Consider the following 136,833-nt stretch of genomic DNA (forward strand, 5'->3'; position numbering starts at 1 on the left):
TTGAAATGTAATTTATTTCTGTGATCAAAGCTGAATTTTTATCATCATTATTGCAGTCTTCAGTGTCACATGATCTATCAGAAATCATTCTAATATGCTGATTTGATGCTTAAGAAAATTATTTTACCAATGCTGAAAACAGCTGAAACTTAGATTTTTTTTCTTCATACAAGGGATGTTTTTAAAAAATATCTACTGTAAATGCTAAATAAATGATAAATGCTGCTTATCTGAACTTTCTGTTCATCAAAGAAACCTGAAAAAATATTATTATTATTATTATTATTATTATTATTATTATTATTATTATTATGTTGAAAATAAAAGTAAAAATAATAATAATAATAATAAATGTTTTTAAGCAGCAAATCAGAATATCAGAATTATTTCTGAAGGATCATGTGACTGGAGTAATGATGCTAAAAATTCAGCTTTAAAATCACAGGAATAAATTACATTTTAAAATATATTCAGATACAAAGCAGTTATTTTAAATAGTAAAAATATTTAAAAAATTTTACTGTTTTTGCTGTACTTTGGATCAATAAGTCCAGGCTTGGTGAGCAGAAGAGACTTCTTAAAAAAATCTTACTGTTCTAAAACTTTTGACTGGTAGTGTAAATGAGGACATACTGTAAACACAGCATAGCCCTAACCATACAAGCAAACATTTTGCATTTTTAAACATAATTTACCTCATTTATAAATAATTTCTACATTTCAAGAGGTTCCTGGATTAAGATGTTCCTAAAGTTTGGGACAAAGAACAGCTAAATAAACACACACACACATCAAAGAACACAGTGACGGCACACATGGACACTGACTGTAGCACACAAACACATTTGATTACAAACACATGCAGACCTCAAATCAAAACACATGCATAAAACCTCTGAACCCACTGTATATACATATTCCTAATCCGATCTCATACACTGTTAACGTGACATTTGAGTTTATGACACAAGAAATCCTGCGCCAGCTGAAACACACTCACTAAACACACTTCAGCATGTCATGTTACATAAGCATCGGACAAATCCTTATAATCCCAACACAGCAGATTTCAAGAGCTGTTGCAATTTCAGAATCACTCTATGAGTGTGAGATTACAGGACCTCATGCAAAGTGAACACACGACCTCAAATAGAAATTGTCTCTTCAATCGCAGACAGCACTGAAATGAAATGAAGACACTGTGAGCTGCTTCTCAGATTTTTATCCTGTGAAACGATCCAAATCTCACATCTCTCTTCTAGAGTCTCACACTGTGCTCAGCTTTGCCAAGATAGTGAAGTCTGCAGTCAAAAAGTCTCTCAATATGAAGTTATAAATCAATGGAATTAATAAAATATATATGAAACATTTGCCATCAAATCGTTCCAAGGCTAAAAGATCTGAGCTGCTATCCACGTTCATGTTACGGTGCCAGGCGCTTACAATGTCTTCATTTATTTCTGTTCTCATAACTAAGACTACTAAAGAATTCAATTTAGGTTGAAGGTTAGGTCATAATTGCTGAAAATGTTTTCTGCTTCATCCTTCAGATTGGTTCTGACTCACTCAAGAACCAACGCCAGATTGATTGATTCTTCATTCATCTATTTTTTTATTCATTATCATTGACTGAACTATAAAAAACATACAATGACAAATAGTTTGTTAAAATGTTGGGACTATTTATTCTGCACATTTCACACATTTTTTACACATGCTATAAAGACAATAAAAGTGACTACAGTTACACGAAATGCAACAAATGGGACAGTCTCAATTGAGTGAGGTTCACAAATGAGTGTGGAAATCATATTATCTGTGACTAATGAAAGTTTCCATGTCTCCATTTGAGCTTTTTACAGAAAGTCCTGTGAAATCCATTCAAGATAAGATTTTTGAGTATGCACTGCAAATCAAAACCATAACTCCCAACAACAGAACATGAGATTATCTGTGAGGAAACGTGTGTGTGTGTGTGTGTGTGTTTGTGTGTGTGAGGTTTAGCTATACCCTACGTTATAGGGACACAATGTCCCCATAAAGATTTTTTGCTCCTTTTTGGAGGAAACAAGCTTAAAAATTATACAGAATAAGTTTTTTTTTTTTTTTGTTTTTTTTTTTTTTGCAAATTTAAAAATACCTGTAGCTTTGTGTGAGAGTAAGGTTTAGGTGTAAGGTTAGGGTAAGGGATAGAAAATACAGTTTTTACAGTAGATAACCCATTATGCCTGTGGAATAAACCCACAAAACCACAAACCAGTGTGCAAGTCAGGTTTGTCCAGACTATGTGAATCAGGGCCTATATGTTTTAATTTTTCCCAAATTCTGTTTTATTTTTTTCCAAATTTCGTTTTTCCCAAGTGGTTAAATGGAAAGAAGATCTCAAAGGAAGTCCACTTCCAGAACAACAATTCACAAATAATTTACTCACCCCCTTGTCATTAAAGATGTTCATGTCTTTCTGTCTTCAGTCGTAAGGAAATTATGGTTTTTGAGGAAAACGTTTCAGGATTTTTCTCCAATTTCCAAAATGTAGATTAAATGCAGCTTCAAAGGGCTCAAGGAAGAAGGGTCTTATCTAGCAAAACAATCTGTCATTTTCTTTTTTTTTTTTTTCCGAAAATATTTTTTTTTATACTTTTTAAGCACAAAAGCTTGTGTAGCACAGGGTCTGGGATGCGCGTTCACGACGCTATGTACTATTGAATCACATCGAAAGGTCACACGGAACTACAGACCCAGTGTTTACAAAGTGAACGTGCAAAGACTAAGAAAGTGCAAGTAAGTCAAACACTGTTTACAAACAAAAAGGTACAACGATGTCCTCCTCTCAAGTTGTAGGAAAAAATAAGATGGAGTTACTCTACCTTTTTGAGCCGGAGTACACAGACGATGAACGCGATTTGTAGTAGTGATGCGAAGTTCGGATCATTTTACTGACTTGGACCTTTGAGTCTCGTTCAGCAAAATGAACAAATCTTTTTTCGAGTCATTTCGTTCATTTTAGCAAAATATAATTAAAATGTTACGTGTTAGTAACACATCTACTGCTTACACAAACGTTGATCACACTACAAACAAGACAAAACTATAATGCTATAAGAAACAGAAAAGATTAATTAATTGTTTACCTGGGTCTTTAGTCTATGATTAGCTCACCTCACCTCTTATCTGACAAGTTTTCAGGTTTGAGTCGTTCGTTCATCACGTGACAGCCCCATAAGATGAACGAATGACTCGAAACAGGTGAACTAATTCCAGTACAGAACCTAATAGGATGTTGTGCATGTGCGACTGAACGAATCACTCCCCGAGACGACTCGTTCTTCCTGAGTCACATTAAAAATTTTTTCAAAATGAAAGAATCATTCAAGAATGACCCATTACTAGTTTGTAGCCTCGTGAACGCGCATCCCAGAGCCTGTGCTACACAAGCTTTTGTGCTTAAAAAGTATACAAATTTTTATTTTTCAAAAAAAATGACTGATCATTTCACTAGATAAGACCCTTCTTCCTCGGCTGGGATCATTTAGAGCCCTTTGAAGCTGATTTTAAAAAGCATTTTGGAAGTTCAAAATCGGGGCACCAATGAAATCCATTATATGGAGAAAAATCCTGAAATGTTTTCCTCAAAAACCATAATTTCTTCACAACTGAAGACAGAAAGACATGAACATCTTGGATGACAAGGGGGTGAGTAAATTATTTATAAATTGTTGTTCTGGAAGTGGACTTCTCCTTTTATCAAAAAACATGTCTGATTAATTTAAAATTATGAGACTTTTCAGCAGCAATTTATTAAAAGTTTAACAAAAATTACATTTTTAAGGCCCTATGAAATATGTTTTATTTTTTCAAAGATTCAAATTCATTTTTAACAAATTCTGTGTTTTTCATCAATTTTCATTTATTTAAACAAATTAATGTATTAATAATAATAATAATAATAATAATAATAATAAGTAACAATGTGTTTATTTATTTATTTTTCAGAAATACTTTGTTGTGTATTTACATTTTTCTGGTGAATATATATATATTTTTTTTTTTTCTGGTAAATATTCCTTAAAAACAATGTTTTATTAATACTTTTTCTTATTAGTAGTAGTACTATCATTACATAAAGTATTACATTCCTGTTATAGTTTCTTTAAGTTAAACCGAACTTTTATTTTGACGAGTTGCTGTGAAGGCCTTTAAAGTTTCTGTTAAGACATCAGAGATTGTCTTACTATAGGGAGATGAGAGGGTCTGTATTGCTTACTCTAGGAGAAAGAGGCTAACTTGGATCACATGTCCCTTAATAACCACATTACAGACTTGACGTCACTGAATTTCAGTCAGAGTTGTGCGACACTCAATCGCCATTTAGGGATACCATAGGAATGAATGAGAAGTGCCATAAGCTGAATCACACCTGTTTAAAAAGTCAGTGACTTCTCTTATAAAAGAGCATTTTTTTCATGGTAAACTCTAAAGATAGTTCAATCCAAAAGTATTGTTTAGTGTAAAACATGTTGAACATTAGCAGATAGGCTGTTGATTCATTAAATGATAAGCCATTGTGTCTAAAAAGCTGTTTATTCAGAATAGCAAAGCCTCTCCTCTTTTGACATCCATTCAAAAGAAAATGGCCTCTGGTCTCCTTTCCCCAACTGCCAGACTGGAAGCGTTAGCTTTAGCCTTTATGCTTTTTTGGCTAATGGTTGCAGGCTTGCCATCCAGTAGCTTTGGCTACGTCTCATTTGGGAGACTGCTTCTTCTGGAGGTCACATGTAAAGGCTGCACACGTCATTAAGGATGTTTTATTTAAGAAAAGTAACCATAATAAAAATGACTGTTATTCCTTGTGAGGTGTAAAATACTATATTTTTTTTTTTTACTTTGCAATATAGCAATTACTTTTCCTAAACAAGTCTTCCCCTATGACGTATGCAGGGTTCAAACGCGACCTCCAGAAGAAGCAGCAAATGAGTGTTTTCACAACACATCATCAGTCGGCCATATTGGCGGCACTGAATGCAAACAATGCCACAGAACCGAACGAAACTTGCATATTTTGCTGATTATTGCTGCTGAAAATGGTCAATTACTGTCATGTTTTGGGCTTTACTAATCGGTCAGACCGGGAAAAACATGTGGAGTACAACAGACTGCCAAAAGTTATAACAAATCAAGGAGAAAAGTGCAAAAAACTGGCATTTGGCATTTGTGGTTGAACCAGGATTTCCAGGTTTGTCCTTATCATTTCCGGTCAGATGGGTGAAATTTTAGGCTATATTATCTTAATTAATACTGCTCGTACATGTCTTTACCACCTATTAACTTTAGCTCGTCAAAATATTGCGCCCTTTTCCTGCTTACTAAGTCCTTCTCTATATGTTTTAGCAACTTCCACATGTTTTTTCTGTGATTTAGACAGCACACACACACACACTCTGAAAGCATCGGATCATGATTGTGAGCAAAATCATATTGTAATTTTAGTTAATTTGACAGATACTTTGCCAAAGCAGTGGCACAAAACAGTGTTGTTACACTATGAAAAATAGTAAATAGTAAATCACTGCAAATAGCAAACAAAAGTATTATAACACAATTATAACATTACACAAATACAATCATAAATTTGGAAATGTATTTACAACTATAACAAATATGTGTAAAAATAGGGTCCCATTTTATTTTTTCCAAATTCAGTTTTTTTTTTTTTTTCTGTTTTAATTTTTCTGGACTCATTTTTAATGGTTAAATTTAATTTTATTAATAAAAAAACAGTAACAACAGCAACAACAACAACAACAACAAAAAACACGCATAATTAATTAAAACTTATACGATTTAATGTCAATTTATCAACAGTTATGTTTAGGGCCCTTTGAAATTGTTACCAAATTTGTTTTGCCATGTTTTTTTTTTTTTTTTAATGCATAAAACAACTTTTATTTATTTCTACAGCAGTCTTATGAAATTCTGTGTTGTGCATTTAAATTTTCTGGTTATCAAAATAAAGGCATAAAATATTAATTTATCTTTTAATTAATGAAAATTAAATTTTATTTTTGGAAAACAAAGGGGATGTATTATTACAATTTAAAAGATGGAAGAAATATTGTGTGAAAAAGTATTATTGTTTTTTCAACAGTAGTAGTAGTACTATGGCACAAACATTCTGAATGATAGTAATATATTTCTGGCACAATGTCTACACAACTTTTATTTTGACAGGTTGTCATGAATACCTTTAAATTTCTGACCCTGCTTTTACTCAAATGAAACAGTGAAGTGCTCACAAAGTACTCTCAGAGCAGTTCTGGAGATGTTGTTCATGCACTTTTTATGGCAGGCGCTGAAATCATCACGACCGCTACGGCTGAGGAAACCACGCATACGTCTGCACCATTCATTCATTAAGAGACACGCAGAACATGCAAGATTCATATTTAAATGGTATTTTGCGGCTGAATATTTACAGATACTAGTCCATATCATGATTTGTTTGAAGTGTAATGACCGGCTTTTGATTAATTCATTCAAACTTTGACAAATTCTGTGAATTCCTTGGAAATCATAAGATAATACCAAACCGTAAAAACATTTGGGAGAGAAAAATCTTTCTGGGCTCGAGCCCCGAATGATTAGCCCTAGCGACGCCCCTGCATTCCACATTAAACAGTATTACAATTACATTTTTATGACTGGATTTCACAATTCCATCCATGTTTCCCACATTTTAGGAAATCATACATTATTCAAATGTCTCCACAAGGACAGTAAAACCTGAAATCATCTATAGCATGTGAACCAGTCAAAACCAATTTTTTAAATAAATAAACAAACATGAAGGAAAGATTTAACTGATAGCATAACTCAAACTCATTGATGGACAGTCATCAGCATGTGTTTGTGCACAACAGCTTGCTGTAAATCCAGTGAGAGGTGGGTTCACACGGGTCACATGAGATTACAGGCATACTAATCAGGTTTGGCAGATTCTAATATCTGTAATCAGATCCTCAGCTCAGATGCACGAAGTCTCCGTCTTTCTTTACCTCTGCTGTCTTGAACGGCTCGAGTGTGATTCTGTGCTCTCATTCTGAGCCATGAAGCTCAAAACATTTAAACAGATGTGCGTTGCCAAAAAGCCATCTCTGTGTGATCGATAGAGCTTATAAAATAACAATGGCAATACACTGAAAGTGAAAATCTGAGCTGTCTGCTGAGAGAAGATGGAGGAGTAAAATATATTCTGGCTCAAACAGGTCTGAAGTTGCATAATGATTTTTTGGTCTGGATATAAACAATAAGCTATTAAAAAATAATTACAAATGCAATTCAGAGAATAAATATACTTGTGAGTTTTTGTGGATTCAATTAAATGCAATTGACCATATGCACAGAGCATTCTTTAAAACTTCCACATAATGATAAACCAGCTCATTTTATATGTGCTATGTAAAGGTGGAAACTCTTGAGACCTCTCTCCTGCCTCATTCTTATCAGAAACTGAAAAAAATAAGAATTGCAACATTGTAAATAATGATAGCAGCATGAACATCCAGTTTCATGTTATATAACAACAAAATTTAAATGCCAAGCCTGGTAATCCCAGGAGAGTACTTAGACACATAGTTGTACATTTAAATGCTGACAGCTAAACACTGTTTAAGATAACGTTAGCTGGCTAGCGACGCTTCTCTTCAACAACATCTTAATAGTATTCTTGATAATCAATAACTTTTCTTCATAGTCATGAACACATTTTTAAAATCTTGTAATATTTAAAGCCTTTATTATTTTTCAACTCGAGCTGTGCAGTAAAATTCTCTTCAAAGATTCACATTTAATTCATAAATTATTTTCATGGAAAACAACAATTTTTTTCAGGTGAAAATGATATGCAATTACCTTTATAACCAGAAGATGGCAGTAGAGGATCACTCATTGGCTGCAGCTGCCATTTCAACTCCCTAGTTTTTTCAAGTCTTGCTTTTCGATTTATTCCTTTATTTTGAATTACTAGTATAGCCAATTTTAGTACTTTTACCACACTTAAGTATACTGTATAGCAAGTGCAGAAAGTCATTAAAATAAATAAATAAATAAATAAACAAGCTCAGACACAAACTGCCTATTGTCAGGCATTCACCACAGCCACCCTCACAATCGACGTCACAGCACACCCGCTCTCTCTCTCACCCGAGTACTGATTGCCAACACCTGTTCCCACTCAGCCACGCCCTATTTAAGTCCCTGGCAATCAGTACCTCACTGTCTGGTCTACTGTTCACATCCTGATGCTAGCTCCAGACTTCTCCATGCTCTTCTCCCTGGAATTCCCTTGCTACAGCCAAGACTCTTTGCTGTGTTTACCTTTTGAACTCATATACCATCTCAATTCACCAATGGGCTTGCAGATAAACATTGCTTTTGCTCAAACTTTCACTTCATTCCTTCAACATTGTCAATAAAACTCCTGTTTGGTTTGCACCTAATATCTGCCTCTGGTCTCATCCCTCTGATGTCCTGACACCTATAAGGGTGAATTATTTAAATACTTATATAATAGTTAACTACAAATTAAATAAGTTAAATATTAATGGAATAAGAATTAAATAATGCATTCAATATGAATTAATATGAATTTGAAATATTTTAGATTTAATTTAATAACTACATCCTTTAAGTTTTATCTTGAACTGTAAAAGCTATTAAATAGCCTATATTCAACCAACACAAACTTGTTCCTGCTGTAGTTTTCTTACTCTGAATTTAGTTTGAATCATTTAATGACAGCTCTGTTTTTGACATGGGCTTGTCAGATGTTTTGTTCGGTTATTAAACTCAAATTATAGCAATGATTAATGCATATTTAGTGGATTTACTTGCGTAATTTTTTACACTCGCATTTGCCATTCTTGAAACAGGCGTTTGGTTGTCTTTGACAAACAGAATTTTTCTTCGAATTATGAATGGATTATGTAGAGAAAATGAGCAAAGGACACTCCTATTACAGCACAGTACAGTTGACCGGAAATGACTGAGCTGGCTAAAACAAGAAAGTAATCTGTGCATATGGTGAATTAAATTAAAATAAAGAAAGAAAAAAACATGTTTGGAATTTTAATTTTATTATTATTGCTTTTTTTTTTCATTCCATCATTCATAATTGTTACAGACCCATATTTAAGCCACATTAATCTTACAATCTGTAATCATTAATGTACTACAGTTCACCTACATTATTATTGTGTCTTGTGTGATTGCATTGCTTTTTTTTTATGGGAATATAAATCCTGTATGTGGCCTGAACAACCGTTTGCTTGTGAGGACCAAACTGCTATCTGTCTTTAATAAATCTTGGAGGACATGTAGACCTAATCAGTCAGTTAAAGTGAAGCGTAGATTCCTTCAAAAGCTTGTCAAATTATCTATGCAGATCCATCAGTTCAGCTTTAATCGATATATTGAAACTAATAGTGGTCCATTTATATGCAGTCTTAGTAAGACATAATTGCGTGTTATTCTTGAAAGTAGTTGAGTTCAAACGTAATTTGTTCTGAAAAGTGTAATTATGTAGAAAGATCTGAATTAATTCTGAAATTAAAATAAAGCCACACTTCACTAGTTATGTCAACGTTTCCCTCTGGATAAAGAAAAAAAGGATGTTTAAAGGTCTTTTTATGTTTATTTAATAGCATCCTGATGCTTGAGGCCCAACATGATGCACAACAGTAGATTATGCAGATAAAAAGGTCTAACCTTCAGTACAGCCTCCTGATTTACACAGATTCATACTCATAGCTACCCAGCCCTTGTGAAAAAGATACACAACATTTAAATGTATTTTTCAAATAAGGAATTAAAATTTCACCTTATGTTCATATCGCCTTATGAAAAAGATATACAGTATTTAAATGCAGTTATATTTTTTTTATTCTTCTACATTTTCGACAATGCATCAAGTACAAATTCAATACACTTTAGTGTCTTTTGCATAAGATTAAAAAAAAAAAAACTCACTCTAGAAACCTTATTCCTGGACAGAAAGTTCATGACATTTGCAGCTTCACCTCAGTTGTAGTTTGTGTGTTCATAACCTTTAAGCTCAGTAAATAATACAACTGTGCAGCTACTAATGAACTAAAAAAGTCGCCATTAGAGATAATGAAGGTGGGAGAATATCATGAAAACCTGTCAGAGTAATATTTTTTATTATATTTTAATAATGCAATATTATTATTATTGCATTACTTTGATAATTAAGCACACTTGTCCCTCAAATGTAGAGACGGTTCTCAATAGACCCAAACTGCTGCAATGCAGAATGTTTTATAGTAGTGTGAAGATGAGAATTTTTGTGAAAAATGTTCTTTATTGTCATGCAAATCATGTCACAATGAATGCATTTGAGGTTTTGCATAAGATGTTACACTCTCACAGATTCAAATGAGAACTGTTTCCCTCATTTCCCCGATAATATTCAGGTAAACATTCAGTGTTGTTAGAATATTGTTATTCATCCTTCTCGCTCAAAGTCCAAATACGCTCATTGTATGAACAGTGATTCATTGAGCAGCGTCACCAGACCGTGGGACTCTCTGTAAGAGACACAAAAGCCTCATTCACCTGAAGTTCCATCAGATACGTTCTCCTAGATTTATTTCGCTCTCACCCCTGTTTGAGTCATATTTGCATAGATTTGCAGATGATGTGTTCAGAACTCCTTTCTAGAAGGATCCTCACGGGTATAGAGTGCCACACTAGTCTCCTGGAAGTAAAATCTCATTCATTTTCTCTATAGAGACATAAACCTTTCAAAACAGACACAGCAGAAACTTCTGAGTTCTGAGATTTAAAGAGATGATACAAGCTTCTGCAAAAGTCACAAGTCATTGGGATTTGACCTTTACTAAAAAAGAAAGTTATGTTTGATAGCACAAGAGAACTGCACTCTTAAAAGTAGCTTCTGTTGCTTTTATATGAAAATAAATATGATGAAAAAGCCACTCAAAGTACTTATTTCATCTAAAATATTGTCGTGCAGAATAAAGCATTCATATGTGCTTTATAAGTAGGGTTGCAAACGGGTGGAACATTTCCGGTAAATTTTCGTAAACTTTCCAAAAATCCCTGGAAGATTCCAAAAAATCCTGGACAGTTTCTAAAATTTCTGGAATGTTTCCAAAATTGACTGGAAATTTTCCACTTTTTTGCAATCCTATTTATAAGTACTAATATTGCTAGTAATATGCATGCTAGGAAACTAGTTAATAGCAAGACAAAATAAAGTGTTACCAACCATTTTTGGATCGCAAAAACTTTTGATGAAACTTAAATGAACCACTTTTGTGAAGAACATTTTAATAATCTGAAGAATCTTATTCCATTAAGTATTATAAGAATCTTATTCCACTTTGTGCAGTGGAAATGTTCCATGAATCTTAAAGAAGTCATCAGATGCCCATTTTCCACAAGATCATATGATTCTTTAGGGTCTTAATGAAAAGTCTATAATATACTTTGGTTAAAAATTCTCAATGGTTGTGTAAAACAACACCATTTTTACCTTGTCAAAATCAGCTCTGCAAAAATCATCTTATTCTGATGGATTGTTCCTTTAAATGCAAATGAGCTCTGCTTGCCCCGCCCCTCTCTTCTCTCTGTGGAGTGACGAGCTTGTTTACTTTAGCTGCTTTTAGCTGCTAAACTTGCTAACTAGCACATTATTAAGAAAGGCGATCGCAAAGATTCATACAAAAACCCTTATACTCACTTCTGTTGTAAGTGAAGCTGGATCACGAATAATTTGCGCAAACATAGACAGATATATGTAGATCAGGAGGCGCATTTCATTCACAAACAAACATAATCCACTGCATCTTCAGCGGCTCAGATGTCAGGAGTAAATGACGACCACTATGTTCATTATTACATCCAGAAACACAACACCTCAATCGCTCAATCTGAGATATTCTTGTCTAACTTACATCCCTGCTCCGCATGGAAACAATGGAGGTCGGACTGTTACAGCTGATTTGATGTGATGCCACACGGACAGGCATCTGAGAATGGCTCGATTTGAAAAAGGGGATTTTTTATTACAGATTAATTAAAAAGCACAGCATGGATTTTTATCATTATAGGGTAGATCTGTACATGCACTGACAACACACATTAATGTTCAAACAACATGAAAAAGTGAACTTCGCATCCGATGACCCCTTTAAAGGTTCTTCACAGAACCATAAATGCCAACAAAGAACTTAAATTACATCTTGTTTATTAACAACAAAGCACAAGTTTGAAATCACACAATAACTGGCTTTTTAGGCATCTGATCCACTTTTGTCTGCACTCGTTTCACTCCTCCTCTCTCTGCAGCCGTCTACTCTCATCTACTTTCAAGGCAAGGTGAGGCGCATCTCAAACATGGATATTGTACTGTCATTTTTGATTCATGGTTATTTGCAATGCTGCATGCATTCATGCAAAATAGTTCCCAAAACTAGTTTTCACAGCAATGCCATACAAAAATCATTTTTTGGTTCTCTAGAAAACATTTAAGTGAACAGTTTCTAAGTGTTTCTCTGGTCCTGGGCCCTCTCAACACTGCACATTTTGTATGTCTCTCTTCTTTGACACATCCATTTCACGTCCTGGAGTTTCTTTTAATGAGCTGATGAGTTGAATCAGGTGTGTTTGATTGGGGAGACGCACAAAATGTGCAGTGTTGAGGGGTGCCTTGAACCAGGGTTGAGAAACACTAGCCATGTTTACATATAGGGCCTACACTTTTTTTGTCATTCCGATTAAAATAATTCCTATTGAAAGATTCGGTTGACTGTTTACATGAGACGTTATCTAATCCGATATGGTGTTTATATGCGCTGGCCCCTTCAATTTTGGGACACGCTAATAGCATACAATGACAACAAATACAAATCAAGGGAAAAACCATCAGTTTTTGCATTAATATTTTTAATAGCTGCTTCCACTTGCTTAGAATAAATGGACTAATATTTGAATCCCGTGCTCAGTCATGTGGCCAGAACACGACACATACACACTCACAGAAATCATACAGCCGTCTTCCATCGTACCACACACAGAACCAAACAAATTTCTTGTTTGCAGTTTCTAGTAATTAAGTTGCACAGATATATCTACCAGATAAAACGATTAACACAATATAGCTTGATCTCAGCCAGCTGATTAACACGTATCATATCACCCTAATTTCTTAATGTTAAAGCAGTAAGAGGTAAAATAACAGTAGAACCCTCTGCTTGATGTAGACGCAAAGTAATTGTTTTAACACGTTTACATGGCAGAATTTGAATTTTGCTTGGTTCATAGAAAGGTTTATCCTACCCCTCTAAAAACGATTACAGTTTAATTCGGTTTGAGCATTTTTATTCAGATTGAGGTGTTTATATGGAGCATTTTCATTTGGATTGGACCTTTAAACTGATTTCAATGCTCTATGTAAACACTGTTCCAAAAGAACCATTTTTACCTGTGTGTGAGGAATTCTGACATTTTAGAATCTTAAAAATCTAAAGAACCTGTTGTGGAATGGCAATGTTCTGTGGATGTTGATGGATGTTTTATTTTTTAAAAGTGTGTGATTAGTTTGTTCCCTCGTGAATAAACTACAGTCCTGTACACTTTTTTTTTCTTCTTTTTTTCTTCAGTGCTATGATGTGGTTCATTCCAGAGATGGTTTGTTTGGTTCATAGATATTTACTAAAGAATGTGCTGACATGCCAACAGACAAAATGAATTGGAAAAATACTTTTGGAACCAAGGATGCTGCAAACGTGCTCTAAAAATGAGGAATGCAATGTCTCAACTTCTCCTTCTTTTCTTCTTTCAATACTCTGTTCACACCCAACCCATGAGAAAACACAACTTTATCAAAAGGTGTCGATTTGTATTAATTTGTACAGTTTGATGCATACAAAAATGTATGAATACTGTATTTTGATAGTCCACTTCATACATTCTACAAAGTAACTTTATAACTCCTTGTCAGCTAGCAGTCTAGTAGACTGTTAGGTTAGGGTTATTGTTTGGTTAGTAGAATAATTGGCATGTACTTGCAAAGTTAATTCTAGGCATTAGAATGTGTTAGGAGCATCAAAACAAAGTGTTAGCATCTATTCAGCACACCGTCTACTAATACTTTAATGACTGCTAACTGACATGTAGTTGAGGTCAAAAGTTTACATACACCTAGCAGAATCTGCAAAATGTTAATTATTTTATCAAAAAAGAGGGATCATACAAAATGTGTGTTATTTTTTATTTAGTACTGACCTGAATAAGATTTCAAAGTTCACAAGTTTTAATACACTTGATTCTTAATACTGTGATGTTACCTGAATGATCCACAGCTGTGTTTTTCTTTTTTTTTTTTTTTAGTGATATTTGTTCATAAGTCCCTGGTTTGTCCTGAATAGTTAAACTGCCTGTTGTTCTTCAAAGAAATCCTTCAGGTCCCACAAATTCTTTGGTTTTTTAGCATTTTTATGTATTTGAACCTTTTCCAACAATGACTGTATGATTTTGAGATCCATCAACTGAGGGACTCATATGCAACTATTACAGAAGGTTCAAACACTCACTGATGCTTCAGAAGGAAAAACAATGCATTAAGAGGCAGGGGGTGAAAACTTTTGACCAGAATGAAGATTTTTCATTTAGTACTGCCCTTCAGAAGCTACAGAAGATACTTACATGTTTCCCAGAAGACAAAATAAGTTAAATTTGCCCATATCTTCAAATTCAAAAAGTTCTCACCCCCGGCTCTTAATGCATTGTTTCCTTCTGGAGCATCAGTGAGCGTTTGAACCTTCTGTAATAGTTTCATACAAGTCCCTCAGTTGTCTTCAGTGTGAAAAGATGGATCTCAAAATCATACAGTCATTAGTGGAAAGGGTTCAAACACACAAAAATGCTGAAAAACCAAAGAATTTGTGGGAGCTGAAGGATTTTTCTAAAGAACAACGGGCAGTTTAACTGTTCAGGACAAACAAGGGACTCATGAACAACTATCAGTAAACAAAAAAAAACACAGCTGTGGATCATTCAGGTAACAACACAGTATCAAGAATCAAGTGTATGTAAACTTTTGAACAGGGTAATTTTTATAAATGTAACTATTATTTTCTCTAGTGGACTATATGTACACATCTTATATGTGAAATATCTTTTTCAGGTCAGTACTAAATAAACAAATTAACATGCATTTTGTATGATCTCTCTTATTTTGTTAAAATAATTAACATTTTGCAGATTCTACAAGGTGTATGTAAACTTTTGACCTCAACTGTACTTCGTTAGTGTAATGTCTAAACAGAACTACCAGAATAGTGTTACGAAACATACGTTTTTTTTTAGAAAAAATCATGAAGGTCAACCTGCAAAACATAACACAGTTGAACAAGTGAGATTGTATGAATTCATATGAATTAGCTACTAGCTCGCCGATACGTAAAATTGCTCTGAATCTCTTGTCACACCTGGATCCCATTGACTGGCCGCACACAAGCCAACGAGACTGTGCCTCCGGGACCCGCAGCAGTAAAAAACAATTACACCCAGGCCGTTTATACAACCCTCCTGCTAACATCCTGAACACACACATATAAACAAACTCAAACAGCATGCTCTGACCCAAAGTGCTGAGTTACATGACGTATTGTTCAAAACTATAATCCACTTTAAAAATATTGTGACCTGCAGTATCTCTGCTTAAGGTAAACAGCAGGCTGTGCTTCCCAAACTCGCCATCTGGCTGCGTTTAGCGCAGAGAGGTGTTGTTTTTAATGCACTTCTGCGACACGTTAAACGTGCCGAGAGGACCTCTGAAACTGTGCAAGCTTTTACTAAACTTTGTTAATGCACTGCAGATGCTGAGGGTGGCTAATAACCCTGTGCCAGAGGAGAATGTGTCTGGTAAAGCACAAGCTGCAGTGTCGTGCCAATTTATCTTAGATGAAGACCATGGCCCAAGATTGCCATAAATCTCAACAACTCTGCCAAACATAATGGCTGCATAATTGTTGGCAAAAACAGCAAGGACAAGATAACACATAGACAGCTAGGGGTGGGTGATATATATATATATATATATATAATATAAATATAAAATATACAAAAATAAAACAATGTAAAGATTACAAAATATGACACTAAAAAAAAAAAAAGTTACAAATCACTCATTTTTCTAAAGTAAAAATGTCCAATGGTGACACCAGCAGGTAACTGTACAGCGGGAGTCTGCGTCTCTCTCGCCTCCCCAGAGCCCACTGAGTTTTAACAGACCCCATGATCAGCTGTGATTGGTTCATACAATAAATCCCGCCTCCTGTAAATCAGTCTGAATGAACAATATAATAGCATTACGAGGAAGACTCCCATTAACTCAGGCACTTATATCACCACTTTGTCAAGTCAAAATCAAACTTTAAATGGCCTGAAAACAAGATGTTTTTTGGTGAATAATCTCTGCATCTGTAACCAGTGTTTACTGAGCTCTGATGACTGATGAACCAAAAATAAGTTTATTATTAAAAAGAACAGCTGAACATCAGTTCATAAATAAAATATATACCTGTTTAAATAAAATATATTGTTTAAATTGTTTCTGCTTTGAGTTATTATTTTGAAATAAATGTAAAATGCTTAAAAATGCTAAAATGATGAGATTTATACTTGGTTTTAATAAATAGCATAACCTATTAATTACACTGTTAAAGGAGAAGTCCACATCCAAAACAAAGATTCACATTGTAATCACACCCTTGTCATCCAAGATGTTCATGTCTTCAGATAAAGAAATTGTTTTTTGAGGAAAACATTTCTGCAAGGGTCTTATCTAGTGAAACGATCAGTTATTTTCATTCAAAAAATACAATTTAAATACTTTTTCATCTCAAACGCACATCTTATCTTTCTCTGCCTGAACTCTGTGTATTCTGACCCAAGACAGTTAGGGTATGTCGAAAAACTCTGATCGTATTTTCTCCCTCAACTTCAAAAATAATTTCAAAATCATCCTACATCGCTGCAGAAGTACCGACCCAGTCTTTGCAAAGTGAGCATGCAAAGGAGATCGAACACCCTTAACAAAAAAGGTAAAACAGTGATATAGGATGATTTCGAATTTGAGGGAGAACATGAGATGGGAGTTTTTCGACATACACTAACTGACATGAACCGGAACAGAAATAGTCCAGGCAGAGTCAGACAAGACGAGCATTTGACATTAAAAAGTACATAAATTGTATTTTTTAAATGAAAATAACCGATCATTCCCTTCTTCCTCGGCTGGGATCATTTACAACTGCATTTGGGATCATTTGAAGCCGCATTTAAACTGCATTTTGGAAGTTCAAACTCAGGGCACCATATCAGTCCATTATATGGAGAAAAATGCTGAAATATTTTCCTCAAAAAACATAATTTCTTTACGACTGAAGAAAGAAAAAACATGCACATCTTGGATGACAAGGGGGTGAGTAAATTATTTGTAAATTGTTGTTCTGGAAGTGGACTTCTCCTTTAACGTAAAAAGATTTTTATTTTGGTAGTGTAAATAATATTTAACCAAGATATAATTAACAATATAATTAAACAAGAAAATGTGACTGGGACATGAACTTATATTAAATAAATAAATATGAGGGCTTTGCCTCCTCATTTTAGAACAGTTGTGGTTTTTTTGTTTTTTGATAATAAATTATTTAATCCCCATGTTGCGTTTGTCTTTTTCCTGAAAATGTTAATGTTATAGCGTTGGAAACATATAGACTTTGCTCACACTGCATATAACAACTTCCCTAAGTATTCAAGCAAGTAAGTAAATAAATACATACATAAAGTCTATTAATTATTAATACATTTATATTTACATTTAGTCATTTTGCAGATGCTTTTATCCAAAAGAACTTACAAATGAAGATAATGGAAGCAATCAAAATCAACAAAAGAGCAATGATATGTAAGTGCTATAGCAGGGGTGGTGAATTTTGGTCCTGGAGAGGACCCAACCCTGCAGAGTTTTGCTTCAACCCTAATCACACACACCTGAACAAGCTAATCAAGGTCTAAAGGGTTACTAGGAAGCTATAGGCAGGTGAGTTTTATTAGGCTTGGAGCTGAACTCTGCAGGGCTGCGGCTCTCCAGGACCGGAGTTCACCACCCCTGGTTTAACACATAGCTATTTTTTTTTAAATTATATAAGAAATAAAAAGAAAACAAGATAGAATAGAACAAGCTAGTGTTTTTTTAATAACTAATAATAATTTATAAAACTAATAATAGTAATAGTAATAATAAAAAATGTTATTACAATTTAACTTTAGGGATTATTTTCCCACCATGTTACATTTGTCACGTTTCCTGTCACAAATGACCAGCCTACAAAAAAAAATAGCTTATAAATTCCTTGTTATGCTACATTATTAACAAATATTGGATTCATCTTTTTTTTTTTATCAACATGTTTTCTTTCAAATCAATTTCTTTAAAAAACTGATTGATTGTAGGCCACATTCATGAGCTTATGCATCTATGATGTCTATGGCCTACCAGCTCCAAAACGAAATACAAAATTTTGCTAAATGAAAGAAAACAAGCTGACAAAAAGATTGAATCCAAGATTTGGTGATAATATATCATTATGAAAAATGTACAGAATTTTTTAAAAGGTTGGACATTTTTCACCAGGAGCACCAAAAAAAAAAAAAAATAGGTAAAGGATTTACAGCACAGTACAAGGATTAAACTGCTTATTAAAAATATCTGCTTATTATATTATGTAGAACTTGATGGAACCAACCAAAACAGTATTCATAACAAATGAGAATGGTATTGGGATCAGTGCATATAAAATTTTTATGCTTGATAATGTGATTCTGAAAGCTAAATAAATATGCTTTCCACTGATGTATAGTTTGTTAGGATAGGACAATATTTGGCTGAGATACAACCATTTGAAAATCTGAGGGTGCAAAAAAATCAAAATATTGAGAAAATTGCCTATAAAGTTGTCCAAGTGAAGTTCTTAACAATGCATATTACTAATAAAAAAAAAAGTTTTGATTTATATATGGTATGAAATTTACAAAATCTTCATGGAACATGATCTTTACTTAATATCCTAATGATTTTTGGCATAAAAGAAAAAATCATTTTGACCCATGCAATGTATTTTTGGCTATTGCTACAAATATACCCGTGCTACTTAAAACTGGTTTTGTGGTCCAGGGTCACATATTACAGCTAACATTATAAAACAGTTCTCATGCTAAATTCAGAAATTCAGAATGGATGAGGCACATTAATTATTCATGTATTTTTGGTTGCTTTATTTATTTAAATGCTACTAAGCCAATATTCACCAGTGAGTGTGTATATCAAAATATGGCAAGTTGCAAAGTTGCTCAGCAACCATAAACAATTAATCAAACTTCACTTTGCATTGTGCCAAATAGTCACACTGTTCATCATCATCTTTGTTTGCCACATGCTCTGTATTTTCACATGGCTTCTGTGTTGTTCTCACATGTAAGATAAAGGAGTCCTGCCCTCTGATACATGCAAATATATCTAGTGTGACACAGCAGTACAGCAAAATGTCATCCAGTCCACACAGTAGCTGTATATAGCACCAAACTGGGTAGCACTGCCACTGTTTGAAGCATCATATTCAGATTTGCACACAGACAAATAACGGTTCTGTGCTTTAGTCCTGTGCTCTGCCTCCTCTCCACCTACATACAACTCTTCCTCATTGAATTTTTTTGGCAAAAAAAGGCCTGGGTCTTGCCTGCTAGCTTTACAAGCTGTTAGAATCGCAGAAGCCATCTTGTAAATGACCAATTAAATGAGAAGAGATCACGAGAGACTGCATACCTGCCCGGAAGGAGCCATAAAACCTAATAAGGGGGGGAAATGTTGGCCCCTGACAAAAACACTGCTGAGGATAATTACAGCAGGGGAATTTCTCTGGCCCTCCTCCTTCCTCTTCCATTACAGAAACTTACTGAACCAAACGCACACAACTTAGGTCTTTATGTTTTTCTGTTTTTTATGTTTTACATTTATCAGTTTGGCAGACAGTGTAAACAAAGTTAGCTGTAACATAAGAAGTTAGGGTAGTCGGCTGTTTATTTTTATTTATTTATTTATTTTGGTAAAAATGTATATTAATGCATAAGAGAAAGGTATTCTTATCTGCTACGACTGGTTACTATTTAGCTTTTTGCAGTATTTCCTGCAGATCTGTGGTGTGATAGTGAAAGCACAAATATTTGATGCAGATTCCACAGAAATCCACATAGAATATTTATAATTCACAAAAATCATTTCAAAAATCGTTTCATTTTTTATGGTTCTTCTGTAATTCTGTGGTGATATTTTGATTTTGATTTTGCAAGGTTGGGAACATTGTAGACTTTTCTGTAACATTATATTCTATAATATTCTGTAATATTCTAATAAAAGCTGCATGCATAATAACTCAAGTTATTGTGATCTAACACAATTATCAGGCTTTTGCAAACCATAAATCCTAATTGCCTGAGTAGATATACACAAAACCAAAAAAAAAAAAAAAAAAAAAAACATATATATATATATATATATATATATATTAGTTTAGGGTTTACTTATTAATTTACTAATTAATTTATACACTGCCATTAAATGTTTTTAGATTTTAAATGTTTTTTTTTTTTAAGATGTTTATTCTACTCATCAAGGATGCATTTATTTGATTACAAATACAGAAAATAAAAGTAATATTGTAAAATATTATTACAATTTGAAATAATGGTTGTCTATTTTAAAATACTAAAAAATATAATTTATTCATGTGATACAAGGCTGAATTTTCATCATCCATTACTCCAGTCTTCAGTGTCACATGATACATCTGAAATCATTTAATTCATACATACAAAACAAAAAACACAAAAAACTGCTACTGTATAAAAATAAATAAATTGGTGCTCTTTGGGTACATCAAAAACTCATAAGTCCAAGGCATTTCACAATATTTGAGTGCCTTGGAGATTTAGTTTTAGAAGTCATTCAAGATTTATTAACAATATGCTGATTTATTATCAATGTTGGAAGTTTTTGCTACCTTTTTTTTGGAACCTGTAATACTTTTTTCAGGATTCCTTGATGAATAAAATGTAAAAATAACAGTATTTATTCAAAATAGAAAAATTTTCTAACAACAGTCTTTACCGTCACTTTTTATTAATCTAACACATCCTTGCTGAAAAAAGAACAAACTTTACGACTCCAGACATTTGAATGATATTATTACAAAATATTTCTTAATTAAATATTAAATACATTGTTCTTTTTTTTTTTCTTTTTTTTTTTTACTTTTTATTCATCAAAGAATCCTAAAAAAAAGAATTACAGGCTCCAAAAAAATAATAAGCAGCAGAAACTGTTTCCAATATTGATAATAAATCAGTATATTAGAATGATTTCTGAAAGATCATGTGACACTAAATACTGGAGTAATGATGCTGAAAATTCAGCTTTGATCATAGGAATAAATTACATTTAAAAAACATATTCATATAGAAAATGGTTACTTGAAATAGAAATTATGTTTTATAATATTACTGTTTTTTTTCTGTATTTTTTATCAAATAAATGCAACTTTGATGATCATAAAAATGAGCACAAAAACATACAAAAAATCTTTCTGATCCCATTTTTTTTTTTTTTTTAACTGTAGTGCATATTAATTAATTAGTAACAAAAGAGCACACATTACCATAGTAAATGTGTTGCAGAAACATTAGGAACCGTCCTGTTCACTTCCCAGCAGGCACCTTGATGTCAGTTTGACGTCAAATATTAGTCAAGACTTGATCAAGATGCTGTAACATCATTTTTTGACGTCAGTTTAATGTCTTTTTAACATCAATTGCCCACTGGTTATAATTAATGTTCTAAGCATTATCTGTGAAAAGTGAATACTCTGATTCTGATGTCAGTTGTTTTTCAGTTTCATGTTACTGCTTAATTTAGAAATTGCTTCAAGAAAGGAAAAGATTAAAAAGTGCTTTGCAAGCCACACTTCATTAAAGCCTGTGTAAAAATAATATCCATTTTTTACACTGAACACACTGAACATTGTGCTGTTCACAAAAATCTCCAGTTCATCCAAATGAGATGTTCTTTGACACTTGTCTGAGCAACAGTTGATGAAGCAAATGGAAAATAAAACAGTTCAAACATTTACAATGGTTTGAGATGAGGTATAGCATGTCACACTGCAGGGCACGGCTTGAAATGTCATGTCAATTAGTGTGTTTCTATTAGTTTCTATTAGTTTCTATTATTACCAGTCAAGCTACAGCAACTCCATTTTGTAAGTAATGATTGGTGCTGGCAGGGTAACTTAAATAGAGTGGGACTCAGATTTAAGACAGCTCTGAGGTCATGTGGAGTCGTGTCTATGACACGCTGAGTAAATAAGGTTTCTGCTGGTCAAGGTCTTAATTTGCCCTTTACAGTTTTAGGCCTTAAAAGATCTTGAATCAAAACAGAAAGTCTTGAATTCATAAAGTCATAGCATTAAATGCTGCATGCACTGAAAAACATATGTTCCTCAGTACTTTTGTTTTGTTTACCAATGCAAACATGTAAACATCCTTAAATCAAGATGCATTTACTGGAAATGGAAAATTAACATATACAGTTTTGTTTTCTTTGTTTTATGCTTAAAAAGAACCATATTTGTCATAAAAACCACTTTTCCCATTGAATTTTTCACAGAAAACAAAACTTAAACTTATGTCATTCTGCTCCTCAAGTAAATATATCTTGATTTTAAGAGCAGTTCACCCAAAAATGAAAATTACCTAATGATTTACTCACTCTCAAGCCATGCTAGGTGTATATGACTTTCTTCTTCCAGATGAGTTATATTTAAAAATGTCCTGGCTCTTTTAACTTTTATAATGGTAGTGAATGGCTGTTGAGATTCTGAAGTCCGGTAAAGTGCATCCATCCATCATAAAAAGTGCTCCACACTGCTCTGGGGGGTTAATAAAGTCATTCTGAAGCACATCAATGTGTATTTTGTAAGAAAAATATATATTTTTAAAACTTCATAAACCAAAATCTCCATCTTCCACTAACTGTCGTATGCACATTCAGAGTGGATGATGCAGGACATCGGCGTAGCGTAAGCTCTGGTAAGAATATGCTAGACTTGTAAAAACCAAGTTTTATTTACAGCAAAGGAAAACAAATCTCCTCTTGGCTTAAATCGAAATACTGTGTAAGAAGCTAGAGCTTATATATAGTTTAAATAGCTTTATAAAGTTTTATATATGGATATTTTACTTACACAAATGCATCAGTTCACTTCAGAAGACCTTTATTAGCCACCCAGAGAAGTGTGGAGTTCTTTTTATGATGGATGGAAGCACTTTTTTTGGACTTCAAAATCTCAACAGCCATTATAAAGCTTGGAAAAGCCAGCACATTTTTTAATATAACTGATTATATTTATCTGAAAGAAGAAAGTCATATACACCTTGGATGGTTTGAGGGTAAGTAAATCAAGGGGTAATTTTCATTTTTGGGTGAACTGTCCCTTTAGACATTTGCATGACAAAACAGGACAAAAAATGCTTTTTTTTTTTTTTTTTTTGCAGTGTGATCTAAAGTTACAGAAAAAGTTAGTTCCATATTCTTTTATTTGGGAGCAGATCTATTCAAGACATTTTCTAAAATAAAAAAAAGCACTGTAGATCATTTGGAAGCTATATTTTAAGACTTTAAAAACACAGTGTGTTACATGCAGGTGGTATGAATTGGAGTTTATCTCATCCATTGTCCCTATTAATAAAAGTGACAAAGATGTTCCAAATTAAATCTAGATTTGCATTTCCTAGGTAGCAAACTAAAAAAAAATAAATACATAAATGAAAAGTAACATCATATTTAGAAAAGTTGTAAACCCTAATATAGATAGAATATACAGAGAGAAAGACTGATAGAACAAAAAGACCAATCAGGTTGCAAATTCAGTAAAACTACCATTTGACATTTTTAACAATGAAAGAGCGCATTTCAAACTTTGTTTCCAAATGCGTTGAAAAGTATCAAGTTTGAATGGTTTCAAGCTGAATTCATTTCATAAACTTGGGTAAAAGGAAAAGTAATATCTATCAATAAAAGCACCTTGGAAATATATTCAGCTTAAACACATCTCTCATCCATCATCACTGAATCAGACCTTGCTTTTAAGGCCGTATGGCCGAGTGCTTGCAAACATCAAACATCCATAATCCTCGCACATACACTTCTAACAAAATTCTGCTCCATTACGCTGAATGTATGCAGCTTTAAACAACAGGGATTCCTGTCCAAAATCAGGTGTTTAATGCTGTCTTTGCGTTAATTCTGAATTATTATAGAACTTAAATTAGTTTTATAGTTAAAGTTTAGTTAAAACAGTAAGTTAATCATTTTTTATGAATTCAGTTTTTAGGTTAATGAAATGCTCCATCAAGTAAATTAAATTATACAAGCCTTTTTTCTATTGTCTGTGTGCAACAACACAACTCAACTCCTTTGGTGACTACGGATGCTTACAAACACAGAAGAAGGACAACAATCACAGTATGCACTGTGATGTAAGACAGAAGTCAAATTGCAATGCAGTATGCACATATTACAAAAATGCTATTGTTTGTGCAAATTTGAATGTCACTCTAAAAGATACTTTTTAACCTGTGCCCTGTCACCTTCATATATACTCAATTTCACAATTCTCTGAGCTGAAAATGTCATATGATGGATCACTGTATATTCGAACTAGAAAAACTGCCACTGCTAAAAATGTGAGTGTCCATCGACAGAGAAAGAAGCTTTCCGCTATAGCATCTTCCAACAGGGGTAAAATGCCGCAGCTAACAAACCACACCTTGACCCCCCTGATGCCACCTTGCATCCATGTAAAATCACACACAGCAAACAAACACTTAGATCTAAAGTGTTTTTTTTTCTGCCTTTTATTTGCAACACAGGCATGGAATTCAGTTCAAAGGTGGAGTAAAGGGTCTGATCTCTGATTGGTCAGTCAGACTGTGGATATTGCTCAGTATACATTGAGAACACACGGCAAATAACACGGCGTACCAAAAACAGGCTACACGGACGAAATAGAGACAGGGTGACTGCCTTATTTTTGTAAACAGAGTGAAGTTACACATTCTCACTGCAAAGAGGAGGGGCTCGCTCCAGCTCCACCCTTTAAAGGGAAAGCAATTATGTACCCGCATTAGTGCATGCAAAAACACCGATCACCTTAGTTAATGAAGCCAGGAGGGCACTGCGTTCTCATCGTCAATGCTTCTGTTTCACTGAGATGGAAGAAAGGTGAAATACAAGAAGAACAGATACTCAGGGAAACCATAGACGAAAGATTTACAGACCTTAACCATATAAATGAACTCTAATGGACCATTCAATAGTAGACAGGCTGTTTGGACGAATCCGTTTTGTTTTGGTCAAATAACCAGCATTCTTCATTTTTTGGCCCTTGTATCTATCAAAACCACAGCCGTGCTTTTGGCTGACCTGAATTCGGAAGTCAGAAATGTGTTTACTTTGAATCTAGTCACTGCCGAGGTCTTCGTTTATTCTACCTCGCTGATTAAGAAATGTTGCTTGCCGTGTCCTAGGAACAAGTAGGGCTTCAGCAACAATAACATACGGATCCCTCCAATTGGGATCCATCCAATCATCCAGCACATTCCCATGACTGTAAAATACCTCCATCTCTAGCTTCCTTCAAGACGTGTGTTTATATTTCCATACCGTCAAGGGCAGCCGGTGTTACAATTCCACAATCTCCGAACAAGCTAGTTTCCAAAACTAGTCAAGTGAGATAAATGGCTAGGTCTTGGAAATGAGCAAATCAGTTGGCCTCGAGGGATTCCGGAAACTGTGCAAAGAATATCCACTGGAAACCTATTTGTAGGTTGGGTTATTCCAAGTGCATACCACTCCTTCTTATTACCGCGGGATCTGGCAAGCCATTAACCTTGATGTAATGATTAAACCACGGCTCACTGGAAGGGACCTGAGCCGTAGCTTTTGTTCAACTGCAAGCATTGCTGCTCAAGCTGGTCCAGTAACTTGTCAACAGAGTCCTCTTTGTTCTCCAGCTTGAGATACTTCCTGGCGCTTCCGAGGTCTAGCCGAGGCCAGCTGCGGTGCCTCTGCTCTTCCACAGGTATAAGGTCCAGGCTTGCAACCCCAACTCCAACCATGTTCACACACACCTCTGAGCTGGACTGTCTTGGAAGCAGTCTATGGTGACCCGTCAAAGACACGGACTTGTCCTCTGGATGCACCAGATCCCTGGGCAGTAAATGAGGTTTAGTCCTGTGGCTCATGCTGTAGGAGCGTCTGGGCGGGATGGAGAAGATCTCCAAGTCCTCCCCACCCAGTGTGGACATAGAGGATGCGGTCATACAGTTGCTCAGTCCAAAGTGGCTTTCTTGCCGCAGATCCAGTGCAGAGTTGGTCCCCTGTTCCTCGGTGCAAAAAACTCTCTCTTTGCTGTTGTTGCAAGAGCTGGAGGAGTGAATCGAGGGCGTGGAGGATGAGTCCTGGTGATGAAGAACCTCAGTGTGCACCGTGTCTTGCTGCTGAACACTGTCCTCCTCATCTGTGCTCTTCACTTGGAGTAGAGGCTCCGAACTGGACATTTCCTGTAGGCAGAGGATGTTCAGGTGGGCTGCGGGTAAACTGCTGACCCATTGGTACTGCCTGGCAAGAGAGTTCACCTGCAAGAGGTCTGCCGAAGGCACGGCTGCAGAAACAGAGCAAATGACGCTCCGCATCTGCGCAAGCAGCATTTGAGTTTCCCTATCCCGATTCTCATAGAGCACCGTATTGGCACAAATAAGTATGAAGAGTCCCACTCCCATGATGACGGGTCCTAGTAGTTTCATCCTTTCGCTATGAACCAGACTCGCTGCGGAAAACAGTCCTTTGGACCCTAATCCCCATCCTGATGCACTTCCAGAGGATCCTTCCTCTGCGGTGTTCGCTGATGATCGATGGGCCCTGTACGGCCAGTAGCCTGCCACGGCAAGCGCGGTGCCAACAACAACAACTACCACCCCAAGCACCAGAAAGGCACCCGGCATGGAACGGATACGCAGTTTTCCCTGGATTACACCTTCCTTCTTTCTCCTGGAGTGAAGACTGAAACGTGGCAAGCGTTGGCGGGAAGGTGTGGCTGACGTCCGGCCGCGGGACTTCTGAGTCCTCATGGCATAGGCTGGTCTGTAATGGTCCCTAATGGGAGTCTGAAAAGGTGAAGAGGGGAAAAAGTGAGATCAAGGTGGAGTGGTGACATGCATTCAGTAAACTTTTTGATTTTTAATGGTTGCTTCAGACCCTTAAACCAATATGCAATATGTGCTACAACTACTATACTCCTTTGTTTGAATTGAAACATTGACGCTAATGGTCCTGGGGATTTTTTTACCCCTACTCAGACTTGTTTGTTATAATGCCTTCCATTAATATTTAATCCACAGGGGCTTGTCCTGTTTTTAATAATTTAAGAAAACAAGCACTGTGATTTCTCATTCACAGCCTTCAAAATGCACTTAATGCATAGTAATAAATTAAACGAATGTTTCAGGTTAAATACAAGTCAAGCTTTTGACTCACTGTGCTGTGTAAACAAATTAATGAATTGTATGATTAGCCCATGGACTTCGAATGCAATTGCGTAACTGTTTTTACAAACTGTTGGATGAGTCAAAATTGAAATAAAAGTGAAAAGGCTGGCCATGCATGAACCAGTGCATCTTGGACTTTAAAAAGAAAATCAAAGATAATCAGCACAAAGAAAACATGGAATGGGCCAGTAGATGATCACAGATGTGGTTAACATTTTATAAACTTTCAGAGCTGTGTAACATACAGTAACACCATTCTGATGCCTCTGGATGGTGCACCACAAACAAATCATAAACTGTATTCAATCTGTTTAAATAAATCGTATAGACTCTAAATATAACCATCCTTAGAAGTAAAGTGGCTGACACTGTGTTTTATTGCTGTGAGACTATTCCCGGTCCCTCGAACAATTTGTAAACTGTTGCATTAGTTTTAAGGCATGACATATTTCTTCAATACACTGACAGATAAACTGCCCAGCTGGATTCCCAAAGGGAGCTCCAGATTTGCTGATTTTGGGTCATTTCTTGATGTTGTTGCATTTATCTTGAAGAAGAAACAGGTGTCCAAGGGAAACCTTCCACTCATTGCAGTGACCGAGGCAAAAATTAACTAAACCACTAAGAATCTCCAAAGTCCATGCCACTTTTGGCTCAGGAAGAATGTAGGGGGAAAACAACAGAAATTATATGTGGCCAATTCACTCTGGAATACCAAACGCTCCATTGGCAGGGGTTTCTCAACAACTCTGAAAATGTCATTTACAGTTCTGCCGACTTACTTTGTTTAAACCCATGGGAAATGCTTTGGATGTTCTGCTAGAATACTTAGATCAGACTGAACTTGTAAGCAACATTTCAGTACACAAAAATACAAAGTATGTGGCCCAAACTGTCTTCTGAAATCAGTGCTGCAATGACTGAACTTATCGCTTTACAATTATGTTAAACTCCATGAGTAAAATGAGATCCATGCAGAAAAACAATGTATAGTACATGCATCTTGGAGCACATGTTTGGACTGATTCATCAAAAGACTGGACTGATGAATTCCAGACCTCTTTTTTCCATTACCAAGTTCAGCTTTACTTTTAATGGCTGTTCACTCTGGTTTCCAAATGGGTGAAATTAATTATACAAGAGTATAAAATATAAACAGCAGATGTGGATCAATCATACAATCCGAATTGTGTTGAATGTTTCAAATTAATGTTTGGTTATTTGTACAGATTATTATTTAACCACTCAAGTCATCTCTTTGTAGACAGGACCCTAGATGTGGAGCTGAATTTGACTGTCACATACATTCATGTCTGAACACTGAAATATTTCTGCCATCATTGGCATAAATGCATGTACAGTCTAAATTGATTGTGACAGACTGATTTCCATGTTGCATGTAAAATGAAGAGAGAAAATTCTATCATAATCATTTTTGACATGCAGCAAGCATCAGAAAATATGTTGTGGCTGTAACATCACAAAAAAAGGCTCAATCTCCAATTCATTTGTGAATCCTGTATGCAATGCACCATGTTCAAAAATGTGATCCATTATTTGATGTAATTCATTATCATTTCAGACACTTGATGACCCTTCTCAAAGATTGACCAGCCTGTGCTAAAATGATCAAAGATATCAAAACATTTCTTTTTTTTTACCTCCTAATAGTGGGCTCAGTCTCAAATTCATTCATTCTACTAAATCTATGTCCTTCTCTGTATATCAAATGGAATTTAACAGCTCTACATGTTGATGGCACCATTTCTCGATCTGCGTCCAAACTTAAGATTCGACTTCATCAATAACATTACAAATCTATCGACCTCTAATAAGGTCAAGTCAGTTGCTGTATTGATGTTGGCGCTTTGGCGTAACTGGTTACAAATGCATCAAAGGCGCCTCAATAGACAATGCGTGTACTTGCCTTTGTTACAGTGTATCGCGTCCGCGTTCCATCGTTCTACCGCGCTGGACACGCATGTTCGTGATGTTCTTCACCCGCTGCGAAGTTTCGCGGTTCTCCATCAATCCAGACGCGAGCGAAGTGCCGCGCGTCTCCCATGACAGCTCTTCCTCTCCACAAGAGGACACCGAAGGGTTAAAAGAACTGACTTTCTAAAGGCAGATAAGGTAAATGTCGCTCCATCATCAGTAGTCACAGTCTGTCCGTTCGCCAGTGTCCACATTTCGTGTTCTCCCCTCAGTGAAGTGTTGAGGAGAGCGCCGCCTTCGTCGGGACCCAGTGGAGAGACTAGACTTCAGTTCGCTTTCCATACAGTCAGGCAGCGCAGAGCACATATATTCAACAGGCTATTTTGCTCTCTTTAGTGTTCTCTTTAGAGTAAAGTCAGTTGATGAGGTTCATGTTGATGGGTATGAATACAAATAGGTTTGTAACGTAATGTTAAAGGAACAGAAGAGGAACAAGATATGGAAAAGCAGCATGCAGATGAAGTATTAGCCATACCAGACACCGGACAGCTTTTTCCCCATCTCTGAATGTTGGCGACATCTTGTGGTTTTTTTTTTTTTTTTTTACATAGAGACGCGGGAAAGTAATTGCCCGCAAATGACCTTTATAAACTATTATACGGGCCATTCTACAATTGGTTCAAAGAGAGAGTTGGAAACGTCTTGAAAAAAAAATATCTTTTTTTCACAAATTTTGTATGTACGCAAATTGTATAATATGCAAGGTAAACATTTCTAGTAATTGTGCAGTTAATTCTCATTTTGTATTTTCGGAAAGGTTTGGAATATTTGTCCTCTCCCCAAATTTGTCACTACCGAAATATATATATATATATAATTTGTTTTTAGAGTGTATATTTGGTTCACTGTATATTTAAACTAATGAATCCCTAACTTTGAAATCAACTTTTTGTTGGGTCAAGAGCCCAACTAATGCAAGCATTGAACACTATAATGGTTGATTAAAAATTTTGGTTTTCTCCTTTGGTGATTCTGCTTATTAACATCAGGTGTCTTCAATAATGATCAATCATCACTTCGTTAATCACCTAATTATCTCGTTAACTTTAACACTGCTTCAGTGTTTATATGTGTCCACACTCAGAGTGTTAAATTAACACTGGGGATTTTGCTGTGTATAGCATTTTATTACTTGAACAAAAATGGTGCTCAATAGAAACAATCATAGGGGCTTGTATTACTACAATAGTAGTAAATATATTTACTGCAATGGCAAAATGTCTTGAATCACTTTTATGCTTTTCTAAGGTCAAAAGGTCTTATGTGGGAAATATTTCTTTATGGGGGCCTTAGGGGCAAAAAGATCTTCAGGAAATACACTGTATGTTAATGTTGTTTTTAATCCTTTCCCCAACTGAAGAATTTAAGAGAGAGTTAGAGATCCTTATTCAGAGGCTTAACAGGTTCTTTGTATGGCAGTGGTGCTATATAGCACCTTAACGACCCCAAAGAACCACTGAAGAACCAGACAGGGGCTTGACCGGTTCTTTATACACTAACGGTGCTATATAGCACCACAGTCACACCAAAGAACCGCTGAAGCACCATTTTTTTTCTGTGTGTATATATATATACATATGCTTACTGATTTTTTCAATATTATTGTGGGTTTCAATAGATAGACCTACTAGAATGATCTCAGTAAACATCAGTGATTTTAATACTTAAATGCTTTTTAAATGTTTTTTTTTTTTTTATGGCCCATATATGCAATACAATAATCACCATTTGAAGTGGATCAAAAAAGTTCATCAAAGTAGTCCTAAGACAAGAAACAGGTATCGTTTTGGTTTTAGGACAACTTTGATGAAAGGTTTTGATCCACTTCAAATGCTGACTACTGTATACATATAACTACTTGAATTCTGGTGGAGTTAATAGTACCTTTAGTTCATTAAACAATATTGTCATTTACTCACCCTGCTGTCATTTCAAACCGATAAGGCCCAAGTTATAGCACTTGATAAATTTAGCAATATAATGTAATGATTGCTTTTAATTCTCAAGTAAGAATGAGATTAGGGAAATGACAGGAGGGAGAAAATTCAACACGCTTTTATTTTCAGTGCTTGAACTCCCATTTTCCTTGATTGAGAAGTTCAATGTACACTTTATGGAAAACATCTCCCTTTGTATTCTACAAAGTGAAATGAGAAACTCAACTATAAACAGTTTTTATACTTTTGACTCTGAAATACTGCAAACCCACCACAAAACAGCTATGTAAACAAACCGAACGGACAAAGTATTGTGAGGCAGTTTTTTTTTTATTATTTTTTTTATGGAGAACTTGGTTGTAAAAAGACCATAAACTCTGCCCCAGCTTAACAACAACTATGGTACAGCTCTAAATATACAATGCAAAGGCAAGAACATCTACTGCGAGTTTAATTTTACTCACTCTTCAGGAATAAAATATATTGCAAGCAATTTTAAAATAAAAACACTACTAAAAATGATGCATAAGGTTAACAATACAAGATAATACTGAACTGTGAATAAGCAAGCAGTTTTCCTAATTCCTTAAACTATCAGACAAAAAAAAAAAAAAAGGATTAAAAAACTAAAAACAAATGTAGTTTGCTGCAAAGGGAAATGAAGGGCAGAACAACATTTAGACACTGACTGCAAAACAATTTTCAGTCTATTTCCGTCTCATTTTCAAGAAAAATATTTAAAAACAAGACACACCATTTTGCTTTTCTTGTTTTTAGACAATATATCTTGAATTTGGTTTATTTTTTTTTACTCCACCTCCACAAAGTGTCTCCTGTTTATAGAAAAAAAAACTATTTAGTGACAAAAATTGACAGTAGGGTAAAAACAAACAAACATTAAATTCAAGATATATTCTTGTTTAAAGATGTTCAGTTAGACTGGAAAAGAAAGGGGAAAAAAAAAAAAAAAATTTTTTTTTTTTTTTTTTTTTTAACTTAGGACCGGGACCTTGAGCGGGATCGAGATCGAGAATAAGATCTCGAGCGTGAACGTGAGCGAGATTTGGATCTGGATCTGGATCTAGATCTAGATTCCCTTCGCAGATCAGCATCTGGTGGCGTTTGTGATCTGGATCGAGAATGAGCTCTGGAGCGGTGCGCCCGTTCAGCCGCCCGGCCTTCATCGCTGCTCTTGTTTGCCTCCTGAGATTTGGACCCAGACTCTCTGGAGAGATCCCTGTCGTTTCCCGATTTGGATCGAGATCTGGACCTGGATCGGGATCTGGATCGAGAATAGGAGCGAGCCCTCTTGTTCTCCCGTTTGCTCTTTTTGCTCGGGGGGCTGCAGCTCGTGCTATTATCCCTGGCGCTTTCACCTCCCCTGCGAGCTCCATTACTGCTCTCCTCCATCCTACTGCTCCTGCCCTTCGCCTTCTTGCTGGTTGACCTGCTGCGTGATCGCGAGCCTGAGGCTCTGGAAAAGAGAAGAACAGTTTAAGAGATATACACCAAATCAATATTAGTACCTTTAATGCCAAACAGAACTTTATTATTATAGCAATTACTGCCCTCTAGTGGACTCATACATCAAAACTGTGCTTATACAACTTCCAAAAGAGAATACAAAACCATGAATGTGAGAATTTGCAATGCACAGCATATCAAATGTAGGAAGGGAAGTTTTTCCTTTAGCCAATAAACATTAATTAGACCAACACAAAAATGTAAGTCACTTAGAAAGCATTGAAAAATGCAGCTTTTCATTAAATGTGCAATGTAGAAGTAGGTCTATCACACATACGTGACCATGGACCACAAAACCAGTCATAAGTCACATGGGTATATTTGTAGCAATAGCCAACAATATAGATTTTACTATAACTTTTTATTTTATGCCAAAAATCATTAGGCTATTAAGTAAAGATCATGTTCCATGAAGATATTTTGTAAATTTCCTACTGTAAATATATCAAAATGTAATTTTTAATTAGTAATATGCAATGCTAAGAACCAATTTGGACAATTTTAAAGGTGAATCTCAATATTTAGATTTTTTGCACCCTCAGATTTTCAAATTATCTCAGCCAAATATGGTCCTATCCTTATTTAGATCTCCTTTTTTTTTTTTAAATGACCCTTATGACTGGTTTTGTGGTCCAGGGTCACATCTGAAGGATATTGTTTTTTTTTTGGTTTTGTTTTTTACTATTTTAACAGTTATACAAATGCCAATAAAACAAGACTGAAACACTATTTTAGAAAAATGTAAACATTAATTCAACACTAAACAATGATTAATGTTGATCAATGTATATTAAAAAGAAAAACAACAACAACAACAACAACAACAAAAAAAAAAAACAACTGCATTAGCAACAGTAACAAGATATTTACCATGAATTTTAAGTGTATTGGAACAGTCATTTATGCTTTTGGCACAACTATAATACTAAAATGTACCGTTTTATTAATTCACCAGGTATAAATCTCACCGCTATGATGTCCTAGCTCAAGTATATAAGAGCTGTGCTTGCATGGTCACACAATAAATCACAAAGGGCCTTACCTACCTTACTTAGATGACCACTGAATACATTAACTTGATTAAAAAGGACTTCGGTATAATATCCTATGAATGGCATCTAATTGCACACAACCAACTACAGCTTTTTAAGGAGAAGTCCACTTCCAGAACAACAATTTACATATAATATACTCACCCCCTTGTCATCCAAGATGTTCATGTCTTTCTTTCTTCAGTTGTAAAGAAATTGTTTTATGAGGAAAATACTTCAGCATTTTTCTCCATATAATGGACTGATATGGTGCCCCGATTTTGAACTTCCAAAATGCAGTTTAAATGCAGCTTCAAATGATCCCAAATGTGGTTGTAAACGATCCCGCCGAGAAATAAGGTTCTTATCTAACCAAATGATTGGCCATTTTCATAAAAATAATACAATTGATATACTTTTTAATGTCAAACGCTCGTCTTGTCTTACTCTGCCTGAACTCTGTGTATTTAGGCTCATGACAGTTAGTGTATGTCGAAAAACTCTGATCATATTTTTTCCCCTCAACTTCAAAATCGTCCTATATCGCTGTTTTACCTTTTTTTGTTAAGGGTGATTGATTTTTTTAGCATAATCACTTCAACTGGGTCGGTACTTCTGCAGTGATGTAGGATGATTTTGAAATGATTTTTGAATTTGAGGGAGAAAATACAATACTTTTTCGACATACCCTAACTGTCTTGAGTCAGAATACACAGAGTTTAGGAAGAGCAAGACAAGATGAGCGTTTGAGATTGAAAAGTATTTAAATTGTATGTTTTTAATGAAAATAACCGATCGTTTCACTAGATAAGACCCTTCTTCCTCGGCTGGGATCATTTACAACCGCATTTGGGAATCCTGAAATGTTTTCCTCAAAAAACACTTTCTTTACAACTGAGGAAAGACAGACATGAACATCTTGGATGACAAGGGGGTGAGTACATTATCTGTAAATTTTTGTTCTGGAAGTGGACTTCTCCTTAAATGTTTGCTACAAAGTCATATTACCCTTCAAGTTTACATAGTAAATCACTTGAGTTTGCCCACCTTGAACGGCTACTGGTTCGGCTGTGGCTTCGGCTCCTGCGAGACCTCCTGCTCCTGGAGCGAGACCTGAGGGATGTGCACAAGCAAAAAACTTTAAACACGTTCTCTGTGAAACTCTAAAGTAGCTTTTACTTCAAGCAAAGTTCTTGTAACCGATCACTAGCCTCAGACACCAAGATACATGCAGTCTCCCTTAATTATCCTTAATTAAATGTCTCTCAAATCCAGTTTTGGGCAATAACTAGTTACTAGTAATGCATTACACTAATATTACTTTGCCAGGTAACTAGTGAATTTTATAACTATTATATTACAGCTATTTTTGTGTCACAATCACTAATGATTTGAAATTCAAAAATTCAAATCACCTATCAATTTTCATAATCATTGTTGTGATCACTGCAATAATATTACCTTTGAAAGGAGTAACTAGTAATGAGTAATAGAATACATTTTTGGGGTAACTAGTCCAACACTGCTCACATCTGCAATGCAATTTGATTATAAAATTGATTTGTTTGCACCTGGAGGGGCTGCGCGAGTAGGAGCGGCGGCGTCTGGCACCAGGCCGGTCCTCAATGAGCCGAATCTTCCTTCCGTTGACCTCAGTACCGTCCAGTTTCTCCAGGGCTCTTTTCATGTCTGAATATTGCCTGAACTCAATGACTCCCTCATTCTTGCGGCCCTTGTTAGTGTCAGCATAGGTCACCTCACCAGCCTGACGCATGTAGTCCTGTCAACCCATGACACATTAGTGAGACTCGAGGACAAATCGTTAATAATGTTTACAGGACTGACTTCTCAAAAGCCTAAAATAAAATGCATAAATAGTTTAACCCTTGTGCATCGTTAGGGTCTTTTTATTGATTTATAAGTCATAAGTAGCACAGGTATATTTGTAGCAATAGCCAACAATACATTATATGTATATTTTGTAAATTCCCTACTGTAAATATATCAAAACTTAATATTTGATTAGTAATACGCATTGCCAAGAACTCCATTTGGTCAACTTTAAAGACGATTTTCTCAATATTCAGATTTTTTTGCATCCTCAGATTCCAGATTTTCAAATAGTTGTTCAAAGCATACAGCAATGGAAAGCTTATTTTCAGATGATGCATAAATCTCAATTAAAAAAAAAAAATGATGACTGGTTTTGTGTTCCAAGGTCACATTTATTTCATAATTTTGACTGTGCTAATGGAAGAAGCATGCATTTCATGCAGATATTTTTAGGCAACATTTTCACAGGTTTGACCTTTGTAGCAAGTTTTTCCAGTTGATTTAAAATTATGCAATTAAAGTAATGGTGTGGGTGTTTTGGCATGGATACAGCATGGAGTATACTTTGTATGTGTGTACTGAGAAATTAGTGTGAAATGGTTGCTTGCTTTATTTTTTTTTTTTAATCTGCAAGTGCACATAAAATAATAATGCATTAAAAATAATGTTTTTAATCAATGGCTTATCCAAGGCTGTAATAATCCCCCAAAAAACTCTGCTTAGCATTCAGTATATGAAAAATAAATAACAGTGGCATTATGTAAACAATTCTGTTTTTAAAGGGTTAAAATCCTGAAAAATAATTAATTTCAGTTGGTAAAATAAATACTGGTCACACTTTTTTAAGGTTCAGAGTTCTCGCAATTAACAAACCATTAACTACGGCTTTTGCCTCAGACTCCCAATTTGCTGCCCATTAATAGTTAGTAAGGTAGTTGTTAAGTACAGGTATTGGGTAGGATTAGGGATGTAGAATACGGTCATGCAGAACATGTGCTTTGTAAGTACTAATAAACAGCCAACATATTAAGAATAGTCATGCTAACAAGTAACTAGTTAATAGTGAGAATATACTAAAGTGTTACCAAAACACACTTATCACCTTTTTTTTTTTTTGTTTAGACATACATTTTTATGCTCCAAGTGTACATTTAAAAAAAAAAAAAAAAAAAAAAAAAAAAAAAAAAAATGAAGCACAAGGGTTAATACAGAGAGAGGGGAGAGAAAAAAAAAAAAAAATAAATAAAAAGTCACTTGACTAGTGGCAGCCAACATATACAATAGTAACAATGATGCTTGCCTTAATAAACAACTCTAACAAAAAAAAACATCAAATTAAAAAGTGGTTGAACGCGTTTCTGTACCTTCAGGTCCTGCCAGCTGCAACGACTGGAGAGATTTTCCACAATCAGCCTGTAATCTGTGCGAGTCGGTGGGCCGTACCTGTCCCCTCCTCCACGGCCATATCGACTACCTTCAGAGTGACGAAAATAAGATACATACAGTTCAGTAAAGGTAAAACATAAGAGTCTCCACACTAGCCTTTAAGACTCAGTGGATTTCACACAGTAACACAAAGATTTATACTGAGAGAAATAAATAATATCTACAAAAAGCTATACAATTACAGAAGAAAAAAAAAACAGGTTTATAGATGGTTTAATAAACTGAGCTTCTACTAGAGTGTAATAAATTACAAACTGAAGTTTAATTTTTAGAATCACACGAGTGTGAATAAAAGATGACAGAATCATGAACTGTCCCTTTAAGGGACTCATTTTTCAAGAACTGAAAATATTCCAGCAAATAACATACTTACGCTGCATTTAAGAGATTAATTAATTGGGGAATGGGAAAATGTCAAAAGAAACAAAACCAAAACACCTAAAAGAGCTCAAACCACAACTCCTAAACCCCTTGAGATCCTCACCACCTGGCTTAATGGGAAAAGCGGTCCTCTTTCACATTGGCTCGCTTTAATGGTCTGCCCAGGGGCCCAGTTTGGTCAAAGAGCCACACTCATGGGAAGGGGGACACCATGGCCAGCAAAAGGGGCAGGCGGTCAGACTCTTTTAATAAAACATTGAGGGTTAAATTTCTAGCTTTGACATTATAAGTTATTCCATTTTTAAAAAATTACTTAATCAATCATTGTATTGCAACAGTATAATCTGCATACAGTGAAGCAGAAATGATAAAACTTAGAGTTACTAATGAAGCTTTTCAAGGTGATTCTTCATTTAGGGACACTTGAGAAAGCTTACCTGAGATAGATCCCTTTTTTACTTTGTTACATTGTTATATGGACAAAAAGACTCTCCCAACTGAAGAATCACCTATCAGTCATATTCTAAAGATTACCACTCTTACAATTTCACTCCCTAACAAAGTGAAACAGCAGTGTAGTAAGGTTTGGAATTGAACATACAATTTTCAGGCTTCTCATAGACAGGATGGACACTCTTCAAGGGATAGTTCACCCAGAAATGAAAACTTGCTGTTAATTTGATGTCCAGCTCACAAACGATTTATGCTGTTCTAGGGGTACATGATAAATCGCATGCGATTGTCATGCGCATCTAGTCAGTAAAGCCGGTTCTGTGATTAGTAGTAAATCTCCATCACGTGCATTCAGCTGGAGCGGCGATCAATACACAGAGGCGTAAATCACTGACAAGCCACGCAAAATCGCGTTCATAAATTTAATTCATCTGTGATTATGAACGCGATATTGCATAGCTTGTCAGTGATCTACAGCTCTGTGTATTTATTGCCGCTCCAGCTGAACACACGTGAACCCCTACTCTGTTTAACCACTACTTGAATCAGTTCACCAAATTGGACTGATCTTCGAATTACTCAATTGAAAACCACTTTCTCATTGTTTATGCAAAAAGACGAGCTATAGAAGATTCGTTTACTCACTTTATATGCTTTAGATATGTAAAACACCCACATTTCACAACATTATTGGTATATACATTGGGTATACATTTGTTTACAGTGTTTTATGTAAACAAACTAATGAATTGAACCAGTTCATTGAATCAAATGGTCCAACATGACTAGTTCACAGAAAAGAATCAGATTTCCCTGTTGCTATGGACAATACAGTTAATAATGTTGTAAATAATGTTGTTGGTGCTTTCTAAAACCTCAATACATCATCAGGAACCACAAACATTCATTTTGCATTCCTTGATATGACTTCATTCTCAAATACCAGCCACTGACTTGCATTTTATGAATCACCAAGGACCACGATTTCAACTTTCCAAAAAAAAAAAAAAAAAAAAAAAAAAAAAAAAAAAGTCACTTAAGTAGGTGACTGAAGGTGAGTAAAGTAACAGCAAATTTCATTTCTGAGTGAACCATTCCTTTAAACATGTTGTTGTGTTCTATTTTTAGATCGAGTCAATGTGAAAACGATACCAAAAAAGCCAAATCAGTGATGACATTATCCTGCCTAAGGACAAGTGATTCACTGTTTTTTAAACCACCAGTGTCTTACACAACAGATTTATGGATGGAACTGTGGAAATCTTGTCAGAGTTGATTTCCTTCACCTAAAGACCAGCAGTGACATCAGTGGAAACATAATTCTGGAAACATCCATTTCTGTTATAAGGAGTTATAATAAAAAATTATAATAATAATCATTATGGGCATGTTGAGCACCAAACTCTCCATATGAGAAGCCTGAAAAAATACAGTGTTTGTACAATCTAACATCAACCAAAGAAAAAAGATGTTCCTATGAAACAGAAATAGTATTTGGTATATAGTAGTGTGGAAGAAAAAGTAAATGAGTATCTTACTTCTTCCAGATCTGCTGCCACCATCACGCCGCTGTCCTATGGTGTGCTCCACGATCACTCTCTTTCCACAAAGGTCTTTGCCATTCAGATCACACACAGCATCATCTGCATCACGAGGGTCATCAAACTCCACAAACCCATATCTGAAACATAGAGAGATTGGATTTAAGATATCACACACCTAAAATCCAGTCGTCTAATCATCAAATCTATTTCAGATATTGCTTTGGTTACAGTTGTTAACCTCTATAAAGGCCTAATTTAATTTTTAAAGACCCCATTAAATGGCTTGAGAAGCACATTTTTCTGTTGTATTGACATATTTCCTACTGGAAACTTACGGAAGTTTGGTCTGGAGTCATCATAAGGTTTATACCCATCTTTTTTTCATTACCACAGGCATTATTTAAACCCATGACGTGTGATTTCCTTTCTTTTTCGTATTTTTATGACCAATAGTTAAATAAAAACGCAAAAACACATAACCCCCAAAGTACTAAATATAAATAAAATGAAATATCACTAAGGTACACAAGTTTTCAAGTTAGACAAAGTAAAATTAGATAACTAAACACGTTTTGTGTGAAACCTGACGGCCATGCAGATTACCACTCAAATTGTTCATCATATAGTTTGTAAAAAATATGCTAAATATAAGCATTTTCACCAAGGCTTTAGACTTTTAAACTCACTGCATCTATATAATACATTAAACATCAACTAGATTTAATTTTTAGTGATTGGGATTATAAAACGCACAACGAAGCACTCAAACGAGGCCAGCCTGGAAACAATGGAGTTTAGCCTACTATGCTAAAACCGCTACAATATTGTTTCAAAAAACACTGATTAGAAGCCGATTTAATATTTCCATACAGATTTTTATGCGTAATTCATTATTAAGGTTATTTATTTCATAATAGAGCTCTATTTTGATTCATGCGAAGCAGAAGAAACAACAGTTTATCCTTCTTAATGACTCAATCGCTGTTTCGGCTACACATTCAGTTTGCTCGGATAAAAAGAATATCACGTACCCGTTTTTCAGGTCCACTTCCAGTATCTTCCCATAGCCTTTAAAAAACCTTTCGACATCTTTCTCTCTGGCGCGATAGCTTAATTTTCCCACGTAAACTCGAGACATTTTCCCGGTGCAGTAGCTCAGCGTGGAGAATCAGCAACAACATAAGCGAGATTCAAACTAAGAGTCCCGCATTGGCGTTTTCCAAAATAAAAGTCCCAGTGTGATTGTGAAATTACCAAAACAGCTGCGTAGAGGTTGTTTTACTTTCCTCGCTTTTTTAATTACCTTAAATCCGCATTAATCACGAATTGCAGCAGTATATAAAATAACTCACACTAAATACCAAAATTCAAATTCAATTCAAGTGGTGAAGAAGACATAAATGATCAACAGCCTACATGGCAACAAATGAATTTAAACAATTGCTCCCTGATTCACTTTTTCGAAACAGTCAAACTACTGCACATGGAGGAAATCTTATGTTTATTTTAAATACTAATACAGTTTTATTTATACACACACAAATCTGTTTATTTTATATCATGCATCAACATATGCATGTATCAAAGTATCAAGTATGTGAGATTTGTGATGCTTTGCTATAGGTAAGCTTAAACACAATATCATTATTATTATATTAATAATTTGTCTTTTTCTCACAAAAAATATAATAGTAATAATAATAATAATAATAATTATTTGAGACATTTAGGTATACAACGTTTTTGTTACGTTTAAAAAAAAAAGTCTTTAGTACAACTCTTGATGACATCATAATAGAAAGGAATTCTGGGAGTGTCTCTGCACTGTAAAAAACAATTTGTTGAATCAACTTAAAATAATTTGTAACCTGGCTGCCTTAAAATTTTACATTCAGTCAGTAGATCAGTAGATATTAGAGCTAAATCAACTTAAATTTTTAAGGCAGCTGGGTTACTTACCCATCTGTTAAGTTTAGCAAACACAAATATCTAAGTTGTTACTTAGTACTTAGTAACTTAACATTTCAAGTTGAATAAACTTATTTTAGTTGACTGAACTTAAAATTTTAAGGCAGCAGGGTAACAAATTATTTTAAGTTGACTCAACAAATTGTGTGTTTTATTTTTTACAGTGTGCTTCGTGAGGGAAGTCTCACTAGATTCAGGTGATGTGGACATTCACTAAACCACCCACTGATACTGCTGTGAAAACTTTGCTTACCAGCAGAAACTAAACGGACACGTGTTAAACTCCTCGCCGTTTTTCGGGAGGAGCTCCGTGTTCCGAGAGCTCCGCCTCCTTGAAATAACCGCTGCTACTGCCTTTGCTTCTCACCAGAGCCCGGAGCAATTAGCATCGTTTAACAGTTTACAGTCGACAAGTCATGGTAACGCGATAAAATCTTTCAGCATAGGCGTCTTAAGTTAAAGAGTTTGTTAAATGTTTGTATTTATTTATTAAAAGCCTGAGTAGGAGCTTCCCCAGATGAGTCTTAGTTCCTCCCAAGGTTTCTTCTTCATATACAGGGAGTTTTTCCTTGCTACTGTTGCCTTTGGCTTGCTCACTAGGGTTTTGTAATACTGCTTTTGCAAAATATTGCTTTTATTTAGTTAAAGCGCTAACATAATTAAAAATGAACATGTAGCAGTTGGATGTCATAGCTAATTTTCCTATAACAAAGAGTTTGTTGTGTTACTTTCCCTGTTGACTGGCGAACACATGACGACCTTGCAACTGGGCTTCAGTGCTAAAGTGAACGTGGTTCCATGATAACAGCACCTCTGTGCATCTCTTGCTCAGGAGCTAAACATGCACCTCATCCTGTGCGTTGCAGAGATGAAGTGGTCCTGCATTTCAGACCCTTCTCTCACACCCAAGCTAAAAAGCTCAAATCTGCTCTATGGGAGTAGATCTGTCTGAAATAAGAGCGCAAATGAAGGTCAGTTGGGCTTGCAGAGTCCTAAGTTCCTCACATACACACAGCAGTCAAACACTGAGACGGGTCCAGATGAAGGCTGATCATCAGCTCCAGTGAAGGAGAGTGGGTGGTTTAAGGTCTGTGTCTTATGATGGTGAGGGCTCAGAGAACAGGTCATGTCTGTTCAGCCTCCCATAAGATGAGTGATCTGCTCCATCACTTGCCCCTCAGGTGATCTGCTTGTGTGCGGAGGAGGCTCTGGCACCCCGAGAAGCACCAGTCTCACGCATCTGATCTACTCCTGGAGCGAGGTAGAGATGCTGAGGCTTCTGAAAGGCTTGGGTTTTTTCAGGTGTCCTCAGAAAAAAACTGCATGGATTAATTCATGTGTTAATATGTCTTGATGTGATCATTCATGATTGAAATGATTCTCAATGATGTATCTGTTGTTCAAACCATCAACACCACAGCACTTTTCTGTTTTCCCTGTTGAAAAAACAGCATATGCTGGTTAGGTATGTTTTGAAGCATGGCTGCTGGTTTAAGCTGGTCCTTAGCTGGTCATGTGTTGGTCCTAAGAAACTAGCTCCTGCTCAGGACCAGCTTAGGACCAGCTGCCATGCTTCAAAACATACCTAACCAGCATATGCTGGTTTTTCAACAGGGTTCTCATGTAGCACCAGTTGAACAAAACAACAACATAAAAAAACAACAGCTTTCTACTGCATAGACAGACAAGTTTTTTTTTCACCATCACCAGCAACATGTTGAGGAAGTGCTCAGCCTCCATTGGTCTTGCGTCCTCCAGTACTTCAACCTCCAGTAAAATCACAGAAGGAGCTTTCTGCTCTGCAAACCTATCAGATCCTTCAACAGATCCAGTTGACTGGCCTGATGTCTTGTCAGAAAGAGAGAGGGCTGACTTGATTGTTAAGGGACCAAGTGGCTTGTGAACTCCAAGAAAAGTGATGCCGGTTTTTGATTGTTTTCAATAAGGGTCTTTAAAGGAGAAGTCCACTTCCAAAACAAAGATTCCAAAACGAAGATCATCAAAGATGTTCATGTCTTTATTTCTTCAGTCGTAAGAAAATTGTTTTTTGAGAAAAACATTTCAGGATTTTTCTCCATATAATGGACTGCTATGGTGCCCCGATTTTGAACTTCCAAAATGCAGTTTAAATGCGGCTTCAAATGATCCCAAATGCGATTGTAAATGATCACAGCCGAAGAAGGGTCTTATCTAGTGAAACGATCAGTTATTGTCATAAAAAATAATACAATTTATATCGTTTTTAATGTCAAACGCTCGTCTTGTCTTGCTCAGCCTGAACTGTTTTTGTTCCAGTTTATGACAGTTAGTGTATCTCATGTTCTCCCTCAACTTCAAAATCGTCCTATATCACTGTTTTATCATTTTTGTTAAGGATGTGTGATCTTCTTTGCATGTTCACTTTGCAAAGACTGGGTCGGTACTTCTGCTGTGATGTAGGATGATTTTGAAATGATTTTTGAAAATACGATTGGAGTTTTTCAACATACCCTAACTGTCTTGAGCCAGAATGCACATAGTCCAAGGAGAGCGAGACAAGACAAGTGTTTGAGATTAAAAAGTATTTAAATAGTAAATTTTTTTTTTTATGAAAAATAACGTTTCGCTAGATAAGACCTTTCTTCCTCGGCTGGACTTGTTTACAACCACCATTTGTGATCGTTTGAAGCCGCATTTAAACTGCATTTTGGAAGTTAAAATCGGGGCACCATATATCCATTATATGTAGTCCATTATATGCAAAAAAAAAAAAAAAAAAAAAAATTCTGAAATGTTTTCCTCAAAAAACACAATTTCGTTATGACTAAAGAAAGAAAGACATGAACATCTTGAATGACAAGGGGGTGAGTACATTATATGTGAATCTTTGTTTTGGAAGTGGACTTCTCCTTTAAAGCTAATCACAGAGGGACAACATGAATGGACTGATATTGGTACAAATAATGAAACAGCATGAAAACAGCCTGTCATTAGTGTCAGATTCTCATGTGACTGATTGCATTTCTTAAGTCTCTTATAGAGTGAAACCTTACTTTCCAAGGCACTGAAGACAAATTAATGGTTCCCAATTATGGTAATTTCTTCAAAGAGATTGAACTCAAGTTAGACCTTGTGTTAAAAGAGCATGTCGGACTAGTTGAAAATTGAGAAAGCTCAAAACAAATTGATCTCATGCATCAGTGATCAGATGGTCAAAATGATGGTGGCTGTCATTAAAAAAAAAGTATTTTTTGATTATCTTAGACTGCACACCAGATGTCAGTCACATGAACAGATGTCTGTGTGGAGTACTTTCTGGGTCATTCCACGAAATGGTACCTTTTGCCCTCACACCTGGGCTCACCACCACCCGGTGGCTTTAGGAAAATAGAGAATTGTGAGCAATATGCATTTAAAGTGGTAAAAATAAAGGAACATGTCAAAGTCATTTATGTGTGCCAAACTTCCTGATTCTAGGTGGAGGCGCTATGACTATAACTGGATATTGGCATGTAGATGTCTTCAGGCCAGCACTTTTATAAAACGTGAAGTGTGGTGCAGACGTTGCATGTTTAAGTTAGAGTAAAACAAGTCATTTCCTGTTGCCATTAGTTGGTGCTATGATTATAACAGTATAATGGCCTTCAGACCAGGATTCTTATCGAACGTGTAACAATGTTAAAGTCTAACTCTTTCAATCTAATTCCATGCAGTTGGATGTTTCTGTAGCTCTCATCCATTGGACAAAAACTTCTCAGATGAGCTACAGAGCTGCTGGCTTTAATGATGCAGTCAAGACAAGCAAGCAAAAGAAAAGTGTGAGGAAATGAATGTCCAAGTAGTGCATAATGAGAAGAGACTACAAAGAGTCACTTTAGTTGTGAAACAGCTGATGATCCAAATCCCTAAAAACAATGCAATTGTCATTGCTTAATGTTATGGTGGATTGTGCTGTCCAAACACTGTAGGACGTGTTTCAGCACACTGTGTAAAGTGAAAGACAACTTTAGACCGCTAAATAACTTTCACATTCTTAAAGCTCAGATGATACGGGCAAGCAGCTTGGAAAAACACTGAGCACTGGAAAGGAGTCTGATCTTAATTGGAAAGACCTTGAAATGAAAAAGCATTAGATAGCCTCCCAACTCTCCCTAGAGACAAAATAATAGCCCTGGAGCTACTTGCTTTATAAAGGCATATGTGCGTTGTACGCCAACCTCACATTTCATGTACTCTGCCAGTGACAGTGACATCAAAGCTGTAGCTAATAAAAACTTACCTCAGATCCTCAATGGTACAAGAACATCAGAGATCTCTTGCCATAATTAGCATCAGTCATGATGTTGGCAGTCAGCTGTCCCATGATGATATAATACATGACTTTGAAAGCAAAGGGCAAGACAGGCAGGAATTTAGGCCTGGGCAACAAGAGGCCTTTCGTTCATGGCATAATTCGCCTTACCCAGTAACAATACCTTGTTCATTTGCAGTTAACTATTTATTAGTTATTTTGTTCATCTATAATTGAAATGTTTGTGTACTTTTTTATTTGCATATTTTTATTTGTCTCCATACTCCATTGTCTTAGAATTTTATTTAAAATACTTATTTATTCATTTCACCTCTGCACTTTGTCTTTACCAAGTTATGTTTTTTTTTTTAATAAGTTATGAATTATGGATTTAGTAAATTGTGTCTTAACACATATTAGTATATGAAAAAAATATATATTTTGTTAATTTCACATATTATCCCTATGACAGCAGTCTGATGTAGTCTGAAGGATGAGTATGTTGTGTACGATGGGGATGGGGACCCATTTTGAGATTTGTTTAGGGCCCCAAAATGCTAGAGCCAGTCCTGTTTTTTGTCTTTGCCACAGTATGAAAACTGTCAAAAACAATAATACATATGTTTTTTTGACTCTCCTAATTAAAGCAGTATCTACTGTATGTGTTTCAGATGCTAAACAGTGGCAGCTCTACAAAGAATCTTACATTGCAGAAATCAAGCAGTCTACATAAGTGCCTACATCAGGACAAATTTTACCTGACCAAGATGTTTAAATTGCTGCAACCACCTCTCTTTTATTTTATAACAAACAGGGAATCTATTTCTATTGTATTTGGTATTTATGTTATACAATGTCTGTAAGTATCTGAGAAGTGACTGAGAAGGGTCCGACCGATGTCCAGAATAAAACTGTTTATTAATTTAGCCAGGCTTCCATAGAATAAATAAGCACTTATTTTGTAATCAATTTGCGGTCAAATGAATCAAGAGTTCTGTATTGAAGGAGAGTTTTAATTTTTCTGATTTTATTACTCTCATGATAGTTGTATGACAGTTGTACCTTGAGTTATGAAGTTCAGGGTTTTTTACAGCACCATTGATCACTATATGTTAAAATGTGAAAATGAATCATAAGTAGAAATTCACATCTGCTTAGGTATTCTCTTTGTGTATTTTTTCTTTTGTTCCAGTGATGTGCTCATCTCAAACAAGCCTAATGTCTCTATTCATTTGTGGTTTTGAAGTCAAAATGAGCTAATGAGAATCAGGTGTGTTTGATTAACATTTAAAATGTGCAGTGTTGAGGCTTCAGGGACAAGGTGGAGAACCACTGGTATAAGCAGTCACCACAGTGATTGACGTGACCAATGAAATCTTTAGATCTTTTGAATTTTAAAATGCAGCACAAGCTTCAAGGATTCAGTAATTTTCTTGCAGGAGCTGCAATGACTTCATGTCTTGAATCATGAACTAACACTAGATGGAGCTAGTGCTTGCACATTCGGTCATACACACTCCTGTCCTGAATGATGCAGCTACTGAGTTTTATATATTCACTAGGTCCTGAACTAAATATAGATTAAAAAAGATGATATATAGAAAATCCATTAACACTGCTGTAAAGAGATGATCGCATAAAGTAACATTTTTGCAATTTCACACATTTTAACGTTTTGTTGATGACACTATTTTATTTTTCTGCAGGAAAGATTACAGTGAGTCAATTAGCAAGTGTTAACTCATCTCCAGCTAGACTTCAGTAAACACTTGACTTTGGGGTCCAAGAAAAAAGTTACTCTTATTATTCTAATTCACAATTTCCTTAAATGCACAGTTCTGAATCTCTGTAGAAAGAAAATCAACAACAAAAAGTTGTTAGTGTTAATATTAAAATGAATAAGATGTGAGCAAAATGACATACATGTCACATGTAAAAAAAAAAAAAAAAAAAAAAAAAAAAAAAAGATCACTAGTACTAAAAAAAGTCTGGGTTTTATGATGAGGAGGAGGAGATTCCCTGGATGAGTCTTGGTTCCTCCCAAGGTTTTTTCCTCACTTACAGGGAGTTTTTCCTTGTCACCGTTGCCTTTGGTTTGCTCGTGTTTTATAATGTGCTACTTTTGTTTACTTCGTTAAAGCGCTAATGTAATTCAAAATTAATTAAGTCGGATGTCATAACTAATTTTCCCATAACAAAGAGTTTGTTGGGTTACTTTCCCTGTTGACTGGATAACATAACGACCTTGCAACTGGGCTTTGACGCAATATCATAGCTTCCACTAAAGTGAACGTGGTTCCATGATAACAGCACCTCTGTGCATCTCCTGCTCAGGAGCTAAACATGCACCTCATCCTGTGCGTTGCAGAGATGAAGTGGTTCTGGGTTTCAGACCCTTCTCTCACACCCAAGCTAAAAAGCTCAAATCCACTCTATGGGAGTAGATCTGTGTGATATAAGGGCGCAAATGAAGGTCAGGTGGACTTGCAAAACTCTAAGCCCCTCGCACCACAGCAGTCAATCACTGAGACGAGTCCAGATGAAGGCTGATCATCAGCTCCAGCAGTGAAGGAGAGTGGGTGGTTTAGGGTCTGTGTCTCATGATGGTGAGGGCTCAGAGAACAGTACATGTCTGTTCAGCCTCCCGTGAGATGAGCAATCTGCTCCATCACTCACCCCTCAGATGATCTGCTTGTGTGTGGAGGAGGCTCTGACACCCCTGAGAAGCACCGGACTCGGGGATACAATCTACTCCTGGAGCGAGACAGATGCTGAGGCTTCTGGAGAGCTTGGGTATTGTCTGATGTCCTCAGAAAATAAACTGTCTGTATTCCAGACAAATTCATGTGTTATTTTGTCCTGATCGGATCATGATTAAAAAAAAAAAATCAATATGCACTATGGCAAAACACACAAACTATTAATAACTTGATTAGAACTAATATTACTAAAATTACTACACATGAATAAATCAGGTGTGTATAATCTTGAATTTTAATGATTCATGCTATTAAGAAGCACCATTTAATAACAGGTCTTTATGTTAAAGCCACCCTATAGCACCAAAAAGGTTATATATTAGGGTGTTTTTGTTGGTGTTGTTTTTGCAAACACAAATTATGTGGCAAATACCAACATCAGCACAACCATTTGTATTAAAATTACAACTGCAATAATCAGTTTGATTTTCTTTCCTCATCATCATGTTCCACAGTGGAAAAAGGATGATGCATTTAATTTCTTCACTGTTGTGTTTTTGAAATAAATGAATCCATTTTATATTTATTAGAGCAGTAATAGATAAAACTGAACTTGTTAGACACTCCTTTTTTCAGTTTTTTTCATGATTGTTTTTTCTTTTTTTTTTTTTTGCATTTCTGCATGCCATTATGTACATTTTTTATCTTAAAATTTAAAAATGCAGCACAAGCTTTAAGGATTCAGACAGAATAAAACAGTAACCCATCAAGAAGTGCATCTGTTTGCCTTCCAAAAATAATTGCAGTTTGTATGTTTATCACCTATAATAAAAAAAAAAAAAAAAATTGTGTTGTTATTTAAACATTTGATTTATTGTATTTTTGCGGCACGATTCATTTTAAATGGTTTTATACATTTGTATTTACTATTCAATCAATTAAAGACTGTTTTTTTTTTTTTCTCTTTAAAGAAAAGGTACTGATTTCATGTATTGAATTGTAAGTAACACTAGGTGGTGCTAGTGCTTGCACATTCGGCCATACATACTCCTACTGTCCTGAATGATGCAACTACAGAGTTCTATTAATATTCACTTAGTCCTGAACAAAATATGTGCTTTAGTGATAAAAAGATGAAGTATTGCAAATTGACTGACACTGTTGTCCTGAGATAAGAATTTTAATTTTTATGTCACATAAAATAACATTTCCCACATTTCTGGAATTTCATTCCATACAGGTACATGCATAGCAACACATTTTTGACAACTTTTTTTTTTTCTTTTTCTTTTTTGAGCAGATTATTTTGTTCTTTTTTTCTGTAGGAAAGATTACAACGAGTCATCCATACCAAGTGTAAACCCTTCTCCAGCAAGACTTTAGTAAACACTTCACACAGACGATTTCTGGGGGTCCAAGTAAAAAAAAGTTACCCTTTCATAATACTGCTTTAAATAATGTTTCATCTTTTAAAAAGTATTGCATTAGAAGCCAAATATTTAAAAAAGAGATAATGAATCAACAAACACACATACAGGTCACTTTTTAAGAAGAGTTCTGCATTGACAAGAAAAACATATGGAAGCATAAAGAAACATCAAGGACAAACTAGACTCTACATGTATTGACAATTAATAATTCAGAAAACTTGATTGCCAGTATTTAAGGATATGTTGACACATTAGTCATCCAGAGGTTACTCCACCATCTGTAGATTTTTCTTTTTAATCAATTTCTACCATTCATGTGGCTTCTTTCTGTAATTCTAAAAGAAGAATTCTTAAAGAGAACTTTCGTAAACCTATATTTCATCTCAGATCTGATTTATTTTAGAGCTGCAACTATTATTAAATAAATAAATACATAAAAAACACAAAAACTATCAACGCACAGTATTCCCAACAAATATTTTAAAAGTTTCTAATAAATGACTGTAGGATAAATCTCCTGATTTGATTGTCCTCCTGCTGCTGAGTACACCAGCATGGAATTGTAAAAATGTCTTATGTTGTTGACCACAAGGGGAGAAACTGGTGCTTGTGAAAAATTGAATATGTCCACTTTAAAGCAGAGGGGGCAAATGGTCATTTTTAGTCATGACAAATGAAAGTGTCCATTGTCCAATTCAGAACAGCAAGGCTGTCGTCAAGGGGGACAACTAGTTACGTTGCCCCCCTTGTCCTGGTGTCTTTATATTTATTACATGTATAGAGGTTGGGGCCCACCTTTATAATGTCCCGGGCCATGTGAATTCAAGAGGCGATGCTTGTTAACAGCTCTACCGTTTCTACTACTGTGGACTGTCCACTATTTCACATGCTCTGCTGTGTGTGATGAGCAGTAAAACTTCTTGTGTGTTATAAAGTTTGAGAGGTTGTTGAACTGGATGTCACATGGACGGCAGTACTTTACATTACTCGTGGTGGCAATGGACCCATTCAGCACTCTCTTGAAGCTTGTTGAGACTTCCTCAGTCTTTAAAGATGGCACCAGCATTGCGCTTTCCTTACAGTTGATGGGACTGTCTGCATGGTTCTCCGGTGTAGGGGAACCGTGTTGTTTATTTCCAGCATCTTCTATCTTGTCCTCAAGTTCAAGACTGTCCTTTAGGGATGAAGACTTGTTCTGGTTATCAGGGTCATCTGTGCTAAGATGGCTACCATCAGGCATCGGCTGGTCTTTCTCCCCCTCACTGCCCTCGTTTGGACTCTGCCTCCGATCGCTTTGTGAGACCAGCATCCCTGTAGCATAATCAGTGGGTTTGATTTCATAGTAAGGCCAAATTTGCTCATCAGGTCTCATTTTCTTAGCAGGACTTGGGTAACTTCCAGAGGGCTGAAATAAGCTCCTCATTTCATCTTTTATTGGGATTGGTTGTTCCTCACTGGAAGCTTGGATGTCAGAAGTTGACACTGCATTGGGATGCTCAGTCTTTCCATGTGGAGCTGGGAGCTCAAAGAGGACATTCTCTAAAAGGTTAGTATTTCTATGGCCTTCCTTTTTGATGTTTTTGATCTCAGTGGAAGTGTTTTGCAAAAGACTACCTGGGCAGAAGTTCTGTTTGTGCTTGAGATAGTCCTCGACTTTGTTGAAACTTATCTTGCACACGACACACTCATGATAATCCATAAGTCCTTTTGAAGAAACAGGAGTGTTGCCAAACTGCGGCATGCATTTTTTACTGAGATCTATAGGTGCATCACCTTCTTCCTTAGAGACTGTATTACATTTTGACACTAGAGCTGATTTTGTGACTGTCAGTGAAGCCTCTGGATATTTGGGTAATAACCCCTGGATCATGTTGTATCTCTGATGGTCCCTGAAGCTGTCCAATGTGTCCTTTGAGATGTATGGACCTCCTATAGTAGGCATACTAAGAAATGATGTCATACCCATAGGTGGAATTTGTTCTTGTTCAGGAGTGACCAGCTCATATGCCTTTCTTCTTTTACGAGGACGCACTGGCTTCTGATTGGCTGCTCCTTTATTGTGTGCACGTTTCACTTGAGGATCATGGCGAGTGGCACAGTAATACTGCTTGTGCACCATGTAGGTCTCATGTCGGCTAAAGGTGATCTTGCAGGCCTCGCATGTTGTGTGGTTGGGGTCAGTTTCAGTGGGTGGCATTTTCTGGCTTTGCAAATCCAGCTGTGTACCATTCGGTCTCTCTTGTGCACCAGATGGAGTTGAAGCTTTTTTAACTTGTACGGACAGTTCATCTGTAACTTTTCCACCTGCGACAGGATTGCAAGGGTTAGGTTCATGCCCTTTCACTTCAGAGGGATGGCCGGCGTTTAGCATAATAGCTAAACTAGCTCCAATTTTAGGGCTTACAGTGCCTGCTGGTTTATCCAGAATTCCAGGGAAGTCATGTGGCTTGTGTGTGTTTTCCCAACGACTGTTGCAGTAGTGCTTCTTGTGCACCAAATAGTTATCAAGGTTATTGAAGGTGATATTGCATTCAAAGCACGTTGCTCCTTTTGGGACAAGTGTGCTGTACATGACTGGAGGATAAGAGTTTCCCCCATGACGTAGCCTGCGATGGACCAACTCAGACATTTTGGCCAATATCTCAGATGCCTGCGGTCCCACTGTAATATCCTGTGAGAATGGGACATGTGGAATGAAGGGAGGTAAGGGAAAGGCAGGAGGCAGGTGGTGTTGAATAGGTGAGGAGGCTAAACGGGGACTTGAAGGTTCTGACTTTACTCTGGAGTATGAAACACTAGCCTTGTTTCCTGAGTTTCCCTCACCCTTAGTAGATGTCTGGCTACTTTCTGTGCTTTCCAGCTCTGACATTTGACTTATATCACGTTGTACTGTGCTTTCCTGAAGGTCTTTCATGTTTGCATTAGCTCTGACTTGTTGAGGACTGCCTGCAATGCTGCTAGGAGAGTTATCAGCTTTGTCTTCCTTGATGAGTTTGCTGACCACACAGCTGTGTCCATGTAGCTCCTGGTGTCTGACCAGTTCTCTGGGGGTTTGGAATGTGAAGTGGCAGTGGCCACATCTCAGGCCGGTTTGGGACAGATGGGAGAGGATGTGGTGCTGGAGTACCATAAGGGTTTCAGCAGTGTAGTCACAAATTGTGCATTTCAAGTTGCTTCCAGTGGATATCTCATCTGACTTGAGACCTTGAAAAACAAAACAGAAATGGTGTTAATGAGCAAACAATACAAAGTTGAGTTTAACCAAGGCAGTTTCTGTACAGACTCCTATACAATGAGATAGACTTTAGTTGGAATCCAGTTTGGAACATTTCCTGATACCCTATACCAGTTGTCCAATCCTGCTCCTGGAGAGCCAATGTCCTGCAAATTTTATTTCCAACCAGCTCCAAATCACTTACCTGGACATCAGAAGACCTTGATGAGCTGGTTTAGGTGTGTTTAGTTAAGTTTGGAGCTGAACTCTGCAAGACAGTGGCCCTCTAGGAACAAGTCTGGACACCCCTGCACTATATAGATAATTCCCTGTCCTCTCTCTGCTGAACTACCAAAAACACCTCAAATCACCCTAAGCTGGTTTAGCTGGTCTCCCAGCCTGACCATGTGAGGATCAAACAGACCAAGGGTGTCCAATCCTGCTCCTAGCCAACATCCTGCAGAGTTTAACTCCAGACAGCTCCAATAAACTTGCCTGGAAGTTTTTAGTGGGTCTGAAGACCTTGATTAGCTGATGTGTTTAATTAGTGTTGGAGCTGAATTCTGCATGACAATGGCTCTCCAGGAACATGTCTGGACACTCCTAAAGCCCAGAGTATACTTCAGCTGTCCACGTTCTATGGCGTTCTGCACTCTGTCCGTGTGAGGCAGTTTTCGTCATTAAAATTGTCTGTGCAAGTTGTAGCCCAACTTGTCCACTTGGAATACAACAGCGCATACGCGAAGTGAATGTTTAGAGAAGGTGAAGACAAGTTCGATCCTAGAGAGTTGCAGCCTACAGCGTTCAGCTCCAACCCTAATCAATCACACCTAAACAAGCTAATCAGTGTCTTCAGGATTACTAAGGCTATAGGCAGGTGAGTTTTTTTGTTCAGGGTTTGAGCTGAACTCTGCAGGACTGAACTTGCCTGCCCTTGGTTTAGAGTCTATTAGCTGGTACTGCACATGTGCAAATGCACATTTCAGTATACTTTGAAAGCTGTTTGGATGCAGCTGTGCATTAGACAGAATGGAATGTGCAAAGTGAAGTACACCTGGGCCTTAAACTAGACTAGGGGTGTCCAAACTCGGTCCTGGAGGCCCAACGTCCCGCAGAGCTTAGCTCCAAGTTACCTCAACACATCTGCTTGGACGTTTGAAGTTAAACTCTGCAAGACAGTGGCCCTCCAGGACCGCGTTTGGACATCCCTGAACTAGACCAACCTGACCAGACTAGTTAAAACTTTGGCACTTGAATAAACAAGTGTGTCTTTCTTATTTGTCACTGGTCAGATGGTTATTTGAAAAATAATGTTTTCTTGATCTACTCACTGTTATGTGTGGATAAGTGCATTTCCAAGGCATGCGAGCCTGCAAAGCTCATATTGCATTGGGGGTATGTGCAATTGCGGAGCATTTGATGGCTGATATTGGCGTTTTTCTCTGCCACCATCTCAGGGTCCCTTTGTCGCCCACTGCAGTAATACATAAGGTGGGCCTGGAGGTTTCTTTCACTCCGAAACCAGATGCCACATGCCTTGCAGGGGAAGATGTCTTCTACAAAGACAGAAATGGACACAAGCATATCCATACTGAATTATCTAAAGCTTGTGAAAATTTGCAAATTTAAATACAGTGAGGTCAAAAAATCTGAGACCACTAAAAAACAGCTTCTATTTTAGATTTTTGTCATTTTATACAAAATTGATTAGTGACCTTGAAATAGTGCAGAATCTTAAATATTTCTTGTTTGTTTTATAATGCTTTTCTTTTTTCACAATATAACTGTAATTTTGATTTTGCAGTAATGGGACGAACATTATAACCCAACCCTATAGACCCCATCAAAGCAAATGCACTGTTGTTTGCATCAAATTCTTGTTAACTGTGATTACAGAATGGAAGAGGGTGAATATCTAATTCCTGCAAAACTGAAGGTCAGCCTCGACCCTTGGTAATTCTCTTATCCATGGCAAACATGCACATCAGAGCTGTGATGACTCTTTGACATGGATTTCCATTTTTAACCAAGCACATTAATCAGTCTATCCACTGTGGCAGAGGCCTGATAATGCAGCACTCACTGTTGATGATAGCGCCGGGCAGTATGGACGCCATGGCCGCTTGCTGAGGAAGGAGTTGGATGCCGTCCAGCTGTCGGGCCGGGTACATCCCTTGACCGTAGGGAGTTTGGGCTGGTGTTTGAAGATGCGAGTGCAAATCCACCACACAGGCTGCAAGTTCATCTCCTTCCATGATGTTTTTAGTTGTGGAACACCACACATGTCCTCCTGTAAGGGAAAAAGAAAAGTTTGTATTTAATAGAGTATTTTAACCATTCAAAAGTTATTTATGGGAAATATTTGTCTGAAAGATTTGGACACAAAAGATGTCTTTTGTTTTGTTTTGTCTGGACCCCATTGACTTCCATAGTATGGTAAAAAAAAAATTGTTGCAGATATTTTTTTTCTGGCAATGTGCTATCAGTGCAGGACTTCGCAAACTTGTTTTTCAAAAACTGCAGTAGTAAGCGTCTACTTTTATCTATTTTATACTAAATACATAGAAATCAACATAGTGATGAATAGAAACGTAATACTTTTTGAACCCACATACAGCACGCTGTCCTACACACAAATACATTGCTTTGAAGCCGCAACAAACAAGTGAGGGACAAGTGTATTGCCGAAGACGCTGCCGCTAAGAGAATGGACATCTCGGATAAAAGTACAGCATTATCAAATTAAAGGGCTGCGGATGAAACATTCCACTGGAGTCCGCAGAACAAACTCATTAGCCAGTTAAAAAGGAGAGGAGTGCTTTGTGACGGAGATAACATTTATCTGTCTAAATGACGGACTTTCTGTCTGCGCGTCATCTTCCATTGAGGGGATTAAAGTTTTAAATATGACTATTTACAAAAGTCTGGAACGCAAGATAACAAGAAGAGACATGATATGCCAGCACTAAATGCTAGAATTAGGACGTGGACTAATTGGGGAGTTGGACAATGAGGATGAAGTACACTCAGTGCTACCTTTCAAAGATGCGTGAGCGCTCTCTGACAGCATGTCGAGCGAGAAAAAAAGTGACCTGTGATGCGCTGTCATGCCTCCCGTGGAGGAATGCTAATTGCATGTGCTTGGATGGGACTTTTGGTATTGTTGGTCTGACATGTAACACAGATGTTTTAAAGCAATTGTGGTTTTGCTTCAGTATCCAGATTTATTCATAACAATTCATTAATATCTTAACAGCCACTTGAAACAATAATGCACATTCAGTAATTTTACCTTTTTTATTTTGTTGATGACAATGACAAACCAAGTCACCAGTTTATTTTATACAGCTGAAGACGAAAGTTTACATACACCTTGCAGATTCTGCAAAATGTTAATTATTTTACCAAAATAAGAGGGATCATGCAAAATACATATAATTTTTTAGTACTGACCCGAATAAGATATTTCACATAAAAAATGTTTGCATATAGTCCACAAGAGAAAATAATAGCTGAGGACAACTGAGGGACAGTTAAACTGCCCGCTGTTCTTCAGAAATTCCAAATTCTTTGGTTTTTCCGCATTTTGTGTATTTGAATCCTTTCCAACAATGACTGTATGATTTTGAGATTCTTTGAGATTCTAGTACAACTGAAGGACTCATATGCAATTATTATAAAAGGTTCAAACACTCACTGATGCTCCAGAGGGAAATGCAATGCTACAGAAGATACTTGCATTTTTCCCAAAAGACAAAACAAGTTAAATTCAAAATCTTCAAATTCAAAAAGTTAGTGCATCATTTTTCTTTCATGGACCACCATTGAACCTTCTGTAATAGTTGCATATGAGTCCCTCAGTTGTCCTCAGTGTGAAAAGATGGATATCAAAATCATACAGTCATTGTTGGAAAGGGTTCAAATACACAAAAAATGCTGAGAAACCAAAGAAATTGTGGGACCTGAAAGATTTCCCTGAAGAACAGCGGGCAGTTTAACCGTTCAGGACAAACAAGGGACTATCACAAAAAAAAAAAAAAAAAACACAGCTGTGAATCATACAGGTAACCACACAGTATTAAGATTATTAAGTATTAATCAAGAATCTATTAATCTATTTCTCTTGTGGACTGTATGTAAACGTCTTTTATGTGAAATATTTCATTCAGGTCAGTACTAAATTAAAAAAACAAACAAACATGCATTTTGTATGATCCCTCTAATTTTAGTAAAATAATTAACACTTTGCAGATTTTGCAAGGTAAATTTATAATAAATAAATTTATAGAGAACAAATAACATAATTGCAGTGTATAAATAATGTACAATTTCTAGTAGCATTTGCAACAATTCTCAAACAAAGATTAAGCAAAATAAGTGTTGTTTAGCTTCTGCCCAGACTGCTTGTGTCTTTGCTATTTTAGTGCTGGCAGTAAAACAGAGCAGTCTGTCTGACCAGCGTTTATTTTGGCACGATGCGCTGTAGTGCCAAGTAGTAGACAATGAGCGGTTTAAATTAAATGCATGTGCGTCTTTCCTCCCTCTCTCTTTTATCCATGTATTCAAGCAAATATTTGGATCTGTCAATGAGATTCTTGCTCATCAAAACAAGAAAGAATTCTGGAAAGAATATAAGAACATTTATAGTGTTTGAGCTTCCAACAAGACAAAAAAAAAAAAGATACAGGCTAAAGGTAAACTTTATAGTAATAGTATTTTTGGAGAATGGGCTATATGATGCTGTATGGACAGAAGACCAGTCAGGCTTCATTCAAATGGTGCTTTCTGAGGAATCTAACTATCAAGCCTCGCCACAAGGTGGCGATGTCCTCACCTTTGAAAGCAAGATCTTTCAGGATCATTCATAAAGGTAGTTTGATTGATTCTGTGTTAAATACTGTAACTATAGTTTTACTTTTATTCGAATATACATATGTGACCCTGGATCACAAAACCAGTCATAAGGGTCAATTTGTTGAGAAAATGTAAAAGAAGATTAATCTGAAAGCTGAATAAATAAGCTTTTAATTGATGTATGGTTTGTTCGGATTGGGCAATATTTGGTCGGGATACAACTATTTGAAAATCTGGAATCTGAGGGTGCAGAAAAATCAAAATATTGAGAAAATGGCCTTTAAAGTTGTCCCAATAAAGTTCTTAACAATGTATATTACTAGTCAAAAATTACGTTTTCATATATTTACAGTAGGAATTTTACAAAATATCTGCATGGAACATGATCTTTACTTAATTTCCTAATGATTTTTGCCATAAAATAAAAATCAATAATTTTGGCCCATACAATGTATTTTTGGCTATTGCTACAAATATACTTAAGATTTAAGACTGGTTTTGTGGTCCAGGGTCACATATATGCATGATCTCATATATACGTATGTATATATACATACATATACACAATATATGTGTGTAAAGGGGGAAATATGCTAACTGTATTTCATCCAGAAGAAATGTCCTGTATAAATACAGAATAATTCAGCATTTGTTTTTATTCAATTATTGGTAATAATATCTATTTTTTTATTATTATTTTACATACACACACATACATATATAGTCTGATACTACATTATTATATATATATATATATATATATATATATATATGTTTATATATAAATGATATATATGTATTTATATATAAATGCTGTTCTTTTGAACTTGCTGTATGTTAAAGAATCCTTAAATAAAGTGTCATGATTTCCACAAAAAATATTCAGAACCAAAGTAGTTTTCAACACTGATAATAATGTTTCTTGACCACCAACATCAGAAAAAAAAAAAATAAAACATACTGACCCCAAACCTTTAAATGGTAGTAACAAAGAAAAGAAAGGTTTCTATAGGTGATTTGTAGATCTGCTTCCCTTGATGTTCCACATTAAACAAGAGTATTAAAGTACCTGTTACTGTACAAAGAACATGAATAATTAATCAGGATTTAAAATTCTGAATTGTTTCACACTGTATAGGTTTACTTTTGACACCACCAAGTCTTCATGAAGTGTGATTTTAAAATAAAAAGAACAATAAACTACGCCTTCTCCTCTACTTTTCAACTGCAACACTGACTCACAGCAGAAAACGACCCACATTACTTGGTTCTTGGGCCACGACCATCTTTATTCCACCCAGTGACTGTGTTTAATGAGAAAGTCCTAAGAAAACACAGACAAAAGTGTCCTAAAAAGTCCAGCATAAGAGAGTGAGATCTTGCAAGCGCAGCAGCAGTGTGTGTGAGACAGTGGGGAGCTCACTTTCACTGCTCGCTTCCATAAATCACATCTCTGCCTCGCTGCATCCCAGAGTGCATCAGTCATACGGCTCCGTTCCCCCGGGGGCCGCCCTCACCGAGCTTCTGTGTTCCTGGCCAGGCTGAGTTTCAGCGCCCCGGGTATCACCTCTCCACCATCTGCCCCGCACACCTGCACCCTCATTGATCTCCTGGCCCGCGCGCTACATCAAACACACACCAGAGGGGCACTGTGAGGCTTCCTGTGAGGCACGGCCAGTCATCTGGCTGGGGTAGCAGGGTGTGAAGTTATGCCTCTTTTTGTATATTCATGAGGCGGTGCAGTCGGTGTTTATTTTCCCGCAGCACACCACACCACACCCCCGGCTTTCAGGTTCAAACTGAGGAGCGGCGGTAGCTTGACAGGTCTGCCAAAAAAATTACCCCGCCGTTTTCCAATTTCTAAATATGAGCTTTGAGAAATGAATCGTCTTCCTGACAGCTAGCCTACTGGTCCGGCTAAAGCGAATGCTGGCAGAAAGTGAGATTTTACTGGCTGGGTGAACTAAGCTCCTTATGAGTGACAGGTCAAGACCTGCATCTGTCTCGCTTTCCTTTTTGCTTTCTTTACGTCAGTCTGATGGATTCAATATGGCATCCTTGAAGAGGTCAAATCTTTGACCTCCACAGTTATTTACTGATAGTGGAAATTAGATGAATGGGATGTCACTACTTATCACACAAGTCCCTGGTATACTTACAGTTCTTCCTTTAGGGGTAAAAAGAAGTTGGAAATACCTGAACAGTGTTTCACCGTTAGCAAACATCCTGGCCCACATTTAGTTGAATATGTGGTTACATATTATTTAGGGACCACTTCTCACTATGAACTCTATTAATCTGATCATGCAAAAGTAGGCATTAATATGTGCTTTATAGTAATAAATAAGTAGTAATAAACCGCCAATATGCTGGGAATATCCATGTTAAAGTGTTAGTTCACCCAAAAATGAAAATTAACCCATAATTTAGTCACCCTCCAGGCATCCTAGGTGTATATGACTTCTTTCTTTCAGACCATTCCAATCGGAGTTATAATAAAAATCATACTTGCATTTCCAAGCTTTATCATTGCATCGGCAAGTGTTTCTCCTCGTCAGTCCAAAACAAGTCCAATAAAGTGCATCCATCCATAATAAAAAGTGCCTCACACATCCCTGGGGGGACTCCTGTAGCGAATCAACGCATTTTTGTAAGAAAAAACATCCATATTTAAACGTAAAAATCACTTGAAAGAAAGAAGCTCCAGGCAGATGCCGTAATATGACGGTGGTGCGCACGCGCCGAGCAGAAGTGAAGAACGCGAACGTGAGTGGAGAGATCAAAACAATTTGTAAAGGAAAATTTCGATATAAACCAAGAGGAGAGACTGGTTTTCCTTTGCTAAAGTAAGGAAACTTTGATTCTTTTGCTCCTGTAAGCAAACGTTGATTTTCACGAGACTCACCAGCGCATGCGCAACGCCAACGTCCTATGTCATCCACCCAGAGCTGCTTCTGGGTACGACCAGCTGGCGCAAGCTAGATTAAAGTGATTATTACGTTTTAGATATGGATATTTTTCTTACAAAAATGCATCATTTGCTACGGGAGGCCTTTATTCACCCCCTGGAGCCGTGTGAGGCACTTTTTATTATGAATGGATGCACTTTATTTGACTTGTTTTGGACTGATGAAGAGAAACACCTGTCTATGCAATAATAAATCTTGGAAATGCCAGGATAATTTTTAAACTCCGATTAGATTCATCTGAAAGAAGAAAGTTGTATACACCTATGATGTCTGGAGGGTGAGTAAATTATGGGCTAATTTTCATTTTTGGGTGACCCGTCTGTGTTATTTATTCATGAGACTGTGTGTTCTTATCCTATAAGAAGATGCTTCGCTTAATTATTCACAACAGCATGTGTTGATTTTCATATGATGGGCACTTCAGACTGAGATTGCATTAAGTGAGAGATGCACATGCATGGATCGAAGGTGAGCATTTGTTTCAGCACAAACGTGATATAAAAAACCCTTATAACTCACTTCTGCTGTAGGTGAAGCTGCATTACGAATGATTTGCACGAACATAGACATAGAAAGTAACGTTAATCCACTGCCTTCAGCGGCAAAAATACTTAAATATTTAAAATATTTAAAAAATACCACAGGGTGGTTGTATTTTGCATCCTTCTTTGTTGTTTACCAGGTGAAAATAATCCCTTTGTTTCACAGACAAGGCTTAAAGGGGTCATCGGATGCCCATTTTCCACAAGTTGATATGATTCTTTAGGGTCTTAATGAAAAGTCTGTAATATACTTTGGTTAAAAATTCTCAATGGTTGTGTAAAACAACACCCTTTTTACCTTGTCAAATCACCTTTGCAAAAATCATCTCATTCTGGTCGAGGCTGCTTTAAATGCAAATGAGCTCTGCTCGCCCGCCCCTCTCTTCTTTCTGTGGAGTGACGAGCCTGTTTACTTCTCGTAACTAGCATATTATTAGGAAAGACGATTGCAAAGATTCATAAAAAAAACCCTTATACTCACTTCTGCTGTAAGTGAAGTTGGATCACTAATGATTTGCACGAACATAGACGAATATATGTAGATCGAGAGGCCACTATGTTCATTATTACATCCAGCAACACAACACCTCAATCGCTGAATTCTTGTCTGACTTACATCCCTGCTCCGGCATCAAAATATGGAGGCTGGACTGTTACAACTGATCTGAGGTAAGACGCTCATGTCAATCAACTATCGACCTCTGTGGGTGTGATGCCACAATGACAGGCATGTGAGAATGGCTCGATTTGAAAAAGGGAATATTATTTTTACAGAATAATTAAAAACCACTGCATGGATTTTTATCATTATAGGGTAGATTTGTACATACACTACCAACACACTTTAATGTTCAAACAACATGTAAAAGTGAACTTAGCATCCGATGATACCTTTAAGACTATCCCCAGACTAAAATGTACATCTGAGCGGTTTCATCTGAAAGAAACTTGCAATGACTGATCTTAAAGTATATCAGTGACTTTGTTATGTCTCAAGATGCACACCAGTGATTTTTTTTTCTAAGGCATGTTTATAAAAATTACTTAAATGTCCTAATTGAACTATGGCCTAATCCTGGCTTAGCCTAAATCCTGTCTGTGAAACCAGGCCTATAAGTGGTAGCACACCTCTTCTCAAAAAGCCATGCAAACTTGGGTTTGTTCAAATTCCTAACCGTAAGTACCTAACCGTAAATACAATGTAAAAGATGATTGCTGGAATATGTTTTACAAGAAAATACCAAGTCAGTCTTTTCATTGTGTCGTTTCTTTGTAATTATGTGATGCGTACCACTAATAAATGCAAGAACTTTGTGTCAAACTGAAGATTTTAACTCCAGCTGCACCTCTGAGAAACACACACACACAGATGCACACAAACCAACGTGTCTAAATATGGGACAATTTGTTTGTGGCTGCACCTCCACAGCCCTATGGAAGCCCCCTGAGATTGGCATAATGAAAAGCAATGTCTCCCACTTAACACCGGGATCCAGGCGCTCTCTCTGATAGAGGCCGGGGCTGTTTATTAAATGATGGAATTTGGCTGTTTCTTCCGCAGAATGTTATCAGCCGGAGAACAATCGTGCCCATGGTCGCACCCTCACTGGCTCGCCCGGCTGCTCATTAGCCACAGCATATTTAATCCAGAAGTTTCTTATCAAACGTGACACCTGCATCTCCGAATGGCACTTTCCCTGTTCATTGGCATGTATTTGGGTGAGTAGACTCCAAGGTGCTTTGTGGAGATTAAGAGAGGAAGAGAGAGAGCGAAAGTGAGCGAGAGAGTGAATGAGCGCTTATTTTATCATTTAGCGGGTCTGGACCGTATCCAAGCAGTTTTTGTCTTGTTGTTGTAATTAGAAAGCCTTTTAAGCGATAACAGCTGCTGCTGAATATGAATATGGATAGAACCACATCAATTCTGCCTGAGACAGACCCCCTTCCCATCCTCCCTCCCCCTCGCTTACTGTTTTTCATACTGCGGTGATCTTAATAAAGACGGAGGAAAGTGTAGCTAGCCGTTCCGCTCGCTTATTTTAGCATTTCTGATTGAAGTCTTTCTCGACAGTCTCTCTGTGTTACATGTGAAGCATTCAAATCACACACTCGCTGACAGGCAGCAACTCATTTCCATATGCCAACGTGTAATTAAGCTTTGTGACAGCTCCTTAATAGCTGCGCGCCACGCCGCCAGTGCTATACATTGCCCGGCGAACGTGTCGTTGAATCGAGACGCACATACAGCATATACATGCTTGTAAGCATATAGCTTACAAAATAAAAAATAGATGATGATAAACATAAACAACTTTTATAACTTTTATACAAATATGCAAACATAAAAGCATGTAAATAATAAAACAAACATCAACAGCAAAGGTAAACATGAAAGAAAACGCAAAGGTGTCAACATTATGTGAAAATAACCATTAACAAAATAAGTCAAAGTAAATTAAAACCACCAAACAGTTACCAAAACAGTTAAATCAAAGGCAAACCTTAATAAAAGCAAACGTAAACATCAACAAAATAGGTAAACAAATCCATGTAAAGGGGACGTTAACAAACTAATTTTGAAAAATGTATGCATATACAAAGATGAACATTAACAAAGTGGTTAAATTAAACCATAAATATAAATATAAATATAAATATAAAAGCAAATATTAAGGTAAACATTAATAAACAAATGTTAAGTATTAATAAAAGTAATGTAAAACTATTAACAAAAGCACACAGAGGCATATGTGTAAAGGAAAACATTAAAATATGTATATATAAATGTAAATATTAACAAAATAATTGTAAATATATGCATATGCAAAGATGAACATTAACAAAGTGGTTAAATGAAACCATAAATATTAATATAAATATAAAAGCAAGTATTGTGGTAAACGTTAATAAACAAGTGTTAATTATTAATAAAAGTAATGGAAAACTATTAACAAAAGCACACAGAGGCATATGTGTAAAGGAAAACATATCTATATATAAATGTAAATATTAACAAAATAATTATGTAAATATATGCATATGCAAAGATAAACATTAACAAAGTGCTTAAATGAAACCATAAATATAAAGGCAAATATTAAGGTAAACGTTAATAAACAAATGTTTACTATTAATAAAGTAATGTAAAACTATTAATAAAAGCACACAGGGGCATATGTGTAAAGGAAAACATTAAAATATGTATATTTAAATGTAAATATTAACAAAATAATGATGTAAACATGCATATGCAAAGATGAACATTAACAAAATGGTTAAAGGAAACCATAAATATAAATAAATGTAAATATAATAATTAAGGTGAACGTTGATAAATGTTTATTATTAATAAAAGTAATATAAAACTATTAATAAAAGCACACAGAGGCTTGTGTATAAAGGAAAACATTAAAATATGTATATATAAATGTAAATATTAACCAAATAGGCAAATAAGCATTATACAACAAATGCAAATAAACATTAACAAAAAAGGTAAATGTAAATGTAAACATGAAACAAAATAGGTAAACAAAGGCAAATCTAAAGGTAAACGTTAATAAAATTAATAAATGTAAAGTAAACATAAATGTAAACATGTCCAAAATTAGTAACCAAAGGGAATAAAAGGCATTAATGGCAAAGAAAATGTAAAAAAAAACAAAAACAAACAAAAGGTAAAAAAAAAAACAAAAAAAAAAACAGGTAATTCTTAACAAAACTGGAAAAAATAAATACAACTTTAAAGGCAAATATAAAGGTAAACATTAATGAAATACTTAAATATACATGTAAATGCAAACAAAATAGGTAAACAAAGGTTAAATGTAAACAAAATGAAAGGTAAACATAAAGGTAAACAAAGTCTGGTGATGCTGCAAGGATTTTTTGGTTCCCAAATCTGTGTAATTGTGTTAAATAAACATCTGTGCTCATACACTCATCCGTCACCTTCTCTTTCTCAGGGATTGTTAGACACACAACAGGACACTCCCGGGCATCACTAGGGATTATGGTCGATGACTGACATACTATGTAAATCACTTTGTTATTTCTCCCAGTAGATCGTCCCTCCGCTCGCACTGGGAAGATCCGTGCGGCTCAGTGGAGTATCGCTTATGACCCTATAGAGCAGCCTATAAAGTCACACCGGTGAGACACTTTGATCTGTGACTGAAAAACAACTGCAGCTTCTATAAAAAAAAAAAAAAAAAAAAAAAAAAAAAAAACATCTCGGAAGGAAATTTTTTACTTTTATCTTGGGGTATTCAGTATTGTGGCTTGGGACCCTCTGCTTTTTTCCAGGTAATGGGATAGAGCAGGAGAGAGGGTGGGAGGGACGGAAGGAGGGAGAGATTGGGAGAAAGGGAGGAGAGATACCCCTCAAGCGAGCGCCTCAGTGGGAAGAGGATTATGTGCTTCTGCTTTTCTACCTTCTAGCAAAACTCCCGATTGGTTTCAGGAAAACTCAATTAAACTTTGTCTCTGTCGACTTCGTCTTCAGTGAGAATCAAACTGAAATTCCTCTGACATAACGCTGCAACCCTGAACCGCGAGACCCACGATAGATACAAGATTACTGTTTCAGATCCTCAAAAACAAAAACATGACAAAAGAATTTGCCACAAAATCTTTAACCCTTTGTGCACCCTTAGGGACATTTTTATTATTATTTTTTTAGATTATTGTGATTGCTGCAATGCAAAAGCATAAATTTGGTCAAAAATGTGTATTTGTATTGTAATTGTAATATTTCACCCAAATTTCCTTTCATAAATCTATTTTGCACTGGGTACAAAAAAATGTTACACTCAGGACCTTAAGGACAAAACAGCTGAAGGAAAACAACTGAAAAAAGTGCCATTTAAGCTCAAAACTATGCATCTTCTATTAAAAGGCTTTCATTCTGTTGGCAAGGCTTGAAAATTGTTACCATTTGTTTTTCATTTATTATTTTTTTTTACCTTTTTTTATTATTATTTAGTTAATGGAGGAGATATTTTCTTTACCTGTTTCCTGCTTCTGCTGAAAAAAAGGCCAACTGAAGTAAAATTATGTAATTATTATAAAAATTATGTAAAATTATTGTAATTGTGTACCAAAAAAGCAGTAAAATTAATGTTGTTGATAATTATTGATATATCCAACACTGTAATGATTCCAAAAAATCTATGGAAGCCCGTTTCCGCCACTGAATAAAAAAGAAAAAAACAAAAAAAAGTTTATTGCGACTTCTCACAATTCTGACTTTTTTTTTCTCTGAGACATAAAGTCAGAATTCTGAGATATAAACTCACAATTGCGAGTTATAAAGTCACAAATCTGAGAAATAAAGTCGCAATTGCATGATATAAACTGGCAATTCTGAGAAATTAAGTCAGATTTGTGTGATATAAACTGAAAATTGCGAGTTATTAAGTCAGAATTGTGAGATATAAACTTTTTTTCTCCTCAGAACTGGACTTTATAACTCACGAGCGAGTTGCGAGTTATAAAGTCAGAATTGCTAGATATATATCAGTATATATTTCAGTCTTTTTTTTTCTCCTCAGAACTGGATTTTATAACTCAGAACTGTGAGTTTGTATTTCACAATTCTGTGGAAAAAAAAGTCAGAATTGCAGGATATAAACTCACAATTGTGAGAAATAAAGTCTGACATTTTTTCTCGCAATTGTGAGTTTGTATCTCGCAATTCTGACTTTTTTTCTCAGAATTGTGAAATACAAACTCACAGTTCTGAGTTATAAAATCCAGTTCTGAGGAGAAAAAAAAAAAGACTGAAATATATACTGATATATATCTAGCAATTCTGACTTTATAACTCGCAACTGTGCGTTTATATCTCACAGTTCTGAGAAAAAAAGTCAGAATTGCGAGATGTAAACTAAAAATTGCAAGAAAAAAAAAAGTCAGAATTGTGAGATAAAAAGTCGCAATTTTATTTTTTATTCAGTGGCAGAAACGGGCTTCCATAAAAATCTGCTTAGCAACTAGTATATAGAAAATGTCTGATTGGGGGGGAAAAAATGTGGCATTATGTACACAAACTGGCTTTTAAAGAGTTAAAATCCTGAAAATAAGTGCATTCTTGGTAGTTGTGATCAGGACTGATGTCTTGATATCAGTGAAAGCAAAAAAAAAAGATTATATAATATTGTTATGACTGTTTTTGGCACTGACATGTCCTCTAAGGACTTCTGTGTAGCTTTATTAAATTTACAAGGATTTATTAAATCGGGGGTTCAGAGAGTAGTTCACCCAAAAATCATATTGCTCAAACCTGAAAGCTGTTAGTTTTTCTATGCAACATGAAAGGGAAAAAAATTAAGAATTTTAAGAATTGTGCAACTCAAGCTCCAAAAAAGGACAAAATGAAATCCTTAAAAAAAAAAAAGCTCTGACTGAAGATCCAAGTCTTTTCTACTTTCCCTTCAATTTTCTGTGAATAATGACTAGAAGTCCTGGACTATATTGTATGGATGGATGGATGGAGTATATTTTTAAAAAAGACTACATAAAAACATAAACATAACCACTAATTGGATAAACATGAAAAGATACTGAACTTTTATCTATAATGTTGCCTGAATCATCCTTTTTAGGTGGACTAATTTTCTAGGTGGAGGAATTCTCAAGATAAATGCATTTAAGCTGCATTACAAATGTTCCACATGGCTTTCTGGCTACTATCCACTAGTACTATCACAGGAAACTACAAGTGATAAGCCAACGACCACCGTTTCCTCTTGCTGTGATGTGCCAGGACTTTTTTTTTCTTTCTGCTGACCCCGGATTCACCTTAACAGAGCTGCTCCTTCCCATCACAGACAGCCATAAGCCTGTCAGATATCAGTCCATCAAGAAATGAGACAGAGGGGGAGAGACCGAGAGACAGTCGGCATGAAATATGAAGGGAGGAGAGCGAGAATCGGAGGGGTGAGGGGGATGATAAATCAAAAGATGAGGTCTACATCGTCTAATGACCAGAATAAACCTCTTTCCTGTTCAGTGGCAGAGCTCAGAGTCTCTGCAGTCCTTAAGCCGTGTCCCTCCTGATCCAGACATCCACTGCCATCAAACCAGGATTTATGACGCATCACAACCCCATGACAACATCCAGCAGCTTCATAATCTCATATTTTTTCTGCCCGTGCCTGACATTTCCAGCCTCGACATTCACTCAAGATAAGCCAAAAGCCCTCTGACAGGATAGAGAGCACATATAAAACACACGCTTAAGAATTTTACTGCCCCCTTGGAGGGAACTCATCAGTTCATGAGACGCGCTGAGCCACACGAACGCAATCGCCACAACATTTCATATCAGACAGCTCAACAACCCGTATGTTGTTACAGGAAACACCGGTCCAGAACCACTATAGACCCTCATGGGGACATGTTCCCCTCAATATCCCAATGAGAGGTCAACCGGTGTGGGGTTTTTTTAATGGCGAATTCTTCAGAGAGTGTTTGGCGTCCAACCAAGTTTGTTTGACGTCAACAAGCTTGGTTTGTCATCTCTGGCAAGTCTGCTTGAACACAGTGGTCTGGTTTGACAGACAGGGAACAACTGTACTCAATTTGGGCTAGGTTAATCTCAGCCTCAGATGTCACGCCTAAGTACCATTGGCTCAACGTCTGATGGATATGGCACGCAAAACTGGAAACACTTCCAAATTGGTTGAATTCTAAGGGATTTCTGGGAAAGATGCATGACAAAAGCATTCTTTAACCAACCTGATCTCATGACGAAAACGTAACTGTGGGAACGTTTACGAAAGATGCAAAATCCGTACCAACCCTTATGAAAAAGAAGTTTGTTCAAGTGTGCTATTAGTATACTTCTTTTAAACTAAAAATAGGAAAGCGTACTTTCAATGTACTTCTCAGAAATGTGCTTTACAGATCTTCTGTACAGAATTTCCAAAACACAAAAGAAGAAGAAACGGAAACAACAGATGCTTCCACACGTAATCTAACACGATCATCAGACACAAAACAGCATAAAAACTGTGTTAATTGTTATGGAATACAATGTCGACCCATGAAGAGGTAATAATGACTGTCGAGCTTTGGGGTGTTGATTGACTCCATCTGCATTTGATTATCACTCTGAATCCAATTCATAGTCTTTTTTTTCAGCTTTTTGTTCAAAATATTGTTTCTTTCTTTCTTTTTTTACTTAATTTATGAAACTTACCCACATTCAAGTGTTTATAAAAAAGAATGCATAAAGCTAGAATAAAAATGTTTTTGTTTACAAGCAGATACCCTGTTCTTTCTTTTGATGTTTTGTATGTTCAGATATTCATATAACAAAATATATACAAATTAATACCTAAATAGGCACACAGTAGTATACTTAAAGTATGATGTAAAGTTCACTTAAAGAAAACCTACAAGTATATTTGCAGTATAAAACTACTAATCTAGTAGTTTACTAAGACTATACTTCAAAGGGTACCAAAATGCTACAAGTATTTAATTAGTAAACTATCAGTATAAGTTCACTTTTAGTATAGTTGTAGTACAAACTAAAAACATAGATGTAAACTAGCTGTATACTCAACGTTTACTACCGTTATACTTAAAGTATACTTTTATATACTAGAAAGTGGGCCAATTTAGTCCCAAGGAGTATTGATATAGTACACTTACAAGTATACTACTAGTACACTGATATTTGAATACTTACTACATAAAGTATACTTACAAATATACTTGAACTTTACTTAAGTATACTTAATAAAATAAGCTTGAAATATACTTCTTTTTGGTAAGGGAATAAGTACATATCTTTGCAGTTTCCAACTGAAATGTCCTCTAGAGGCGGTAAAACAGCAAGCACTTATAAATGTTTTCATACACAGTTATGATTACCGCTCCATATGTTTGTTTTCCAGACATAACAAGCTTGCTCTGTAGCTCAGCCTGCAAAGAATTAGACCTAGGATGCGGAATCCTTGGGTACGAATCCTGCGAAAAACATGACTTAAGAGCTAAAAGATGAGAGATTGAAAAACAAGCTAAACGGCATGCAATTGCGTTTTTACATCACATTCGCTTCTGTTAATACTAGCAGGTAGGTTTAGGTGTAATGCAGATGGTACGTTATTTTAAAACGTCACAGAGCATTAGTGTTATAGCTTCACTCAACGGACACTTCAAGTCAGAACTGCAGTGACACATACAAAACCAAGGTCACATAATCTGTTGTGGGGGGAGAAAAATAAACATTCTTTTAATGTCACTCAGTGGACATTCCTATTGGAAACTGCAGAGATTTGTACGTATTGGTAATCAGTAAAATTAATAATCATATTACACGTCTCACGAAAATGTTACTACAGGTACGTTTACGCCATGAGACCAGGTTGTCTTTAACGGTCTTCACTGAAACAATGCCGTCGTGATGCCAAACTTCCTCATGGAAAAAGAAAGCCATTGTGTTCACTAGGGCTGCCCCCCTAATAGTTGACTAAACATTATAATTAGTTGACCAAATGTTACAATTAGTCAACTAGGAGAGGTTTAGTTGACTAAAATTGTATTAGTCGGACAGTCACTGAAAAGAAAGGTCTGTGTCTGTGATGGACAGATTGTTAATGGCTGGTCCTTGAGGGATTTACTGTATATCGGGCAGGAAATCCAAACATTTGCCTATCATTCATCAACCTCAGATATGGCTTATCATTGAAACATGCAAGTCAGTGGTTCTCAAACCTGTTACAGTGGCGTACCCCCTGGGGCATTTAACATTCTTCTGAGTACCCCCACCTAGACCGCAGTCACACATTTTCCATTAAGGGATATTTTGCCCCCTTAAACCCTTAAATTGATTTACAGGTGCATTTTTTACCTATATAGGCTAGAGCAGGGGTCACCAAACTTATTCCTGTAGGGCCAGTGTCCTGCAGGGTTTACCTCCAACTTTCCTCAACACACCTGCCTGGAAGTTTCAAGTATACCTAGTAAGACCTTGATTAGCTGGTTTAGGTGTGTTTGATTAGGGTGGGAGCTAAACTCTGCAGGGACACCGGCCCTCCAGGACCAGGTCTGGTGACCCCTGGGCTTTTTTTTAGACTTATTAATTTTATGTCATCTTTTATGTCATATTCTTAACATTCTATTAAGTGTATTATTAATATACTAAAGAAAGCAATAAATTCAGTGGAAACACTTTAAAATATTCTGTCATTTTTGCTCATAAAGGTAAGAGTAATACATCATTCGGAACCGCTTTTATTTGTGTGTACTCACAATATCATCAAAACGCTGCAAACTGTGCTTTTATAAAATAAAGGACACAAACATGATGCGCTTTCTGTCGTCTCAACAGGAACACAAAAATTAACCGAAATACATACCAAGCGAATACATACCTCACAGACATGATAAATATATCTTTAGAAACCTTTAAATTATTACTTAATGAAAAAAACAAATCGAAAACAAAAACTCTTTCATTATGTAATCTGTAAAGATGCTTTTCTCTCTAAAGGCACGTCCAAAAAGGAGATGGCGAGTCTGGATCGGCAAATTTATCCCTGTGACACAGACTCAGAAAACACTAGTTTATTAATAAATAATTCAAAAATCTCCTTACTATTTTCCCCCCCGACAAATTCATGGTAATAACTTTTGCCGGTGTTTTGCGGCAAGCTTTAGCCTATTACGTGCGCTTGAACATGGAACTTTTCCAGTTGCGCTTTTTTCATCACCATAATTGGTGGATGTCTAAAATACAAAAATAAGGAGACGCCTAAAACAGGCCCAAAGCCTGGTCCACATCTGAAATATGACATGAAAACTGGCCTGAAGCCCAGCCCTAGGGGCGTAAAAAAAGTCGGGGCCCGTTGGGCTCAGGCTAAAATGCAGGGCTCTACAGCCAAAGCAAGACAACAATGTCGCCTTTGGTCGCCGCTTTGAAGTTGGCTTGGTGTGTCTTGACCTTTACATGTCTGTCAGATGGCCTCTTGGCAGTCCTTGGCCAATGAAAGCTGTGATGGAGTCAAGACCTCCTGCCATCGGTCTGGAGATCTGGCTATGCAAGACTAGGGCTGAGTTTACAATATCAATTAATAGCTTTTAATCAGCCTTTTCTTGGATGAACTGATATCAATTCTTAAATCCTAAAATCAATCTTCTATGCTGTTTTCAGTAGATGCATGAACATATCTTCATTAATCATTATTTACAGCATGTCTGCTATGCAATAATCACAATAAGCTTTGTGCGTTATTACTTTTGAGTTGTCTAATTCTAATTTCATCACTAAAATTAAACAAAGTTTTGATGCTCTTCAATGTGGCGTGACAGATCGTTGTAGCCGCCTCACATGAACATATCATCCATTCCTTTTTAATACTAGTTATAGCATGTTTGAACATTAGAAGGTATGTTGAAAAAAAAAAACAGAATAACTTACTAAAATGCATCATTATGTAATCACTTAATCAGTGTTTTAATCATGGATAAGGTAAATAGAACAGTTTGTAAACAATATAACATATTGTTATAATATGTTTTGATATAATGTTTAACAACATTACCTCAGGAAACACATTCAATGTCCACAAACTCATTATTTTGTTAGAAAAAATAATTTAGGGGAGCAGAATTGTGTTAAATATATTTGCTATACTACATCCAGATATTTAAAGCATGTTTGAATGACCCTGTGATGAAAAGCTTTTTTTTTTTTTTTTTTGACAGCAACCAGTTTATATTTCAACCACAGAACTGAACTGTAAGAAATTCTAGACTGTGTCGTTAATTTTAACCTTTAATATTATAATAATACCTATACACCATTATATACTTATGAATAAAAACTGAATTGTGAAATCTGTCAATACCCAGCACTACATTCACTCCCATGAATTTAAGCGGCCCTCAGAGCCAAATACTGTCAAACAGACCATATACCCGGGTTCAGACCAAGCAAGCAAATAAAGTGTGAAAACCGACAATGTGCTATAATAACTCATCCCCAAAATTCAGAATATGTGAATACATCCTATAATATGCATCGAGTATAAAATCCTCACCCCCAAAACGTCTGATGTGACCAGCACTGGGAAACCTAACTCTGCAATCTAGTTGAGTACAGTAAGCCGGAGAGTTTGTGAGATATCCGGCAGCCCGGCCTAATCGATCCCGACCCCCTTTCAGTTCCTTAATAAGTTCTCCGTTGAAAGCCCTTCAGTTCATCAGCGTTGTCTTTTAATTAAACGCAATCGCTGTGCTCGTGCTGGCGGAGCGTCGACTCCTCCAGGGGGGCGGTGCTGTTTGAATACACTGATAATGGAATTTGACATTGCTGGAGATGTTCAACCATTATTCTATTTCTCTGTGTTCTCAGATAAGTGCGATAAAGGCCTTTAAGTCTTTCATTTCCTCAAGTCTTTTTTCAGAATGGAGAAGGGATTGTTCTCTGTTGAACTTACACATGTACTGTAAGTAGATTAATCAATTAAGCCCCTGCAGATAATAAAAAACTGGAGCACTTTAGCGGAAATATCACTGTTAGTCAAGGAGAGCGAGCGCCAGCAACAAAGAGTTATCTTTCTGCTCTTTAAACATTGAGCATTTGTTCGTGGAATGGTGAGTTATTACTGCTCACTTTTTCTTCTTTTGGTTAAAAACGGGGCCGTGGCTTTATCTCGGAAAAGGGCACATGGTTTTTTAGATTCGCTGTACATATGAAGTCAAGACGTGGGGGTTTAAGACCCCATGAAATCGAAATTATAAGTTGAGCTGTGGCTTTTAGTCCATGTGTGCTACAGCTTTGAGGTCATCTACAGAATATGGCAGAGCTTCTTTTTGATGTCAAAGACCTTCAAATATGATGATATCTTTGCAGGGGGATACTTTTCAAAAAATACAAACGCAGATATATGTGACTCTGGACCACAAAACCAGTCTTAAGTAGCCCAGGTATATTTGTAGCATTAGCCAAAAATAACCTGTATGGGTCAAAATGATCTATTTTTCTTTTATGCCAAGAATCATTAGATTATTAAGTAAAGATCATGCTCCATTAAGATATTTTGTAAATATATCAAAACTTAATTTTTGATTAGTAATATGCATTGCTAAGAACTTCATTTAGACAACTTTAAAGGTGATTTTCTCAATAATTTGATTTTGTTTGTTTGTGTGTTTGTTTTTGCACCCTTAGATTCCAGATTTCCAAATCGTTGTATCTCGGCCAAATATTGTCATATCCAAACAAACCATACATCATGGAAAGCTTATTTATTCATTTTTCAGATGATGTATATATCTCAATTTCAAAAAATTTACCCTTATGACTGGTTTTGTGGTCCAAGGTCACATATACACTACTGTTCAATGGTTTGGGGTTGCAAGATTGTTTTAACATTTTTTAAAAAAAGTCTCTATGCTCATCAAGACAACAATTAATTGATCTACAATACATTAAAAAAAGTAATATTTCGAAATATTACTACAATTTAAAATAACAGTTTTATATTTAAATATATTTGAAATGAATACATTTTTATATTTTATATTATGCAATTTTTTTATGTAACATATTATGTTGAAACACGATACATTTTTGATGATACGTGTAAAGTACATTCAATTTTGTTGCATTATTAAAAAAAAATAAATAAATAAATCTTACATCAGACTTTAAAAAGTAGTGTATTTTTATTTATAGTTTCTTATAAATAATTTAGTTTAGAAGCTGATAATAATTTTTTTATCATGAATAAACTAGGCATCGACCGATTATCTGTGCCGACATTAAGCATTTTTCTGGTTATCGGTATTAGTCATTTTCAAAAATTTTGCAGATTTGCAGATAAAATAATTGTAAAGCATTTAAAGACAGTTTTGGTCAGAATACTTGTTATTGTTAATTTTAAAATTAATTTTCATTTTTACACCAGACGTATATATATATCAGTTCAAAATATCAGTTATCGTTCTTTTGGATCTGTAATAATCTGTATCAGCATTGGCCCTGAAAAACATATCGATAAACCCTTACTATAAACCATTAATAAAAACTTAAAGCTGTCAATAGAATAAAATAATTATAGAATAAATAAATAATCTCATGTTTTTCAACCAGTTGTTAGGATCAAATAGTAATACATTTCAAGTTCGTACAATTTTAATTTTGGATTTATTGAAACATTAACCATTACAATTCAACCTAAAACATTTACCTAAACATGTAACATTTTTATTAATTTATGACATTTGTTTTACATTTTTTAAATATCTCAAACAAAAACAAAACTGAAGCTATATCAGTATAACAAATTGGTAATATTTTACAGTTAGGTTCCATTTGTTAACATTAATTAACTACATTAGTTAAAATGAATCAATGAAGCATTTATTAACTTAGTTTATGTTAATTCCACAATTTACTTACTTTTTTAATGGACCTAAGCTGTCATAAACCAACAGTGGATATTTGTATTTTTATTAACTATTTTTAATCTAACACAGATTTAAAAACACTGTAACTTACTAAAATGTATCATGATGTAATCACTTAATCAGTGTTTCAATCATGGATAAGGTAAATAGAACAGTTTGTAAACAATGTTACATTTAACATTACCTCAGGCAACACATTCAATGTCCATAAACTCATTATTTTGTCAGAAAAAATAATTTAGGGGTGCAGAATTTTGCTAAATATATTCGCTATACTACATCCAGATATTTAAAGCATGTTTGAATGAACCTGTGATGAAAAGTTTTTTTGTTTTGACAGCAACCAGTTTATATTTCAACCACAGAACAGAAATGCATTGCTCATTGTTAAGTAATATTAGGTAATGCATTAATTAACATTAACTAATGGGACTTTATTGTAAAGTGTTAACAATAAATATGTCAGTATATCAAAAACACAAATTCAGGCATTAGCAAGGACCTTGATTCAATGAACACTGACCACTCTATATTATTTATATTACAATTACAATTACAATTACAAGTCATGCATTTAAACAGTTTGTATTTATCAAAAACACCTTTTCTGATGGATATCCTTCTGCTCTCATTTGTTTCAGCTATGTTTTTCCAGCCATTTCAGGGTCTTTAACACCCTGACGCACTTTTATCAGGCACAGAAGTCTGACAGAAGACATTTGTCAGCTCAAAAAATAAATTCTCACCTTTACTGTAAACGGCGCAGTTGCTCTTTCCGTCCTCTGCACTGACCCACATCATGTCCATCAGCCAGCGAGGACCTCCATTCAGCACCAGCGAAACCTGCGACACAAAACACACTTCAGTTTCCTCCACATCAGAACAGACCATCTGATCGACATGTAAAGCAACCAATCACGGTTTAGAACAGCTGGTTTCACACAAAACTGCCATTTTTGCATGCAAAATGCATCATACGGTCAGTGAACAGTGAAGTGAGCTTACTGAAACAACTTAATCTAAGAATTTGTCATTCCCAAAGGCAATTCCAAAACTATATCTCCATGTATGTGTTGGAGCAGACCTGGGCAAACTCAGGCAACCCTGATTAAACACACCTGAACAAGCTAATCAGTGTCTTCAGGTTTACTAGAAAGCTACAATCAGGTGAGTTTTATTAGGGTTGGAGCTAAACTCAGCAGGGACACCGGCCCTCCGAACCAAGTTTGCCCAGGCCCGTGTTGGAGGATGGGCTGAGCAGGCCACACCCCGCTCCGTTCGCCCTCTGAATGGCTGTATTGTTAGAAACCCTGTGAATGTTTCACCTGATCACATCTCATCCTTTGGGAGCTTTGGGATCCAGAATGGAGCGGCATGGACTTGGAGACAGAAGAAGCGGATGCTGAGCACTGATCTTTAGACACATTGTGCCCTCTATCACAGCATCACAGCTTCCTCACACCCACACACGGGGAATTTAAAGAGCTGGCATGGGCTTCAAAAGAATGGATGGAGGATTTGATTTCATAATTGAAAACAGAATGACTAAATTAACTGTATATTTCTGTTACTCAAAACAAAATGCATGCTTGTGATGCAGCCCTTGTGAAACAGAAATGCATTTAATTGCATTGCACATGCACTTACAGTGTACTTAAATCTTAAAAGTATATATTTTTAAAAACTGTACCTAAGTATACTTAAGTGGGTTAAAAACACTACATTTTAGCTAACTGCATTTAATATAAATTTAATGCATTTAATTGCAATTATTGTCTTGTTAAAAATATGGGTATATTTTCGTCTTTGTATCTGTATCTCTATTTCTAATAGGCCATAAGACAAAGTCTTGTCAGCCCTGTCTGGGATTGACCAGTCGGCAGGAAGATGATACGATTCAGCAAAAATGCAGATTTGGCCAGAGAGAGAGAGAGGGGGAGCGTGAGCTCCTGCAGAGATAAGTGCACTGATAATCGTCTGAGAGTCTGGAAAGCATTTGGTTCCCTTTTCCTCCCCCACAGGGATATGAATGGATGATGCTGTTCTAGAGCCGGACGTCTCCTGATCCCTACAGGTAGCACAGATCATATCCACTTCACCTCTAAGGGCTGTGTTGAATATATCTGAAATTAGTACAAATTGATGACATGGGGCTCTGCTTGGGGTCCGTGCATATAAATGTAGGCATTTATGTCAAACTACATTAAAATACAAGGGCCCAATAGGGGGAAAAAAAACATTTTGTAAGTTCCGCAAACACTTACAGAGAAAACAGCATGTAATACATTGAAATAAACTTGAAATTTTGAAATAGAAAAACTGAAAGAATATTTTCTTGTCAGACATACTCCGATAATCTTTTTCACAGTGTACTTGAGGCTTGAATACACCACACAACTTTTAAAACTCAAGAGATTTTGAAAAACAGGCATCATACACTTTCTGAACGGAGATCACACTGCCAGATTTTTCAGATTGTTTTGAACACAGTGTCTCGTTGCTATAAGACACATAACGAATGAAAACAATGTGCTCTGAAATTGGCTGTAATATGTCTGATTTCCGATGACTGGATAAAATCATAGTCTGAAGCTGAAAAATCTGTGAGCATCATGTGATTTACTGTTGCAATCTATCAACTCCAACAGGCCTGTCTTATAGTCGAATCCTGCAGGCTGTACATTTGAGTTGTATAGTGTATTCCAGCCTTCAAATGAATTTGATGGGAAATATTCATATTGAAATCTTGCAGATTTTGGTGTCTTGAGAAATCTGAGCACAACTGAAATCTCTTCTTAGGAGATGCATGCAATTTTTTTTAATTCAGTTCAGTTATACTTTATTGTTGGAATTCTTTCCCAAATTTGTCTTGCATCTCACAACGTGTACTGTCTCACATCAATACTCTTTCACACCAATTACTAAACAAACAATACAATAAACAACAATAAAAAATAAGAAAATTGAAAAAAAAAACCTGTGCATTAGTATAATGAGTCCTTGCTATTTTCTAGAACCCAGAGGCCTACATGGACCCCCAATTCTGATTTATTAAGATATTTTGTAAATTTAAGATATTTTGCAATATGCATTTCTAAGAACCTCAATTTAAAGGTGATTTTCAGGTTTAAAATGGTTGTATCTCAGCCAAATATGTGACCCTGGACCACAAAACCAGTTGCTGGGGTATATTTGTAGCAATAGCCAAAAATACATTGTATGGGTCAAAATTATAGATTTTTATTTTATGCCAAAAATCATTAGGATATTAAGTAAAGATCATGTTCCATGAAGATATTTTGTAAAATTCCTACTGTAAATATATCAAAAGTTAATTTTTGATTAGTAATATGCATTGTTAAGAACTTTAAAGGTGATTTTCTCAATATTTTGATTTTTTGCACCCTCAGATTCCAGATTTTCAAATAGTTGTATCTCACACAAATATTGTTCTATTATACATCAATGGAAAGCTTATTTATTCAGCTTTCAGATGATGTATAAATCTCAATTTGGAAAAATTGACCCTTATGACTGGTTTTGTGGTCCAGGTCACATATTGTCCTATTCTAACAAACCATAAATCAATGGAAAGCTTATTTACTGAAAACAAATTAGCCTAATGACTGGATTTGTTTGAAAATACCTTCATTTGTGTTGCGAAGATGAACAAATGTCTTACGGGTTTGGAAAAACATGAGGGTGAGTTAACAATGACAGAATTTTTATTTTGTGGTGAACCTAAGTTTAGAAGTTTGTTAAGCTCATGAACCTAAAGTATGAGCGATACTGACATAAAAATCCCATGAGAACCAAACAAGCGCTTTGCACACTATGTTTACCGTCCACGTGCGACCTGCGTACTCACTTACAGTACGTACGGTGTCTCTTCTTAAAGCCTCACCTTCAGAATGGAGCGTCAGAAAGAGAGAGAGGTTTGCGCGGATCTGACTGTGTGGGAATACTTCATGAAAAAGACAGAGTCTACACAGCACTCCACTCTCCTTGAGTCATTTCTTTCTCTTTCTGCCTGTCTCTCTCTCTCCGCTGAATCCTCTTTCCCCTTATCAGGCCAGCACAGGCCTCCATCGGCCTCTCCCCGCTCTGACAGGAGCAACAACAATGGGCCTGCGATACCAGTCCGCTTCACAGGGTAAACCTGCCACGGGCACAGATTACCCGTGACACACACACTCGCGCTCCCTCTCGTACACTCCAAAACACAACACCGCCTTCTCCAAGGCCTCAAAATACAAAATGGACACAAAAAGCTTTCAGATGATTTCACTTCTGTCCCTTGCTCTCTTCTCAATCTGTTTGTCCGGTCTCTGAATGTAGCCTTCCTGTAGTGACCCACAATTCACTAAGAGTGTATACAAAGTATGCAAATTGTATACACACTTATATTAAGTCACAGCCTAATGACAGTATAAAGTGTTTTCACAACACATCATCAATCGGCCATATTGGCAGCACTGAACGTAAACAATGCCACTGAACCGAACGAAACTCACATATTTGGCTGATTATTGCTTAAAATGGTCAATTATTGTCATGTTTTGGGCTGCACTAATCAGTCGGAAAAACATTTGGAGCTTTATAGACTGACTCAAGTTATAACAAATCAAGGAGAAGAGTGCAAAAAATTGTCTGAGGAACAAAAGGTTGGCCAAACTGAACCAGGATGTCCAGGGCAAGAACATTCTTGAGAACATTCGTGTTTGTTCTTATCATTTCCGGTCATGTAGGTGAAATATAAGGTTAATCGGGGCTCTGTAACGCGACCATTTCATTCGACTACTGCGTGCGACTATGAAAAAATATTTGAGGAGCACAATGTGCGACTGACCTGATCAGAATATTTGTGTTTGTGCTGAGAGCAGCTTCAAAGATTTCTATGTGTTCTTGCAACGTTGAGTAATGTATCACAGACATATCTTGTGAATCCTTTGATAAACAAAGTGCAATACATTTTTTAAATAAACAAGAAGGTAATATTAAGTAAACTTACATTGTCTGACTATAACACTATTGCCTGATTTTGCTCTATTTCGTCGTCAAAAATAGTTTGAAGTCACAACTGATGTTTAGTTTATGAATGAACGTGCATTTTTTAACTAATCTAGTGAGTCAATGATTCAATTTCCCATTCATGAACACAGTCACTTGGCTTTATTCCTGAATGAATCAGCTGTTCGAACGAATCAAATGAATGAATGATTCAGTAATTAAATCAGTGACTTGCCGCCACCTACTGGCAAATTTTGTTTCATCTTTTCAGTTAAATCATTTAATATTTCTATATTCAAAATGTTATATTTAAAACATTAATCTCAGCATGAATTTATGAATTTGATTGCACTCATGCCACCTCTGAGCCTCATTAAACAAATGAACATACACCTACAAGCCACTTTTGTGTTCTCTTGTGCCACCTCTGTAGTACAAATTAATTTTGTTAATACTGATTTCATTTGATTGGTAACTTATTCTTATTCTACTTCTTCTTATTCCGTTGTTTTAATTAGACATTTTAAATATATAAGTATATATATATATATATATATATATATTTTTTTTTTTAATCTGACATAATAGATGACATACTTTTAATAAAGTCAGAAAAATGTCATTACAAAGGTAAAAACAAAATTCCTCTTTAATTTACTTTAAGGAGTCAAATATCACCTTGTAATGGGAAGGCTAATCTTTGATCAGATTTTGTGATTATTAATTAGAAGGTGCTCCTAAAATTTTGATTGTGCTCCTACATTTTTTAAGTTAGTAGCACAAGTGCTCCAAAAAAAAAAAACTAAGCATAGAGCCCCGTAAATATCTTAATACTGCTATCTTTACCACTTATTTACTTTAGTTTGTCAAAATATTGCGCCCTTTCCCACTAACTAAGTCCTTCTCTATATGATTTAGCAGCTTTTACATGTTTTTTTTTTTTTTTTTTTTTTTTTTCCATGGTTTAGATAGCATAAATTAGCAGAACAACATATTCAGTAGTGCATTAACCATGCAATCCATGCAGTTGTTTACATCCGACTATCACCAATATGGCCGCATATCCAGGTAAATGACCAAATCGTGACTTAAGTGCAAACCCTCTTTATGAGATGAATGAATGTCACAACAATGTCATAAATATAAAAATTCAGCTTTCTGCAAACCGAGGGCAAGTCATTTAAAGAATCATGGTGGAAGCAAGCTGATGTAGACCATAATTGCATATTTAATAAAGGTGAAGAAGTTAGAAAAGATGTTTGCTAAAAGTCAGACAAAACTAAATTTCCCATCATTCTCTGCACATCAGTTGTAGAGACAAATGTCTTATTTTCTGTTCATTTTTGTTGGGAGTTTTAAAATAGCATTAAAAAAGCTTCCAGAGTTGGTTGGTAAGTGAAAAAGAAGTGAAAATGAAATGTACAACGGGGCTAAAGGTGCCCCGGGGTAAAAGGCGTCTTTGATATTACTTTCCTCTTGATGGCAGAAAATCGTGGCGTAGCACTTTCCAAAACATTCGCTTTTCAACATACACATGCAAAATTATCTGATCTTTGACGTGATCACGGGCAGCAGCACAAAGTGAATTCTTTGCTTACTTGATCTAATAGTTGATATTTTTTTGTAGTAGATTTAAGTAGCAAACGAGAATCGCTAAAATTATTTAATATATCTTGAGATCTTCTTAATGATTTTCAGTTTTGTTTCAGATAATTAAAGCAACACTTTTTAAAAGACAAAAGAATATGTAAAAGTAAAAGTAGGCTAAAAGGCACAATAATTAACATGATAATTAATAGAAGGCTGATTTTTCCATTTGTTGACATGACATTGACATGACATTATTCAGATGGTAAATATCATATATTATGTTGGATGTCCATCTTAGAGATAATCACCATGTTTAGAATGAAAGCATCATATTTAAAAACAAGATATTAATGATATCATATATTAAAATATCATTCGTTGTTACTACTCTAAATCTATGTTAAATTATTATGGGGTCTCCTTCTATGCTTTCAGAATCTTTACTTTTTAAAATGATTTTGTTTCTTTATTTTAAAATATGTTTTATATTAACATTGTTTAATGACAGTATATTTATTGAACAAAAAATCATTGTTTTATTTAGCAAAATAAGCAGAAAATAGTACAAACTTTGCTCAAGTGATTGTTTTGAACAATAACTTATACATTATTTAAAAAAAAAACATTATTTTAGCTAAAGTATTTGTATCAATACTGTGAGCCTTTTACCCCGTTTGTGGGGTAAAAGGTCCCCCTTGCCACCTCATACATTTATGAGATTTTTAAACAAAATAAACTTACAAAAAAGACTTACTCTATAAATGTTCGATACAAATGTATGTATTTTTCTGCAATCATACACTTTGGGTGCAGTGAAAAGCACATTTTTTCTTAGGGGGTGCCCTGTTGTACCCTATCAACAATACATTGTTTCGTATCTTAGAATTATGAATTTATTTAAAAGAAATGTCCTAGGGAAATCAGGTTATCGTGTCTACGTTTTCCATGATTTTACCTTTTGTATTCACCCCATAACAAACAAGCAAATAAACCCACCTTGTCACTTCCTCCTGTGGCCGCCTCAATCTTCCCAGGGAAAGGTCCCCACGTGGTGCCCAGCAGAAGTGCCTGACAAGAACAAATCCTTCTCTCTCCTCCTTCACCTACCAATTTCAGCTCCCCTTAGAAGACAAACAATTACAGTTATGACCCAAACAACAGCTCAGTATGTTTCTAACTTGTATTGATGTTATAATAAAAAATGTTGAGGGGTGATAATACTTTTGATGTTTTTGAAAGGAGTTTCTTATGCTTACCAACACTGCATTTGTTTGATAAAAACAGTAATAATGTTAAATATTATTACAATTTGAAATAACTGTTTTCTATTGCAATATATGTTGAAATGTAATTTATTCCTGTGATCAAAGCTGAATTTTCAGCATCATTTCTCCAGTCTTCAGTGCCACATGATCCTTCAGAAATCATTCTAATATGCTGATTTGCTGCTCAAGAAACATTTCTGATTATTATCAATGTTGAAAACAGTAGTGCTACCTAATATTTTTGTAGAAATCGTGAATTTTCAGGTTAAAACAGAAATTATTTGTCACATAAATTTATTTACTATCACTTCAGCTCAATTTAATGCATCCTTGTTGAGTAAAAGTACTCATTTTAAACCTTATCGACTTTTGAACAGGGCAGTAATAATAATACATACAGTTGAGGTCAAAAGTTTACATACACCTTGCAGAATCTCCAAAATGTTAATTATTTTACCAAAATAAGAATGATCATACAAAATGCATGTTGCAAAATGCAAAACGCATTTTTTATTTAGTAATGACCTGAATAAGATATTTCACATAAAATATGTTTACAAAATTTACCCTTTTCAAAAGTTTACATACTCTTGATTTTAATACTGTGTTGCTACCTGAATGATTCACAGCTGTGTGTGTGTTTTGTGATAGTTAAGATAAGGCAGATTAACTGTTCAGGACAAACAACTGACTAATAAAGGGCTGTACCTCAGAAAAATCCTTCAGATCCCACAAACTGTTTGGTTTTTCAGCATTTTTGCGTATTTGAACCCTTTCTAGCAATGACTGTATGATTTTGAGATCCATCTTTTCACACTGAGGACAACTGAGAGACTCATATGCAACTACTACAAAAGGTTCAAATGCTCACTGATGCTTTGTTTAGTGTAATCTCTAAACAAAACCAAAAAAACACAGCTGTGGGTCATTTAGGTAATAATAAAAAATAAGAATCAAGCATATGTAAAGTTTTGAACAGGGTAATTTTTATAAATTCAACTATTATTTTCTTTTGTGGACTATATGTAAACATCTTTCATGTTAAATATCTTATTCAGGTCAGTACTAAATAAACAATAACATGCATTTTGTATGATCCCTCCTATTTTGGTAAAATAATTAACATTTTGCAGATTCTGCAAGGTGTATGTAAACTTTTGACCTCAACTGTATCACTACAATCTGTACAATAATAATATGTACTTTGTGTTGCATTGTATATATATTTTTTTAAATAGGGCATTATATTTCATGGATTTACAGGGAAAATCCACCTGGGGTGACCTGGAGTTTAGTCTCTTCCTTAAGGGCACAATGCTGAAGGTCCTGGGGTTTAAACCTACATCTACACCGTTACCAGCTGAGATCTTCAACCAAAACACCACAGTACTCCATGAGCAAACTAAGCCCTAGGGTGAGCGTCTCCCCCAATTAGAAATCATACACCCGTCCGTCGGACCCTCTCCCGGGTGACCCTGCCTGTCTCTTTGATTAGGCTTTCGCTCACTGCTTTGACAGGGCTTCAGATAAGGTGGATTAAGCCTCTTTCTGCTGGAAGTTTTGATGTGAACAGTGCAGAAGCGTGTTAAATTATCCAGTTTCAGGAGGAGATGCGAAATGCCGGCAGATGGATTGATAAATAAAGAGAATCTCGAGGCAGTGCTTTCAGGAGATCAGGGTTAAGCCTTTACACCCATCCCCTCTCTGAATTAATAGATGTCTTCAACCATAGAAGGGCACCAATGTGGGGCATGACTCAAAAATGTTTTGTATATAAATATATATTTAGACATGAATTCTGCACACCAATACAGATAAGCAATTTGTTTGTACTTCAGAAGAATTTATAGAAATAGGCAAATCAAAACTGTCAAATATGCATAAAATGAAACAAAATTCATTTTAAAAAGAGATGCAGTGAAAAGGAAGATTTTCAGCAAATAAAAACTTATATTTAAGTCTGCTTTATGGTAATCATCTTTTACTGTATGGAGAAGAGCAGCATGAACATTCATAAAAATATCTTCTTTTATGTTCGAGCTACGCTAATTTTGTCTCATTTTGCTTCTCTGTTTCTGCCACGGGATTAGCATCTTGAGGTAGCTAGGAATTACACAAGCTTCATTCTGGATCCAGCGCTTACAAAGATCTGAGATGAACGAACACCTGAGAAGAGATGATCCCAACCCTGAAACAACATACAAAACTACCAAATTTTGCATTAAGTTTGACTGCAACATACATTGATGTTTACCGTCTGTTTTACTGCATATCATTAACTGATTTTTACTGTACATTTCTGCCATATGGACATCAACTTGACAGAGTCACCACTAATACACTACTACTAAATATATTGTAGGAGCTTTAATTTTCTGTAAACCTACTTTGCAATGATTTCCATCATGAATAAACTGAATAAGGTATACATATAAACTTGAACTGAACTGAATTTAATTGAACACAAAAGAATTAAAGACACAGCTTTTTAAACTTTAAGTCACATTACGTCGAAGTTTCAAGGGATCATTCACCCAAAAATCATGTCTTCATTTACTCATCATCATGTCTTTTTCAACCAGGGAAGGAGCACTGTAAAAAATGACTGTAAATTTAACCGTAAAAATGCTACTGATAAATGGTTAACGGTAAAAGACACTAAAATTTACAGTGAATAACCGTAATTGACATTCCCACAATTCCCTGTGTTATTTTTTTTTAAATTTGATGTTGTTGTTTTTTTCTTCTTTTTTTTTTCTTATCAGTTTTGTACATTAGGGTTCTATGTTACATCTAATGTTGTTAAATGAATGTTTATTGCATTATTTCAGTTTCATGTGTGTTACCATGATGGTGTTTAGTGTTTGTGTGAATGATACTGTGCACCTTCTATATATGTTAATATTTAAAAACTGTTTGTGATGAGGTGATTTGTTTCATCATGTGACTTTCTCATCACCACCTGCTTTTGGTTGTTATCAGAGTATTACAAAGATACAAAACAGATTTCAGTACTTCAGTGGGTTGGTATATTAACATTATATCAGTTAATGAAATTACGGTATTTACCTGTAAATGAAAATGAAAACCATAAAATGTAAAACGTTGCTACAATATTCTTTACGGTAAAATTCCGGCAACCACAGCTGTCTGTTTTTTACCGTAGATTTTACAGATTTTTTTTAAAGAGGGGCTTACAGCAAAAATGCCACCAAAATGAACAAAAATGCCCCACAAATTCAAGATAGAGGCACAAAAATTCTCCCTGCACAATTATTTTTTTTTTACATGTATTCTTTTAATCATCATTAATAATTACTATTGCATTATCAATAACAATAACAGACAATAGTGATATTGCAGTCCTATGAGTTCCTGTAATTATAAAAATACCCTTTAAAAATTTTAAAAATTGCCCCTTAAAGGAGAAGTCCACTTCCAGATGTACTCACCCCCTTGTCATCCAAGATGTTCATGTCTTTATTTCTTCAGTTGTAAAGAAATTATGTTTTTTGAGGAAAACATTTCAGGATTTTTCTCCATATAATGGACTGATATGGTGCCCCGATTTTGAACTTCCAAAATGCAGTTTAAATGCGGCTTCATACGATCCCAAATGCAGTTGTAAATGATCCCAGCCGAGGAAGAAGGGTCTTATCTAGCGAAACGACTGGTTATTTTCATTAAAAAAAATACATTAAATACTTTTTAATCTCAAACGCTTGTCTTGCCTTTCTCTCCATGAACTCTGTGTATTCTGACTCAAGAAAATCTCAACTGTATTTTCTCCCTCAACTTCAAAAATAATTTCAAAATCATCCTACATCACTGCAGAAGTACCGACCCAGTCTTTGCAAAGTGAACATGCAAAGATCAAACACCCTTAACAAAAAAGGTAAAACAGCGATATAGGATGATTTTGAAGTTGAGGGAGAAAATATGGTTTTTCAATATACACTAACTGTCTTGAGTCAGAACACAGAGTTCAGGGAGAGAAAGACGAGACAAGCGTTTGAGATTAAATAGTATTTAATTTGTATTATTTTTATTAAAATAACCGATCGTTTCGCTAGATAAGACCCTTCTTCCTCGAATCACTTACAACTGCATTTGGGATCATTTTAACTGCATTTAAACTGCATTTTGGAAGTTCAAACTCGGGGCACCATATCAGTCCATTATATGGAGAAAAATCCTGAAATGTTTCCCTCAAAAAACATAATTTCTTTACGAATGAAAAAAGAAAGACATGAACATCTTGGATGACAAGAGGGTGAGCAATTATTTGTAAATTGTTCTTCTGGAAGTGGACTTCTCCTTTAATGGAAAAAGTTAATTTCTGACCCTGTTCCAAACCCATATGACCTTCTTTATGTGTAACATGAAAGAAGAGATTTTGGTCACACTTTATTTTAAGGCCCAGTTCTCGCTATTAACAAACCATTAACTACGACTTTTGCCTCAAACACCTAATTTGCTGCTTATTAATAATTAGTAGGGTTGTTGTTAAATTTAGTTATTGGGTAGGATTAGGGATGTAGAAAATGGTCATGCAGAATATGTGCTTTATAATGTACCAATATACTAATAATAGGTTTGCTAATAAGCATCATGTTAATAGTGAGAACTGGTCCCTATGCTAAAGTGTTACCGATGTTGGTAACCAAACAATCTGGTTTCCACTGAATTCTAAAATCGATAAAACACAGTTGAAGTCAATGGGAACCAAAACTGTTTAGCTGCCAGCATTCATAAAATTTCATCTTTTATGTTCCACAGGAGTCACAATTTTGGCACGACATGAGGGTGAGCAAATTATGACAGAATTTTCATTTACATGAGCATTAAGTAGGACAGAATTCATGTTTAACCATCTGGAATAAAAAGTGCCCTTTATATATCATAAACTCTGATGGTTGGTGGGGTTAAATGTGACCTCGGACCACAAAACCAGTCATAAGGGTCAACTTTGAAATTGAGATCTTAAAGCTAGATCTCACATTTTAAAGCTGAATAAAAAAGCTTTCCACTGATGTATGGTTTGTCAGTATAGGACAACATTTGGCCGTGATACAACTATTTGGAAATCTGGAATCTGAGTGTGCAAGAAAATCTAAATACTAAGAAAATCACCTTTAAAGTTGTCCAAATGAAGTTCTTAGCGATGCATAAAACTAATCAAAAATGAAGTTTTGATATATTTTCGGTAGAAAATTTATAAATTATCTTCATGCAACATGATATTTTCTTAATATCCTAACGATTTTTGGCATAAAATTCAATAATTTTGACCCATAAAGCTACAAATATACCTGTGCTACTTGCAGCTGATTTTGTGGTCCAGGGTAACAATTATTATAATTTTGTTAACCAAAAAGGTTATTTTAGCGGTGGAGCAAGATATTACATTCTGACAAAAGATTATAAAACGTTTTTATCTCTGGATTAAAGTGCACAGATCATTCACGATGACAACAGCAAAGTGTATTCAGAAAATAAAAGGAGTGTATTTTGATTCCACACTGACTTTAAAACTAAAAACAGACTTATAAATGTACAATCCAATCAATGTTTAAGAAAACCCTTGTTAAAGGCAACTACATCAAGCTGCGCAGAGGATTTTTTCTTCCCAAATATGTTTTGTACCGTTCCACTTCAGTGCATCAAATGAACATTAGGACACTCGCAATGAACTACACTTCATCTCTAAAATGTAGTCACACTCCAAAGCGCTTCGGAACGCTGGAGCACTAAAATAAACAAAAGTCATTATCAGAAAAATGAGTGAGGGAACAGCTCCACTGTTCTCTTTTACGTCAGCGCCAAAGTGAAGTAATCAAAAGCAGCGTCTGCCACAGAGAAACCAGCAAACCGGCCTTTTCTGCACCTCTCTCCTTCCATACTGTCCCTCTCTTCCATCTCTCTCTCTCTTTCTCTCTCTCTCTCTCTCTCTCAGTGGTCTAATCTGTGAGGGACTTAAAGGGACCTTATCTCCGGGCTCTCCTGCTTCATTTCATGCTTGATTTACTTTAATTTGTCTGATAGGGCAGCAGGATTTGGAGACGGCCCATCTTTGGCTTGGGTGACGAGTGAAAAAAAAAGCCACTCTGATATTTCTCTGGCACATTGTCGCGGGTTTTTGACTTCTCTCCTCTCTCTCTGCCGCCAGTTCCTGGAGAGAGAGACGGGAAAAGGGCGAGAGAGAATGCGCGGGAGAATGAGAAAGATCTCAGTGTGGTGCAGCAGGCTGTTCGAGTGTGCTTGGAGTCAAGCAGCCAGAGAAGAAAGGGATTGTGGGAGTGTGGCGTGATTGTGTGATGTAGTCCTTCGCAGGCTGAGATGTCGGAGGCAAAGTGCACTACGTGGATGAGTGGGGATCAAACGCGCCGTCTGCCCTGGACACACAATATACATACATACTGTATGCTGTGTGCCACTGTTTTACACACACTGTACTTAATACTAAGAATAAGAACTTAATAATACATACACAGTATGGGCGTTTATGAAACGCCTTTTGTGTCCATTTTTGCCTAGATGAACTGAATGCAACAATATACAAAAAAGTTTTACAAGTGATTTACGCACAAATTTGTTCTTTTTTACATTTAATGAATGTGGCCAATAAGTCTAAAACATAGCGTATAAAAGAACAAGAAAATGTATTATTTTTAGTATTTGCATATTATCATATTATTTGACCAATAGATAAACGTAAATGCATAAATGTCAATCTAACTGTAAATATAAGAATAAGTGTGGGTAGTAGGATGAAAATTACGATATCATGGTAAAATGTTAACAAATTTGCTAAATATATGCATTTGAAAATTACGTGCATTTGGAAATATGTGTATTCCAAGTATGTGAGTGTATGAGCATTACAAGCAATTTACACAGAAATTTGTTCTGCTGTCATTTTATGATTAAAATATTGTATAAAATGTGTTATTTTAATTACCATAATTTTTTATATGGATTATTTGCTATCAATAAATTACACTGTATTAAATGTGTAATCAATATTATTTGACAAACAAATAAAAGTAAATGCATAAATACTGATATAACTGTAAATTTAATGATAAATGTAGTCATTATATAAATTACAGTAAAAGTTCTGCCAATTTTTGTAATAAACAACATGTTCATTCAGGATCTTGCTAATATGTGCATTAATATCAGTCTGTCATATGACAAACTGAATGTAATAGTTTAACAAATAATTTACGCAGAAATTTATACTGCTTGCATTTCATGAATGTGAAAGTTTTTTTTTTTTAATCCAAATACATTTTTGGAGGGAAATGATTAAAAATAATGAAAATATAACACTTTTTGGGGTATTGATTAAAATATTGTATAAAATGTGTTTATTTAATGTCCATAATTTTGGATATGGATTATTTTTTATCAATAAATTGCACTGTACTGAATGTGTAATCCATATTATTTGACCAACAGATAAAAGTAAATGGATAAATATCGACTGTAACTGTAAATTTAATGATAAATGTACTCAGAAATTACAGTAAAAGTTCAGCCAATTTTTGTAATAAACAACGTTCATTTACATGTTCATGTTTATAATATTAAACTCCATTAAAAAATGTTGTCATGATGAACTGAATGTAATAGTTTAACAAATTATTTATGCAGATATTTGTTCTGCTTGCATTTCATGATTATGGCCAATAAGATTAGAACATAATTAATAAAAAAATCCAAATACAGAACACATTTTGAAGGGAAATGGTTAGAATATTGTATGAAATCTCATAATACTGTATATTGATTATTGGCTAACAATAAATTGCACTGTACTGAATGTGTAATACATACTGTCTGACCAACAGATTAAAAAATTTAACTGTAAAATTAATGATAAATGTGAGTATTGATGAAGTTTTTGTAATGAACGATATGTGCATTTGGGATCTCACTAATATGTGCATTAATATCAGTCTGATTTCAGCCAAACATCTCATCATATTAAACCCCATTTTTTTTGTCACAATAAACTAAGAGTATTACAAGCAATTTATACAGACATTTGTGTGCTTTCATCTCATGAGTGTTAAGATATAAAAAAATAATCAAAATATATAACTTTTGGGCGGTACTGATTAAAATATTGTATAAAATGTGTTCATTTGATCGCCATAATTTTATATATGGATTATTTGCTATCAATAAATTGCACTGTATTAAATGTGTAATCAATATTATTTGACCAACAAATAAAAGTAAATGAACAGATATTGATATAACTGTAAATTGAATGATAACTTTAGTCATTATAGAAATTACGGTAAAAGTTCTGCCAATTTTTGTAATTGATGACGTGCATTTTGGATCTTGCTAATATGTGCATTAATATCAGTGTCATATTTAACTCCATTAAAATGTTGTGATGAACTGAATATAATAGTTTAACAATTCACAGAAATTTGTTCTGCTTGCATTTCATGAATGGGCCAATAAGACTACAACATAATTAATAAGATATTAAAAAAAAAAAAAAAAATTCAAAAACAGAACACATTTTTGGAGGGAAATGATTAGAATATTGTATGAAATCTTATAATAATGTATATTGATTATTTGCTAACAATAAATTGCACTATACTTAATGTGTAATACAGAATATTTGACCAACACATAAAAGTAAATTGCTAAATTTAACTGTAAAATTAATGATAAATGTGAGTATTGATGAAGTTTTTGTAATAAACGACACATGCATTTGGGATCTCATTAATAAGTGCATTAATATCCAGAGATGCAAACAGGTAAGGGAGAAAATGGTGAGAACATTGCGCAGATTGGGGCATGCTCCACATTGAATTTCTTGTAGAAAAGATATTTGCTTTACATGCTCATTTGTAGTTACTTTAAGGTATTTTTCAAAATATGTTTTATTACCTTATATGTCCAAAACTGTAATTTTTCACCAAAAAAAAAAAAAGAAAAATAATAATTCTACAAAAACCAATATTAAACATATTTGTTCGAAACCCCATATTATAAAAGATGAAGTGCTATGCAAGCTATTTAAAACCATATTGGCTGAATAGAGGGCAATGCTGACCTAAAATGCAAAATGTTCTCTTCTCCTTTCCCATATCTCAGACCTCAATTACATAAAATATTACTGTTTTCAGACATAATTTTTGATGAAACTTATTGAAACGACAAGCTTTTTATTTACCATTCTAAGACCACAAGATCTTAAAATAAAAACACTTCCTCATTGGATCTAAGCAAATCTCATAGATGACCTATTTTGATATTAAAAAAGTGGGTTGTCATCCATGAATATCTGTTTGATTTCAGCCAAACATTTGTTCATTCATCATATTAAACCCCATTCAAAGGTGTCTGTCTGACTGTCTTCCCCGTCGAGGCCCTTAAAAGAGAAGCAGAGAGTTTCAACTTCCTCTCGCGAGTGTTTCGGGTTAAAGCGATTTACTCTCCGGGCTCTTTTTTCAGCTGAAATAAAACTGACGAATAAATTCATCTCCCAACGGTGAAGGGCAGAGGGCTTCACACTGACAGTCTCCGTATTTGAAACTGGCGAAATCCACCTCCTCCCCTCCCAAAAACCAGCTCCAAAGCAGAGAGCATTGAAATTCCCCTCGCAGCGCTGCGCGGGATTTGCTAAACGGCGGGGTGTGTGTGTGCGCGGCTGATAAACGGAGTGATGATCCAGCAACACGTCTTTATCCTCGCGCTCCGCTTTAATTAACGCCGGCTTGTTTGTTGAAAAGATGATTAATATGCCAGTGAAAATGGCCTAATTGAATACCGCAACAACCCACACAATCAGGGAGGAACACGCTGTTTTGTTTTGTGTAGATTAGTCCTTTTATCAATGTCATTATTTATATTATTATTATTATTACGTGGTATTTTAATTCAGCTGACAGCCCCATCCCCCACACCCCTCCCGCAGGCGTAAGGAGGGACAGGCGTATCGTACCGACAATGAATGAGCCACATTGTGTCCGTCTGAGGAGGGTCAAGAGGAGCACACAAACTTTTGTCACGCAGTCAATGATATCCCAGCTTGGGACGGTTTTGAACTGAACGCTGTCCTAATAGCAAAGAAGTTTACAGAAAGGTCACGTGCAAGTTTTAAGTGAGTTATTTCTGTTTGTCTGTTTTTAGATTACCACAGAAAACATTTTGACTCAACAGTTTGAAAAAATAAAAAAGCAAGTGTCAAATGATCATCTCGCCTGAGTGAAATAAATTATTGAAACAGAAAAATAGGTTGGGACTTGATTCTAAACATTGGTTGTTGATTGGACGGAAGCAGATTTGAATGCAAAGGTTTTTAAGGAATACATTCAAGGAATTTTCTCAATATAGTGGACTTCAATGGTGGCCAACAGGTTGAAGGTTCAAATTGTAGTTTCAATGCAGTTTCAAAGGGCTCTACATGATCCCAGTTGACGAACAAGGGTCTTATCTAGCGAAACGATTGGTCATTTTCTTAAAACAATAAAAACGTACATACTTTTTAACCACAAATGCTCATCTTGCACTAGCTCTGTGATGTGCATGTGCGACACATTGCATAATCACGTTGGGAAGGTCACATGCATATCGTTCTTTGTCTGTGTACTTAGGTTAAAAAAAGTAGAGTAGGGTAAAAAACACCATCTCATTTTCTCCTCCAACTTCAAAATCATCCAACATCGTTGTTTTACCTTTTTTTTGTAAAGGGCGTTTGACTTTATTTGCACGTTCACATTGAAACTGCAATTTGGACCTCCAACCCGCTGATCCTCATTGAAGTCTATAGTCTCCATACATTATATAGAAAAAAATCTTTCAAAAGACTTTTGAAAGAAAACATGTTTTCTGAGGAAAACATTTCAGGATTTCTTTCCATATAGTGGACTTCTATGGTGCCAGCGAGCTTGAACTTCCAAAATGCCGTTTAAATGTAGCTTCAAAAGGCTCTAAACGATCCCAGGTGAGGAATAAGGGTTTTATCTAGTGAAACGATCAGCCATTTTCTTAAAAAATAAATAAATAAATAAAAATTATACATTTTTTAACCTCAAATGCTCGTCTTGTCTAGCTCTGTGATGCATATGTGAACGTTATGTAATCCGGGTCAATACAGTTAGGGTATGATGAAAAACTCCCATCTTATTTTCTCCTCCAACTTCAAAATCGTCCTACATTTACCCTTTTTTGTTAAGGGTGTTTGACCCTCCATGCATATTCACTTTGTAAACACTAGGTTGGTACTTCTGCAGCGATGTAGGACAATTTTGAAGTTGGAGGAGAAAATGAGATGGGAGTTTTTCAGCATACCCGCACTGTATTGATCCGGATTACACAGAGTATGCATGCACATCTCAGAGCTAGACAAGCATTTGAGGTTAAAAAATATATATGTTTTTATTTTTTTTAGAAAATGACAGATTGTTTTGCTAGACCCTTCTTCCTCGGCTGGAATCGTTTAGAGCCATTTGAAGCTGCATTTAAACTACATTTTGGAAGTTCAAACTCACAGGCACCATAGAAGGCCACTATATGGAGAGAAATCCTGTAATTTTTTCCTCAAGAAACATCATTTCTTTATCTCTGAAAAAAGAAAGGCATGAACATCTTGGATGACAAGGGGGTAAGTACATTATCTGTAAATTTTTGTTCTGGAAGTGGACTGCTCCTTTAAGTAACAACATGTACTTAATATATGGTTAGGGTTTAATTTAGGGTTAGTTGGTTGTAATTATGCATAAATTACTGTTACTACACTCAAAAATAAAGATGCTTTAAAAGGTTCTTCACAGCGATGCCATAGAAGAACCATTTTTGGTTCCACAAAGAATTATTCAGTCAAAGGTTCTTGAAAAAACCATCTCTTTCTTACCCTTTAATAAACTGAAGAACCTTCTTTTGCCACAAAGAACCTTTTGTAAAACAGAAAGGTTCTTCAGATGTTAAAGGTTCTTTATGGAACCATTTAGACAAAATGGTTCTTCTACGGCATCGTGAAGCACCTTTATTTTTAAGAGTGTACTATGGTAAGTAAAAAGACAAATGTTTACTGGTATTAAGTGTTCATGAAAAATTGGATCTATTTTTACACAGACAAGGTAAGTCAGTCATTTTATCACTCCAGTCTCATGTTAACATGTATAATGTTAAAGCCTGTGGCTGTACTTCAAACAGTATGAATTTTAATGTTTATTGGGTGAGATGTCTTCGTTGTAGGAGCATTACTGTGAATTATGCTGCCACATATGCTTATAAAACATAGTTTGTTTAGTTCTGAACTCAGGGTTGAGAATATCTGTCTAACCAATCTGAAAACAAAGAGGCCAGTGAGATAATGAATTCCCTCAGTTTGATCCGGTTCATTTCCCATGATGCTCTGTCTAAATGTCAGAAGTCTGGAATCCGTACATGTCTGTGTGAGCGCAGTGGTCAGCCGCTCTCGGCACTGGTTTACATGTTCTCCGCTGCGTTCCCGCTCCCTGTGTGAAAAGGCTTTAGGGGGCTCAATCAGCGGGACTTTGATGTCGACTGCGGCTGTAATGATTTCACATTGTTCCAGGGATTTCTCTAATCCACTACACTTCCATTAAAATCCCTCACTCCATCCTTCCTTCTTCTCAGAGGCTTCAGACAGAATCGGGCTCCTTGCTACATCTCTCACTCTTTTTCATTTCCGCTGTAATATTCATAGGGAAGTTATAACTGCAGATGCTAATTCAATTTGAGATGTTGGAAGTCGTTCCAGGCGATGCTTTAATTCGTAAATGATGAGGTCCAGGAACAGGAACTAGTGACGGATCCGGCAGGTTATGAGGGTCACGAAACATAAAAGAAAAAGAGTGTGGTGTGACACGATAAAACTACATCACTCCCACTAAAATCAACAAAACAACCGGCATTTCAAAATCAATCAGGCAGGTCTAGTTGTGCTTGTGGGAATCCAAATTGCTGTATTAACTACATTCAAATGAAGCTAACATATTCTGTTCGTGAAACGCTCAGTTTTCCCAGTGCAAGCACCCTTTGTTTTGTTGTGTCACGACACTTGCTTGCAGTACAGATTGAGTGTGATGTGCACTGAAAAAGCATTACTACAGTAATGTTTTCCTATTAAGATGCACTGTGGTAAATGAATATGCAAATAAGATTATTGTGCTACTGTAGCAGGACGCTCTCCTCTATGAATTTAAAGACACTAGTGAAATGCATTCAGATAACTAGGGTATATGCTACTAGCACAAATGCGTTACATTGATCAAAATGCAAATATATTAAACATTACAAAGATATTTTCTATTTTAAATAATGCTGTTCTTGTCAACTTTCTACTCATTAAAGACAAAAATGTCAGTTTCTGTTTTCAACATTGATAATAATCAGAAATGTTTCTTGAGGAGCAAATCAGCATATTAGAATGATTTCTGAAGAATCATGCGACACTAAAGACTGGAGTAATGATGCTGAAAATTCAGCTTTGTATCACAGGAATAAATTACATTTTAAAATATATTCAAACAGAAAACAGCTATTTTAAATTGTAATAATATTAAATATTTTAGCAGTTTTATCTGTATTTTTTGCAGCCTTTGTGAGTGTAAAAGACTTTTGAATGGTAGTTTACAGTATGCACTGGTTACAGCAATAAATTGTTTTGGAGTTGCATAAGGCTCTCGGATTCAAATCCAACAGTGCCAAATATGACACAAAAAAGCACCAATTCCAGATACTCTGTGTCTTTTGGCTTGGCATTGTGAGACTTGAACCGTTCAGAGAAGACAAAAACACTCTTTCCTGATCAGATAAGAAAACACTGTGCCTCATTATTGTTCGAATGAGTCTGTAACCGAACTAATCATGTTTATTCAGACGACTGGAGGGGGGAAAGAGAAATCCAGAGACAGAGACTGCAACAAAGAGCGTGAATATCAGTATGCAGTGATATCCCACCATCAAGAACTGATTACAAAGACCCGTGATCAGATATAAAGATAGGAGACAAGTCAGCTCAGTTTGGCACTAGTGACTGTATTGTGTAAATCTAGTGTGAAACGCAAGATAAAGCGCCTCCCAAAATGCCATTATTACAATATCAGATTTCATGCTTTTAAAGAGGACAAGGCTTATTACAGCACCTTTCAGGCTCACTTTACTCAGCCTTTCACTGTGCAGTTGTGACATATAAAAGGTGTATTTTTGTGTGGCTTTATCTGTGCTGCATTATATTACAACTTTATATAGATTAGTCCATTTTAGTCCATTTTCAACATTCTACTAACTGTAAGAAACTTTACATCTACATGTCAGCTAACTCTCATTAGAGAACTAGAAGACTGTAAGGTAGGGTTAGGGTTAGTAGAATAACTTGAAATGTACTTACAAAGTTACTTAGTAGAATGTCTACTGGCGGACATCAAAATAAAGTGTTAGCAGATATTGTGCAGCAGTATTTGGGGTAACGATTTTCAAGTAACGTGTGTTACATAATCAGATTACTTTAGGTAACTAGTATTTACTTTTAATATATTACTTTTAAATTTACAATGAAATATCTGTTTACATACACCTTGCAGAATCTGCAAAATGGTAATTATTTTACCAAAATAAGTGGGATCATACAAAATGCATGTTATTTTTTATTTAGTACTGACCTAGTACTAAATATTTCACATAAAAGATGTTTACATATAGTCTTAAGTTTTCAACCCCCACCTCTTATTGCATTGTTTCCTTCTGGAGCATCAGTGAGCGTTTGAACTTTTAGTAATAGTTGCATATCATTCAGTCATTCTTGGAAAGTGTTCAAATACACAAAAATGCTGAAAAAACAAAGAATTTGTGGGACCTGAAGGATTTTTCTGAAGAACAGTGGTCAGTTTAACTGTTCAGGACAAACAAGGGACTCATGAACAACTATCAAAAAAAAAAAAAAACGCTGAGGATCATTCATGTAACATCACAGTATTAAGAATCAAGTGTATGTAAACTTTTGAATGGCGTCATTTTTTATAAATTCAACTATTGTTTTCTCACCCTTTATGTGAGAATATGATCTTTTATGTGAAATATCTTATTCAGGTCAGTACTAAATAAAAAATAACATGCATTTTGCAGATTTGCAGATCTGCAAGGTGTGTGTAAACTTTTGACTTCAACTGTAAGTAATAATATACAGTGAAATATATAAGAGTTACTTTTTTCAAATAAGTAACACAAGTTACTTTGTTTTTCACATTTATTCACATCTGTGCTGAGAGAAATTGGAATGAGGTGCAGAGGCACTTCCTTCAGCCTGAAGCTTATTAATTTTACTTTTGGTGTGAAAGGGCCCTTACAACTGCCAAAAATACAACTTTTTAGTTTTTTGGTTTAAAAAAAAAACAAATAAGCCATGCTAAAAGTAATGCAAAAGTAATGTGATGCATTACTTTAAAAAAAAAAAAACTAACTAATAATCCAATTAGTTTATGGAGTAACACAGTATTGTAATGCCATACTTTTAAAAGTAACCTTCCCTAACGCTGTTAAGCAGACAGTCTGTTAATAATGACTGCTAGCTGACATGTAATTGCAAAGTTACTTGTGTCTAAAGTGTTACCAATGTTAAATATGCTAAAAGTGTTGAGACGTGATTGGACGGCTGTCTTACTTGGGCCGTCCCATTCCTCTGCTGTCAATGGGCTTGGTTGGACTCTCTCTTCTTGTCCGTCACCGTCTTGTTGTTCCACCTTTAAACTGGCGGCCATTTCACCTGTATAAAGACATCAAAGCTTAGGGGTTTTGCGGTATGAATGGCTAAACTGTAGCACAGTCAGTAAACCGGACGGCGCCGGCCGATCTGGCTCTCGCAGCGGCAGCATCTGTTCATTTTCTTTCATTTAAAACCCTTATTCCTTGTAATTCCAATGTGCAGTTTCTCATTTTGGATTCTTTCAAGTGTCTGCTGTGGGATTTTATGCTCGTTTCTTTGGAGAGAATGGAAAAGAGACAGAGAGCAAGTCCCTGGACCCACCTTGATCACAGACCCGCTGCCTGTGTTAAGCCCTGTGACGAAACTTATTGGAAATGTTTAATTACAGTGTTGGGGAAGAAATTAAGCTACAAGATGATTCCTTAATTAAGCTGTGATTAAGGATTTTCTGCCTTTGGCTCTGACACCACGGGCAAAGTACTATTTAACACCGTCACAGGCAAGAGAAGTTAACTCCAAGAACAGGCCTATTTACCTCAGATCCTCACACAACTTCACACACACAGACAGAGGGAATCAGGCCATGTCCTCTGCAGACAGGAAATTCCTTTCTAGCGACTGGAATGGATAAAACCGTATGATCTTAAAACTCAAGCTGAATAAATACAGGGATAGAGCCAAGCATTAAACCTTCTCAAAGAGACAAGACAGCCAAAATAACACTCAAAAGCTGGTGCGGGTTTCATGTATACGGATAAATTAGAGTAAAAAAAAAAAAGAGCAATGTATTGAAAAATATGTATTCCAATACGATTTTGCGAAAATGACAAGTAGATTACTTACAAACTGTAATCCATCACTGATTACAAATTACATGGCAAAAATTGTAGTTAGTAACATAATCCACTACATTACATTTACATTTTTATGTAATTAATCAGACTACTTTTGGATTACTTTTAGATTACTTTTGACCAAACACATTTATCACATTGATTTAAATAGGTTAATATTTTACTATTTTGATATAAAAATACAAAGAGAAAGCAAATACATTAATAATTAATATATTAAATAACTGATTACTATTCCAAAAGGATTTTTGGGAATTGAAAAGTAGGTTACTAACAAATTGTAATCCATTACTGATTCCAAATTACATGACAAAAATTGTAGTTAGTAACGTAATCCACTACATTAAACATTTTAGGTAATATAATCTACTACTTTTGACTACTTTTAGGTTACTTTTAGATTACTTTTGACCAAAGACGTTTATCACACTGATTTAAATAGAATAATCTTGTACTATATTTCTATAAAAATACAAAGAGAATGCAAATATATTAGTAATAAATATATTAAATAATTAATTGCTATTTCAATAGGATTTTTGGAAATTGAAAAGTAGATTACTTATAAATTGTAAGCCATTACTAATTACAAATTACATGACAAAAATTGGAGTCAATAATGTAATCCACTACATTAAAGATTTTATGCACTACATTCAGACTACTTTTGGATTCCTTTAGATTACTTTTGACCTAACTCATTTTTTACATTGATTTAAATAGGATAATCTTGTACTATTTTGACATAAAAATAAAAAGATAATGCAAATATATTATTAATCAATATGTTAAATAATCGATTGCTATTCCAATAGGATATTTTTTTTAATTGACGAGCAAATTGCTTACAAATTGTAATCCAGTACTGATTGCAAATTACATAACAAAAATTGTACTTAGTAACATAATCTACTACATTAAACATTTTATGTGCTATAAACAGACTACTTTTGGATTACTTTAGATTACTTTTGACCAAACTCGTTTATTGTGTTGATTTAAATAGAATAATCTTGTACCATATTGATATAAAAATACAAAGAGAATGCAAATATATTAGTAATAAATATATTAAATAATTAATTGCTATTTCAATAGGATTTTTGGAAATTGAAAAGCAGATTACTTATAAATTGTAAGCCATTACTAATTACAAATTACATAACAAAAATTGTACTTAGTAACATTAATCTATTACATTAAACATTTTATGTACTATAAACAGACTACTTTTGGATTACTTTAGATTACTTTTGACCAAACACGTTTATCACACTGATTTAAATAGGATAATCTTGTACTATTTTGATATAAAAATACAAAGAGAATGCAAATACATTAGTAATTATTATATTAAATAATTAATTGCTATTCCAATAGGATTTTTGGAAACTGACAAGTTGGTTACTTATAAATTGTAAGCCATTACTAATTACAATTTACATGACAAAAATTGGAGTTAATAATGTAATCCACTACATTAAACATTTTATGTACTCTAATCAGACTACTTTTGGATTACTTTAGATTACTTTTGCCCTAACTTGTTTATCAGATCAATTTAAACTGTATAATGTTGTATTATATTAACATAAAAATACATAGAAAATGCAAAAATATAAATAATTAATATATTAAATAATTAATTGCTATTCCAATAGGATTTTTGGAAATAGACAAATACAGTTAGTAATGTAATCCATTACTTTAAACATTTTATGTACTATAATCAGACCACTTTTTCGATTACTTTTGACAAAACTAGTTTATCAGATTGATTTAAATAGGGTAATCTTGTACCGTACTGATATAAAAACACAAAGAGAAAGAAAATATATTAATATTTCATATATTAAATAATTAATTGCTATTGTGAGGATGTAATCATGTAATCAATAAAAAGTAACTGTAGTCCAATTACGAATATTTTAAAATGTAATATAATCTAATTACAAGTGCTTCATTTTTCAAATCTGATTACGTAATCTAGATCAGTGTTTCCCCAACTTTTTTCTGCCACAGCACAGTTTTGATAAGTAAAAAAAAAAAAAGATAGAAAGGAGGAAAAAAAAATTTTTCTCTTTTTTTTCAGTAATTAAACAATGTGTCGTCAGAGATGGTATTATGGCTTTATATATGATCAGACACTTGCACTTCTGAAAATCACGCTCAAATGGAGTTGACAAGGTTTTTGACGAGCAAATGACGGATGTATGTGTTTTGTCCATCATTAGAACGGATGCATCTGAGACAGTAAATGAATCGCATTACATTTTCATCAATTCTCAAGTTATAACGTTTCTTCTAGCTATATGGGGGCCCCGTTTTCTAGTTGTTTAATCTCATGATATAAAAGGCGAACCGTATATTGACTACAACTACACGGCAAATGCTAAGACTCTTCTCCGCTCTTCAAACACAAAAAACATTAGCCTTTATAGATAGTGTTTCTTGAGCAAATAAAAACTCTGTGCCAATTCAAACATCAGTTCTTTATTTACCCTGCATTGTGAAGAAGTAGATGTCAGTCTTCAAACTGTGTGTCACGGCATTTCATTCTAAATGGAGGCGGGGTGGAGTTTTGAGGTTTGACTGACAATTTGAGGATCCAGTTGCATTATGAGATTTAGTCACATGCTCTTTTGAATGCTTTTCATTGGTTAAATATTTGTAAAACTCACAAACAGACATAACAATGATCAATAGCACTGATTTAAAATAATAATAACAAATAGAGATAGCAAGTTTATGATCATTTTCATAAAAACACTGATCTAGATTACATATAATCAGTTACTACCCAGCACTGTGATATTTTCTCAAAGCACCTTAACTGGAAACACAACATTTTTACAGATCCATCAACTTGTTCTAGACTAATTAATCGGCTTTGCTGCCTCTACTAATGTAATTATAAATATTAAATCATAACTCATCTAGGTGCCATTATCTATTCTGTTATTTTTGACATTTTCATTATATGGTTTGCAGATTAATATGACTTATCATATAGGTAATACACCGCAACTGGAAAACTGACGTTCTTACATATTTATTTATTCATGGTTGAGTAATTAATAAGCAATCCTACAGTCCAGAGAGCGGCTGGAAATGACCCAGCTGAGGAAATCATAAACGGTAAATCATAACTCATTTTCATCAGGTATAGGTGTCATGATCTATACTTTTATTCTTGACATTTCCATTATACGGTTCAGAGATTCAAAAAGCAATTATGTGATCAAGTGCGGGAGAGAAAAAAAAAAGTCAAGAAAAACAATAAATATTCAAATATTCAAAAATGTTTTTCGCCACTGCCCTTCAAAACTTAATAGGTCAAAACATGCGAGGAAATGAAAAAGAATTGCCCCTCTTGCTATTCACCAAGAACAAAAGCAAACCGGCACACATCGTTCCACCAATTTTGAACAAAAAAGCACAAGTGATTGTTCTTTTGAAGATTGCATGCTCGCAGGCAAAGCAGGTAGTTTATGCACTTCACTTTTGCCGTCGCAAACTTTTGGACGACGGGGATACCGAGACAGGCATTTCAAAGAGAAGATTCATCGTTTACAAATAGAAAAGCATAACGTTGGGACGCCGAGTGAATTTCAAATGGCTGGGGGGGCTCTGAATTATCCCGTTGTGACGGTGAGGTGTGGCCGGCAGAAACGCCTGTAATTGAATTTCAGTTCAAAGAGCTGATGCTATTAGCTCGAGTTTGATGGTGGAGGCCTGCAGCAAATACCAGCAACTCTGTTGTTATTTACTATGACCAATAACCCTGTTAGTAACATATACAGTAGGTCTTCCCTCAAAATGCCATATTTCTTCAATCTTCTCTTTCATATTCAAATTCAATTTCAGCACAAAACCAAACACTGCTTTGAGCTAAAGGGGCTGCGGTGGGAAGGTGGGGAAAGATTGTGGGTTCCAGAAAAGGTCTGATACTTCTAACATTTACAGAGCTTTGTGGAATACAATATGAAATTTACATCCCTCTATAAGATTACAGTACAGAAATGTTTATGTACTAAAACAAGCCTATACATGCGATTTAAAAGGCAACACTTCACTATTAACTAGTTGGTTATTATGCATATTAGTAGCATATTGGCTGTTTATGAGTACTTTTAAAGCATATGCTAATCTAGATCTCTTTACCCCATACCTAAACAAAACTACTGCAACAACTACATTACTTACTAGCAATAGGTTAATAGTGAAAATGTGCTCCCTAATCTGAAGTGTTACTGTGATTTCCAACTGATTTTCAACCAGATTGTTTCCTCTGGTTATCTTTGATGGGAAATGAGCTCACCGTTCCTCAAGTGATCTCCATCTTTAGAGACGCCGTTTTCTGGGTCCGAGTAGTAAAGCGGGTCGTCCTCCACAGACCCGTCTTCTTCTTTCAAGATCTCTTTCTTCTCCGTCTCCTCAGAGTCCGTCTCGAGCCCATTTTCAAACACTCCTGTCAAATAACAGAGAAGCAAAGGCACGACATTAGCACTTCAGAAGATGCTAAAGTGAATTCACCTTTGTCTTCGCTCTTGTGAAAAAGAAGTACGTTTTAATACATTTTTGTTTTTTTGGAAATAATATCTTTATGGAAATAATGGAAATATCTTTATGGAAATAATATATTTTAAAACAATATACTTAAGTGTGATTGCATGTTAATTGCATAAAATGTATTAATAGCTTAAATTGATATTAAATGCAAAAAGTTGAGTTTTGACACATTTAAGTAGGACTTGAGCATATGCAATTTCATAATTACTTCTGTTGTCATTGAAATATGGTTATGAACTCCTGAATTTACTGACAAGCATTTATGGTAAACTGAAATATACTATAATGTAATTTCTATTGAAACATGTCATGAATTTAAATGTATATGTAATTGCACATTTGTACTTTGCAAAAAACACAATACAGTTAAAATGATAATCAAGTACACTGTAAAAAATAATTGTTGAGTCAACTTAAAATTTTAAGTTCAGTCAACTCAAAAAGAAGTTTAGTCAACTTGAAATGTTAAGTTGTACTAAGTGACAACTTAGATATTTGAGTTGATTCAACTTAAAATTTTAAGGCAGCTGGGTTACTTACCCAGTTTTTAAGTTTAACAAACCAAATTTTAAGTCAACTCAAACATCGAAGCTGTCACTTAGCGCAACTTAACATTTCAAGTTGACTAAACTTATTTGAGTTGACTGAACTTTAAATTTCAAGGCAGCGGGGTAACAAATTATTTTAAGCTGACTCAACAAATAAAAATAACTTAACTTAAGTGTTTCAAGTTAAAAAACTAAGTGTTCATGCTGCCTTAAAATTTTAAGTTGAATCAAATATCCACATTTTCATGTACACTGTAAAAAAACACTTTGTTGAGTCAACTTAAAATAGTCTGTTACCCTGCTGCCTTAAAATTTTAAGTTCAGTCAACTCAAATAAGTTTAGTCAACTTGGATAAGTCACAACTTAGATATTTGAGTTGACTAAACTACAAATTTGGTTTGTTAAACTTAAAAGCTGGGCTTGTTACCTAGCTGCCTTAAAATTTTAAGTTAAATCAACTCGAATATATAAGTCAAATTGTTTTTTTACAGTGTAGTACAACTTAACATTTCATGTTGACTAAACTTAAAATGTTAAGGCAGCACGAACACTTACTTTTTTAAGTTGAAACAACTTTTTTTACAGTGTACTTTAAATGTGCTTTAGTATTTTAGTTAATACATCAAAATAAGTGTAGTTCTTTTAAAACATAATGACTTAAAATGCACTTTAAAGTAAAACGTGTGTGTTAAAAACATTTATGGAAGTGCACTTAATTGGCTTTTTATTTTATTATTACTATTATTATCTGCAAAAAGAGTTTTTTAAAGAAATATATACTTTTTCAAAGTTTGAAGTATAATACAAGTGCACATTCAGTACTATTAATTGCACTCTTCTTTTTCTACAAGGCCATTGCTGAGGCAGATAATCAGGTAGCTATACAAAATATTAAAATTGACTAGATGTGAGTGTTTAAAAACTTGCAAGCATGTATCTACAATCAAAGTAAGTCTGATGTTTAGAAAAGTAACAGCACATCTCTCTTCAGCAAGCCTCATGACAACAAATCCATCAAACATTGCAGGACGCAAACATCACTGAAGTCACACACTGTCATATTGCAAATATGACAGCATATCTGTAATGTTTTTGTACCTTTCGTAACTATAAATGAACGCAACTGCAAAGCCAACCCAGGAACAGATCCAAAGCCTAAGGTTACGTCTGCTCCAAGATAACTTGTTCACGCAAGCAGCAGCATTGAAGGTAGACATAGCGCACTTTCTTATTAATTTGTCTTATCAGTGGGTACAATGTTGATTTTTCATTTGCTTGCCATGCCTTTGGGTGGTACACCCGTGCAATCACAAAGTTCATTTTTCTCTGTTTGATTAATTTCTTTCCTCTGTCAAAAAAAAGAGAGAGACATTGGCTACATTCTATCAAGAGAGTCCTTTTCCCTTCCAGCTGTACATGTACTTTGATATTTGCATATTAATGTTTTTTTCTTCAATCAGGGGGCATGGAGGAATAGCACCCACCTGAACAAAATTAAACAGACGCGTTTCACCTTTGATATTAAAAATATTCTGGCTTCGACTTTTTATGTTTACAGGGCTGAAGACTGTAAGGATGAATGTACATTCAGTGTGCAAAAATGTCTCCAAATGTGAACTAAATCTGACAAAGATTCATCTCCTTTGGAGATGTTCTCAGTTAGAAAATCAGTTAATGCATAAAATAAGTGTGTACTGTAAGCTTTCATTTAGGGGTTAAGTTTTGTCTGTATTTATATATTATACTAAAGTGAGTGAGTGTGTGATGTTGTGATCTGGGTGAGCAAACTCTGTCTTTTCATTAGCTTTATGAATGGCCCCTTTGTGAGAGGGCAACAGTGACTGTCTGCATGAAAGGAGTTGAGATGCAGACGTGGTGAGAGGAGACACACTGAACAAGGTCACGTTTTTACCGCATTTGATCTTGTAGCAAAAACAAAAATGTCCAGGTGACAATGTTACGCCTCCACAGCTCAGGAGACTTGATAGAGCTCTTGCTTACATATAAACTTTGGTATAAACATATTTCATTTCTAGTATAAATGATTGATGGCAGCTCTGATTATTTAATCTTGGAACAATTTCAGAGAAATTAAACGAGTTTATATTGAAATCCTTTGATTGCTGACTTAGTATCTTGGCAAATCTTTAAAAGAGAGCTAGGATAAACAATAGATATTAAAGACAATGTTAACCCTTACTGAACTGTAAAATGACCAGTAACTTAACTGTAATGTGCACTGAATTATGGGTACAGTGACCTTGCTTATAAAATACAGTATCTTTTCATGAATTGATCACATCAACTAACTGTAAATATGAGTAAGTTACTATAATTGCAATTGTAAATAAATCTGCAAAACTCATAACAAAACTCTTTTCTTTTCTTTTTTTTAAATTACAAGAAAATGCTGTTGTTTTGCTTTAAAATTTCCTATTTTAATTCAATGTGTTACTTGCTGCTTCTTTATAAATGTGAAATTTACAAGCAATTTCTGTGTGAAAATTGTTCCTACACTATTTTTTTCAGTGCATGCAGATATTAACAGAAAATAAAGATATTAAGATATTATGATATGAGACATTTTCACATACTCTCATGATTTGATTTGTATAGATCACTGAATCTGTTTCTAGACTGAAAGGTTGTGTGTGCATTTTTTTATTTTTGCACTTTTTACATTGCAATAATTAAAACAGGATATTCAACAAATAATCATGTTGAGCAAGACTTTTAATTGTATCTTTTAAGAATGAACTGGATAGTCAAATAGGCTTGAAAAGCTGAAAACAAAAAATTTTTTTTCAATAACATTCACTGATAAAATGTGCAAAAAATATCACTGTGATAAAATGTGAAGACAGTGAATAAGGTCCATTTTCATGTTAACTTGTCTTTCCATGTTGACAAAAAGGTCACTAATTAAGTGCAGACATCGTTTGCAAACAGTGTCTAACCTCCTTCCAGCAGAACACACTGCACTTCCACTCCAGCTAGCCGCTCAAACACTCAGACTTCCTCTAAAACACACACACAAAGCAGAAAACACACGAAGTGAAATATGCAAGTATGCGGGCATGATCTGAGTGACTGCTAATTTCATGCTTGGATTTGCCGCTCGCCTGCGATGTTGGAGGCGTGTGTTTGCATGGTGATAGCGGCCCGGCTCGGTATCAGCTGGCTTCAGTGTAGAGCCATGCTGCCCCGTCGCACACCGCAGCCAAAGCAGGACGCTCTCCAGCGCTCTAATTACACCTGAGCTAATTCAATCTGACAGCACCGAGCCGCATGGAAATCAGCCTTCTTTTCCCCGCCATTCCGGCCTGCGCCTTCTATTCTGCTATTTACAGTAGACTTTTTACATCTGACCAAAGATTGATGAGCAGGAATGGCATACTACCAATTATTTTGGAAAGAAATAACAGGCAGAATGCCTACCCTGCACAATATGCTAATTTTCTGTATGCAAAGAACATGACTAACTACATTTGTCAAAATATGCAGTAGTACACAGAACACGGCGCAGAATACTGTTTCCCACAATGCAATGCACTCCACTTGACCTTCCATTTTCAGTTTGATAAATGAGCCAGAAGATCAAGTTTTATGCATTTTTATTTATTGTTATTTTTTTGACTATTACTTGATTGGAATACCAAAATTTAACACATATTTGCAAACAAAACAGAATAAAAATGGGATTAGAATTACAGCAAAACTCTGAGTGTTTATCTTATATGTCTATATAATATTAGCAATATCACATGAGCAAGTGTGTGTTTTCTCCAAATATCAGATTGACTACAAATGTGATATCGGTTTTGTACAACAGTTCAATAGACAAGACTTCCATGTTAAACACCATAAAGTCAAAACTGTCAGTTTTTCATCTTTGAAGTGTTTTTTCCCCAAATAAATCAGCATTTTTGAACAAATCAGTGATTTAGTGATCCATTTGTAACAACAGTTATTTGCTTCTTTCTCAAATGAATCTGCATTTTTGAACGAATCAGTGATTCAATGATCCATTCATAAAGAGAGTGACTTGCTTTATTCCCAAATTAATCTGTTTTTGAATAAATCAATGATTCAGTGATCCATTCATAAAGACAGTCACTTGCTTAATTCCTGAATAAATCTGTGTTTTTGAATGAATGAATGATTCAATGATCCATTCAGAAACACAGTCACTTGCTTTATTCCCAATCGAATGTGTGTTTTTGAATAAATCAATAATGCAATGATCCATTCATAAAAACAGTCATTTGCTTAGTTTCCAAATGAATCTTCATATTTGAATGAATCAGTAATTCAATGATCCATTTATATAGAGACAAGTCACTTGCGTCACTCCTGAATGAATTTGCATTTTTTAACAAATCAGCGATTTAATGATCCATTCATAAAGTCACTTCTGTCACTCCTGAAAAAAGATGAGTTTTTGAACACATCAGTGATTCAATGATTCATTCATAAAGTCAATCACTTGCATCACTCCTTAATGAATTAGCTGTTCAAAAGAATCAGTTGAATAAATAATTCGCTGACTCACTCATAAAGACAATGACTTGCCACACCTACATAAAGTGTGGTTTTACTTTCATATCTTGAATTATTTAAAAAAAAAAAATCTACTTTAATATTCAAAATATTATTTTCAAAACATATCAGAATGCAATGGTAAGTGAAGTAAAAATAAATTCTGCCATTTTTGTCGATATCACACACCCCTAGAATGCATATCACATATACTGTGTATCATAAACATGTGCACAACATCCAGAAAGCATCCTCCTACACTGACATGCCCAATTTTATTTTTATTAATTTTATTTATTGCAATTCTGAAATACAATCTGCTTTACTTTAAGGACAACACAACACTAAAACTAAGATGCATCATATAGAGTATGCATGCTTGATTCCATTCCCAAACAGAATCATTTTCTCTCATGTTTCTCCGTGTGAATGTCAGATTTGGATTCCTCCTTCTAAACATCGGCACAACATCAAACAAACAGCTGTGGCAGCCTGGCACTGTATCACATGCCCGATCACCTCAGTGGCATAACATCTCAGTCGTTCTGCTGGGCTCTTCCCAGGGGTAGATGGGCCAGAGAGATCGGAGAGAAAAGGAGAAAGGGACAAAGAAAGAGAGGGTTTAGGAAAGATGTGGGCCAAGAATGTCTTTCAAAGTGTCCCAGGGCCTATGAAAACATCTACTGCACCTCCAGCAAACCCTCCTCCGAGCAGATACCATGTTTAATTCAATGAGAATAATTAAAATCAAGCTGAAACGGACAGAACTAAATGATGTTAAATATACTGTACTGTTGCGTACAGTGCTTTTACTCATTTGCTTAAAATGTTACACTAAATGAAATGTATTCCTAACATATATTTAGAAATGCAAGTGTTCAAAAACATTTAATACAGTTCAGATTTATTGTTTTAAATTATGTTATTTCTGTAATAAGTACTCTTTTTAAAAATCTACCAAAGTGCACTTCCAAAGGGCATCCAAGATGTAGGTGACTTTGTTTCTTCAGTAGAAAACAAACTAAGATTTTAAGCTGAACCCATTGCAGTTTGTCAGTCATATAATGGCAGTCAATGGGATCCACGGCTCTTAGAGTAAAAAAAACACACAGACAAAACCAAATTAAACCCTGCGGCTCGTGACGATACATTGAGGTGCTAAGACACAAAACAATCGGGCTGTGCACAAAACTGAACAGTATTTATATCATTTTTTACCTCTGATCCACCACAATGTCCATCAGCCGGCACATGACGCGTCAATGTGCTTTGGCATATACAAGAGCAAGCAATCATAACTTCAGTCAATCAGGCTCAAAAGTTGGGAGTCGGTGAAAAGTCAACACTCCCGGAGCGCAAACGTAATCTTTTAGTTTTTAATCAGTTGCAACAATCAGGATAAGCACAAGTAATTACCATTTTGAGTAGCCGTCGTCATGGGATCAGAGGTAAAACATGATATAAATACTGTTCAGTTTCTTGGACAGAGCAGTTGTTGTTTCGTGTCTTAAAACTTCAATGTATCATCACGAGCCACAGGGTTTAATTTAGTTTTGTATGTTTTTTTGTTTTTTTTGTCTCTCCAAGCTGTGGATCCCATTGACTGCCATTATATGACTGACAGACTGCAATGGTTTGAGTTAAAATTCTTCGTTTGTGTTCTACTGAACAAACAAAGTCACCTACATCTTCGATGCACTGGGGGTAAGCAGATAAACATGAAATTTTCATTTTTGGGCGAACTATCTCTTTACCAAGGGTAGTGTTGGTGTAATTACTGTGTTATTACTATTTAGCACAGTTTACATAAAGCTAAGTATTTAATATTCTCTATACAGCTATCAAAGCATCCCAGTGATATATCTTTGTTTGCTCTGTGATGTTTGACAAGAATGAAAAAAACTCCATGACTAATCTGAGATACAATAGGAACTTTTTATTTCGTTTAGCATATAGAAGCCCCATCAGCGATCACCCTGTTCCCATAATCCTCACATATACATGCTCGGTCTTTCCCACAAACAGTCTTTGTGCTGCTGTATCTTTAAATGAGATTAGATGAGTGATTACACAGCATGAAAACATGAATAATGTCCAGACCTCTTCGTATAATACACTTTGTTATCCCAGAACTAGTATTTAAGGAGAAATTTTGGGAACAGCGGCTCATATGGAGCTGACATCTAAACGGAAAAACTGTGACTGGAGAGGGAACCCAATAACCTACAACATCCTTGTCTGAAAAAATGATTTCCTGACTTTAAAGATCTGAATTATCTGCTCACAATCACTGAAACCCAACTTGAAAACAATCCACCATAAAATAATCATTTATATTTATCAGAGCTAAAGTCTCCATAATCCAGACAGTTATGCTACTGAATTGTATCTTTACATTATAAAGCAGTTTACATGACAGAGATTAAGTACAAAGGTCAATATTGCAAAATCTCTGAAATCACGAATTAAGCATAACCAATAACTGAATCGCTTAAGGATCAACTAGGATCATTCAAAAATTGTTTAAAAGTAATACAAATACACAAATTAGACTACTGTTAGCATACAGTAAGAAATCTCTTTTGAAAGTGTGCAAGAGATCTTCGTAAGATTACTGGGGTTGTTTTCTCAAAAGAAAATCTGAGAAGCAGCAGATTTACACAGAAGTCTCTATTTGTTTATTTAATCTCATCACTGTCTGTGAGAATCAACTGAGATATTAAAGAGATCTCCTGTTTTATTTTTCTATTCTGTGATCCTCATATTCATGGCAAAGACTCCTTTCCAAACAAGCAACACACAGTATCATTTTCTGACAAATCCTTGATATAAACAGAAAGTATGCGTAATAATTAAGCTTTAACAGTATTCCAGTGTACTGGAAGCGTGCTGTGCAATCACTAAGGTAATTAAAGAACTTAAAGGCTGTCATTTGATATCAACAGCTTTGCAGACTCAACCCCAAAAGCACTTTGAATTATGAACTTTTAAGCGCAGTTCGCAAAAGATGCTCACACAAACTTCAGCTATCACCTATTAGTGCCCCGGATTTGTGCCATTAGCGATTTTCCACTCCGCATTTAAAAGCGTGCCATCACATTTGCTGTGGAGGTGCTGAAGTTAAAATTAGACCGCCAAGCTCTCTAATCCCAACAAACACAGTATACTGTGGCACCAGCAGCCACTGTACAAGCAAATATATCTGGCTTTTCAAATAACTAATTTATTAAGCCTTTTATAAGAAAGATGCTTTGACAGTTTCTCATGTATAGCGTCTTTGTTTAGAAGAACACTGATCAAAAAACTGCATCCAAGAAAATTCTGAGCTATTCTCTTTATTAAGTGATATTTCACACACATGACCTGATTAAAATCACAGCACTTTCCTACTGGAAACAACTCGACAAATGTCCAGATCAAGCAGCATATTGAACACATAACAGTCACTGAGGGAAGATGATCTTCATTTCCACAACTGGCAAAAAGGCACTTTTTACCAATCAGCAGAAGAAAGCAAATTCCATAATCGCAGATTTGATAGGGTTTGATCATATATTTAAGATTCATGATCTCTTTAGGTAGTCAAACAAACCTATTCCTCATTAACAGGATGAAAATATTCAACAAATCTCTGTCTCCTAATAATATTACTGAAAGTGAAAAGATTTTTGAAATAAAATAGTATAAGGAAGAGCAGACGGAGCACTTTTAGCTAGTGGTCAACTGATATTGGCAGTAGGCAGTATATGTACATGTTTACACTCTTTGTTTAACAATTCTTCTGTCAAAATAATTACCAGAACTGTTAAACAGAAACAGTAAACTAATGTATACTGATGCTGTAAATGACCTACTTCTAATTTCTGAAGTTGCAATTTCATGTTTGTTGCATTCAAGTTCTTTGTTGTTGGAAAGAACAAGAATGGTGGATGGCTTTTTTTTTTTTTTTGCACAAACCTTATTAAAGCCAAAAGGTATAGAAGAAGCTAAGTCAATGTCAAACAGGTTTTGAATAAAATCTAGCATCCCATTCATTGGCAACCATATAAATTTCAGTGTTTCAGTGTTCTATAAATACAATATGTATCAACTGCTTTTTTTATATATGTAGCCTAAATATACATTAATGAAACAACAAGAGAAAGCAATATAGATGTTGTGGGAAAAACAAATAAAACTTCAAAACTTCGATAAACATCAATACTTGTGTAGCCAGATCTTAAGACTGACGGCAGAAGGTCTGGGAACCTTGACTGCTTTGAATGGCCAATGCCCACCCAAGAGGTGATATGACTGACAAGCAAAGCAACCAATCATGTTTCGTTTTGTGCCACGTCATGTTTAGGTGTATAAAAGTGTCCCCACAATAACAAATCGGTGTGTAAACTCCTGAACGTATTTAAAGATTGTGTGCCGCAGACTTTAAAGGGTTAGTTCACCCAAAAATAAAAATTAGCCCATTATTTACTCACCCATTATTTACTACAGACGAATGCTATATTAAAAAATAATTCTGACTCCTTCAAGCTTTATAATGCAATGGATGGGTGTTTCTCTTCATCAGTCCAAAACAAGTCCAATAAAGTGCATCCATCCATAATAAAAAGTGCCTCACACAGCTCCGGTGGGTGAATAAAGCCCCCCTGTAGTGAATCGATGTGTTTTTGTACGAAAAATACCCATAATAAAACATAATAATCACTTTAATCTAGCTTGTGCTAACAGTTGTACACCGAAGCAGCTCCGGGCGGATCACATAGTATGTTTGCGTTGTGGGTTTTGTAAAAACCAAAGTTTGTTTACAGGAGCAAAGGAAGCAAAGTTTCCTGATTTTAGCAAAGGAATACCAGTCTCTCCTCTTGGTTTATATCGAAATCCTCCAACATTTTTCTTTACAAATCCTCGTTTTGTACTTCAAAATTTGTGACCATTGTTTAGTTTTGATCTCTCCACTGCACACCCGTGTTTGTCACTTCTAAATGGCGCATGCAGAGCTGCTTCCGCGTACAACTGTTAGTGCAAGCTAGATTAAAGTGATTATTACGTGATTATTATATGGATATTTTTCTTTGCAAAAACGCATCGATTCGCTACAGGAGGCCTTTATTCACCCCCCAGAGCCGTGTGAGGCATTTTTTATTATGGATGGATGCACTTTATTGGACTTGTTCTGGACTGATGAAGAGAAACACCTGCCTATTGCATCATAAAGTTTGAAGGAGCCAGAACAATTTTTAATACAACTCTGATTGCATTCGTCTGAAAGAAGGAAGTCATATACACCTAGGATGCCTTGAGGATGACTAAATAATAAGCTACTTTTCATTTTTGGGTGAACTAACCCTTTAAATAATTCACATACTTTTGAAAATCCAGTATTTATTTGATCCTGATAAGCACTCAACGTCAAAGTTGTAAGCACAACGGCTTTCTTCTTACATGAGGGGGTTTGGCATCACAACATCTTTGTTTCAAGGCGGTTACACAAGGTTTGTTTCAACACAATACACACTTCTGCTGGAAATCCTGTATAATTCAACCGACCGGATGATGACTTTGAAACTCCTGAAGTGTTTCAACTTTTGTGTGATTGTATGCATCAGACATTCAGCCAACAGTCCGTGGGCATGACATCTGAGGCTGAGACTAGTACTACAGCTATTTTTCTCTCCTTTAAAGTTTAAGCTCCCCCCATCTCGGAAACTCGGGTATAAAAAACAGTTTCTGAGTTGTAAATATGACTTGAGAGGCCATTCATGTCCAATTTCTGACTAGGAAACTCATATTTACTCTAATTATATTATATACTATAATTTTATTCTATAATAGCATATAAGGGCAGCATGAGACCAGGAGCGCTGATGTTCTCAGTGATGTCAAAATTAAAGTCCACTCCCAACATATCACCAAACAGAAAAAACTTTTCACTCATGCCGATAATTTAAAAATCACAAAAATACTGGCCCAGGATATCAGTCGACCACTATTTACTACAATAAATTAGAGCATAGTAACACTTAAAGTGATAGTTCACCCAAAAATTTAAATTCTCTGAATTCTGTGTTAATTACTCATTTTCATGTCGTTCCAAACCCATAAGACCTTTATTCATCTTCGAAACACAAATTAAGATATTTTTGATGAACTCCGAGAGTTTTCTGACCCTGCATAGACAGCAATGCAACTACCACATTTAAAGCTCAGAAAGGTAGCAAGGATATAGTTAAAATAGTCCATGTTACATCAGTGGTTCAACCTTAATTTTATAAAGCTATGAGAATACTTTCTATGAACAAAGAAAACAAAAAATAATGACTTATTTCAACAATATCTTCTGTGTCAGGCTTTGACACGCATTTACGAGAGTATCACAACGGATACGTGTGGTGCTGCTTTAGGCTTAATATTACAAAATGTGCATTGTGCACAAGTAGTATTTCAAATAAAGTTTAATTACAATTTTTATATCAGTAAGACTTGAGCGATATATCAGTAAATATGTTAATAGATTTTAATTATACTTAGTATAAAATAAATGCATTTTAAATCTATTACTAGAGATGGATGTTCTACATCAGAATGCCGGTTAAACCACTGACGTCACATGGACTTTTTTAGCGATGTTCTTACTACCTTTCTTGGTCTTGAACATGTCAGTTGCATTGCTGTCTATGCAGGGTCAGAAAGGTCCGATTTTATTAAAAATATCTTAATTTGTCTTCCACAGATGAAGTGTTATGGGTTTGGAACAACATGAGGGTGAGTAATTAATGACAGACTTTTCACTTTTGGGTGAACTATTGCTTTAATGTAGGATCAGACGTATTAAAAAGCTAAATAAACTAAAGCTAAAGTGAAAGTGATTATTTACTATAGATACCCTTGTCTGATTTCATTGCTGATTTGACATATTGTTCAAATATAATCTTTGATCTGCATTTTTGTCTTTTCCCATTTAAGTAGACAGAAGATGTACTTGCCCATTGACGACATACAAAACAGACACCCAAGGGCACTACCAAGATGGACACCAAGTGCAAAGACATGCCTTAAAGGGTCGCTGGTATAACTGGAAGGACAAGCTCTTTAAGAAATCTTCAGTACAAACACTCTAATTGAGCCGTCTTTTTGTTCCCATTGAAAACCAAGCACCAGTTTGTGCATCTGACAACACTTATTGATTTAACATCATTGAACTCTAAAGGCTCAATGAAGGTGAGGAGAATAAAAGCGGCGTGTTCCCTTGGAGCCGCTGGACCTCACTGATAGGACATCTAGCACAGCAGGGGCATCAATGATTAAGGCTCGTCAAATAAACATCTGGCTTATCTTGTTTTTGCCATTGATTCTGTCGGCCTCTTTTAGAGCCACTGGTCTCAGAGGCAGCCTACGTACACGCTTTAAGGACAAGCTTTTGTACATTTGTGTTTAAGCGCTTTTTTGTTTGGCTGTGCTTTGAGACTGCTGATGCCAAAATTTTTTTAAGAACTAATTATTGATAATTTCCTGGTGTTTTATCATATTGCATTTGCACCATTTTCCTAAAGCACTAAGGCACTCAAGTGCATTACAGTGATTTTACCACAATTAAGTCTTGCATTTACTGTAATGCACAGCCTCTCATGGCTTGTTGCTTTAGACTAGAATTTAGGCATTATAATGAGTGAGCTGTGGAATTGTTGTTTGTAGCAAACAAAGACAAACAGTAGCCACATTCCTAAACAGTTGGGACGTCTCCCAGCGTTCCTGGAGAAGGGCGAGACAGACGCGTGGCGTTCCTGTCCTCTCCATCTCCCCTCCTCCTTCTGCAGCCTAGTGAGCCACAGCACTTCATAGCTCATTAGTGCTGAACAGATGCTGGGGAGAAAGTTGGCACGCAATAAGCCCTCTCTTCATATTGCACTGATCTGTGAGAGATAGCTCACGACTGAGGGATGCCTCACGCTGACAGTTGGCAGATGAAGTTAATCAAAACGGATTAAAAAAAGAATAAAGGAGAGGCAACAAATCTGACATCCTTGATAGGATATAATAATGAAATAAATTATCATATTCTGACAGCACAAAGTTAGCGCCGACAACCACGAATGACAGCCTCCAAATAAATAATTGAAGTATTGTGAACAATGAGAGCGAGAGAAATACTTTGACAGTTCGCTGCAGCAAGAGCCGAAACTAGCGACAAAACTTCATTAGCAGTTACGCCATATTGAAAAAGCATATACAGTGACCACAAACAGTATTTGGGTACCTAAGTTGCACTTAAAAGCATGTCATTATCATAGAAATAGATATCAAAATGTCAAAATCTGCATACAAATGACGCTGGAACTATTGTTCCAACCATTGTTCTATCCTAACAAACCATACATAAGCGGAAAGATTATTTATTCAGCTTTCATATGCATATGATGTATAAATATAAATTTAAAAAAATGGACCTGTATGACTGGTTTTGATTTAAAAACATGCTTGTGCATCTAAAAAAATACATGCAATTTTAAATCTTTTTTTTAAATACTACAGTCATATTTTTAAGCTTGTAATGGGTTTATTGTTTATTTCCAAACTGTGTATTATATATATTTAGCCTAAAAACATTAATATGAGAGATTAAAGAGATCCAGAGTGACATCAGACAAGACACTTTGTTAATTTGTCAAATCTAAGCTTTTGCAGTCATTAGACAAAGTCATTTAAAGACAGTATGCAAAAACAAGTATTTGAGAGAGTTGTGTAATATATATGATGCATACATTCTGTGTAACATAGTGTATATATAAATACACACACACACCATAATTTCTATCAGTAGTTCATTCATAAAAAAGCCCTAAGTACATGCCCCTTTTTTTTAAGAAAAAAGGTACAAAAGCTGTCATCGGGGCAGTACCCTGTCCAAACGTACACCTTTGTATCTTTTTTACCCTTAAAAGGTGCAAATTAGTACTATAAACATACATATTAGTATCTTGAGTGTGCTTATTAATACCTAAATGGTACATAATAGTACCTTTGGGAAGGTTACCGCCCTAGTGACTAAGAAAAAATGTACAAACAGAGGCTGTAGATGTACTGAGGACTTTTTTGAATGTAGGAGGGAACAATGCGAAGCCAGACAGCAATTATCCATCCATAGAACGTAGAATTAAGCTTCAGTTTCTGACAGAAATCACTGGTAGACAACTATGGTAGCTCGTACCATTCTCGCTGTCATTTACTTGGTGAACCCACCTTGCACCGACCAACAATTTGGACAAATTTACACCGCGATTGGCCGTGCAGGTGATAAGAGGTTGAGATGAACAGCTGGTAGCAGCCTGTGCTGAAGATGCTGAGCTGATAGCACTGACGTCTACTCTCCCACCAAGACACCTTGGCCATCCAATCTGCCTTACAATCAAACTCTTATTACAATAAAGCCCTAAACACCAGCCGAGGAGGGAGGGACGCATGGGAAAGGAAAAAAAGATGACCCAAAATGCCCTTTTTATCTCTCCATAAGGAGAGAGACAGATCCTTCAATGGGGCTAAAATAGTGGGAGAAGAGAAAATACATAATTTATCACCATATTATCGGAATATCCAGGCGGGCTAATAAAGAGAGTGCGGACTGACTATTCCTTGTCTTATCATGCGAAGTGGAGGATGGGGGGAGGGATTATCAGGCTGGAACAGACTGCCGGCCTGGAATTCTAATGGTAATAATGGGGTCTCTGATGGTATATCTTCCCCAGCTTATCAAGCCCATTATCTGCCCTTATCTCCACAGTCATCGGGGCAAATTAATGGAGCTCTTTCAGTGCTCTCGCTTTATCTGCCTCGCAGAGGGCACACCAGAGAATGGAATAGGCAAAATATGAAAATCCAGGGTGAATCGCCAGGGTTCAGATAACAGGGCAAACTGTGTTCAATTGGGAACAAAATGTAACAAAAAAAGAGAGAGGAGCGTCTCTACCCATAACAACCTCTTTGTCCTTTGCTACGAGCAGGTGGCTGGTGAAGCTCCGCTCTTTACAGGTGCTCTAGCCTACAGTCATTTCAAGAACTCTCTCCGCTGTGTGCTAGTGTTTCAAATCGCTCCAGAAATATGTGGGACACGTCTGCAGATTGAGATATCACTACAACTGCCTTCTGTATAATGCAGACCTTGAAAAGCAGAAAACAGACATGATGAGAGCTGATATGCCCGGACTGCTAAGAAAACAGTTTCATCACTTACAGAAACTCCAGTGCAATTCGCCAAGACTGAAAATAAATAAGGTGTTTTGAGAGCTGTCCTTGTGTTACAGTTCAAGTCTGCCGCAACAAAAATTGAAATTTCACCCGGTGTCGACCAAAGCACTTCTCTGTAGTTCTGAGGTGCATTAACAGATACATGCAATGTTTGCATTATGCAAAATCTGTACAGGTTAAGCATTATTTTTATGTCAGAGGTGATTTTTAATTTCTCAAACATTTTTGGAAAGTTCTGAATTAGTTAAAAAGTCTATACTTCTTAGTTATTTCAAAGCACAGTCATAAAAACCACAATGCACATAACTTCACAAACATTGCATCCAGCCATTCAGGCAAATCAAGAGTTTCTAACTTTATCACTTTTGTCATTTCTATTATGATATAAAATAAAAGAAGAATAACAGTGCATGCATAATTCTGAGAAAAATAAGCGAGCCTTTGATTTTCTGATCCACATCTGACTGCTCAGATATTCTTCATCGGCATTCGATGCATATAAAATAAACATTTGTTTATCAACTTACGCTGAAGCTCTAAAAACTATGAAACTACTATAAACAGCCTGTCCTGTCCTCTGAAAACAAGTATGAGTAAAATCCGCGTTGGCAAACTCACGTTTGAATTGCTTCGGGTTGCTCTGTTTCCTCCGGGACATTCCTGCTCCGCGCGCTGGACTCGAGATTAAAAAATGATACCGCGATTCATCCAAACCCAGATAAACGCGCTGTTTGTAAGACTCGGGTGTGTGTTTCGGGGTCTGTCTGATTCCAGTCAGGGTTTGCTGGTCTCGTCGTGTAGAGGGTTAAGTTGTGCTGTGATCCGGGCGCACACTGACAGCGCAGATGAGCGCGTGTTGTGCTTTTGTTGCAGGAGGTTTGAGCGCAGCGGTGCGCCGTAGAGCTGCAGCAGCGCTCACACACTCCACACAGTCAACACACACTCACTGCACTCTGCTATTTACTAGCTGTTCTCTTTCCCCTCGGGATGTCCAGCTACGGTGAAATATATGCAACTTTCCGGATTAGTAGAAGTTTTGTTTTTGTTTTTGCTTGTTTGTCTTCTTAAATACAGCTTGTATTTATTGTTTTGTTTATCATATGTGACCCTGGACCACAAAACCAGTCTTTTAAGTAGCACGGTATATTTGCAGCAATAGCCAAAAATACATTGCATTGGGTCAGAATTATCGATTTTTCTTTTATTGCCAAAAATCATTAGGATAGTAAGATCATGTTCCATGGAGATATTTTGTAAATGTCCTACTGTAAATATATCAAAACTTAATCTTGATTATTAATATGCATTGCCAAGAACTTCATTTGGACACCTATTTTTCAATATTTTGATTTTTTTGCACCCTCAGATTCCAGACTTTCAAATAGTTGTATCTCTGCGAAATATTGTCATATCTTAACAAACCATGCATCAATGGAAATAGCATGCTTCCATATTATGCATACTATTTTTGCAGTATACAGCATGTAGCCTATACTTTGCATGGTTTGCACATTCGTCCTCTGAGTCCACACTTGATGTAATGCCATAGACTGCTCCCACAGTGGGGTCTTGCAAGGCTACACGTGCACATCAAGTGCACTATCTGGGACAGAACAGGATAACTGGTATTTGTGCAATACTATATCCACTACAATTTGCTTGATTTTTCCTTTACAGTGCAGAATAACAGAAACAAAAGCAACGAGATAAGACTATTTTGCATAAAATTTGATATATATATGGCTTGCTGAATTAAATATTCATGTGACAACAGTATAACATAATATTATCTGAAATGTTGCACTATACATTATGTTTGACAAAGAAAAACAGGCTGTTTGCAGTGTTTACTGCACAGTATGCAATAAGCAGTGTGCAGGTATTCCATTATACATGTATCACACTAGTTAGCTGTCTCACTTTAGATGCAGTCTGATAGAGAAGGGGTAAAAAATTCAGAAATGTCAATGAATATGACTTCAGTTTAATTTAGCAGAGTAGCAATTACTTCAAAAGCATGTCATTTAACAATTAGGCATACTTTTTCAGAGCACCTTTGCGTTTTTACCAGGCAGTACAACAGAAGGAAAGAGGAAGAGAGGGAGAAAGGGGAATTGTAGCAGGAACAGAAGCCGGACTCAAACCTGTAAGTACCACCTGGGTATGAACACGTGCCAACCACTGCGTCACTTTAACTCCAACATGCAGCTTTGGCTTTAACCTTTGTATTTATTCAGATTTAAAATATGATGAAGAACTCCTTGCTGCTGCCGCTTAAAAAATATTATGTGCAATGACTTAATTGCATTGAATTAATAACCAACATAATAAATGAAGAAACTTATTTTACTTTAATCTGTTTTCTTCACATTCTCAGTCATTTTAAGCCTAAAACTTTTGGGGAGGGAAAATCTGGATTTATTTGTTGTTTTGTAGAAGCTGTACTATATTTTTATATCAGTCTTATTTCAGTTGTATAAAGGTTTCAAAAGTGAGTTTTCACAGCAATGACAAAAAAAAAAAAAAAACATTTTTGGTTCCAAAAAGAACACTTCAGTGAACAGTTTTTTGTTAGCTTGAAGAACATTCTAAAAATCCTTTGGTCCTACTTTATAGTAGGTGTCTTTCACTCTGTACCGCTCCGAAAGGTACAAATATGTGCCATTAAGACACACTTTAGGTACTAATATGTTTAAGATATTTATATGAATACTTTAGGGGTAAATAAGGTACCAGTGTGTACACTCTTAAAAATAAAGATGCTTTAAAAGGTTCTTCACAGCGATGCCATAGAAGAACCATTTTTGGTTCCACAAAGAACCATTCAGTCAAAGGTTCTTTAAAGAGCCATCTCTTTCTTACCATTTTATAATCGGGACAACCTTTATTCGCCACAAAGAAACTTTTGCAAAACAGAAAGGTTCTTCGGATATTAAAGGTTCTTCATGGAACCATTTAGACAAAAAAGGTTCTTCAATGGCATCATGAAGCACCTTTATTTTTAAGAGTGTACCTTTTAAAAGGATACTGTTCCAGTGGCAGCTTTTGTACCTTTTTTTTGACAGTGTATGTACTTTTATGTTCCTGTTGTACTGTAACACACTTTTGTTGCTATTAAGGTGGGATATAGTTAAAAGAGAAGTTCACTTCCAGAACAAAAATTTACAGATAATTTACTCACCTCCTTGTCATCCAAGATGTTCATGTGTTTTTTTCTTCAGTCGTAAAGAAATTATTGTTTTTCAGACAAATATTTCTCTCCATATTGTGGACTTCAATGGTGCCTGCGAGTTTTAACTTCCAAAATGCAACTAAAACGCAGCCTCAAAGGGCTCTAAATGATCCCAGCATGACACTAAAACAGGCAGTAGTAATGAAGGAAGAAGGGTCTTATCTAGCGAAATGATTGGTTATTTTCTTTCTAACATTAAATGCTTGTCTTGTCTAGCTCTGTGTGAACTCTGTGCATTCCGGGTCAACACAGTTAGGGTATGTCGAAAAACTCCCATCTTATTTTTTTCCTCCAACTTTGTCTGTCGTCCTACATCGCTGCAGAAGTACCAACCCAGTGTTTACAAAGTGAACATGCAAATAAGATTAAAAACCCTTTACAAAAAAAGGTAAAACAGCAATATAGGACGATTTTGAAGTTGGAGGAGAAAATGAGATGGGAGTTTTTCAACATACCCTAACTGTAATAACCGGATTACACAGAGTGCACAAACGGATCACAGAGCTAGACAAGATGAGTGTTTGAGGTTAAAAAGTATATAAATTGTATTTTTTTTTAGAAATTTTTTTTTTTTTTTTAAGACCTTGGCTGGGATCATTTAGAGCCATTTCAAGCTGCATTTAAACTACATTTTGGAAGTTCAAACTTACAGGCAGCATTGAAGTCCCACTATATGGAGAACATTCCTTAAATGTTTTCCTCAAAAAACATAATTTCTTTACGACTGAACAAAGAAAGACATGAACATCTTGGATGACAAGGGTGAATAAATTATCTGTAAATTTTTGTTCTGGAAGTGAACTTCTTTAAGGTTACGGACAGGTTTGGTGGTATGTTAAGGTTTAGGGGTAGGTTAAGGTGAAAGGGTAGAGATGGTAGTGTAATTACAGATGTACAGAAATTAACCACAGTTGTAATTACATGCATGTATTACAATATACAATGTAAAAACATTAATGTACACAATAAGTGCATTGTATCAAATGATTCATTTGATTTGAACCTTTCTAAGGTTCCTAATGGAAACATAAATGTGACTCTGGAAACCAGTCTTAAGTAGCACGGGTATATTTATAGCAATAGCCAAAAATACATTCTGTGGATCAAAATGATTATTTTTATGCCAAAAATCATTAAGATATTAAGTAAAGATCATGTTCCATGAAGATATTTTGTAAATTTCCTAACGTAAGTATATCAAAGCTTTGATTAGTAATATGCATTGATAATAACTTAACTTGGACAAATTTAACAGTGATTTTCTCAACATTTAGATTTTTTTGTAACCTCAGATTCCTGATTTTCAAATATTTGTATCTCGGCCATATATTGTCCTAACCCTAACAAATCATACATCAGTGGAAAGCTTATTTATTTAGCTTTCATGTGATGTATAAATCTCAATTTCAAAAAATGAACCCTTATGACTGGTTTTGTTGTCCATGGTCACAAATGTGTATTTTTTAAGAGTGTATTGTGTACGATAGCTACACCAACATACTGAAAGTCCTCCATAGCCAGAAAAACAAATGCCAGAAAAGTGTGCCACCAAAACAGTCCCAGGCTTGTTTGTAATTTGATGCATTTTCAGGCTATCAATGCTGAGATTTAGCGCGATGGGAATCATGTCTTCAATCTAAGGCTCAACTAAAGGATTTGCACCTCTCTTTTTATGGGAGATATCAATAGAGAATTGAGTTCCATTGAGACGCGGGAGCGAGCGCGATAAGGGCGGGGGCGCGCCAGAGATGGATTAATTATGAGCGAGCATAGAAAGCAGGCTTATCATCACTTAGCACAGGAGACAGGCTCACACGATCACAGAGCACGGATAAGACGGGAACAATGCGATGCTACCTTACAACCCATCGCCTTACTTTTTTATAATTAAAAACTAACATGCAATTATGCCGTATCTTGCTCAACCGAGAGGGCGATGTAAATAACTGTGCTGTAAAAATGATGGCGGGGGAAAGACAGTCTATATAAAACACAGAGGACAGAATGACCTCTGCGAAACTGAAGATACAGAACGGGTGAAAGTGCATGCGACGCTCTTACAGTAAATCACAACCACTTAACCTTTACAGTAACTCCTCAAAATAAAGCTTCTTCAGTGCCTCTTCCAACAGATTCCTGTCAAGAAGCATTATTCTCTCTGTAGGAAGTTGTTATGTGGTTCTTTGGAGGGTAAGTACTTCTTTTTCACTAGGGAAGGCCCTTCTGTAATGTCTTGTTCTGAACAAACTTCAGTAAAACAATTACCCTGTTTTGCTTTAAGTTCAGAATGAAGGTTCTGGATGAACTTGTTCATCTAATCTTCACAAACATAACAAGAGATGCATATTTCAGTATGTATACAGTGCCACCTTTATTTACATAAATGTAAAACACATTCATTATTAGGCAGTCCAAGGAGACTTTAACACTCAGGTTGAGTCTCAAGCTCAACCCCTCTATTTTCAACAGCAACCCAGAACTGTTTACCTTCATTATATTCAGGGATTTATGAGCAGGTATGAACTTATACTTCCTTTCGGCTTTGTTTACAAAAGTGGACGTGCTTGAACTTGAACTCTTTAATGAATTAAATATTCAAACTGGTATATTTTTCAGATTTTGAAAGACTAGAAATTCTACTACATTCTACTTTCACTGGTCATGTTGTCTATTATAATGTATGTTGTAGCTATTATATGCAAAAGTCACTTTTACATGTTGTTTGAAAAAAAAGTGTTGGCAGTGTGTGTACACAACCACCCTATAATCATAAAAATCCACCCATTCCTTTTTTTAATCCCCGTAAATCATAAGCAGTGTCTCAGAACAAGCCGTTCACAGAATCTGTAATAGGTGACATCACATTTTACAGGCCCCACCCATGACTGTTGACAGACACTGCCGTATTAGCAGAGCACCCACCTAAGTGAACCACACACAATCTACTATGTTTATCTTTACTCTAGAGCATTTAAAAGCAGCATTCAAGTAAGAAATGTCTTCTTATTAGAGCTACAGAAATTCTACAGTCCAGAGTATAGGGGGTGATTTTCTATTTTAATTTTATTGTTTGGGTCATGTACAGTTGAGGTCAAAAGTTTACATATACCTTGCAGGATCTGCAAAATGTTAATTATTTTACCAAAATAAGAGGGATCATACAAAAAGCATGTTATTTTTTATTTAGTACTGACCTGAAAAAGATATTTCACATAAAAGACGTTTACATATAGTCCACAAGAGTAAATAATAGTTGAGTTTTGTTCAAAAGTTTACATACACTTGATTCTTAATACTGTGTTGTTACCTGAATGATTAATAGTTTTTCACAGTGCTTTGTTTGTCCTGAACAGTTAAACTGCCTGCTGTTCTTCAGAAAAATCCTTCAGGTCCCACAAATTCTTTGGTTTTTCAGCATTTTTGTGTATTTGAGCTCTTTCCAACAATGACTGTTTGATTTTGAGATCCATTTTTTCACACTGAGGACAACTGAGGGACTCATATGCAACTATTACAGAAGGTTCAAACGCTCACTGATGCTTCAGAAGGAGAAACGATGCATTAAGAGCCGGGGGTTAAAATTTTGAATTTGAAGATCAGGGTAAATTCGACTTATTTTGTCTTCTGGGAAACATGTAAGCATCTTCTGTTGCTTCTGAAGGGCAGTACTAAATGAAAAAAATTCAACTATTATTTTCTCTTGTGGATTATACGTAAACGTCTTTTATGTGAAATATCTTATTCATGTTAGTACTAAATAAAAAATAGCATGCATTTTGTATGATCCCTCTTATTTTGGTTAATTAATTAACATTTTGCAGATTCTGCAAGGTGTATGAAAACTATTCACTTCAACTGTATTAAAAGTGTAGACAGCAGTATAAATACTGTATATTACGCTGCTGTCACTTAATATAAACATGCAATTTCTTTCACAGCTGTTTACCTTCACAGACATAACCGACTGTGTTTTTGTAACTTACCTATATTTTTAACATAAAACTAGCAAAAGACACTAACTAGTTTTAAATTCCTCTTGGCCAATGGGGAACGTTGTGTTACAGTGTGCCCTGCTATTATTAAACTATGCTATTCTATGACATTAGCGATGTAATTTACACCATTTACTTGTGTGAGTATTAATGAGAAACCACAAGAAACAGGTGAATAAAGACTGACAACTGATGTTATTTCAGCTCGTTTATGTGTCTCTTGTTCTATGAGTGCTGTGTGTGGAAGGAGTGGAGTGTATCTCCGTGTTTTTCTGAATGTTTGAATGTGTTTCACCTATTTGCCCACATTGTTTTGAACTATACCGGGGTGCGTTTCCTGTACAACGACGTAACTCGCTTATTAACCTCCGTAGTAAGATGAATTGTTGTGCAAAAAAACTACATTTCCATCATTTGAACCACATTAGTTCAACAATGTAGGGCCATTGTTAATGATGTCACTGAGTAATAACTTCTGCTGTTTAACTGATTAAAGATCTCTAAATTGCAGTTATATTGAACATGGTACCTGATGACTAATTTACTATTTTTTTTGTTTCCTGTCATTTCGCTTTATTCAATGTTTGATTCATGCGCCCCTGTATAGCTGTGTGTTCTGATCAGGGATGTATTTCCCAAAAGCATCGTTAGCCAACTATGGTCACAAGTTCCATCATTCCATCCACATTTGCAAACAGCGTCACAAACTTACGTGGTTGGAACTACAGCTCTCCACCTGTGGTTAGAAGCATAGTTCCTTGTTAGTAAGACATATAGCCTTCAATAAATTATGCTCTTGGGCACAATAAACACGATAGCATGCCGTGCAATCTATATCTTCCATTCTATCTAAATAAAAATGCATTTTAATCAATGTATTTTTGAGTGTCCTCTGTAAGCACCGTTTTTGAATAGTGTGCATGTTCATGAAGGGAACCCGCGATTAATCAATCATCAAATAAAGCGAAATGACAGGGAACAAAAAAATAGTAAATTAGTCATCAGATGCCATGTTCACTATAGCTGCATTTTAGAGACCTCTAATCAGTTAAATAGCAGAAGTTATTACTTGGTGACATCATGTGTGTATTTGACAGTTTAAGTGCAATAAGACATGAAAGAGACTCACATGCCATGTGACAGCTGCTTTCTGTGCGTTCGTTTATATAAACATGCCACATTCCAGCCAGTATTCCTATATTGCCTAAAATATTCAGTCTGATAGACATGATAGTCAACAACAAATGTTTTTATCAGAGTATCTGAGGAACAATCTATAAAGTCACAGCCCTATTCTAAGAAAGGGGGTAGTAGCATTTGCATTTAAAGGGACATGCATGAAATCAGCTTGTTTCTGCTTCCACTCAAAGTGGGCTTTTTTAAAATATTATAATAAATTATCTGTGAGATATTTTGAGCTGAAACTTCACAGACACATTCTGGGGACCCTGAGACTAATATTACATCTTATAAAAGGGGGCATAGTAGGTGCTCTTTAAAAAAAAAGGAAGTAACCAATTCATACACTTAGCTATAACCACTTTATGTCAAAATAAGACTTAACATGGCTTGAAAACATGATCTTGGGACACAAATTGATTTGATTTGAAACATTTGATTTGTATACAGCATATAAGAACAACAGTCATAGGGGTCAAAGTTTAAAATGCGTGATGGTTTGGATTTAACATCACATCCTGAATGGTTGAAATGGCTCCTCACCTATCCAACATACATGTCTGAGATCTTCCTCGAGGAGCTACAGCGGCAGTTCAGACTTCTGTCATACGGTTTTGCCGTATGCATCTCCATGCATTTTTCCCCATCTCTCTGAGAAGATTGACTTGAGCAGACACAATTAAGGCATAATTCATCCAGTCACTTTATCTGGCTTGTCTGAAGCCCTCAACTCCTTGCACCTACCTTCCATCACCTTCACATTTCTGAAGACCATTAAAAGGATATCTGATAGAATTATAGTGTGAAATGGGGTAGGGTGAAGCCTGCGTAATGGGTTTTGCATATGTTTTCGCCTCTGGCGTGAGATATATTTGAAGTTCATTTTTAGTTCATTTGATAAAATAAATTGGCAAAACATCATCCCCGCCAACCTTTTAGCCACCTGTGTGCTATCCATAAAGAGAAAAAATACATCTAAAATGGCCAAATCTGGCTAAAATAAATGCAACCCTGGCAAGCGTGTTTTAACTCCCCTCCTAAAAAACAAAGCAGAAGATTATATTTACAGTAAGGGAAACACATTCAGCTTGATGTATTTGTCTCTATTGCTCCAACATTGTCTGTGAGGGATATTTCGTAGACAATGTTATCCTTTCCTTCAAATTGAAGGCATATTATGTGAACATATGGGTCTTTGGTGATAAGCCGTGAATGGCAAAAGCTGCTTCCTACTACCTCTGATGTTTACTTCTGTGGTCTTACCACATTTACTCAGTGCAGGGGGTGTAGGGAAACTCTAAAGGCTTGATTCAATTAAACAGGAAACAGATGCACCGTCAGAACGTGGAGGTTGGGAAACCGACGCGGTACAAGCATGGAGGACGCAACGTAGAGAGGGGAAGAGGAAGCGCGACCGGTCCTGACGGGTTACGTCCAGTGAGCTGACGTCAAAGTTATCTTAAAAAACAAATGAAACTGTCATTACACGGTCTGTAGTGACGCGCATGTCGACGGGGGCAGCGAATTTCGCCCCTCCCCACGGGAGCGCCCGGTCTGCTTGTGTTTGCTGGATTAATAACTTCATTTAAAGGCTCCAGGCGAGAGGAAAGTTAACAGTGACAGTGGCCCAGGTTTTGCGCACCCTCAACGAGGCATGAAATTACTGCATGCCCCCTGAAAACGCCTGCTGATGGAAAGGGAAGGAGCAAGTCCTTGGGGCCCCAAATCGGTGGCTGTCACACATGCACACGAACACACACACACACACGTGGTCCTATCGCACATCGCTGATTCATGAGGAATAAAAAGGCTGGTTGTTGTAATCTTGTATCCTAAAGTGCTGCATGCTTCAAATTATTAAAGTGAATATTATTTTTGGTAAAGAACAATAACAAATGACATCTTTTTAATATTCAGCTGTTTCTTCTAGACAGCAGTGAGATTCAAAGGAGATCAGATGAAGACGTCAATTTCACCTGACAAAAAGTCTCCAAAACTGTTTCCGGAGAGCTTGAGAGAGCCCACCAATCTCTCACACCACCTTCAGATTTGACCAAAGTCTGCAATCAAAACATTTCAATATGAAGTCCAACGCTCCTCATAATTTTTTATGACAAAAATACATTTTCTGAGTTGTATTAAAAACATGCATTTTATAGCAAATACACTAAAAGTTTTTAAGGTTTCGATTTTTAAATGCCTTTGAAAGAATTATCTTATTGTCACCAAGGCTGCATTTATTTAATTTAAAATACAGGAAAAAACAGTATTATTGTGAATTATCATTACAATTTCAAATATCTGTTTTCTGTGTGAATATATTATTACGCTAGTCTTCAGTGTCACATGATCCTTCAGAAATCATTATAATATGCTGATTAGCTGCTTAAGAAAAATGATAGATTGTTACCAGTGCTGGCAGTTGTGCTGCTTCATTTTTTTTGTGGAAATAAATTTTTCTTCAGGAAAGTTTGATTACTAGAACGTTCAAAAGAACAGCATAACCCCCATGTCATCCAATATCTTTCTTTCTTCAGTTAAAAAGAAATTAAGGTTTTTAGGAAAACATTCCAGTATTGTTCTCCATATAGTGAACTTTACTGGGGATCAATGGGTTGAAGGTCCAAAAGGGCTCTACACGATCCCTGCTTAGGAATAAGGATCTTATCTAGAGAAACAATCTGTCATTTTCTGAAAACAACAACAACAAAAAAAATTGATATACTTTTTAGCTTTTTACACTCGTCTTGCTCTAAGATGCATGTCATCATGCATTGCATATTCACATTGGAAAGGTCACACGTGGTTAGTTCTTTGTCTGTGTACTTTAGTTTGAAAAGGTTTGGTTAGGACAAAAACTCATCTTTTTCTCCAAGTTCAAAATCATCCGACGTTGTACCTTCTTATGTTATACCTTCTTTTGCAAAGGGTGCTTGACTTTCTTTGCACGTTTGCTTTGTAAACACTGGGTCGGTACTTCCACCTACATTACGTCATGTGTGACCTTTCCAACGTGATTACGTAATTTGTGAAGTCATGCTTGACTGTCGTGCTTAACTGATTGTTTCAGCTGGGATTATGTAGAGCCCTTTGAAGCTGCAGTGAAACTAGACTTTGGACCTTCAACCCTTTGACCAACATTTAAGTCCATTATAAGGTGAAAAATCCTGAAATGTTTTCCTGAAAAACCTTAGTTTCTTTTCGACTGAAGAAAGAAAGACGTGAACATCTTGGATGACATAGGGGGTGAGTAAATTATAAGGACATTTTTAATCTGTAAGTGAATGAGTCCTTTAATATACACTAGCTCTACAGTCTGTCTGAGGCAAAGCTGACAGATGAAGCACTTTCTCGAAGAAGTTTCAACCTCTAAGCTTTAACATTTTTCTCTGTTGTCCAAATTGTATGTTGCATATATGCATTTCCAGTATGTATACATAATTACATTCTAAAAAATGCTAGGTTAAAAACAACCCAACTTTGTCTGGCAACCCAGCGCTGGGTAAATATTGAACGGAACACATGCTGGGTTATCTTGACCCAGCTTGTTATGTTAAATGATGAAAAAAAAATGAACATTTATTATTAAGCAAGAACACATGGACAAAATGCAAGACAAATTGAATTTATTTGGGTGAATACAGCATAGTTTACAATATTACATACATTTAAACTCATTTAACAAGCATTTAATACATAAAAAAGTAACATTTAAAAGTAGCATTTTAATTTTAGTCTATTCACCTGTTTTCTGTAATTGCTTTTTACTGAAATAGCGCTAATTCTCGTGCCGGTGTGTCACCGAAATCTGAGCCAGTGAAGGGCTGCTGTTCATCGGGGTAACTGAACTTCAGACTGCGGACATGTGTTTCCCTCATAGCTGAAAGATGCCATGACTGACTCCAAAACCTGCCCTTAAACAAACAGTTCTGACATTAAAGAACACATTTTAGCATCAAATTAAATTAAACTCAGTACTATAATGAATAAAATCCATTTATTTTATGCGAGGCAAAAGGCGTTTCCATCATGCAAAGTGACCGCTTCTAACACAGTTGACTGACATCTCGTCCTTGTATGTTGTGTTGCACAATAAAAAGATCATCTACAGCACAATAAAGCTTTTAGAAATGAAATAAAACATATACAAATCTTTTTCGCTGAAGAAGTGAACCAAATCGGCAGCGCTGAGAACCGCTCTCTCCTGTAGAGATCTCAAAAAGCCGGCGCTCTGACTGTAACTCAGCAGCTGAGTTCTTTCGTCAGAGACAGGCTAGGTTTGATAGAGAAAAAAATACCCAGTGTTAAAAGCGACCCAGCACCTGGGTAAAAAAAATATAAAAAATAATCCAATAAAGCTACCCAACGGGCTGAACCCAGCATTTGGGTTAAAAAAATAACCCAGCATTTTTTTAGAGTGTATCAAGACGCAACTGTCATATTTCGACTGAAATGCTCACACTAAATGAGATTTTACTGACTGACCACCGAGGGAGTGAAGCGTCATGCTCGTCATTATTGAGACATCACCTTAACATACTTTTGATAACTGCTATATTTCACTAGCTGTTAATGAGAATTAATTAATTGTGTAAATGCTACTCCAAAAAGCGTTATTAACACTCTCTCTTCAGGTCAAATCCAGAGGGGTTTCTGTGTGCCTGTAAATGAGAGCTTAATTAATTTAGGCCCTGCCTTAAGAATTGATATGAATTGTTAACACTGTATGTGGCCTCATTAATATGCGTCCCTATGGGGCCAGACTGCTAATCATCACACATACTAACAACCTGACGGAGTCTCTGTGTGCGGCTGGCCCTCGCACAGCCACGCTGACATTAGGTAATTAATCATTAAGAGAACAACACCTCTGCTTATAACACTCACACAGAGCAAATTCAGCCGCTGTCACGCCGCTCCGCTTATGAGGGCACTGAAATATGTTACATTATTTGTCTAAATAATTATACATTTTAACAGTGGCTTTTAAGGTTTATATAATTAGTTTTACATTAGTAGCATAGACAAACTAATATAGTTCAAAGAATAATCGTTATAGTACCAAAAGGACATCTATTATAAATGCAAACAACCCTTGTATTCATGCAATAAGGTGCAAAACTGTAAATATACAGTTAAAGGGTGTTGTTTTATCAAACTACATAATAATAATTCATAATAATAATAATGTTAAGGGCACAAATTTTCTTCCATTTTGTTTGTTTGTTTGTTTGTTTAATTTTATTTTGTTAAGAAAATCCATCAAGTGACACTTTTTCGCAATCTAGCGTAGTTTCTAACTTGTAAACTAAGGATTTTTATTTATTTATTTAATATAGGGATATACAGTGATATACAAGCAAGCTCTAACACTGGATTGACCAATCAGCATCCAGGGCAGTAACTTTCTGTTTTCTAAAGAAAAAAAATCCTTTCAATAAATTATTAATCAGTGCTTTCCCTCATGTAATTTCGATTCAAGCTAAGTTTATTGTCCATAAAGTTCAGCAAATTTTTTCTAACGTTGTCTGATTTTTGATAAACAGATTAAATGCACCTGATAATTTTTTAAACAATAAAAATGTATTCATTTTTAATAAATTATTTAGTAACTCTGTACAGTAAGGTCCCATAGTTAACATTAGTTAATGCATTAACTACAATGCTATGTTTGTAACATGATTTATTCATCCTCATTAACATTAATAAAAAATACAACAATAACTGAAATTATTAAATGTTTTAGAAATAATTTGCATTTGCATCCATTTTAGCTAATGGTAATTTTAATAAATGAAACCTGAATTTAAAGTGTTTCCAATTTTTTTTTTTTTTTTTTTTTTGCAAAAGGTGTCGTTAATGTAAAATAATACATGTAATATTATGCAAATAATAATAAAAATGTATATATTTACACAAATCAAATAGCAGATTTATCAGAGATTAATTCTTAGAATTTTATTTTTTAAATGAAAAGATGACATAAAAACAAAAGATTACTAATTTAAGACTGAATAATTCTGCTCACTTTGCCTGTAGGTTATGATTTATATTGTGTAGATGTTGTAAATGCTCATCCAATTCATAAATTATTAAATAACAGCTGCACTGCTTAATAATTAAATAAATAAAATCAGATATGTGGAAGATATGTGCAAAACATTTTAAATGAAAAAATAATACAACCTGCAATTGTTACTTTACAGAGCATTTACCTTATTTAAAACATCAAAAATAATTCTGTGGGTATAAATGAATGTATTTAGATTTATTCAGTGACGGTTGCTAATATTTATGATGTTACCATTTTTAGACAGATAAACATAAGGCCAATTTTAATTGCATGTTCTTTAAATAGGAAAAAAAATTAAATGCTCAGCAAAGGACACCTTAAAAACTGAAGACAATATCAAGCGCTTGCATGTTTTAAAACTGGTTTCCCATGGGTTTAGACTATAAAGTGGTTTGTCAAAAATAAAGCTCACTGATGCTTCAACACAACAGCTCTTACATTGTTTCCTGACTTCCTCCGTTCTGTCATTGACATTTTCAGCTTAGATGAACTTTGGCCCATTATCGTTTCCAGTGAGACAGGTGCAGCTTAATGAATGCTCCCAGTGTTTAATTAGCTCCCTGTGGGACAGCAGACAGGATTATCAAATGAACAACTCCATAATTACTATCCGTCACGCGCTCACTTCCTCTCTCTGAGAACATCCTCTCCTAGCGCTGTTGACGCTTTAGCTTCCAGTGCATCAAAGCAGCGACGGGGGCAAGAAGAGTCCAAAGGTCTTGGCAGAAATGCCCTGCTTCCTCATATAACGGCCAGCACCTGATCATTAGGGGTTTGATAATGGCACGCCACCATTACCATTCCAATATGCAGCAGGCGACGTGTCAATTAGCTGCTGAGAGCTTTGAACTGAAGGCAGAGCATCAGTGTAGTGCTGGTAATTAACTTAAACAGTAATTAGGCTTCTGTCAGAGATTGTCGTGTCATAACAAAAGATAAAGACAGCTGTTAGCGGCGAGGAGACAATAGCGCTCAGAGTGTCATCTCTATACACCAGGATCTCTTATAGAGTTATGAAACATCCATCACTGTGTTGCTTTATGGTCTGTATCGTACAACGAGTATCTTTATTTCCCATTTGTTTTTACTGAAATTTCTTCTCTGATCATCAGACTCATTCTGTTGGCAGCTTTTTAGACACTTGTTTAATGGTTATTGCAACAAAATATGAACTCAAAGGTAGAAAGACTATATATATTTGATAAAAAAGACTATTTGTATTTATATTAAATGCAATTAGTTGAACTTCACGCTTTTTGACCGACTTAAGTAGTACTTAAAGTACATTTTTATATATAATTTCTAGGGCTGTCAGTTTAACATGTTAACTTCATTAATTAGTTATAAAAAAAATAATGTGATTAAGATATTTTAATTCAGTTAATGCACTAGTTACTTGTGTGTTCACGGTGTGTGTGTGTGCGTGTTTGTTCACTACTCACTACTGTGTGCACTTGGATGGGTTAAATGTAGAGCACAAATTCCAAGTATGGGTCACCATACTTGGCCTCATGTCACGTCCTTTCCTTTTCCTTTTCCTTTTCTTTTCCTTATAATAATAATAATAATAATAACAGTAAAGGGATAGTTTCTGTCATCATTTACTCAACCCTCATGTCATTTTAAACTCTTCTTTTGTGGAACATAAAAGAAGGTTTTTTGAAGACTCTTGGTAACAAAGGAAGGAATTACTAATTATTTGGACCAGTATTCTAATGTTAAGATCATGATAACTCCATAGTAATGACTAAAGT

General features: G+C 35.5%; 3 protein-coding genes across 4 annotated transcripts; all 3 read right to left on the reverse strand.

Moving 5' to 3' along the window:
• Window positions 1–23,678: 23,678 nt before the first annotated feature.
• Window positions 23,679–30,233, reverse strand: tmem200b (transmembrane protein 200B). Its single transcript, XM_051135947.1, has 2 exons — window positions 29,690–30,233; window positions 23,679–27,381 (listed from the first exon to the last, which is right to left on the reverse strand). The coding sequence occupies exon 2, from the start codon at window positions 27,343–27,345 to the stop codon at window positions 26,131–26,133; it is 1,215 nt and encodes a 404-aa protein (XP_050991904.1). The 5' UTR covers window positions 27,346–27,381; window positions 29,690–30,233; the 3' UTR covers window positions 23,679–26,130.
• A 2,061-nt stretch (window positions 30,234–32,294) lies between these two features.
• srsf4 (serine and arginine rich splicing factor 4) lies at window positions 32,295–41,118 on the reverse strand. Its single transcript, XM_051137133.1, has 6 exons — window positions 40,938–41,118; window positions 39,901–40,043; window positions 37,447–37,556; window positions 35,821–36,029; window positions 35,297–35,362; window positions 32,295–33,168 (listed from the first exon to the last, which is right to left on the reverse strand). Exons 1-6 carry the CDS (start codon window positions 41,042–41,044, stop codon window positions 32,691–32,693), a joined length of 1,113 nt encoding a protein of 370 aa, XP_050993090.1. The 5' UTR covers window positions 41,045–41,118; the 3' UTR covers window positions 32,295–32,690.
• An 8,897-nt stretch (window positions 41,119–50,015) lies between these two features.
• Window positions 50,016–121,461, reverse strand: zfpm2b (zinc finger protein, FOG family member 2b). Of its 2 annotated transcripts, XM_051135974.1 has the most exons (8): window positions 121,222–121,461; window positions 105,029–105,178; window positions 99,812–99,913; window positions 83,876–84,000; window positions 77,026–77,122; window positions 55,571–55,777; window positions 54,819–55,043; window positions 50,016–53,477 (listed from the first exon to the last, which is right to left on the reverse strand). In XM_051135974.1, exons 1-8 carry the CDS (start codon window positions 121,259–121,261, stop codon window positions 51,151–51,153), a joined length of 3,273 nt encoding a protein of 1,090 aa, XP_050991931.1. In that variant the 5' UTR covers window positions 121,262–121,461; the 3' UTR covers window positions 50,016–51,150. The 2 variants fall into 2 exon arrangements, with proteins under 2 accessions (XP_050991931.1, XP_050991932.1); XM_051135975.1 differs by lacking the exon at window positions 54,819–55,043.
• Window positions 121,462–136,833: the final 15,372 nt, after the last annotated feature.

The sequence above is a fragment of the Labeo rohita genome, chromosome 19 (assembly GCF_022985175.1).
Source record: "Labeo rohita strain BAU-BD-2019 chromosome 19, IGBB_LRoh.1.0, whole genome shotgun sequence".
Lineage (NCBI taxonomy): Eukaryota > Metazoa > Chordata > Actinopteri > Cypriniformes > Cyprinidae > Labeo > Labeo rohita.

What these genes read in the sequence shown, in the direction of transcription:
- zfpm2b (XM_051135974.1), bottom strand. Translation starts at nt 121,261, where the DNA reads ATGTCCCGGAGGAAACAGAGCAACCCGAAGCAATTCAAAC. An exon ending in AGAGGAATGGGACGGCCCAA is followed by an intron (nt 84,001 to 99,811) that starts GTAAGACAGCCG and finishes TTGTCTTCTAAG; the next exon opens with GGGAGCTGAAATTGGTAGGT. An exon ending in GCACTTATCCACACATAACA is followed by an intron (nt 53,478 to 54,818) that starts GTGAGTAGATCA and finishes TTGTTTTTCAAG; the next exon opens with GTCTCAAGTCAGATGAGATA.
- srsf4 (XM_051137133.1), bottom strand. Translation starts at nt 41,044, where the DNA reads ATGTCTCGAGTTTACGTGGGAAAATTAAGCTATCGCGCCAGAGAGAAA. An exon ending in GAAGTGGACCTGAAAAACGG is followed by an intron (nt 40,044 to 40,937) that starts GTACGTGATATT and finishes TCTATGTTTCAG; the next exon opens with ATATGGGTTTGTGGAGTTTG. An exon ending in TACTCGCGCAGCCCCTCCAG is followed by an intron (nt 35,363 to 35,820) that starts GTGCAAACAAAT and finishes CACATCCCTCAG; the next exon opens with GTCTCGCTCCAGGAGCAGGA.
- tmem200b (XM_051135947.1), bottom strand. Translation starts at nt 27,345, where the DNA reads ATGAGGACTCAGAAGTCCCGCGGCCGGACGTCAGCCACACCTTCCCGC.